This window comes from Symphalangus syndactylus, chromosome 3 (genome assembly GCF_028878055.3).
Source record: "Symphalangus syndactylus isolate Jambi chromosome 3, NHGRI_mSymSyn1-v2.1_pri, whole genome shotgun sequence".
Classification (NCBI taxonomy): Eukaryota; Metazoa; Chordata; class Mammalia; order Primates; family Hylobatidae; genus Symphalangus; species Symphalangus syndactylus.
Window position 1 is genome coordinate 158,736,119 of NC_072425.2, and position 144,179 is coordinate 158,880,297.

Below are 144,179 nucleotides of genomic sequence, written 5' to 3' on the forward strand. Positions count from 1 at the left end.
TTGCAAGACACTTCAGAAAAGTCTGATTTTTTTTTTCAATTTAAATGTGGTATTGTGGTTACCGTAATGAGGTGGCATCGACACTGCTAATACTTACCCTTTGGAGTTTACCCCAAGGCTTTACCATAAGACATCATCCAGATCACTGTGCTTTCTTTTAAAAAACAAGTCTTTATTAAAAAGAAAAGCACAAACTAGACCATCACAAATAGAAATTAGTAATAGCCAGAAACGTATTTAGCAGCGATATTTTTTCTTTTTCTTTTTTAACAGTCTTGCTCTGTCTCTCAGGCTGGAGTGCAGTGGCGTGATCTCGGCTCACTGTAACCTCCACCTCCCAGGTTCAAGCAATTCTCCTGCCTCAGCCTCCCAGAGTAGTTGTAACTAGAGGTATCCACCACCACACCCAGGTAATTTGCATATTTTTAGTAGAGTTGGGGTATCACCATGTTGGCCAAGCTGGTCTTGAACTCCTGACCTCAGGTGACCCGCCTACGAAAGTGCTGGGATTACAGGAGTGAGGCACTGCACCCAGACTTATTTAACATCAGTTCTAAACATTGTTGACACATTGCAGTATCTAATTTTCTCTAGTATCCTTAATTAATTATATAATGTGACTTTTGAAGAATTCTTATATACATTAAGATAAAGTTCAAGAAGGCCATTAGCAAAGGATTTTAAAAAGAGTAGTTTTTTTACAAAGATTTTCCATTTTAAACAGATTTTTCTTATAAAATAAATTTCTCCATGTCTTTTAAAAATACGAAACTTGGCTCCCATTAAATATGCTCATTTTTAGTTACCCATGGGATACCCTTACTTATCTATGATAACAGATACTTGTCATAATTTCCTGTATACTCCTAATGTCAGAGGTATGTTTACAAGTGGTATCATTTACTTCTGGATTTCATTTCCAGCTATTTAACCTCCAGATTCATGATAAAGCATTTTTAAGATTATCTCTGAAAACAATACCTGCTTTTTATTTACTCAAAATATATCTACACTTAACATAAGTACACTTTGGATAAGCAGTTATTTTTAGGCAAACTTTTACTAAGATAAGTATATGACAACATAAATAATGGAGGATATCCATGTGTAGCTAAAAGTGAAAATATTTACTTTACCTGGAAGATGGGTTTTTTTTAAAAAAAAAACCCTGAAACAATTGATTTCATGCAAAAAAAGTGCTAAAAGAAAAATGCGTAATCTCTGTATGATAAAAACATTTTCTCGAGCTGTGCAAATGACCTTGTTGATTTTTATTTTATCTAAGAATGATTTTAATATGCAATAATACAACTTACAGCAACATATAACAATGCATTTAATAGTAATGCACAAAAGTAACAAAGCAATGCAGATAAAAATGTTATACTGAACTCATCATTTGACATACTTCCTGTATTAGAATAATTTGCTGAATAATGTCAATTATCAAAACATGTAGCTGCTATGTAGTCCCTTAAAAACTGATATTTCCAGCATGTATATAATACACATATAAGTATATTCGTGTTGAACATAGCTTTAGTACTTTTTATATTTTTTTAAAAAGAAATTGTATGCCTTTTGTTCAAAACCACTATAACTTACTTGACCTGTGTGTGATTTTTATTTTCCGTTAAAATATTTAATTTCCAATATAGTTTGGATGTAGGACAGTCTGCATTTTAGGAAGCAAAAAAATAAATTTTAGAAAGGTAAAATATCAAAGCCAGTTTTGTAGTAATAGTGATGTCTAAAAGTTGAAATAGTAGCTGTCATTAAATGAGCACCTACTATATTTCAGGCACTAAACTGGATTCTTATAGACTCTTTAATAATAATATCATACATTATAAATGTGAAATTTTAGACTGCAAAGTACATAATTTGCTAAAAGTCACAGATGTAATAAACTGTCAATCCAGAATTTGAACTTAAATCTTTTGGCTGCAGAGAGGAAAACAAAAGAACGGTAGGTAAATAGCTAGATGAATCCGTTGACTGACAGTCGTATCAGCTTCCCTTTACTGAATGCTGATCTCATCACACCAGTATAACTTTGTAAAATGTGTTTATTATTTCCATGTTCAAAGTGAGTGACTTAAGGCTAAAAATGATAAGAAATGTGTCCTTGATGGCAGCTATCACTGGAAGATCCAGAATTTTAACCAATATTTCACTATCCAGTATTACTCATTTCAAAGCACTCAGCCTTTCTGCTATCACATACAATTTCCACTTCAAGTAACAAATTCAAATATAATCGGTACAAAGTTTATCCTACCCTGAAAATGAAATGTATAATATTCAAGAACAACTTGATGATTCACATCTGAGAAAACATAGTACTCTCAAAGTGACAAATACTGAATAAATAAATATTACCTCTGTATTGGATGTCTAAAAATGAGTAAGGACAAGATACTTCAAGCTGGAAAAATTAGAATGCAAACAAAAGACAACGGAGAAACCAAACATAGCTGGTCACATATGTATTTTTGTAACGATTTTTAAGTCTGGGAGTCTTGTTTCCTAAGCAAACATTTATTTTTTTGTTAGCCAGAAGTTTATATCTCCCTAGATTATGTAAAATGCTGAAAAAAGAAATATGAAAACTTTATTTTTAGTTGTGTCATCAAACAGTGCCTTACATATTTGAATGACTACACTTTCAAAAGCTGCCAAACTTTAATTTCTTCTGTTAGTATCTATATCTACACATATTCAACATTCAAAGTAAGGAATCTTGTAGTGTGTGTTATATTGTTCAAGTATTGATGATTTTGTTGCAACTCTGGGAACACTTTTTAGCCCCTGAAGCCTGAATTAGGGGTATCTATATAGAGAGGAAATTATTGGCTTATCAAAAGTGTGCATAGATTCTGTAGGTCAAGTCTATCCATCATAGACTTCCTAAAAGGTGGATTAGATTTGAAGCTCTCCCAATTTATTTTGTTATGGTTTATTGGCACATTCATTTTGCACAACTGTTTATACAAAATAAATGGCTGCTGATATCTTAAGCCCCTCCATTAGTGGAGTCCAATTCACCATCTAAGATAACAAAAACATAGGAATCTTCAGTTCCTACTGCTACCATTACAGAAGGCTCAAGCTGTAGAATATTTGATGCTTTCTGCTCTCAAAGTTCTGATCCAGTCCTTTCTCTTACATAACATCTGTCCATGGCCTTGCTCAGAGGGACCCAGTGCTCATTCAAAGATCCCTTTATTGTGGTGAATGTTTAATTTCTTACTAATATTCATTCAAATGCAATACATGTATAGTTACATTCAGTCTGTGCTGCTATAATGGAATATAAGAGACTGGGCAATTTGTAGAGATTCTTCATGGTTCTGGAAACTGGAAAATCCAAGATGCAAAGGCAAGTGTCTGGTGAGGACCTTCTTTCTGTGTCATCTCATGGTGGAAGGTGAGACAGCAAGAGATTGAACTCCCAGCTTTAAGTTATTTTAAATCAGCATGAATCTGTTCACAAGGCTTCAGCCTTCATGACCTAAACACCTCCCATTGGGCCCCACCTCCCAACAGTGGTTCATTGGATTATGTTCCAACACATGCCTTTTGGAGGGACACAGCCAAACGATAATGATATATAACAGCATTTTCTAAGTGTTCATTTTGATGAATTTTGACAAATGTTTACAGTAGTGTAACAACCACTTCAATGGAGACGTTTCATCCTAAAAATTCCCTTGTTCTATAGATTCAATTTTTATATTCTTCTGAAATTTTATGCTGAAATCTAATACCCAATATAATGGTATTGCGAGTTGGAGGCTTTGGAAGGTGATTAGATCATAAGAACAGAGACTTAATCAAAGGAGTTAGTGCTTTTTATAAGAGACCCTGGAGATATCCCGTCCTTCTACAATGTGAGGAGACAAAAGAATGACAGCCACCTCTGAATCAGGAAGTGAGTCATTACCAGGCACTGAATCTGTCAGTAACGTGAATTTGAACTTCTGGTCACCAAAACTGTGAAAAATAAATTGTGGTTGTTTTTAAACTACCCAGTCTATGATATTCTGTTACAGCAACCTAAAGTACTATGTTACCTGGTGCCCCTTTGTAATCAGTCCTCGCCCCCAACCTGACACCTAGCCCCTGTCTACCCCACTCAGATTTGTGTGGCTAAAGTTTTGGCTATTAAATAATGTCACAAAAATTGAATCATATACTATGTAGCTTTGATTGTTTTTTATTGAGTTTACTTAATGCGTTGGAGATTTATTCATGCTGTTACATATGTCTATATTGTATTTTTTTATCGCCAACTAGTGTTCCATTTGATTATACCTTTACTAATACATGGGCCTCTGGATTATTTCTAGTTTAAGGCCATGCAAATAAAGTTGCTATAAACATTAGCAAATGGGTCTCTGTATGAACATGCTTTTATTTCTCTTGGGTAAACATCCAGGAATTGACAGTTGAGTCATATGATAAATGTATATTTAAATTTAAAAGAAACTTCCCTATTGTTATCCAAAGCAACTATACCACTGATGTTTCTACATATCCTCATCAGTACTCCGTCTTCTGTGATTTGATTATAGCCGTCCTAGTAGCTGTATAGAGCATCTCATTGCAGTTTTAATTGCATTTTCCTAATGACTAGTGGCGTTAAGCAAATTTTCACTGCTTATTTGCCATTGGTATATACAGTGGTTCCACGTTCTCCGTGAGAGATTAGTTCTAGAACCCCGATGGATGCCAAAATCCAGAAATGCTAAAATTCCAACATTGGTCCTGTATAACCTGGGAAAATTAAAACTGAGCCCTCTGCATCCTTGGGCTGCCCAATCTGGGAATACTATATTTTCTATCCATAGTTGGTTGAATCTGTGAATGCGGAGCTCGTACACAGGAAAGGCCAACTATATTTTTTGAAAGTCTAGTTTTTAGTCTGTTTCTACCAGTTATAAAAATTTCCAGTTCGCATATATGGAAACTGTTTTTATGTGGATGGCTGAGGATTCTTTTGGAAAAACATACTGTCAAGAAAAGAACATAGGGATTATAAGCCTGACTCTATAGCAAAATCTGATTTTTTAAAAAGAAATTTTTATTAAAATGTCTAAAAAACACTGGGGCCCTGTTGACATCACTTGGATACCCGGCTGGTATAATCTATGACAGTATAAAGAACCCGTCTATGTACTCTTCCATGGAATATGAGATGTTGAGGACTTTGGCATGTCGGTAGTTATGTCCACTGGTATTTATTTAGGCAGAGTATGGGGGGTTGCCAGGATTAAGAGAGGGCATAGGGTCAAGTGTGCATCCTGAGAAGCCATAAACAGAAAAGAAAGTGTAACCTAGTAAACCGTGCAGTTCCCGCAGGAATCTGGCAGGAATGGGACACAGTGGGCCCAGCATGGTCTACCAACCCCCTGCCGAATCCTTGAAATTCCTTCTGAAAACCTCCAGAAAGAAAGGACAGAGTACTGCATAGAGGGTTGAAGGTTCTGGTTTCTCCTGGCTCTTGTTTCTGTTTACGATTTGTATCTGTAGTAGTTTCCTGGGACTGCCCTAACAAAACAGCACACAGTGGGTGGCTTAACCATAAGTGTACTGTCTCAGAGTTCTGGAAGGCAGAAGTCTAAAATCATGGTGTTGAAAAGGTGGCTCCTTCTGAGAGCCACAAGGAAAAAGCTATTCCAGAGAAGTCTCTCTCCTTATGTCATGCAGCTTTGGGTGTTTCTTGGTGTTTTAGTCTGTTCTCCTGCTGCTCATGAAGACATACCAGAGACTGGATAATTTATACAGAAAAAGAGGTTTAATGAACTCACAGTTCCATGTGCTGGGAAGGCCTCATAGTCATGGCAGAAGACGAAAGGCTCATTTCACATGGCGGCAGGCAAGAGAGAATGAGAACCAAGCAAAGAGGAGACCCCTTATCAAACCAACAGATCTTGTGAGACTCATTCACCACCACAAGAACAGTATGGGGAAAACCACCCCGTGATTCAATGATCTCTCACCAGATCCCTCCCACAACACATGGGAGTTACGGAAACTACAACCATGATTCAATTACCTCCCCCAAATCCCTCCCACAACACATGGGAGTTACAGGAGCTAAGACAGACCATATCGCTTGGCTTATCAATGGCATTCTTCCTGTGTCTTCACATCGCCTTCTCTGTATACCTATCTTTCCCTGTGTCCACATTTCTCCTTTTTGTAACTACAGAGTCATATTGGATTGGGCCCATCCTAATGACTTCATCCTGACTTGGTCATCTGCAAAGGCTGTATTTCCATACAAGGTCACATTCACAGCTACTGGAATTACCGCCTCATTATTTGCTGAAGGTACACAATTCAACCCATAACACTGTCAGTCTAGTAATTGTGCCCTTTTAGGTAATTTCTGTTTTCTACTCATAATTTAAAATGAAAGCATCTTGAAATTATAAAAGACAATAGTGCTAAGAGAAAATTTCCATCAACCTATGATTTTAAACTCTTCAAAGTGCTAAGAGAAAATATCCATCAATCTATTATTTTAAACCTTTCTAAATTATTAAGAGTAAGATATATAAAATAAGATAATTTTCAGGACAGCCATGGTTGTTCATGCGTGTAATCTCAGCACTTTGGGAGGCTCGGGAGAGCAGACTGCTTGAGCTCAAGAGTTCAAGACCAGCCTGGACAAGATAGTGAAACTTCATTTCTACTAAAAATACAAACAATTAGCCTGGTGTGGGCATGGTGGCAAATGCCTGTAGTCCCAGTTACCCAAGAGGCTGAGGTGGGAGACCTGCTTGAGCCCAGAAAGTCAAGGCTGCAGTGAACCATGATTGCACCACAGCACTGCAGCCTGGGTGACAGCCTGAGACCCTGCCACATACACACACACACATATTCAAATAAATGATTGAGTTTACATACCAAAGAGCACCAAAATATATGCTTCAATGAGAAGAAAAGAGTGAGATCTAAGTGGCACTGAGTTATACAGAAACTTGAAAACACGTTGGTGTATCTAAATAATCAATAACCAAAGTAACAGCAATAATAACATTAAGGATAATGACTATTTAGCTTGGAATTTAAAAAACAATACATAATTATATTTACAAATTGCAATAATATAAAAACTGGAAGAGATGATCATATCTAAAATTTTCTACAGCCTTTAAATTGTTCAGGTAGAAGGAGATGATTGTTTCAAGTTGTACTTTGCTAATGCAACCTTGTGCTTCATTAGTGCTAATGCACTTTGTTCAACATTTAATAACTAAAGAGCAATGAAAAGCGACACAGATTAAATGGAAAAGGAAATATACAAACAACACACCCCCCAAAAATATGCAATCAAGTCAATGAAAAGCAGAAAACAAACGAAAAAAGTAAAGAAGTAAAAATACAGTGAAATTTTATTAAAGATGCAGAAATATATCCATATGTGTCAAAATCATATTTAGTATAAATACATTAAGTTCACTATTAAAAGACAGAGAGTACAAGCTATAATGACAAAGGATTTTTACACGCTGAGGGACATAAAATGATATGCCAAAATTTAGATTGTATAGTGACATTAATATCTCATTAAATATGCTAGAGCAAAATCTGAAATATATTCAAAAATTAACTTTGGGAGCCCGAGGTGGGTGGATCAAGAGGTCAGCAGATCGAGACCATCCTGGCTAACATGGTGAAATACCATCTCTACTAAAAATACAAAAAAATTAGCCAGGCATGGTGGCAGGCGCCTGTAGTCCCAGCTACTAGGGAGGCTGAGGCAGGAGAACAGGGTGAACCCGGGAGGTGGAGCTTGCAGTGAGCCGAGATCGTGCCCCTGCACTCCAGCCTGGGCGACAGAGCCAGATTCCATCTCAAAAAAAAAAAAAAAAAAAAAAAAAAGCTTTCCAGTTGAAATATCTTTATAACGTAATATTGAATTCTCATGGCTAAGGAAAAATAATTTTATAATTAATCAGGTCTAAATAAAATAAATTAAATACTGAAAGGGCAAAAAATTATCTTAAAGCTTTTACACTTCAATGCTCAGTTTTGCTGTGAACCTAAAACTGTTTTAAAATTAAATTATGTTAAATAGAAATAATTATTTGTGGGACATTTAATGTTTCTTGATTAACCCTTGGACTTGTAGAGATTTTAACTTAGAACAGGCATAAAAATTGTAACAATTGTTATTGTGAATAGAATAGAATATTGTTCTGAGAACAGTAAATATTTCTTGAGAATTTCGATGTGTCAGAGGCTGGAATATTTTCACATATTGTTTAACTCTTTTGTCTTATATACTATTTTGTCTTTAAAACAATCAGATGAGGAAAATGAGGCTCAGATAGCAACTAGCCTGACCCAAATCACACAGCTAGAAAGCAGAGGATGCAGGATTTAAACCCAGAACCTGTTTGACTATTCACTACACTCTACCACCTCCAAGGAACGTGGTGCGTATATGATACTTGAGGACATATCAACAGTCACGACTAAGATTTAGTAAAACGGTGGAGAAATGAAGACAATGTTGAAAGAGAAAGAGTTCTAAGCCAACCACAATTAAAGTCTGAGTATGAAGAAGTCATGCAAAATATTTAACAATTTTACAAATGAAGAAGATGAGGCTAAGAGAGAATTCATTGCTTGCCTTATCGGACATCACAGTCCTCACTAATTATTTTAGTTTGTGTTTTCTTTCACATGTCTTGAAACTTGCACCATCCTATAATAGTCACTAGAATTTAGTACTTAATTTTTCTCTCGTTTCTGTGCATCTGTGCATGGAGAGGGATACCCCTGCTGCATGCTGATAGAAACTGACATTGTTTGAAAACACCTACTTTCATTTCCTAAATATGTGACTTCAAATATAACATAATTAAATATATAAATACTTAGGATATTTTTCTCTCTCTTAAAATTTATCTTAGCTTTGCAGGCCATAAGCTCAGAAATATGTGTTCCTTGTAAAAGCCACCATCTTGACCTCTTATTCTCCAGCCATTAGCACAGTAAGTGTGCATTTAAACAGTTAACTAGCTATGAAATTGTTGGTAGAGGAGTTCTACAAAAACTGCAATGTATTAAAATCCTGTTTGGTCACAACTTTCTGAGGGAGGGAAGAAAACTTCATATGAGTTATGGCGATGTAATTTATGTTGATTATAAGAAAAAATTTGTTTAGGCCAATAAAATTCAAATTAACAAAGCACATTCAGAAACGAGGTTTAAAACATAAATAGCATGAAATAGGGGAGATTAGAGCTAATATTTTCCAGGAGCTAAATAAACACACAAGCTCATATAGCATTTATTGTAAAGGTTAGAAGAGAAATCTAATTCAATATATTTAATGTACATGTAGAATGATTAGAATCTGTCTGGTTCTTGATAAATATAATCTAAAGAATTAGTTTAGACATCTTTCTCCCATCTTCAGTCAGAGTTTTATAAATTAATGAAATTATCTATTATCATTTCATCTTAGATGTCATAAGACTTTGGAAACAGGGGGTATTAGGGACTAATTTACAACACATAAATAGCTTGAACAGGTGGTACTTAATACCATCACAGATACTGGTCACTGGGTAGAGTTCACAGTTATGGAAGTGAATGCCAATTAGAAAAATGTTCATATCCTCATCACTGAGTAAACTTAAACTAAGTGAAAAGACACCACTTGCCAGGTGCAGTGGCTCAGGCCTGTAATCCCAGCACTTTGGGAGGCCGAGGCAGGCAGATCACGAGGTCAGGAGATCGAGACCATCCTGGCTAACAGGGTGAAACCCCGTCTCTACTAAAAATGCAAAAAAAAAATTAGCCAGGCGTGGTTGCGGACAACTGTAGTCCCAGCTACTCGGGAGGCTGAGGCAGGAGAATGGTGTGAACCCGGGAGGCGGAGCTTGCAGTGAGCCGAGATTGCACCACTGCACTCCAGCCTGGGCGACAGAGCGAGACTCCGTCTCAGGAAAAAAAAAAAAAGAATGGATGAATACAAATGCCTTTAATTCCGTTCAGACTTAAGACTTCACAGTTCTCAGAGACACCAAAGAAATTCTTTCCAAAAGTTTTTTTTGCAGAGATATATTTAAAGGCATAATTATATTTTTAAGAGCTTCCCAGATTGTAACAAATATAAGTAACTTCAACTAGCAAATAAGAAATTCATAAATGTAGCTAGCTGCTCAGTATTGCTGATTTGATATCATTTGATATCTTCGAAGTGTACCAACATTTAATGAGGATATAACTGAGTGAATCCTGCAACAGAAATATTAACATATGTGCTAAAATGAGCTATAATGGATATATATATTTCCAATGTCATTTAGAGCAAATACTTATATTAATCAGGCTGAATTATATGACTCCTACATTGAATCTTTGAACAATTGAGTTACAGTGGCAAATAATAGACAAATAAAGAAATGACATAATTAGATCATAAACTGATTTAGTAGTCTTATATAATTTTTATGTAGAGCCTGAAGGAAGAGTGCTGATCATGAAATAGTATCCTAAAAGAATGCAGCTATTACTTAATAATACAAGGAAATCAGAAAATTTGTCAAGGATCATGCAGCATAGTGAGTAGTGATGATTTACATATATCTGAATAGATGATTTACATATATCAGAATAGATGATTTACATATATCAGAACTGATGATTTACATATATCAGAACTGATGATTTACATATATCAGAATAGATGATTTACATATATCAGAATTGATGACTTACATATATCAGAATATTCATCCCTTAACTTAACTACTCATAGATAACAACTTGAGCATTGTGAAATGTTGTTTTCTCTCTGAGGTATTCTTTCAGATCCTACATACCAGTGAAACTACTGACATCAGCTCCTCCGAAGGGCTCCAGGAGAAGCTGACTCACTAAAGGGTGAAGTTTCTATATCCTGGTGATTTAAGATTTAATCCCCCTAACCCAAACCAGTCAGTGACCCCATTTATCCAGCCCCTGGTCCTCTACAATCCCTTCACCCCAACCAAGTACTCTCTGGAAAGACAGATTTGAGGGTGCTCGCATCTCCTCACTCAGCTGTCCTGCAATCATTAAACTCCTTCTTTACTGCAAACTCTGTTTATCAATTTATCAGACTGTGACTGCACAGCAGTCAGAGAATACAAACACGTGAGTCCTGTATCATTTATAAATATTTAACTTTTATATATATTTAACTTCTATACACATAATTGACTATTTTGTATATTACTATTAGTAGGTAATAATAATATTTATATTTCCTCCATAGGTAGCTTCTGGGGCATTTCTGCCTGGTAAATTTTATTCTTTAATGACAAAGACTAAAGTAAGTAACTTTAAAATATTATTGAGAATTTTTTTTCTATTGATGGGACACTGAATTTGTAGGTAGAAATAAAAACCTAGCTTTTTACTAAACTTAATTTTAAACACAATTCAAAATATAAATATAAAATTAAGAATTTCCAAAATTAAACTTAGTTTTAGAAACTCACATAAGCAAGTGTAATACTGAAGAGCAAAGAAACTGTGGTCTACAAAAAAAATTATAAGTAATTCATGAAATCTAAGGGCTAATTTGTGAAGTAAATTAGGAGGATATTTTATGCTGTAGCACCATCCTAGAGACCAAGAGAATCGCTCTAGGAAAACCTGCTCAACTCTTTTTAACCAGAAATTCTTTCTTTCTCCAGAAATCCCTTTCAGGTAATGCCTAATAATATCTCACTGAACATGTATTAGAAATCGTAGTTTAATTTTTAATTAAATAATTCAGTGAAAATATATTAATTGTAAAGATAAATTTTAACACATATGGGAATACTAGACTTACGGTGGTCATCAACCCAAAATGCTACAAAATTACATGGAATGGTTAGTTTGGCAAAAATAAATATCAACACTACCACCAAAAACCTAGGTTTCAAAAAGAAATACAAGAAGCATTCCAAAATGTTAAAAATTTTTCATTTGTCTACTTTCTAAATGCTCTTTAAAATACTTATGTCATCATAATTTTGAAGTTTAAAAGTAAAGAAATAGTTCTCCTAGTTAATATACTGCCTTAAAGTTACTCTGGCTCACAAACAGAACAAATCAAAGCATGACTTGACAGCCGTCAAATTACAGGAAATTGAAGCTAAATGAAATTGGACACCTCACCTCATCTAAACTCCTTACTTTATAAGAAGGAAAAGCCTCACAAAATGTTGAGGTCATTTAGCTTAAAGTCATCAGGTGAGTTAGAGATAATCTGAGAACACCACTTTTTTTCTCTTTGTTACTATTCTCTCATGAAATTTTGCCTGAAAACAGGTCTACTAAAGATATAAGAATTTGTAATGAAGATGAATATATATCATTGTCTTTCTGCTTAGGGTTGTTCAATATTTTCCCATTGATAATATATAAAATCCTACCTACTTTGACCTCCTATCATTGCCTTTCTGCTTAGGGTTGTTCAATATTTTCCCATTGATAATATATAAAATCCTACCTACTTTGACCCCCTATCATTGCCTTTCTGCTTAGGGTTGTTCAATATTTTCCCATTGATAATATATAAAATCCTACCTACTTTGACCTCCTCTCCCACCATTTCCTTGCTATCTCCTAGAACTTCATTCTTGACTCCAAAGCTGCACCCTCCTGCATCAGTTTCTTTTGTTTGAAATCTTCAGCCCTTCATAAATTTCATCCACCAAACTCCTATTTATCCTTTAACTCCCTATTATTTTTTCTTACACTGCCACATTTTCCTTCATTAGCACATATCCAATTTAAAGTTATATAGTTTGAGTTTTTGCTTGACTTTCTGTTTCTCCATTAAAGCATAAGCTCCACAAAAGCAAGTATCATGTCTGATTTAACAGGGTATATTCTATTCTTATAAGAGTGCTGCCACGTAAGTGTCAATGAATGTTTGTGAAATAAATGAAGGACTAAAGGAGTGACTGAACAAATAAAAATAAGTTCTCTGTGTGTATTGTATGTGTGAATAAGATTTTGAGTTTGGCCAAGGCAGTTAATCACATATTAACAACTCATTAAAGTTTATTGCTATGAGGTACACAATTGGTTCAACACCAAATTCTAAGATGAAACAAGGTTTGTGTTCAGAAATATAGTGTCACTTTTTCTAATATCAGTTGCCCTCCAACTATCAGCATGACACATGCAAACCATTGATACGTGTTTTTCTGTTTTTTTTTTGTATTGAAGATACAACATGAAGGAAAATTATTATATTTCTAATAGGAAGTCCTGTTCTAAATGACAACAAATCTGAGCGTGAACACATTTGTTTAAAAGAGAGAGATTAAAAAGATGAGATTCTGTTTGTACAGTATATAACTGAAGAGAGTTGTATCTAGCAATTTGACAAGAAAGGTGAAACAGAACATTAACCTGAGCACACAAGTTCAGCTAATGATCTGGGATGGGGAGTTGCGGGTAGAGAGGAGGACAAAGACGAAAGACAACCGTTTACCCCAAGTTACTCTCCAAAGATGAGAAAAAGCCCTCTTAGTAATGTCTTTCAAAATCTAACTACTTTCAAGAACACATCGATAAGATACAGAGAGATAACAATCAAGTTGGACAGTAACTTAAAAGTCAGATGTCTTTTTAAGCATAAGTAACTTAGAACTGTAAAGTAAAAAACACTAAATGTCATTGACTTTAAAGTGGATACTGAAGAAAAAGAAAACCCTTCTGTTAAAAACTAGACTACATGCAGTAACTTATGTAGAAAACTTAGCATAAATATTTATACAAAATTGCCCTACCCTATTTTATTAAAGTATGACATTATAAATTAAGAGAAAATCATTTTAAAAATGAGTTATATTTTAGTCCTTTTTTCTCAAAATGAGTTTCATAAATTGATATGGTTATTAGCATAGGAATTTCAATAATAGGAACAAAGAAACCAAAAGAAAATGTGTGTGTGTGTATGTATACAATTACCTGGCATTCCAACTTCAACATGTTTAAAAATATTTCAGTAAAAAATGTTAGATTTATTTTAAGGTAGTTTGTAAGATATTTATTAGGTTTATTTGTAGGCCTTGCACACTAAGTTAAGCAACACTATCATAAAATAAATTATTTAATAATGAAACAGAAACTCAAAGCTTCATATTATAATTAAATAAACTCTAAAGTATCTAGTAACTTCAACTGTATCCCTAAAATAACATCAGGTCTACAGTGTGTATCAACTTGCCCAGAGAAAACGCAACAATGAAAGAAAGAAAGAGATATCTATTTTTTCATAAAAGATCAACACACTTTGTCCAATTTTTTTGTCCAACTGCTATCAAGTGGGCCAACGCTAATGGCAAATAAAAGAGCTGCCATTCAACATGCATTCTAGTAGTGAATATTAACTGACTACTCTGTGAAAGCAGTGTTCGTTGAACAAATAAAAGAATCTTTGCCTGCGTGACGCTTATATTTTGGTCACTTTACATTTTACTGGAGGAAACGTGAAGAATAGAATACCAGCAATATTAACAACATTATCCCACTAGAAGGTCTCCAGTGACTGATACTTTCAGACTCATGTCAATGACCCTATATGATCTTTATATTCCAAGGAGCATGGCAATGGATTTTAACATTTCCAAATTAAAAGGTAATGGTAAAGTAATGATAACCAACACAAAAATGACTCCCTGGAAACGACAGCAACTCATTTCAAATGGCTTTGGAATGCCACTAGGACAGTACCTTTTTCTTTGTAATGCAAAAGTCTCACAATCCAGAGAGCAGGTCTTGTGAATTTTGTGAATTTTGATGAGAGGTAAGGCATTACAGAAAGACCCAAAAGTCATGCTCCAGATTCCGGCAATATAGCTAGTAGGACAGACACAGAGTACATAGTTTTACTACTGATCACAGTGATTTAGAGATTGGAACCCATAGTTCTGTGAGATCAGGCATCACTTCAAGATAAATTTACATTTTTAATAAATGCAAACTTTGGCTCAGCTAAACAAGGTACCTTGGGCTATATTAACTGTAGATAGATAAATTTGGCGTAATTAACCCTTGCACAGTCTAAACATACCATGTGCCAAAAATGATGTAAAGCACTGAATATGTGAGATAAAGTATGATGAATTCCATTGACAAATACAGGCAATAGCTTCCATTTAATTGAGAAGAAACCGTATACCTAGCACAAGTCTTTTTCTGTGCATTAACTTTTCATAATACAACTATATGAAGTATATAGTATAAAATAGTATATGAAACTATTTTATATATAAATAAAGGTGTTTCCAAAGGTTAAGAAAGGGCACGGTGAGAGTGAGAAGCACAGTCTGGGTGGGCAGGACAATCTAGTTGTCTATCTGTGCTTTAAACTCCAATAAACATCATCTCCCACACCACGGCATCTAACTCAGAGTCACATTTCAATTGCCAGCAAATGGAAGCCTCATAAACCCAAAATGTGAACGGCAATGAAGTTCATAGAGCACGCTTTGAGTGCACAGAGTATCTTTGCAAACATTATCTTTTTTTATTACACTTTATGTTTTAGGGTACATGTGCACAACGTGGAGGTTTGTTACAGATGTATACATGTGCCATGTAGGTGTGCTGCACCCATTAACTCATCATTTAACATTAGGTATATCTCCTATTGCTATCCCTTCCCCTCCCCCCAAACATTATCTTTTAAGACTTTCACAATCACGGCATGAGATTATTCCCATATCAAAAAGTAGGAAATGAAAGCCTGGAAAGAAGTTATATTGACATTAAACTGCTCTCAAACCCAAGTGTACAAATGATTCTTCTTGCAAAGAAATTCATATTCTACACAAAGTTCTATTTCAAAATGAATTCTGGAATTCAATTAAACACTCATCTGGAAAACGAGAGCTTAAGTGGAAATTCCTCACTGGTATTCAAGCAAATAAATTAAATAATGATATTAAACCTACATCTAATCTCTTATTATTACATATTCAAAGTTTGCTATACAGCTACCACTAAGTTATACATTTCCAGTGACACAAACCATAAAATGAATTTGTTTCTATTGGTACTAGCAAAAAAAAAAAAAAACCTGCGTAGACAGCAAAAGGGTCAATCTACTAATTTATCTTCTAATAACTTTCCACCCAGGAGCATTCGTCCCTCTCATTAGACAGTTGTTCTATGCTTCTTTTTTTCACATTCTAATTGCCTCACCTGAACCAAAAAAAGAATGTGGATCTAGGATCAATACCTTTTGAAAAGTCATTTATTTCATTATATTATTTTTTCATATATCTGCATTATTGCATAGAATACCTGATTGGTCTTATGCTAAGTTTTTCATGTAACATTACCTCTGCAAGATGTTAATAAGTATCCTTCCAAAAATGTTTGAAAAATCTTGGGTAAAACATATTACGTAAGTTCCTGTTTTATAGTTTTCCAAGAGTTTTACTATCCTTGGCCAATGACAAAATTCAAAGCAGAGATACAGTACACAACTTTTGTAAAACTTACCTATTTTTCTTATAAGACTGTGGCTTTGTTTTGTTTTGTTTTGAACTTCTTTTCTGTGATGTGACATGAGACTGTGTGTTGAGTTAGGGGTGGGGACATACATTAACAGAGGTTTAGGAACTGCTTTGCTAAAGCAAGTTTGAGGAGAAAATGGGGAGACTAATACAAGATTTTCCTTTAAGCAGTGGGAGTTGAAGGGGTAGGTGGTTTTTGGAGAAAGAAGAGACCCATTCATGGCACAGGCTTCTTTATGTTTCTGCTCTGTGTGATACTTAATGAGGATACAGACATTCACTTCCTCTATTTCCCACCCCTGGCCGGGGGTAACCCAAAGGTACCTGATAAAGACACAGCCTTATAGCTGTATCAAGTATCCCTGAGTGTGTTAGGACTGGAGAGGCCTAAGGAATAAAAAACATACATGCATTAAATGGAACAAATACAGAGAAGAAGAAAACTCAGACATGGTACATTAATTGTGTACCTTTCCTTACAACCCAGCACATCACAGGGTACATGACCTGCTTCCTTTTGACCTGCTTCCTTTATGTTCACTGCATGAACAGGGAAGGGGGTTGGGGTACACGTGGGAGATAATTGTGTTTACTATGTACCTGGTATTAATACATCTATAGAGACAATTGGAATGACTATACTGGAGAAACAGCAAGAGAAGAACTGAAAAGGCTAAAACAAATACTTGGTTCTCTAAAAAATACTCCAAAGGATTTCTCATGTCTGACAAATTACATTTTAGTCTAATAGTAATAAGTGACCAAAACTAAGGTGATTTGATAAATATCATAAGGTATTTTACTGTGAAATTGATATCTATACGTATTGCTTATAAAGCTCAGTAATCTGTTCTTGAATTGAGAAATTACTGAGACAACATCAAAAGCTGTCATTTTTGTTTCTATGTTGTCGTTGTTATTGTTTGTGAGGTCAGAGCTTCTAAACTTTATGACTGTTTGAAAGGGGCCTATATAGACCTTGCCTGAATATTAAGTCATGTGAAATGATAAAAAGCTTTCTGATTTATTGGGTTAGACAAAGAAAAAATTGAGAAATTGAGCATCGTTAAAATTAAAGACTTTTGTTATTAAAACTGTGCTTAGAATGAAAACAAAAGCCACAGGTTGGGAGAAAATTTTTTCAAAACATATTCAAAACATTTTCAAAACATATCAGATAAATTACTGGTATTTAAAGTATACAGAGAACTCGAAAATAAGAAAGAAAAGAACTCATTTAAAAAATAGTCCAAAGGTCTAAATACAGCTGTCAAATGGGGATTTTGAAGTTACTAGTCATGTATCATTAGGGAACTGCAAGTCACAGCAACCGTGAGATATTATTACATGACTATTAAAATGACCAATATCCAAAAGTCTGATGATACCAAAAGCTGGCAAATGTGAGGAGAAACAGGAACTTTTATTCATTGCTTGTGAGAATGCAGAATAGTACAGCTACTTTGGCAGTCAGTTTGGCAGTTTCTTATAAAACTAAACATACTCCTACCACACAACCCAGCAATTACATTCCCGGTATTTACTTAAAGGATTTGAAAACTTACATGCATACAAAAGCCTTCTTCCCATGAATGTTACAGGAGCCTTATTCATGATCACTAAAATCGAAATGTCCTTCAGGAAGTGAATGGAAAAATAAACTGTGGTATATCCAGGCAATGGAATAGTATTCTGTCAAGCTACAGAAGACACACAGGAACCTTTAAATGCATATTGCCAAGTGAAAGAAGCCAGTCTGAAAAGTCTACATACCGTATGATTCAACTACATGACCTTCTGGAGAAAGCAAAACTATGGAGACAGTAAAGAGATCAGTGGCTATTAGGGATTTGGAGGAGATTTGTGCAGTCTAAACATGTCATGTGCCAACAATGACGTAAAGATATGTGAGATAAAGTATGACGAATTCTATTGACAAACACACGCAATGGCTTCCATTTAACTGAGAAGAAACCATATACCTAGCACAAGTCTTTTTCTGTGCATTAACTTTTTGTAATACAACTATATGAAGTTATAGCCTATTTTATATATGAATAAAAGCATTTCCAAAGGTTAAGAAAGGGCACAGTGAGAGTGAGAAGCACAGTCTGGGTAGGCAGGTCAATCTAGTTTTCTATCTGTGCTTTAAACTGCTATAACCATCAACTCAATCTACTAATTTATCTTCTACATAAATTAGTAGAGGAAACGATGAACGGATGGAGCAAGGAAGAATTTTAGGAGAGTGAATCCATTATTCTGTATGACACTGTAATGAGGATTATTTGTCATTACACATTTGACAAAACCTATAGAATTCATAAGACAAGGAGTAAACTCTAATACAAACTACATACTTTAGTCAATAGTAATGTACCAATATTGACTCATCAACTATAACAAATGTACCACACTATTGCAAGATGTTAAAAATCGGGGAAATTGGGGTAGAGGCTGAGGATGACGTGTGAATGCTTATTCACTTCTTTCTACAAACCTAAAATTGCTTTTAAAGAGTCAATAAAAATTAAAACAAGGCAGGGTTTTCATGCAATGGAAAAAAACACACAACTTTAGTAAGTGACTCATAATTATGCTTATGCCACTTTGCTAGATTACACTTCATTAATAAATATAGTTTCATTCTTTATGTTATAAAGCAGAATAAAGTCAGATATCTAGAGAAATTGATTTTAATGATTAGAGTAAAAGCATTTTCACCTCCAACGTCAGAATGAGTTCTTCAGAATCAGTCCATTTTATAGTTAAATCAATCATTGATTTTAAAAAAATATTGAGAAAAACTTTAACTTCACTTTTTCCATCAAACTCAATGTCATGACAGCATTGTCATTTCAATCTAGGATTAAAACCTATTTCTGGACCCAGTGGACTTACTGTGATAGATTCTGAAAATGTCAGACGTTAAAGTCCAGTCTTTGATCTGCTGTCCTCTGCAGTTATCAAAAGGTCAGTTTATCCTGCTTCTTTTCTCTCTTTTTCATATATCTTGCACTTCAGCTTAATATTAGTATTAAGCTAAATTTCTTATTTTATTTTGATTGATAAAGGGAAACAGATTGTTTCAATACAGTTACTGAGAATAAGCAGCAAAACGTACTTATAAAGTACACAAGAGAGCTATAAGATAAAAATTTGTTCAAAAAAAGATTTGGAAATTTTTATTGCATGAATGTTCAAATGGAAAGGAAAACTTTCTGGATTCTTTTTCCACCACACAGGAGTAGCAGCACTAAAGTAGTGAATAATGTCCGTTCAATTGGTAGTTTTCATGTATTTCTGATATCAGAAATGGACTGTTAGTAACTAGTTTTAAAAGCAGAGCATTTTTGTGCATGGCATTCCCCTGAATTCCAAAGCCCAAACTTAACTTAGGCTAATTTCTCTCTGCTGGGAGCCCCATTAATTTCTCATAGATAACATTTCATATATATGCGGCATTCTGATGATGTAAAGGAATTCACACCTTATGGGCCTACAAGCCAAATTTAATCAATGGCTTGCTTCATATGGCTGAGAGCTAAAAATTGTTTTGGCATTTTGGAAGTGTTTAAAGAAGGAGAAGGAAGGGGAGAAGAAGAATGAGTAGATGAAGGAGAGACAGAGACTACATATGGCCAGCAAAGCCTATAATATTTACTGTCTAGTTCTTTACACAAAGAACTTTTCCAATCTTGAACAAAACACACACATTTTCGTTATGCCAAAAAAGGACTACAATAAGTCTTCACTTAACATCATTGACAGGTGCTTGAAAACTGGTCATAGGTATATATATTTATGGTCACGTGATGTTTTGATAAACGCATAGGGAGGGATAAATTGGGGATGGTTAATTGGTACAAAAATACAGTCAGCGAAACCCATTTTACCATAGGTTGACATCAAAAGAGTTCAGCTTCTATGGCTTTTGGTAACTAAAACGTCAACAAACTTGTAAATAAAGATCAAAACACTTCTAATATTAAATGCTGAAATAAATTTCAGCTATTCATACGTTTAAGATTAATAAAAGCTAGTAAAATCATTATTTACCTACTTATTTCAGTTTAGGGTTGCAGTTGACCGCAGCCTATCCTGTCAGCTCAGGACGCAATGTGGGAACCAGCCCTGGACAGGGTGCCGTCGCATTGCAGGTGCACTCACACATACCCACAGTTACTCAGACTGGGACCACATAGACACGTCAATCAACCTCACATGCACAGCCTTGGGAAGTGAGAGGAAACTGGAGCATCCAGAGAATATCAATGCAGACATGGGGAGAATACATAAGCTCTACACAGACAGTGAACCCCAATTGGAATCAATTTGTTTTTTCTCATCAACATCATAATGAAATGACATTGAATGAAACGTCGTTATTCAAAGACCTGTTGTACTCAGTTCTAAACATTTCAGAATTAAGAGATCTACACACATCCTCTTCTATATAATGGAGTGGGTCTCTTAAAATTTCCTGGCAACATACTCTTAGCCTGCCTAGGAAACACTTTAGAATACAACTGCATTATAATAAATTTTCATATTCTATTCATATCTTCATATTTCTCCCTCTACTTATTAAGGTATAGTCTTGTATATGTAATCCTTCAGTTCCTGAACAAGGTGAACATATGATCTCATGATGTGTGTTTTAATTTCTTAACTTTGTTGAGATTTGGGAATGTGAGGATGATGGAAAGGAAAGAAAGGAATTCAGCAGCTATAAAAGAAATCTGACCTTTAATTTTTTTATTGAATTTGTTTCTTGTTTTATTTTTCCTTCCTTTGCACAAATGAGAACTTCTAGTTTTACAAAGGGTACCATCAACTTTAGGACAAAAATTTGTATTTGTGGCATAACACAAGTTGGAGACACAATGATTTAGAGATTGCATATCAATTTTATCAAATAAATGTGATAAAGTAGGTGATATGCACACACACACACATTTGTAGTGACAAAACCATTGACACAGATACCCAGATGGCACTTAATGTACTTTCAGCCTTAAATTCTTTCTCAAGGACAAGCCATTTGTTTGCAAATGATTTAGCATTCAAAAATGATTAAACACGGGAAAAAATGCATTGCACATAAAGTTCAGATTACAAGTGAATTAAAGTCACACTAATATAACTATAATTTATAATGAATTCAAATGGCTTTCAGAAGGGTCATCTGTGGAAGGTGAAGAGCAATCTGAATTTATTTTTCTGGTAACTGGTCACAGCAATGTTTTCTAGACTAGTGAGTGAGTGCTCATACAGCACCATGTGTGTTCAACAACACATAAAGTTGGATGACAAAATCTACTTTAGTGAGAAGGTAGCTATTTCCAGGGGCACCAATAGTAATGTCAGTTTTGAGTCTTGGGTTTGCTTTTGTTTGTTTACAAGGCGATGAAATGTTTAAGGAAAAAATAAATTCTACCAATCCATGTTGAGTGAACATTTCAATCCTTGTAAAGACCAAAGTCAGCTGCCACCATGCCATGCAAACCTTATAGTACATGACATGTTAAATCGGTAACCTCGAAAGGGACTTCTGAGAAGCTATGAGTAAAAGGCACATACAAAATGCCTCTGAGATGAATTCACAAATGAAATGGAAAAGGATAACTGTGTACATCCAAGAAGAATAGTAATTAACAGAAAACAAGAACACTTCTAAATTGAAAGAATCCCTAAAGTAAAAGAAGACCAAAGAAAAAGAAATAAAGATGAGAAGTGAAATGAGGCGGAAATGGTGAGCGACAAGGAGATACACTGAGAAAAAAAGTAGCTAAAGTTAGTGTGTTATTATTTCAGCAAAATTAAGTATATCAATACTGAGAAATATGACTTGAAATAGATTCAGTACCTCAAGCAGAAACATAAACAAATAACATCTGGGTTTTTCTTTTGATAACCAGTATTTTAAATACAAAAATCTAAAAATTTTGTCTTTGTGTAAGAGTTACACATTTATCATACCAATCAATAACAAAAAGGCGCTATAAATACTGTATGGAAATAAATGTCCTAACAGATGTTAACCAGACATCAGTCTTCACCGGTAAGGATTAGATTTGAAGGTGTTTGCAGATAATTAAAACTTGTTTTTATAACATAACTTAGCAGCTAAGTAGTATAATGAAAATGGGATATTCAAATTATAAGATATAAAATATTAAAGATAGAAGAACATGTTTATTTTTTCAATATAAATATTGTTACAGCTCAGAGAAACAGTATGAAATCTCAGGGCTCATGAAAGGCCACATTCTAGAGATAGTGATTGACAGGTATGGTAATTCCCCTACAGCGTGGTGCCTGTTGTCATGGAGTAGCATGTCTCCTACAGGGTACTACCAGCAGGTTCATGTAGGAAGAGCCAATAGTCCATGTGAGAAACCCCGGAAGGCTAAAGATAGAAGGAAATATTTGTGCCACGTTGAAGAGCAAGTTCACCAGGTGAATTGGCATGTGGCTAGGGTACAACTTCCCATACATATATAAATAATGAAACACACAAAAAATTATCAGAAAAGTATTTTATTATTATTAGAGTCACGATTAGCACTCTCCTCATCAGGAGAGTTTTAGGTTTTTTTCTAGCCCTACTCTATACTTTTTTTTTTTTTTTTTTTTTTTTTTTTGAGACGGAGTCTTGCTCTGTCGCCCAGGCTGGAGTGCAGTGGCGCAATCTCGGCTCACTGCAAGCTCCGCCTCCCGGGTTCACGCCATTCTCCTGCCTCAGCCTCTCCGAGTAGCTGGGACTACAGGCGCCCGCCACCACGCCCGGCTAATTTTTTGTATTTTTAGTAGAGACGGGGTTTCACTGTGGTCTCGATCTCCTGACCTCGTGATCCGCCCGCTTCGGCCTCCCAAAGTGCTGGGATTACAAGCGTGAGCCACCGCGCCCGGCTTCTATACTTTTTAAACACAGTCTCCAAGTTTCAAAATAAAAGTTTCTTATTTTTAATTCAAATCTCAATTAAAATAAAACAAAAACCGAAAATGTAGAAGTTCCTTATTTTGACCATCTATATATCATACACAACAAAAAGACTGATAAAATTCCACTAAACACAACAGCTAGATCCGTATTCCCGTTACTGCTTAAGCCCATTCCAATAAGGATTTTATACCAAATCTGCCCTTGCCAAGGCTACCTGGGGCCTTCATTTTATTATTTGCAATGGACAATTTTAACTTCACATCCATGTTGGCTTCCTTACATCCTAGATGCACATACAGCCAGATTTTTTCCATCAGATGTGATTTGATCCTCCAAATTCGGAATGCCTTGATGACCTCCTCTTTATCTAAAGATCACTTTAAAAAGCCTGAAGTATTTGGCTCTTCCCTAAATCTTTGGCCAGATGTAATGTCATCCTCCCATTGGCTTTCTTTGTCCAAACTACATTAGCCTTATCTCAGATCTTCAAACAAGTTATATTTCCTGCCTAAGATCTTTCTATGAGTGAGTGAAAGGTGTGATGAAGATAGTTCCTCTTTGCCCCCAAAGGTTTCATTGATCACGCTGATAATGAATTTACTGTTATTTTAATCTCTTACTGTTATACTCAGGCTTAAATTCTCTACCCTACACACTTCAGTTGACATAATTTTAATTTCCACTGTGATGCTTCTCTCTCTTCTGTCAACACTCTCTCCTCACAGGGTTTCATCCAGATCAGGAGTCAGTAACATTTTTGACAAAGAGCCAGATAGTAAATATTGCAGGCTTTGTGTTGCCAAGAAGCAAATTTATGGAACTTTCCCTGCTGAAAAATTTCCCTGTATTTTACATTTTAGACTTATAAATGCCACACGTACTTATAACTCATGAGCCATACAAAAATAGGTGGCAGACCAGATCTGGCTCATGGACTATAATAGTTTTCCAACCCCTCACCTAGATTCATGACTTTAGGCATGCTCTATAGGCTACGATGATCTAACTCACATCTCTAGCCAAGTCAACTTGTCAGTGCCTACTTGATGTCTCCACTTGGATTCTAACTAGCGTCTTAATTTAAGATTAAAAAATGTAAAATCAATCACACATACGCACCTACCCACACCTCTGTCACTTGCAAACTGCCTCATGTCATCAAGATTTTGCCATATCACTAAAAGTGACCATAATCCCCCATGTCCCTAAATCCAAATACCTTGATATAATTCTTGCTCAGTAAATTCAATCATCTTCAAATCAACTTCCAATCTCAACTGATTTTCTCCAACTTTATTGCTACACTCATAATCCCAACTACCATCATCCTTCAACTGGACAGGTGCAATAGTCAGCTAAATGAACCCCCTTCCTTCACTAGTGTACCCTTCCACAATAGTACACCCTCCTAAGAGCTAACCTCATCGTATCACACATCCATCATACACTTTTCAATGTAGTTAATTTATATTCACATTTTGATATAAGATCTAGATTTGGTCCCTGAGAACACTCATGTAATCTCTCTCCATGCTCTTCCTTCATGGACATTCCAGCCAAACCGGCCTTCTTTTCTTTGTAAGAAACTATCAAGCTCTCTTTTTAAATTACAGAATCTTTATATCTGCCCTTCTTTCTGCTCAGAGCACCCCAGATCTTCAAAGTACCTTCCTCTTTGTCTTCACTCAACTCTCAAATGAAATATTACCTCCTCAGAGAGAAAAATGCTCTGAAATACCTACAGCCAGATCAGTGCCTTCCTCCTTGACAGTTTTACTCAGCCATGTTATCACATGTAATCTTCTTCATAGTAGTGTACTTTATAGCCCTTCACACCATTGCTTTTTTTAGGTATTTGTATGTCTTCCTCCTCTTTCCCTCCTCACTACAGTATAGCCAATTGTGTCTTTGCCTTCTTCACTGCTATATCCCCTAGTGCCTGGTAGGCTTTCTATAAACAGCCATTTATTGACTTATTGACTACATGTATATGCTAATCCTTTTTACTAATTGTTGTTACACTATAAATTTCTCTTCTCCCTCTCTTCGCTTCCCTCTTCTCATGTCCCTTGATGCTTCCTACTCAATATTAACATGGACATCATTTTGTGTCTTCAGCATTTCTCTTTTCATTATATTATGATAGGTTAATTTTCCTAAGAAAACACTATTTTGACAAAAGCAAAGCATTAAAGTAAAGCAGCATAGGATCAATTTTTTCCTATTGAAAAGGAAACACCATCTTTCCAAGAAGACAATTCCACCAGGAAACAAAAAAAACACACACATTTCCGGTAAGTCCTAGTTCCCAAGACTTGAAGCCAGTATGTTTTTCCACTTTCAAGTATCCTTGACTGTAGAGATAAAAGGTATCCACTTAGAGATATTAACTCATTACCACTGCCTAAATTTGGTTTCCAGAAACACAACTTAATATGACATCAATGGATGTGATAATCATTTGAAAGTAGCTTTATCAAAATCATCCAACAGAACAAGTTACTTTCCTAATTAGCATCCTCGGTTAAATACCTAAATCTGATGAATAATAAGTTATGCATTATGCTAAATTGCATTGGCTCACTATCTTAGAATGCTTTCAAACTAATTAAAAATGAGATATTCAGTGATGAGAAACATAAAAAGATAAAAACCTATTTCAATCAGTTTAAATTAGAATTTAACATTTCTTCAATACGCTCTTTTGTAGTCAATTGCAAGAGTAATAAAGCAAAATTATTGAGTCTATAATAGTGACCGTTCAAAATTCATAGTGAATTATTAAAAAGAAAACTAAGGTCCCTGCCAACTTTCCACCTCACTTCAAAGCATAGCCAAGGTCATTACAACAGCAAGTAAAAGACTCCACACAATTCCCACTTCTTCGCCTCTATACTGTTACTTCTGGAATCTTCTACTGCTCCAAATTGTGTGTTTGCTCCAGACTCAGCAGTTCTCACCACCTTGATCTTCCAATTGCCATCTTCTCTGTGCGGCCTTTCTTGACTACCCAGTTAAAAATTATCCTATCAAAATTATCTGATCCCCATCCAGGATTACTTTTCACCATCTAACTTACGATACTTTGCATATTTATGTGGCTCATTGTCTGTTATCTGTCTCCCTAAGTTAGAATGCGAGCTTCATGATGGCAGAGTTTTGGTCAATTTCCTTCACTCAATAATTCCTGACCCAAAGTAAACACTTCATAAGTATTTTTTGAATATACTAATATATAGTCCGAATTATCAAGGAACTTATAAATAAATAAAGACACAACCCAGCATATAGTGCAGCTTGAGAAATGTTGATAGTGTGGTACAGGAGGAGGTATGTAAACTATGAGAAGCAACAGTTAAATAAGAAGCAATCCAGAAAGACACACAGTGTGGGTGACATCTGAGTTAAAGGACAGAAGGTAAGAAGATAACCAGATGGAGAAAAGAGAGGAAGATCTTACAAACAAGCATCAGAAGTTACCATAAGAAAAGCAAGTACAAAATCATCAGAAGAAAAACAATTGCATCCCAGTTATTACCACAAACATAATTAACTATGAAAACCCAGAACAGTTCATGCTTTGATAATGCTAAAGTTGATACGTAGATTAAGATGTGATATAACAATCTGCAAATCTTAGTTTTCAGAAAACCTTTTTAGGCAAGATATGATGATTTAAGGAAGAAAAGTTGCTGATGGATGAGGCATGTTGTCCCTTAAAGACAAACACTATGAAGACTGCGTACAGCCTTTATAATGGAAAGGTGCCACGTTTTTTCTTTTTTAAGTCCTTGGAATCTCAGTTGGCAACTTTGAAATTCATGTGTAATTCATGAGTTTTTTAAAAGAAATGTAATAAGTAACACAAGTGATTCTAGAGCTTGTCTTTAGGCTGAGGTAGATATTGGCATTATAAATTGAAGTGCTAGAAAGGAACAATAAGAATTAAGAATAAGCAGTAATTTCTGCCAAGATCTGTGGCACCCAGTCTCACACATAAGGCTTTTTGGAATCTCTTGGTTTCCAAGGTTCAGGCTCTCATACTTTAGTTTGTACATAAAGGACTTAAGTTATTCTTAAAGCACAGTTTTAGCACTTCACACCAGGAGATGGTTATGAGACTGATCACAGGATAAAGTGAAATAGGATGTGTGCCTACTTGTAGAAGGAACCTCGTTCCTTTTGCCATTCTATTCCTACTTTTCTGGCAGGAAAGTCCTAGAAAAAATTTCATATACAGATTAATTTTAAACAATTTACATTATATTTTACTATTAATAGCTTCTAGAATATCTTAGCTTAGGCTGGCCCTGGTGGCTCACACTTGAAATCCCAGAATTTTGGGAGGCTGAAGTGGGCGGATCAACTGAAGTCAGGAGTTTGAGACTAGCCTAGCCAACATGGTCAAACCTAGTCTCTACTAAAAATCCAAAAATTAGCCGGGTGTGGTGATGCGTACCTGTAATCCCAGCTACACAGGAGGCTGAGGCAGGAGAACCATTGAGCCTGGGAGGTGGAGGCCGCAGTGAGCCAAGATTGTGTCACTGCACTCCAGCCTGGGCAACAGAGCAAGACTCTGTCTCACAAAAACAAAAAACAAACAAACAAAAAAAGAGTATCTTAGCTTATATATTTCTCACATCTGATCCTACCACTTTACTTCTTTTTTCCTGTTTATACCAATTATTTCTATTCCTCTTTACATATAGGCAGAAAGATAAGACTAAAATGTGTCATAGACAATGACATCTAGTAAATTGACGTATTCTTCATGTTTAATTCCACAACAGATTTCAAATACAACCAAAATCTCCAAATAAAATCTTAATTCTAAATTGAGTGCTTGTACAGTCTTCAAATATGTTCAAATAGAACATCAAAGCTCAATAAAAATAGTTATATCACTTGGGATGGTGTTTAAAATATTTTTTCCTAAATAAATTCAGCTTCAGAGGATGAGAAAACCTTCGTTAGGAGATGTTTTAAAGAACAAATTAAGTTAAATGTGAAGGAAATCATACTTTATTTTGTTGAATAGTAAGATTTTTTTGTTGCTATTGTGAATTAATGCCATCCAAATATTGAGTGATGTAATTCAATTTAGTAAAAGAAAAAAGTCTAAATTATCAACTTCTTTCCTTATAAAAATGAAATATGCTATAACTTGCATTTTTTCCATGGCAATGACCCTGATGATCAGAGAGGTTAAAACCTAAAAACATTTAAAATCATCTAATCTAAATTATAAAAAAGAAATCCCTTTCTCCAGAAAAAATAATTTTTTAAGGAAGCACTCATAAACAAATCTCTACTAGTAGATATACAGCATACACATCTCTTACTATCTCCCATGCAGACTGCATAAAAAGGCGTGCTGGCTACTTTTAAGAAAACAACATTCAGATGTCTGGAAAGTATCTGAAATGCATGATTAATCTACACAGATAATTTTCTCAAGAAACCAAATTTTGAAGACAAGTAATTCAAAAGTCTATTGTCTATAAAGTAAATCCGCTGGTATACTTAAACTGCTGTAATCCTTTCTCTGTTTACCTTATAGTGTGCACCTCTCAAGCTATGGGAATGCATGTCTTCTCTAAGAAGAGCTGACTTCTTTTGTAGGAAAAAGCTGTTGGAAATGACTGTTAGGATTTCAAATGTTTGGGAGTGTGTATTCATGTGGGTTTTACGTGTTGAATATTTGCATTTGTAATTTTAAGATGCTTAAATCAAAAACTAAAATGACCTATGCAACATAATTCTGCCATAGGATAAATTAAATTCAATTAAATGTTCCCATACAAATTATTATCTACCACAATGTAAAAATATTTATATATCACAAAGATGTAAGAAACACTGACTTCTATTATACAGCAGAGTTCAATTTCACTACTACTTAGCTTGATGATATTTTAAGGTCATGTCTCTTGGAATACACATTCAATATTCATTGCCAAACGTCTGAGCTCACCTCTCTTGAAGCAATATTCAATTATCAAAGGAAAATAATTTACCAAGCAACCTCACAAAACACAAACTCTAGGTAGCATCAAGGTTTTTCAAAGTGATTATTCCTTACTGGTCGAGATCCTAAGATATTAAAACTCATAGATCACATGATCTGAGATTTTCTAATTGAAAAGCTGTAGCTGTAAACCTTTCATTCAAAGTCGGATACTACTTTCAGCTGTCAAAAGAATTATGCAATCACTTAAACTTCTGGAATGAAAGAGAAAATGAAGGGAACAATAAAAGTAACTGAAATGCACTGAGAAATGAACATAAGGAACCAAATGGAGGCAAAGACAGAGAGAGAGAGAGAGAGGGCTGTTTATCTAACCTTCCCTTCTTGAGTGGGTTTTCTCTGATATCTCTAGAGAACAATTGGATGTGTAACAATGAAATACAAAACACAAGATACTGTCTTCGTATAATTACTTGTAATGATTCCAAGATGGCATAATTTGAGAACTTGCTAAATAGGACAACAAAGTGATCTGCTTTTCCAAAATTTTGCCCCTTAGCTTATATATTATTTCATGGTGAAGATCAATAAAACTGAAAATTGGAATTGCCAGATATTATCAGATTTTATTTTTTGAATGCTTAACAGCTGACCCAAAATCTGGTCATAAAAATGGAAGTTAAATTAAATTGTCCTCAAAATTTAAGTTTGCTACATTTGTAAGAACCACTTGCTTCTTCAAAATCTCAAACTTTCTCATATCTAGCAGCAAATTGAAATTAGGAATTTAAGCATGTAAATTCATCATGGAAACCAAATTGATTAAAATTTTCTGTGTATTCATGATAATGTTTAAAATTTTTGCTACATTTAAACCCTAAGTTAGTTACAAAAACCCTAAAATTATGCTTGTTTAAAAACTTGGGCTAACTTGCTTTTGAAAACATACTGACATATTCGTTCCATTCTTCTTATAATTATTTTTTTGTCACTCCCAAGCAGCACACCATTGTATATATCCCCAAAACGGCACTTCTTTGTTAAAGCCATTAGGACAGAAATATTTTTGAGCCAGATGCAATGGCTCATGCCTGTAATGTCAGTACTTTGGGAGGCCTAGGTTAGAGGACTGCTTGAGGATAGGAGTTTGTGACCTGCCTGGGCAACATAGCAAGACCCAGTCTTTACAAATGAAATGAAAATAAAATATAAAATAAACTGGCTGGACAAAGTAGTGCACACCTGTGGTCATAGCTACCAGGAGGCTGAGATGAGAGGACCATATGAACCCAGGAGTTTGGGGCTGAGAATGAGCTATGACTGCACCACTGCACTTCAGCCAGAACTATGGGTTGGTGAGTTAGAAATAAGTTCTCAGTTCTGAATATAATAACTGCTCCTGGCACTCCCCAGAATGAGCTGGGTTTTCTTTTGCCTCTCTATAGTCCCTCTTCCTCAGGAAATACCCCCATGGTTCTGCCCGCTGTGCTATTAATTACACCAATGCTTATTATATGTCAGTTCAGTTTTATCTAGATTCTCCCAAAGTCAGTGCTGAACTTAGTTGTTTGAAAATGTATATATTGTAATAGTTACCAAAAAGACCAAATACAGCTAGATATTTATGCTATTTGTTTTATTTCCATCGTAGGTATATTTCCTTTTAAAATTCATATATATCTTTCTCTAAGGATTGTCTCCGTTTTCAGATGTTAAGCACTTTCTCATGCACACACCACCTAAGCAGCAAAGACAGAGTCCACGTCAGGGAATGTCACATCCAGGATAAGTACCTATTATTCTGTAACTCAGAAGTAGGAAAATGGATGTCCTCAAGCAGATGCTTTTCTTGACAGATACAAAAATTTGACAAGGATCACTGACTGACTTCCAACCCACCATTCATCACTTTTATCTTATTTTGACCCTAAGGGTCCCAGAGGGATAATGGCACTACATTCCTATTTAGAATTCAGATTTCAGATTGCATTTCTTATATCATTGTTTATAAGTAGTGGTTGCACACAGTCGCGATAATACTATGACATTAATCTACATTCCTCGTTAAATCGATTTTTGTCTTCCGTTTTTGAGCTTAGCTACAATTTCTCACACGGTTTCTCTAGGAAGATTCCTCAATGACTGAAACATTTAGAACATGGTCGATTCATAAATACGACACTGGGATTCCCCAATGACTGAAACATTTTGAACATGGTCCATTCATAAATACGACACTGGGATTCCCCAATGACTGAAACATTTTGAACATGGTCCATTCATAAATACGACACTGGGATTCCCCAATGACTGAAACATTTAGAACATGGTCCACTCATAAATACGACACTGGGATTCCCCAATGACTGAAACATTTAGAACATGGTCCATTCATAAATACGACACTGGGATTCCCCAATGACTGAAACTTTTAGAACATGGTCCATTCATAAATATGACATTGGGATTCCCCAATGACTGAAACATTTAGAACATGGTCCATTCATAAATATGACATTGGGATTCCCCAATGATTGAAAAATTTAGAACATGGTCTATTCATAAATATGAAGAGCTTGTGTAGAAAGTATAATTTACTTATCCTATTATGCTTAAGAAATTATGTGAAATAATGTGAAAATAATCTTAAAACATTTGCATGCATATTTGCTGCAAGAGTCATCTTTCATTGATACTTAATCATAATCATGGACATGGTGGGTCCCAATAACCAATATTTAATGCAAGACTGTAAATTTAATAGAGAGAAAACCTTATTTATAAATTTTCATGTGTTCTTTTCTTGAAAATAAGGAGCTGTGAGATTTGTATTTTAAAAGATACTTAGTAATAAAAACTTTAATTTTTAAAACTTTTATTTTTAAATTCTGCTTAATTGCATAAAAGTTAAAAGGTAATATTTAATATTTAATGAGGCTTATTGAGCTAAATGATGATATGCAGCTTGGGTTATACTTGCAATTATAAGATTTGCTCATTATACCTAAGCAATCTCCTTCACTCAATCTAGCTACCACTAAGGAAGCAAAATTCCCTGAATCATAGTATCAAAGCATTCCATTATGTTTTCTATTAAGTTGTTTTGTTCTTTGAATCATTGTCTATTTTAATTTATCCTTTTAGAAAGAAAACAAATTACTTAACTTGCATTTCCCACTAGAAGCTTCACTACAGCTAGACTTGGAATTGATTTCAGGCCATTTTTTAATAAATGATGGTCCCTAGTGAAAGATAGAATACTTGAGCCATCAATATTGAGTAAATAAAAGGGTTTGGGTAAATAAGAGAGAAGATACCTATTTTTCTCAAATATTTTAAATATCTAATAACCTATTCCTCATCTAAAACAAGCCACAATTACTGGAAATGATGGTCAGAGGAAGGTATTAGCAACCCTGTGTAATACTACATGTCATGTTGGATCACTATTACAGAGAAACAGATGTCATGCTGCATTTTAGTAATTCTACACATCACCAGAGAAATAGACAACTCTTATAGCCAAAGAAATCCAACGTAGCTACTGTCTACATATTCTTGTTTTAGACCTTTGGTGAAAAAAACTACTATGTGTATTGAATATATTTTACATTAGTTTTATCACAAAAGAAAAATGAGAATTCTATTAGATGCAAATACAAATTCTGAATGACAGGAAAGAAAAATTAAAATCAAAGCTGATCTTAATTAAAAAAATGTATTATCTGCTTACATGTATATACAACTGTTCATATACAAAGGCACAGATGCATTTGTGGTTTTGAAAAAATATCTATTTCATTTCAAATCTTCATTGAACAATATTACATATGGCAAGAAAACTGATCTTTTTGAAGGATCTTTTAAAAAGTGTTAAACTTTATTAGATACTCCAAACTAGCAAAGCTCAACTTCATCACAATTATATAATAACACTGCACACTTTCAATTTTATCTGGAGAAATATATCTATCCCTTGAAATAACTCTGTAAACTTCCTGCTCACAGATTTCATTTCAAGCCTTGAAAATGCAGAAAATCAATGCTGAATATACTTGCCCCGAAAGGAAAAGAAAATTTCAGGAGTGTCAGGATGTTTTATCACATAAAGTACAGAATTGCAATTTGTATATGAGCAGGCAACACACCTCCAAAAATAATACAATACTTATCACAAAATACATTCACAGATACTAGATTTGGCACAAACCACTCCATACAGCTATTGATGAAATCAGTATTGAAAGCCTTATTCCAAAATCTATGGCCCTTTTCTACTCTCCAACTGACATTTCAGGATGCCACAACCTTGCAGCTCCACTCTCTCATTAATTTCCCCTAAATACCCTTGGCAGAAGAACGAGAAACGTCACATTTTTCATTTAATTTCTAAAGAACATCACATCCTTTAAGAATAGGTTCTTGAAATTTTAAAATGTTAAACATAAAAACCCTAAAGAGACAAACATCCAAAAACATAAAAACCCTAAACAGACAAACGTCCAAAAACTTTTCTTCAAAATCACAACAACTTTATATGCTACGTGTTCCTGTAAAATACCACATACACAAACTCACAGGCACACCCACCCACCCAAAACCCACACACTCGAATTTATATGGCCTCGTAATACCTCACATATATATACATGTCACCAAATGCAACAGAGACACACGCATATATATGGCCTCATAATACCTCACATATATATACATATCATCAATTACAACAGAGAAAAGCCAATTTCAGAAACATGGCTTCAATTTTGATGCATTTACTCACACTTAATTCTATTTCAATTTAACTGCAGAGATATTACAATACCCTGTAACAAAAACCTGACGGAAGATTGTAACAAATTGCTTAAACATCAAACCAAACACTAAACATAATTTCATCACAAAGTGAAATTCGCATCCAACTCGCAAAGAATTAGAAAATCCTTGCACTTACCTTGGCCTTGTCCATTCCCCAGATGACCCCAAAACACCACCGTCATCATCAACAGCCCCGGAGCCCACGTCCACATCCTTCTAGTGACACGCTCGTGTCTTCTGGCCATTGCATCTTAAACTCTGCATATTCAGTGGGGTGGATGCGAAAGTACAATAAATTACATTCTTAGAGAAATACACTACGACTCAAATCCCATATCTAATATGCACTGTGCATTTCTGAATTATCCTGCCTACAAGGAGGTACATTTGAAAATCATGCTTCCCTTTAGGGTTGTCATATTGATGATTAATACGAAAGCTCATTCATTTTTAATCTTTAAGCATTCATCTGAATTCCATTTTTAATATCATTTTCCAAAACAGGCCACTTAACCTATGAATGTTAAAAAGTACTCCCGATATACATATTGGAGTTCAGTCAAGCAAAAGCATGGTGTATGGACACTACTTAAGTATAACTTGATATTTAGGCAAATTGATGAATTTAACATACCATGTAATCTCTACATATATACAAAAGGACTTTTCAACACATTTATGTAAGTTTTGCATAAATACCCTTGAAAATATTCTCAAGTTTTAAGTGGTATTCTAATTATGTCAGTAATTTTAACTGAATAAAGAGATGCATCATGTGCAAAAACTAATCTTGTTTACTTAAAATTGAGAGTAAAATTAATTATAGAAGGTACAAAACACTTGTAATTTTGATTTCAGATATATGACCCACAGGAACCTTCATATATACAAATATTATACACATATATGACAATGTATATTTGAATGTTCATTTTGAAACTGCTTTTCATACTGATACATGAAAATACTTAAATGTCCACCAAAGCAAGGTTATTTATTCATACATTTGAATGATATACAGTAGCTCAAAAGAATAAACTTGAGTTGCATGTACTAATATGGATAAGTGTCCAAAATGAATAGTGAAGCAAAACTAGCAAATTTAATAATGATAAGTTCAAAATTACACCTTTCATATGTAAACATGTGCAATAGTTAAAACTATAAATTTTATGTTGCATAAATATATAATACAGTATAATAACGCATAAGAATGAGAAACACCTTCAAGACTAAAGTTAGGAAATTACAAGACTACAATTTAAATGGTTAGTAGGTGGAATTTTAAATCAGAGGTTACTCCTAAATCCCAATTTTTCCACAGTTGACAAAATAACGGAGTTAAGAAAAATAAACTTAATGATTTCCAGAATGAATGCTTTATTCAAAATGCTACGTAATTACAATTCTAATAAACTTGCAAGGGAATCCAGTCACCCAGAAATTTTTTATGCCTTTCTCCTACATCACGAAAGGGGAAGATTTAATTACCAACTTTGCATTACTTAACGTCAGACTCATAGTATCAGAGCTAAAGAGAAATTGAAGAAACACCTAACTCAACCTCTCCATTTTAAATGACCAAATGAGTTGAGAAGGTTACAATGACATTTCTAAGTTCATATGTAAAAACAGAATTTTGATGACAATGACAGTTTAAGTACTAATAAACACTCCTGGAAAAGTTACTGTAATCCAGGTTATTTTACTGTGCTAAATGCCTTACATTCTTTACCCAATTCAGTTTTCACAGAAATCCTATGAACAAAGCACTTCCAAAATTTACCACTTCACAGCTAAGAAAACAAGGCTTAGAGAAATGCTACACGATCCCCTAGTCATGAGGTTAGTAGGTACCACTGTGGAGACTGAGGCAAAACAGGACGATTTCAAAGCCTATGCTCTGAACAAGTAAACACTAAGCAGGAATTTAGTTCTAGATCTCCCAGTTGTAGTCCAATAATCAGCCAAAAAATGGTGCTGAGAAGAGGGGAAAGAAAGATGTCTTGTATGTGGAGCCTCATGTATTTGATCCCAAATACATCTTCATATTGAAAATCATTAGAGCACAAGGCAAAAGAATTATTAGTTTGTTTCTAAAATCATCAACCTTTCCCAAGTTGAACATACAAATATATTTTATCATATATATACTATATGTGTGTATAGCGTGTGTTTATCTAAGTATTCCTGTGGTTTATATATCTGGATGTGGAATTACAAGTGTTTTGTGGTTTATTATTTATTTATTATTATACTTTGAGTTTTGGGGTACATGTGCACAATGTGCAGGTTTGTTACATATGTATCCATGTGCCATGTTGATGTGCTGCACCCATTAACTCGTCATATAGCATTAGGTGTATCTCCTAATGCTGTCCCTGCCCCCTCCCCCCACCCCACCACAGTCCCCAGAGTGTGATGTTCCCCTTCCTGTGTCCACGTGTTCTCATTGTCTCCCTCTGTTGCTCTGGCTGGAGTCAGTGGTGTGATCATAGCTCACTTCAGACTCCAAGTCCTAGGCTCAAGCGATACTTTTGCCTCGGCCTCTCAAGTAGCTCGGACTACAGGCATGCACCACCATCCCCGGCTAATTTTTTTACAGAGATGGGTCCCACCGTGTTGCTTGACTGGTCTCAGCCTCCTTAAGTCAAGGGATCCTCCCACCTGGACTTCCGAAAGCACTGAGATTACAGGTGTCAGCCACCGTGCGTTTTTTGATTTCTTCAATTAATTTTACTTATACACTTGATTACACAAGATTAATTTTGTGTACATAATGAATCTCTTTTGAGGTTTAAGTTACTGATTAATTAGAGTACCACTTAACAAGGGTGTCATCCCAGCACTTTGGGAGGCTGAAGTGGGCGGCTCACCTGAGGTCAGGCATGAGCCACCGTGCCCGGCTTACACACATTCTTTTCACTCCTGCTTGCAGATCTCTGTTCCCTTCTAATTCCAGTGGAACCACTTTCACTTAGTATCAAAATATCCAGATCCACTCATCAAAGTGTAAATAATCCTCCAGCAAATTACCTTTGCAAATCTATTTTTATGTAATATTTCCTTAACTTCTTCTTACCTACATCCAGTAGTCATTTTACAAGGCAGAATTTTTTCTATTTTATATAGAACTGAGGCAGTATTTGAAAAAAATCTCAAAACACTCTTCAGGAAGGACTGGCATCTAAAACACCAGTTCCAATATATATTTCAGTAACATTTTAAAGGACAGATGCTTTTCAAAATGTTATTATAATTTAAAAAAATGTAACCTTCCTCTCTGAGTTCATGTTTATGGAAAACTAATATTTCATAAATGCCAAGTTACTATGATGTATTATCTAAATGCTGCCCCTGCCATTCTATAAATACAAAAATCATAACCTTCTAACTAACTTTGGTATTAGTCAACAACTGTGCTGATGAAAAGTAAAATCAATTCATTTAAAATAATTTTCCATGAACAAAATCAAGTAACTTGTAAGTAGTATGGTAGATGAACCAAAAAATAAAGTAACATTAACCAGAAAGACATGCCATGGACTTCTCTAATCTTTTTTTGGAACACCCTTTTCATGCATATGAAAATAAAAATTAAATATAAAATACCTACTTTATGTATGTACTTTTACTTGTGTCTATTGTTCTTTAAAGATTAAAATAACTCCTAAAGCCTGGATAGCTGAGCCCATTGTGCTCTTCTGCCCATAAAATAGATCGGATGTGCAGTGAAAGAGGTAAAACTTAGGCTTTCAGGTTAGTTATGACGATGGAAACACAATTCTATTCAATAGTGTTCATCTTGGTCTTTCAAATGTTTAAGGTCACAAGACAAAAGAGAACAGACTTTAAGAATGTTCGTGTATTACTTCTCGTCTTACCCAATAGCTACATTAGTTCAATTAGGCCAGTGTTTTGGAGTAAACAGCACTGTGAAATGTGTCGTGGAGTCCGGAGGCTCCACCACCTACCTCCATGTAGTTGTTCTGTCCGATGGAGCCTAGAGTAATACCTTAGGAGATGCATTACATCTACAGGTACCAACCAGGAAGGGTAGTCTTGAATTAAATGGCTTTAGAACACGTTATAAGAGCAAATCGAAGCTTCTAGGTATTAGAACCACTTCAATCACAGAGCGTCTCTGGGTTCTATCTGTGGCCAGCATCAAGTATCTGTCTGCCCTCCCCGAATGCTTTCTCTCATCATGTGGATCTTCTAGATGGTCTTATTCTTCCCCAGCCAGCCAACTTGATCAACAAGCCTAGGTATATTAGATATGTATAAAGTTGGTTCTTAAATAAAGTCCATTTCTGTATCTAGGTAAGTAATGTCTTCAGACTTACAATTTCATTGATATCTAGAAAGAGTGACTCTAGTTAGCTTCTAGTGTCAGTTTTTCTAGCAGCTTCTTTAAAAACAAAAATCCTCTCTGGAACAAAGCTTCCTTGCAAGTATTGCTGTTGGCAATAGTCCTCTTTACTGAAATGCTTATCCGGTGAAACTTGCGCTGTGCCAGTGAGCCTGCAGGTTGATGGTCCTTTTGTTCAACTTCTCCATTATAAAGCAACCTCTCTGATCACCCTTTTAAAACTAAAGACCAAAGAATCAAATGAGATCAGGAAGTGACCAGAGCTCAGAGGTCATCAACTCCTCTTCTTAGCATATTATAGCACACAGTCTAAGCCCGAAAAACACAGCAGAACCCATTACAGCTCTCGAGTTCCAGTTATTAACATTGATTTTTTCCAATGGGAAATTTTCATTAGAAGCTATCACAGGACTCACATTCAGTAATAACTTAGATTAGGATACATACTGGAGCCTTTGTCCTTAGAGTAGGTGCCACTGAGTCACTATTAAAAGGAGTCTTTTTGATCTTAGTAAATTCTCACAGGGCTTATCTCAGTCTAAACTGTAACTGGCCTTTACTAGTGATGTCATGTGTAGTTCAAATTAATATTGTAATGTATATAAATTGTATATATAGGTATAATACATGCATGTATTTACAATTATTTATTTTATTTTATTTTTTAATAAGATAAAAGTTAGAGGTTAAAATATGACTCTAGGCCATTGTGCTTTAGAATGAAGAGCACAGACATGGGTTGGAAATGTAAATTTTGGCCCAATTTAATTTCTGTGACAAATTCATTAATGTCTTCAAGGTTCAGGCTCTATGTATGAGACAAATGAAAACAGCTCTAAGATTCCTGAAAACCCTAAAATATTAAAATTCCACTCTGCCATTAGTTCAGATAAATCATTTGCCAATTTGCCCCACAAGAACCAGGCATCTTTAAATGGTAACATAACATGCACTTCTCTCTCCCAAAGTGTGGTGCATAAACGTTCTGCTTCTCAATAACACAGGATGCCTGCTAAAATGTGCTGTCAGGGGGATTAGTAAGGAAATGTTGTATCAAAACTTCTGCAGATGTGGCCCTGAAATACACATTGTAATAAATCCTCCAGGCCTCTCAAGTTAGGAATAACTGGTTTATAAAATTGTACTTACTTAAAAATTATAGATAAACAGATTTCACCGTAACCCATTCTTTCTGTTCTGAATGAAATAAGGCTCTATATTCAGACTGAATTTTCAGTGAAAAACAACTTAAAATAGTGACAAATCATCTATAAGTTTAAATGAATATAACTAGGAGACCTGAAAACTCAGGTTTAGCAGTCATCTTCCAACAGTTTGAGAGCCCACAGGAGCCACAGAGCCCTCATGTCTCTCCAGAGAAGCAGGGTGATTCTTCCCCCTAAACACCATGCAATTCTTGAAGTGAGTGAAAGCATCCCTGCTCACACTGATACCCTCTCAAGTGAACTCAAAGTTAAGCCATCTCCAGCCAGACCAGATATCCTGGCCCATATCTCATTCATTAATATATGTTGAGAAGCCTTTGTTTCTTGGAAACTACATGAAGTGAATAGGCTGTGGACTCCACTGGACCTAGTGGTCTATATTTAACCAATTCCCTTCACACATATGTATCAGATGCTCTCTTAGTTACGGAGCTGCAGTGGTGAATAAGAAAGCCACAGTCCTGTACTCCCAGGGTTTCAATTCTGAAGACGAAGACAGGCACAGAAACCCAACTGAGCAAAGAGAAGAGATTATTACAAAATGTGTTCACATGCAAAGTGAAGCAAGGGACTGAATATACAACAAGGGTTTTGGGGCGAACATTAGATACAATCTTAATTCAGATTATATAAGATTCATACATATAATTTTTATATATAGATATATTAATTTGGGCCGGGCGTGGTGGCTTATGCCTGTAATCCCAGCATTTTGGGAGGCCAAGGCGGATGGATCACTTCAGTCCAGGAGTTTCAGACCAGTCTGATCAACATGGCAAAACCCCATCTCTACTAAAAATAAAAAAGTTAGCCGGGTGTAGTGGTGTGCGCTTGTAGTCCCAGCTACTCAGGAGGCTGAGAAAGGAAAACTGCTTGAACCCAGGAGGCAGAGGTTTCAGTGAGCCAAGATTGTGCCACTGCACTCCAGCCTGGGTGACACAGCAAGACCCTGTCTCAAAAGAAAAAGAAAAAAAGAAATATTAATTTGGATTATACAGATTCTAACCACTTCTTTCAAGTGAGAATATTTAAGGTAAGACCTGAGAATAAAAAGAGTTAGCTTTTCATACACTACAGAAAGATTCGTCTTTTAGGAAAAACCCCCAGTGTTCATGGACCCTAATATATGAGCAAGATCTTGGCATGTAGAAGAAACCTGTGAATTGGATGAAATGAAAAACTGAAAAGTAGGAATCTGGATGAAGTACAGAAGGGAGAAAGACTAATGTGAGACGTGGCTGAAAGAGAAGGATATGTGAAACAGTACAGGTCTTCATTAGTAATGATGAGGAACATAAATGTTAGTCCAAGTACACCAGAAAAGTGGGAGAGTTGGAAACTGAAAGACATGTTAAGAGATCACTTTGGTTTCTCTGTAGCTAACAGGGTGTAGGAGATTAAGAATTAAAGTAGATTGACTAAGGATGACCTAAGAAAATAAGCGTAGGTAAGAAAATATGTGGCTCTGGCTAGGCTGGGGACATTGGAAATCAAAAGAGGTGGAGGAAATTACAGATGTATTTGGAACCAAAATATTTTTTAAATGAATGTTGAATTGGATATTGTCAGAATATTGAGGAAGGGCCAAAAATCACTTATAAGCGTCTAGCATGGCTGGCAGTGCCACTTACTGACATGTGGGAAACCAGGACATGTTACCTCTGAATTATTCGAGTGCTATTGTCATGTAAATCATCAACTCCCAGAATAAAGGTCTGGGCCAAACTCTAAGACTGGAAATTATGAGCTGTTTAGTAGTGTTTAGAGCTTAGAGAGAGTATGTGTGTGGAGAGAAAAGAAGAGCAATTAGGACAGAACCCTTAGAAACATCAATATTTAAAATTTGGGAAGAGAAACAGAAACAAATAAATTGTGGGAAAATGAAGCTCAGGGTAGTTGCAAGGGAATGCTAAAAATGAACTATGGCATTTGAGGAGGAAAACGTGGAAACTGAAAGCAAGAGAGTACGGATGGATCGTGAGGGAGCAGCAGCAGCTGTGTCCTAAGAAGAGTCTCAGTGAAAATGAAGGGTTGTAGGAATGAGGACATCTGGGCCAACGAGCTGGCAAGGAGTGATGTCCAGGAGGCAGAATATTTGCATCTAGATCCTGGTGGTATATACCCTTATAGAAAATGTTTCAGATTTGATGACAATAAAGTGGAGGAAAGAAAAAAAGTAATGGAAATAAAGATGTCAAAAAACGGGGAACCGAGGTTTGTACTGGTCCTTTCACGTGAAAGCTGAGCCACTAAAATGATGGCTGAACTTGCCTGAAGATGATATTGAGCAAAAGATCTACAGCCTTAAATAAATGGCAAGAGGCCAGGTGCAGTGGATCATGCCTGTAATCCCAGAACTTTGGGGGGCTGAGGCAGGCATATCACCTGAGGTCAGGAGTTCGAGACCAGCCTGGCCAACATGGCGAAACCCCGTCTCTACCAAAAATACAAAAATTAGCTGGGTGTGGTGGTATGCACCTGTAATCCCAGTTACTCAGGAACCTGAGGCAGGAGAATCACTTGAAACCGGGAGGAGGAGGTTGCAGTGAGCCGAGATCACACCATTACACTCCAGCATGGGTGACAGAGCAAGACTCCATCTCAAAAAAAAAAAAAAATAAGACCAGAGTGCCCAGGAGGGAGGTCTGTTGATGATGGTAATACCAAAGGGGCATGGCCGATATTTCCAAGGGGTTTGAGTTTCAAAGGAACAGTCTAATTTGCAAGGAGCGGAGAAATTAACAGTCTAGAAGTTGTAACGGGAACCAAGAACAACCACCTCGGCTTCCAGCCATAGGTATGTGGAGGGTGAGAAAAAGACCTGTCTCAATTTATGAAAGCTAGAGGAAAAACTGCACTTTAGTATCAACCAACTTTTGTTTTAAGATAATTACAAACCAATATGGAACTTAGCAAGAGTCAATTTTGACAGTTTCCTGCAGCTTAGTAAATTCTGCACAAAATTAAGATTTAACACAAAAGTAGAGAAAAATTTTAATGGCATAGCACATTTCTTCACAATTCCTTAAACCAAATAATTCCCTGTTCTTCTAACTCTCACCTTACACTATCAACTAGGCTTCTTATTCAATGAAAGGTTTAAGTCTACTAAGACACACACACACACACACACACACGTCTTATCCAGCTGCAGATCTCATTTTTGAAGGTACATTGAAAGTACATAGATCATTCTATAATCATCAACTATGAAGATTGTGAGCAACTGGAACAAGTATTCTTGGAAAAGAAGTTTCCTGTGTATAAGAAAAAAAAGAGTCCAACTCTGGGAACTGACTTGGCTGAGTCATCATTATATGCCACTGGCAAGAAATCAAGAAGTAACTCAGGACTGATAAACTTTGTTAAAGGAAATGGAAACAGCCTATCTGTGAGGCTTAATTCTTGATAATCTGGCCAAGATATAGCATCTGGATAAGAGTTCACTGACTCAACTAAATTTTGTGAAGGTGAAGTACTTGTTAAAATGAAAGATCTATTTAGAGAGAAATAAGTAGACATAATGTCTGCACTATGGATAGGTGTATACCTGTTTTTTGCAAAAACAGTTTGTATCTTTGAAATGCTGGTTTGCCCTGGACAGAGCTAACTTAAATAGAGACCAGGAGCGGTGGTTCATGCCTGTAATCCCAGCACTTTGGGAGGCCGAGGAGGGTGGATCATGAGGTCAGGAGATCGAGACCATCCTGGCTAACACGGTGAAACCCCGTCTGTAGTAAAAATGCAAAAAATTAGCCGGGCATGGTGGCGGGCACCTGTAGTCCCACCTACTCTGGAGGCTGAGGCAGGAGAATGGTGTGAACCCGGGAGGCAGAGCTTGCAGTGAGCCGAGATCGTGCCACTGCACTCCAGCTGGGTGACAGAGCGAAACTCCGTCCCCAAAATATATATATATAATTTTTATATATATATATGTATATATACCCAAAGGATTATAAGTCATGCTGCTATAAAGACACATGCACACGTATGTTTATTGTGGCACTATTCACAATAGCAAAGACTTGGAACCAACCCAAACGTCCAACGATGATAGACTGGATTAAGAAAATGTGGCTGGATACATATGTAACAAACCTGCACATTGTGCATATGTACCCTAAAACCTAAAGTATAATAAAAAAAAGAAAAAAAAAAGAAAATGTGGCACATATACACCATGGAATACTATGCAGCCATAAAAAAGGATGAGTTCATGTCCTTTGTAGACACATGGATGAAGCTGGAAACCATAATTCTCAGCAAACTATCACAAGGACAAAAAAAACCAAACGCTGCATGTTCTCACTCATAGGTGTGAATTGAACAATGAGAACACATGGACCCAGGAAGGGGAACATCACACTCCGGGGCCTGTCATGGGGTGGGGTGAGGGGGAGGGACAGCATTTGGAGATATACCTAATGTAAATGATGAGTTACTGGGTGCAGCACACCAACATGGCACATGTATACATATGTAACAAACCTGCACGTTGTGCACATGTGTCCTAGAACTTAAAGTATATATATATATAAAGAGAAAACCATTAAAGAAAGGCTATAATACACAGGAACACACAGACATACATACACCTGTGTGTCTATATCTTCAGTTATCACACTTTTTCTATACAGACTCCACACAAGACAAACATGTTACATTTTATGAGAAACTATAAGTGGAAAGAGGAGAATTTGTGAAATCAATATAGAATGTTCCTTGTTTAGCATAATTCTAACTGTTTCTCATTAGAGGTCTGAGTATCAATCTGTATTATATGTGGCCATGCTGGCATTTGGGAAATTCCACAAGAAACTTTTTAAATATGAATTTGGAAAAGGGAAAAGGATTTTTAAAGTGTCTTTTTTTGTTCTGCATTCTATGTGGAACATCTATTTTGTGCTAACTGCTCGTGTTAGCTTGTGATTGCCTGTGACTATGTGGAAGATATACTTTACGTGACTATGTGAGCAATAGTCTTAAAGTTAAGAAATCTAAAATTTGGTTGGTTTAGTTGCTAATTAGGTAAATTACCTTGTAATGGTTACTTAACCTCTCAAAGATTAATTATCTTCAGTGGTACATTGAAGGTTCCATTCATATTGATTTTAGTAGACTTATCCTACTAAAAAGTAAATTTAACAGAAATTATTCTAGACCTCATTATTTCAGGAGACCCCACCCCAGCTTTTATTCCTAACTTCAAGAAATGCAGAGAAATTTAAAAATTCGATGTTCTCCCAATTCAACAGAATATAACTGAACTAAATCGATTTATGTATAATTCATTATTTCAACCTTTAACGCTATATCCGAGCGGTTTGTTTTCACCATAAAGTTATAGCTGTTTAGGCCAATAATTAAAGAGGACCTTGATAGAGAATGACAAGAGAGGATGATCACCCTATTGTCTATCTTCCAGCTGTTTTCAATGCCCTGAAGTTTTATTCACACCCAAATATTAGAATCTTATCTGAGAGAGCGTACTCAAATGATGAATCATGCTAATTTCTCAAGAAAAGTGTTACAGAATAATAAATGCCTTTCTGGTCAAAGCACTGATGCTCTGGAAATAATCTTTATCCAAATGAGGTACAGGAATTGTTAGGACTATTAAAAGTTTGTATATGATATCTGCCAGGTTCGACTGAGCTTCACTTAAAATCTACCATATTAGGGCCAAGTGTAATGACTCAAATTAGTGAACTTAAAAATTGTTTTAAAATGTTTCCTGGAGACATTTCAAATATTGCTCTCTGATTTATCACTGTTACTTTTGCTGAATTCAATTTGATGCCAAGATTTATTCAGATTAATCAAATGCCATAAACTCTGATACCTAATGTTCCTTAACACCTTAAGAACTTTTAAACAGATCAAATGTTGAAGATACGCTTTTAGTGAAACTGTACCTAAGCACATGAATTCTATTGAATATAGCTTTTTAGAAGACTAACAAAGAAAGAAGACTTAGGAAATTCGGAAACATTTTTTAAACCTTCTAGAGGGAATTAAACTACTGAAAAATAATTTCAATTGGTGAATCTAATGGCATTAATCAGAAGATAAGAAAAAAGTAACCATAAAACTTTATGGGGGTAATATTTGCTATGAGGATCAGGAAAAACAACTAATGGATATTAGGCTTAATATCTGGGTGATGAAATAAACTGTACAACCAATCCCATGGCATAAGCTTACCTCTGTAACAAACCTACACTTGTATCCCTGAACTTAAAAGTTAAAATTTAAATAAATAACGTTGTGCTATTAATTTCAACCAGAGCCTTTCCAAGGTGCAGGGAACTTTTGAGAATTTTATTTCTTGCAAAAGGAAACTTGATTCCTTGCTTAGGGCCTTCCTAGGAAAACCTCTATTCTTTGGAGAAGCATCATACTCCTACAAGATTTAACGACCATCATATTTGTCAGACTTTTTTTCTGTTTTACTGTGAGCAGTTTACAGAACATAAAGAAAAATCAAATCCGAAGGTGCACTACACGTGTTTTATCAAAAGGAACATTTTTGTGTACTTTTAAGAAAATACGACAAATTGAGTTTTCTGACCTATTACCAAGTTAGACATCTTGAGTGAATTGAATCTGTTGTAATCCGGTTTGGTTTTCATCCCATGGCTCCGGAAAACTGACATTTATCTCCAATTTTTCAAATCTGCTTCTTTCCAGTACCTCATCTATACGACTATTATAGTACTTTTCATCTGCTTTTACCACTACACTATGGCTGCATTACTTTTAACACAGTGTCCCACATGTTACCCATTTCTACCTTATATAAAGAGTAGAAATTGAATTGTAATTGAGTATGCAGTTGCCTCATATTCAGGTCTTCAACTGAAATAACTCCAGCTATCTCAAAACTTCAACCCTCTCTGGAAGTATTGGACCAAATTATCCCAGATTATAGCACTCTCAGGCTAAAATTACTAATGCTTCTATAGTTTCAGAGACTGTATCAGGTTATTCAACACAACATTCCATGCACCATTCCAGCCTCATATAATCAGAGGACACTTAGACGACTTTAATAGCCTTCAAAAGACACCCTCCTCTTTTACTTATATATATATTTATTTATCTATTTATTTAATGGAGACAGGGTCTTACTCTGTCACCCAGACTGGAGCGCAGTGGCATAATCACGGTCCACCGCAGCCTGCACCTGCCGGGCTCCGATCCTTCCACCGCAGCCTCCTGAGTGGCTGGGACCACAGGCGCCGCCACCACGTCTGCCTGGTTTTTGTATTTTTGTGGAGATGGGGTTTCACATGTTGCCCAGGTTGATCTGAGACTCCTGGGCTCAAGAGATCCACCTGCCCCGGCCTCCCAAAGTGCTGGGATTACATGAACGAGCCATTGTGCCCAGCCGGTCCCGCCCGGTTTTTAACCTTCGTACTGTTTATATAATCATCCTTCACAAAATAGAACACTTCATTACTCGATGGTTCTCATTATTCTAATATGAAGAACTATATTAAGAAAATAAATTCCTGGCCGGGCGCGGTGGCTCACACTTGTAATCCCAGCACTTTGGGAGGCCGAGGCGGGCGGATCACAAGGTCAGGAGATCGAGACCACGGTGAAACCCCGTCTCTACTAAAAATACAGAAAATTAGCCGGCGTGGTGGCGGCGCCTGTAGTCCCAGCTACTCGGGAGGCTGAGGCAGGAGAATGGCGGGAACCCGGGAGGCAGAGCATGCAGTGAGCCGAGATCGCGCCACTGCACTCCAGCCTGGGCGACAGAGCCAGACTCCAGCTCAGACAAAAAAATAAATCAATAAATTTCCAATATTTCCTAGCATATCCAATTTAATTCTATACATCACATAAAAATAAAAGCCGTCTTACTGTGTTAGTTTCTTACTGCTGTTACAGTAAATTAACATAAACTCAGAGGCTTAAAACAACACATTTTTTTTCTTTATACTTCTGGGGGTCAGAAGTCCAAAATGGGTCTTAGTGTGCTAAAATCAAGGTATCATCAAGTGTATATTTTGTCTAGAGATTCCAGGAGAGAATTCACCAGGTTTGAGGGGTCACATGTATCCCTGAGCTCTTGGCCTCTGCACATCTTGGACACAGCACATCACTTCAGCCTCGGCTCCAGTTTCCCCAAGCTCTTCTGCTCACTCTGGTCTCTCCGCCTTCCTGTCTGAAGGTTCTTTGTGACTACAGTGGGCCCACCTAGATAATTCAGGATAATCGCTCCAGTTTAAGGTGAGGTGATTAGCAATCTTAATTCCACCTCTAACCATAATGCTTCCATGCTGCCTAACAACACATTCAAAAGGTCATCCTGCTAAGGGTCATTATTCTACCTACACACTAAGTGACTGAGAAAAAGTAAAGTTATCTATCATGCCTTACCTATGGCGAGGAAATAATAACTTATAATGATTTATCTACGAAAACCTGTTTTTAAAAGCTTTGGTCCTAGTCTATTGATTAAAGTTTTGGTATATTCCAGATAAATTTCATGTCCTTGATGCTAACACATTGTGCACAGTAGATGGCCTTTTTAAAATAGTACTGCATAAAGGAATATTTAAGGTTGTCTGGACAATAGAAAAGGAACTTTAGTTGCTATGCCACAAAAGGCCGGATTTCTGCACATTACACCTCCTACCAGTGCACACATGTGCCAAACTCCTTCCTGAAAGCCTGGTTTATGTTTCCTATGTGCTTAGCAATAGTTTTACTCTCACGACTGTTTATATTAAGTCCTATTTTTTAAAGCATATCCTCATTTGTTTGTTTTCCTGAGCCTCTGAACTGGATTTCATCTGGTATGTATTGCACAGGTTTGCACACTTGATTGTACGCTACCTTAAAGCATCCTCTTGTGTTCTGGACACGGTTATTTTTCTCCATGGTAAGGTGATAAGTTACTTCTCTGAGGACTTGCCACCTTAGAATGCAGTGGTGACATCACCTGCTCAGGCTCTGTCTGCAATGTGGAATTTAGTATTTTCCAACTTCTGGTCTAACTTGAACTTCATAATTAAGCAGAGCCGCCTTTTGAGGGAACAGTAGGGTGTCTGCCCCTAAACGTCTGTGTAAATGCAGAGACACATTTGGGAACATAACTGACTTTTATGTACAGAAGCCAGATGCATTTCATGCCCATGCATGCTTAGGGAAGCAAGTTCATCTCATCTATCACAATAAGCATCTGTGCCACTGAATTCCACTGCAGGATACTTTTCACACTTAGACAACAAAACATTTAAGGAAATAAAAGCTCTTTCCAATAAAAATGTGCATCAAATACTGTGTGTATGTTTAAAAAAAAACCTTCCTCTATAAGATAAGGCCACAGGAACTACTAAAAAAGCATTCTTGAAATACATTTTCTGATAGGAATCTAGGCCCTTGCCTTATATAAGATTTAAGGAAAGTGATGTGTGTGTCTTTATACTTGAAAGGCTGTTTTCAACAGCAAAGGGTATGCTTTGAGGTATCAATATAGTTTTGAGAATGCAAAAGTTTAAAAGAAATGGAATGCATATTCTCCAGGTATGAACATGCAATTGTCATTATTTTCCTACCATCTACTAGATTAGAAACAGAAGAAAAATTATGGAAATGTCTGTTTTCCCTCAATAGGAGTACCTATTTATTAAAGTTAATTAATTACTATTCTTTAAACATTTTCAAAATAGACTCATAAGTGACAACTTTCAGAGAAAACAAGGGTTTTTGGATGTAAATATTTACTTATAACATGGATAAAATAATTTTGTTAAATATTAACTCCATATTCATAATGTTCTCTATTGTTTTTGCATTTTGTTTAACAATAGAGAATCTAAGACATTTAGTGTTCATGAGTTTCATACAGTTTCCTGTCAATGTACTTTGTCTTTTTTTTATTGGACTACTAATCATTTATTTATGATTTGTTGGAACTACTCATATTTTAAATATGTCAAGTGAATTGCAAGCACTTGTTGCTGATTTGATATTTGCTTTTTACACATATTCATTGTATCCTCTGAAAAAGAAAAGTTTTATATTTTAACAAATTCCAATCCATAATTTTTTTTTTAAATTTTCTGTTATTGGTTAGGGCTATGTTTGGATATTTAATTTTAACCGTAATGTTGCAAGTGATATTTGTCTATGGTATTTTTTCTTTATATTTTGAAAAAGTGTATTTGACATCCACTATGGAATTAATATTTATTAATGACATATTATACCTTTGTGCAACTATAAAATACATATAGCCAATTATCTGAACACCATTTTATGAACTGTTTATCACTTATCCACTGATTTGAAACACTATCTTTATCATATATTGGATTTTAGGTTTATCGAGATTATGTAACATGAAATTATTTAATTATGAAATTATGTGAATTCAAGCATGACAGTCAGCTCTTCTTCCCCACCACTACCCTGTAAAAGGATGGATGGAATAATTGCTTCCCTATGGCTTAAGTGTATGAGAGGTATACAACATGGTCTTGATGAAGTGGGAACTACACAGAAACTGTTTTTGGTCCTGAAATGTACTCCAGCTTTACCAATTTGTTCTACACATATACCATTGAGGGTAGAAGCTGAATTTTGCTAATGATTATATTTACACTACTTAACATTGTGCCAGATACTGAGTAGATGCTTAGAAACATGTTTAATGACTTGTTTTATTGCTAGAGACCTAATTATCTGCTGTAGTGGTGCTATCTCATTCAGAATCATTTTGACCAGCCTTTCTCCATCATGAATAAAACACTTATTTACACACTTGTGTACATGCACATGTGCATAGAAACACACACACCCTTTGCAGAGACAAACTGCATCGAAAGCATGTACAAACATTATAGTATTTTTGTTGATTCTGACCTGATTCTGATTCTATTGTATACATTTTCATTCTGATCACAATAACAATAAAAATAGAAAACTATAAGTTGTGAAGCTGGAAGATGCAGAACATGAAAGATCGAATTACCAATTTTTTTTTCTATTTTCTTTAGTTGGCTGCTGATAAAATCAGAAAAGTAATGGACACAAAAATGAAAGTATGCAATGTGTGTGCGTGTGTGTGTGTGTGTATCACATGCACTCGTTTCCATGATGTACATATGGAATTTCATAACCAGCCAAACTAAGCTTCATAAGTGAATGAGAAATAAAATCCTTTACAGACAAGCAGATGCTGACAGATTTAGTCACCATCAGACCTGCCTTCCAAGAGCTCCTAAAGGAAGCACTAAACATGGAAAGGAAAAACCAGTACCAGCCACTGCAAAAACACACCAAAATATATAAACCAATGAAACTAGGAAGAAACTGCTTCAACTAATGTGCAGAATAACCAGCTAACATCATGATGACAGGACCAAATTCACACATAACAATATTAACGGTAAATATAAATGAGCTAAATGCCCCAATTAAAAGACATACACTGGCAAATTGGATAAAGAGTCAATACCCACAGGTGTGCTGTATTCAGGAGACACATCTCACTTGCAAGGACACACATAGGCTCAAAATAAAGGGATGGAGGAATATTTACCAAGCAAATGGAAAGAAAGAAAAAAAAAGCAGGAGTTGCAATCCTAGTCTCTAATAAAACAGACTTTAAACCAACAAGGATAAAAAAGGACAAAGAAGGGCATTACATAGTAGTAAAGGGATCAATGCAACAAGAAGAGCTGAGTATCCTAAATATATATATATGCCAAATACAGGAGCACCAGGATTCATAAAACGAGTTCCTAGAGACCTACAAGGAGACTTAGACTCCCACACAATAATAGTGGGAAACTTTAACAACCCACTATCAATATTAGACAGATCAACAAGAAAGGAAATTAACAAGGATATTCAGACTTGAACTCAGCTCTGGTCCAAGTGGACCTAATAGATACCTACAGAACCCTCCACCCCAAATCAACAGAATATACATTCTTCTCAGCACCACATAGCACTTATTCTGAAATCAACCACATAATTGGAAGTAAAACACTCCTCAGCAAATGCAAAAGAATGAAAATCATAACAAACAATCTCTCACACCACAGTGTAATCAAATTAGAACTCAGAATTAAGAAGCTCACTCAAAACTGCACAACTACATGGAAACTGAACAACCTGCTTATGAATGACTACTGGGTAAATAGCAAAATTAAGGCAGAAATAAATAAGTTCTTTGAAACCAATGAGAACAAAGACACAACATATCAGAATTTCTGGGATACAGATAAAACAGTGTTTAGAGGGAAATTTACAGCATTAAATGTCCACATTAGAAAGTGGGAAAGATCTAAAATAGACACCCTAACATCACAATCAAAAGAAGCAATGGAAAACACATTAAAAACCTAGTATAAAACAAGAAATAACTAAGATCACAGCAGAACCGAATGGGAGAGAAACACAAAAAAACCTTCAAAAAAAAATCAATGAATCTAGGAGTGGGTTTTTTGAAAAGATTAACAAAATAGATAGACCGGTAGCCAGACTAACAAGGAAGAAAAGAGAGAAAGATCAAATAGACACATTAAAAAACGATAAAGGGTATATCACCACTGATCCCACAGAAATACAAACTATTATTAGAGAATACTGTAAACACCTCTACACAAATAAACTAGAAAATCTAGAAGAAATGGATAAAGTCCTGGACACATACACCCTCCCAAGACTAAAGCAGGAAGAAGTCAAATCCCTGAATAGACCAATAACAAGTTCTGAAATTGACTCAGTAATTACTAGCCTACCAACCAAAAAAAGCCCAGGACCAGATGTCTTCACAGCCGAGTTCTACCAGAGGTACAAAGAGGAGCTGGTACCATTCCTTCTGAAACTATTCTGAACAATAGAAAAAGAAAGACTCCTCCCTAAATCATTTTATGAGGCCAGCATCACTCTGATTCCAAAACCTGGCAGAGACTCAATAGAAAAAGAAAATTTCAGGCCAATATCACTGATGAACATCGATGCGAAAATCCTGAATAAAATACCGGCAAGAGAATCCAGCAGCACATCAAAAACTTATCCACCACGATCAAGTTGGCTTCATGCCTGGCATGCAAGGCTGGTTCAACATATGCAAATCAATAAACATAATCCATCACATAAACAGAACCAATGACAAAAACCACATGATTATCTCAATAGATGCAGAAAAGGCCTTCAATAAAATTCAACACCCCTCATACTAAAAACTCTCAATAAACTAGGTATTGATGGAACATATCTCACAAAAATAAGAGCTATTTATGACAAATGCATAGCTAATATCATGCTAAATGGCCAAAAGCTGGAAGCATTACCTTTGAAAACTGGCCCAAGAGTAGGATGCCCTCTCTCCCCACTCTTATCAAGATAGTATTGGAAGTTCTGGCCAGGGCAATCGAGTAAGAGAAAGAAATAAAAGCATGCAAATAGGAAGAGAGGAAATCAAATTGTCTCTGTCTGCAGATGACATGATTGTATATTTACAAAACGCCACCACCTCAGCCCAAAAATTCCTTAACCTGATAAGCAACTTTGGCAAAGTCTCAGGATATAAAATTAATGTGCAAAAATCACAATCATTCTTATATACCAATAACAGACAAGCAGAGAGCCAAATCATTAGTAAACTCCCATTCACAATTGCTAAAAAGAAAACAAAATACCTAGGAATACAACCTACAAGGGATGTGAAGGACCTCTTCAAAGAAAACTACAAACCAGAGCTCAAGGAAATGACAGGACACAAACATATAGAGAAACACTCCATCCTTATGGATAGGAAGACTCAATATCATGAAAATGGCCATATTGCCCAAAGTAATTTATAGATTCAATGCTATTCCCATCAAGCTACCATTGACTTTCTTCACAGAACTAGAAAAAAACTATGTTAAATTTCATATGGAAGCAAAAAAGAGCCTGTGGAGCCAAGGCTAACCTAAGCAAAAAGAACAAAGCTGGAGGCATGACGCTGCCTGACTTCAAACTATATTACAAAGCTAAAGTAACCAAAACAGCATGGTGCTAATACCAAAACAGATATATAGACCAATGAAACAGAATAGAGGCCTCAGAAATAACACCACACATCTACAACAATCTGATCTTCAACAAACCTGACAAAAGCAAGCAATGGGGAAAGGATTCCCTATGTAATAAATGGCGCTGGGAAAACTGGGTAGCCATATGCAGAAAAGAGAAACTAGACCCCTTCATTATACCTTATAAAAGAATTAACTCAAGGTGGATTAAAAACATAAATGTAAAACCTAAAACTATAAAAACCCTAGAAGAAAACCTAGGCAATATGATTCAGGACATAGGTGTGGGCAAAGACTTCATGACTAAATCACCAACAGCACTTGAAACAACAGCCAAAATTGACAGATGGAATCTAATCAAACTAAAGAGCTTCTGCTCAGTAAAATAAACTATCACAAGAGTGAACAGGCAACCTACAAAATATGAGAAAATTTTTGCAATCTATCCATCTGACAAAGGTCTAATATCCAGAATCTAGAAGGAACTTAAACAAATTTACAAGAAAAAAAAAACAAACAACCCCATCAAAAAGTGGGCAAAGGATATGAACAGACACTCCTCAAAAGAAGATATGTATGTGGCCAATAAACATATGAAAAAAGCTCATTATCACTGTTCATTAGAGAAATGCAAATCAAAACCACAATGACATACCATCTCACACCAGTTAGAATGGTGATCATTAAAAATTCTGGAAACAGATGCTGGAGAAGATGCAGAGAAATAGGAACACTTTTACACTGTTGGTGGGCTTGTAAAATAGTTCAACCATTGTGGAATACAATGTGGTGATTCCTCAAGGATATAAAACCAGAAATACCATTTGACCCAGCAATCCCATTACTGGGTATATACCAAAGGATTATACATCATTCTACTCTAAAGACACATGTACATATATGTTTATCATGGGACTATTTACAATAGCAAAGACTTGGAACCAACATAATGCCCATCAATGATAGACTGGATGAAGAAAATGTGGCACATATTCACCATGGAATACTACACAGCCATAAAAAAGGATGAGTTCACGTCCTTTGCGGGGATATGGATGAAGCTGGAAACCATCATCCTCAGCAAACTAACAAAGGAACAGAAAACCAAACACTGCATGTTCTCACTCATAAGTGGGTGCTGAACAATGAGAACATGTTGACACAGGGAGAGGAACATCACACACTGGGGTCTGTAGGTGGGTGTGGGGAAAGGGGAGGGAGAGCATTAGGACAAATAGCTAATGCATGTGGAGCTTAAAACCTAGATGACGGGTTGATGGGTGCAGCAAATTACCATGGCACAAGTATACCTATGTAACAAACCTGCATGTTCAGCACATGTATCCCAGAACTTAAAGTAAAATTTTAAAAAATGAAAGTATGCAATATGTGTATGTGTGTGTATACATACATATAAAACAAGCACTCATTTTCATTATGTACATATATGCACATTATGAGTGTGAATATATGTTAAATAATATCCTATCAGTTTTGTATTTGTAACACATATATGTACATGCATATACAACAAATAGAGGTGTTTTGCATAATAATTTCATTTATATTCATTTCATCAGCTAAGAACTAAAAAGAATTTAAATCAAAATCAATTATTCATTTACAGGTGTTTTTAACCATCATCTCCCCCTTTATCTTCACTTTTATGCCTCCTTGTATTGCCATTTTGTGACTTTTTTGCCATAAATTATACATATTTGGAACAGTCACTTTAAGAAATTCAATCTTTGGATAAGATCTCTAAGATTGATTTAGTATGAATACGTGTGTGGGCACACACTTGACAAAGAAAGGTCAGTTATAAATATATGTGTACACTTATCAAAATAATTCACATAAAATCTCTGAATAAAATTATCTGTATGCTTTTTCTGTCAATAAAAGCAATATAGTATAATTCTTGGTAGTAAACCTGTTTGTTTTCATTCTGTTGCCTACCATGTGAGCTGCCATGTTGGTATAAAACATCGATCATTTGATATTTTACTACAGCAAATAATAGTGATCCCCACGAAATAATAAATAAATCAGTGAGTTTCACGGAAATAAGTTTTTGGATGGATCAGATAATTTGAAGTTGTTAGTTTATTCTCCAGCAAGGTGAAAGAAAAAAGCTGTTAGTTTGTTCTCTATCAGGTGATCGAAGATGAAAACTAAAGTTCTCAAGGCCAGTGCATAATAACGGTGCCGTATTCTGTGCATCAATCACCATTACCAAATACCTATATTGCCAAATATTTCATGTACCGCTTTAGTGGTGATTAATCAATGTGCCATGGCACTGAAACTGAAACGAGACTTTGTAGTACAAGTGATATTCAAAGGGTTTTGAAAATTTATCAGCTCTATAGATATAGATGAAAATTTATCATCATCTATCTAGAAATCCTGTTTTTATAAATGTTACCTAGCCAAATATTGGTTTTATTTACTTAATATTTAGAAAACATGAGTTTAGTAAAAATTGTTCAGATTTTCTTAATGTAGTGTGTGAAATTACTATGTAATTATACAAGAAATATGCTACACAGCTGAATACACAAATAGGTCAGCAGAGGGAGCAAAAGGTGCCTTTCCACTATAATCCACAGCAACATCACCCGCTCTTCTCTCTACATCATCGATGTATGTTATCTAAAGTCCTGTGCAAATGCCACCTCAACACGAGTCCTCTAGCCTTGCCTTCTTATCAGAAGCAGCTCGAAAGCCCCGATAATTCTAGAACCACTGAAAAATACACACTTGTTGCAAGGATTGAAAAGCCTCATATTGCAAATTCAGAATTCACAGTACTGAAAAAATTCATAATTTTTTTAAAGCTACAATACTGTGAACTATACAAAATGAATTATGTTGGGATCCGATGACTCTCTTCATTCCAGCCTATCTTATATTTTCTCATTCATTTCTCCACATAGTCACAACAACAGACTCACTATTACATTTCATTAATGGCTATTTTATAATAAATGATCTCAATAGCATTTCTGAAACCTCTGCTGTTCTGGTTTTACAGAACTCTTGAATTTTTGAATGAGTTAGTTTTTGATTGAAAAAGACCTGACTCTTATGCTTAGAAAAGCCATCATTTCTTTCTGTAAGCTTTCCGTCTTCTATAAGCTTTACATGTTCCATAAGCAAACATTCGCTGGTTTTGTGATCAAACTAGAGAGGCAAATTCAGTTAATAATAACAACGTCATTTATCATCCTCAAATCTAGTGTTATGGATAATACGATCTCCACAAGGAGACGGTTGCACGAGCGACAAGAGAAAGACAATCAACAGTCTTTTACTCATACCAAGATATGTCCACACACACTTGTTTCAACAGTCAAAGTAACGCCATATGTCCCCAGTGATGTGGGTGGGCAAAAGGAACAGTTGGCCTGCTAATGAGGGCCATATGTACACGCAGCCTATCGTACCATCCTTCTTACTTATGGTTGCTGAAAACTCAGTGGAAGAGCTTGCTCTGAGGAATGGCATGGCTGGAGGAGGAGAGGCTTCCTTAAGAGCAGGAAAGGACCATTTGTTGTACAACTACTGTATCTCTGAAACTGGGAGCTAAAGATACGCATGTACGTTACTCATTCTTATTAAGAGTTACTTACGCATCCGTAGAGTTCTTTACTCCAGTTTCACCTTCTTTCACTAAATTCTTTTGCATTTATGTGCAAAGGGATTTTGGGCCCTTTTCAAAAATTACTTTTCCTAATCAATCTTGTTAATTTGATGTTCATTTACATCGGCTTCTCTTTATTTTTAGCTTGATTTCCAGAAAAATTATACTTTCTTTGACATTGTTAAATGTTACAATATTAAAAGAAATGAAAAAGACTTAAAAACTTAGAATATTTGAATGAGGGTTTCTGGAAGGCAGAGAGAACAATAAGGCAAAAGTACTTACTGCACTACTGTTCCAAAGTAAAAGAAAAACAAAGATTTTAAAAATGATTATAGCAGCTTTGTATCTCAACCAGGGTTTCCTTTGAAATTTCTACAACTGCAAACACTATTCAGCAATTTGCACTGATTATAAAATTTATTGTTTTAAGGTCAATTGTGATACTATGATCAGATAATATAATTTACTTTACTCTTAATGGCTTCATTTTGACAACGGAGGGAGCTTTCAGGAAGGACAACGCTTCCTGCACAACAACCAGTAAAGCAGGTCACATCCATTTTCAATATAATTTTAAGAAAAATGAAGGACAAACTACTTGTGAGGCAGCAAGAATTCATTTGCATTAAATTAATTTGAACAGGGCATTTCAAGTTCTCTCTGGCAACAATGGAATAAAGGGGAAAATGAATCTATCTTATGCAATGATCCTCTTCTAGGTTACAGAAAGATTTGAAAGGCTGACATGACCATTGCTAAATTTCTTCTAGAAGTCTATGATTAGTGTCATAGATATAACTCATGAGATAAAATATTCACAAAGAATGTCTGTGAACTGCATCAATTGTGATGGAACTACTGTCTAACATCCCTTTGAAAAGTTATATTCTGCAAAGGTTAAAAAAACACCAACCTTTCGATGCTTTCTTATATGGATGAGCTTTTGTCAACAAGAACTAAGCTTCACAATTAAGCACTATGGAAGATAATGTTCTAGGTTAATTTAAACCTAACTAATCCAGGACTTGGCCTTGATAAATAATGGGTTTAATTAATATTTTTGACCCTAGCAGTGCAAATACTTTTACTTATATTTTACTAAAGCTAGTTTTGACAAATCTAAGGGTATTTAATTTATCAGTATCTGTTGTCAGATGAAAACTTCCCCATCAATACCTTCTAATGGTTCAAAAATAAACTGTTACCCCCACAGATACATTGTTTTTCCATGCGTAAGCAAGTACATTAATTTCAGGGTCTCAAGGCATAAAAGTGATATTACCACTTGTGATAGGCTGCATAATAGTCCCAAAAGATGTTCTTCACCTAATCTCCCGGCCCTGGGAATGTGCTGCCTTACACAGCCAAAGGACTTGTAGATACGATTCATTTAAGGATCTGGAGACAAGGTGATTATCCCAGATCATCCACGTGAGTCCAAAGTAATCACAGGAGTCCTTAGATGAAGTGGAGAGAAGGACTCAAAGTTAAAGGAGGAGACAGCGCGGAGACAGAAACAGAAATAAAAGCAACGCACCTTGAAAATGGAGGAATGGGGAAAAGACAATGAAGACAGGTGCCACCAGAAGCAGAAAATGCAAGAGAATGGATTCTCCCCTCAGCACCTCCAGAAGGAACCCACACTGCAGACACATTGACTTAGCCTAATTAAAGTGATTTTGGACTTCTGACCTTTGAAACTGCAAGACAATAAATATGTGTTAAGTTATGTAAATGTGTCGTAATTTGTTACAGCAGCAGTAATACAACTAATACACCACTACAATAAGCAAAGGAAATAAAGTGCAATAGTGACAAACTTAAGGGTTTCCAGGAAAGAGAAATGAAGTGGTAAACTCAATCACAGGATTATATTAGTAACTGTAGTATATGTTACTTGCTTACCCTTTCAATCACATTACTGCTGTAATTATCATTATCATCCAATCAATATGATTACACCAGTATGTATAACTTAGACATGAAAATTTTTTTCTATTTCACTCTTCCCATAATTCCATGCAGCTACCCCTAAGCAACTATGTATCTGATGAAGCTAATATTTTCAGGGAAAATCTTCCATGTTAAGCAGAAAATTTACATCTAAAATTAAATTCTTTTAAGGCAGTCTGGGGACAATACCTAGAAAATTCAAACATTACTTCTCAAGAATACCACTAGCAGTGAGTTTGTGACGCTATCTTCCACCAACTGAATCAAAATTAATTTTAAATATTTTCAAAGCAATATTTTAAAAAATCGTGTACACATTTTTTCCTCTTGGTAAAAATAAACCACTTCTCAACCATCCATTATATTTATGTTAGTTACATGAAGTCCATACATGAATTATCATACCACAAATAGAAAACTATTTAAATAGAAAAATCTCACTTGGTGCTGACAGAATGACAGCATAAAACTGTTAAGCATGAGGAGAAAGTTGTTTGCAGTGTAAATATTTCCCTTTTCCTATCAAAGTGTGTCCTGTGATCTAGCGCTCTTCTCTCCACATGCTTAAGTACAGCAAAAGTTATAAAAACACTCATTCTAGTTTTCTATACTTTAATGGTTGTAGAACATCAGAAGAGAATTGGGAGATGGGAATGTTTTGTGCTTGACATTGCATTTGAGGGGAAAATAAAAACTTGGACATAATATGTGGGATGTCTTCACAGTAATACATGGGAGGGCAAGCAAAAAATGCTATCAAATTTCTACCATGCGCTGAGCCCCTTATATAAACAAATATCCAGCCTTTCTAATGTACTAACAACCACTCTTCATAGCAGGTATTCTATTCCCAGCTTGTAGGTAAGAAACAAAGCTTCAGAAAGGGATCTTCACCAATTTCACACAGTCAATAAAAGGCAGAACTAGGGCAAATATCAATAATAAAAATAGCAATCTAATCCTAATTGGACCTGGCACTGTTCTAAGAAGAAAATCATTAACAAAGGATTTTGAGTTACCACACTCTTAGTCTCCCCGTTTTACAAAAGAAGCAACTGGGGTAAAGTGAAGCTATGCCGTTTCTTTTCAAGCTCATATACCTAACAAGATACCACTTTAATCATGGGTCTCTGATAGATCGTGTACCTCATTTCTAGCGTTTGCTGAGATTTTTCTTATTAACCCTAAGCAAGTATTTGATCCCTGGTAAGTATGCTGTAATTTTTTCACCGCTCATTCTTATCACGGTTCTTCAAGAAAAGTACAGTTCAACACATTTGTCCTATTTGGTTACAAATTTTGAAATTCAAAATATGTATCACACTAAGCTGTTAGCTCCATTTGGAATTTTAAAAAACTAAATTTTTCACTCAGTTAAAAAAAATTGCATTGTTTACTCCCATATCTACAATATAGCTTATAAGTGTATATTTGTATTGAAAACATAATTTTCTACAACTTTTATAATATTTAAATATTATTTAAGGTTTTAATAATATTTAAATATTTAAATAATACATTTAAAAACATAGTTCAACAAGTCCGAATAATCCATCACTTACTTATGACAGAATATTTGTTCAGTATCTTCTGTTTGTTCACTCTTGTGTAATATATCCTATTTTAAGAATCAAAAACTTCTCTTAATGTCAACACTACAGCCTCTTCACAATTCCTACTTATTCCTAATTACCCTTCAGGAGCAAATAAAATGAATTTATCCCAAATTTCTTTGCTTTGAAACAACTTCAGTGAAAATGGTGGTTGTCAACCATATCTACCATTCATATATCCCATTGTTTTCTGCATTAAATTTCATCTAATACTCCTTATGCCATCAGTGTCACTACAAAGGGGGACAGGGGATGAATCTCATCATGAACAAAGGTATATACACTAGATCTTAGGATGTTCAATCATTTCCTTACTCTATTATGTCCCATCTGAACTACTCATATTAAAATGAGCAACTATATGAACATGGTACTTTTAAGAAAGGATGTTCAAAAATTAATTCATATCTTGTACAAATTGGTATCCAAGAAATCATGACCTAATAGGCATCACATATGTGAATGAAAAAATTCACTTTCAGCAATGAATGTTGATGACACTCCTTTAGCAAGAGTTGTACCGAGCTACCCACAACTCCTCAGCACTCACTATTCTCATACATGCGGTCGGACAATGTCCAAGGGTGCAGTGATTCTGTCCAGAGGCTTTTCTGGGCCGTTAGAGCTGTCTCAGCCTGTGTACAGGGTTATACAGACACTCTAGGGCATTCATGACTCTGATCACTGTAGCAGCCCTGTACTAACTGCAAATTTATGGAGGAAACTTTCAAGTCCTCTTGCCCCCCAGTTGGGGTAACTCTGTTACCTATTTCATGTGGTCTCAGTTCTCCAACAAAAATGATCTCGGCCTACTCATCTTACTTCCATTTCACTACATGGCATAACTAGAAGTTGACTAGGTATTCTGCTTTAATGTATATGCAAAGCCCTCTTGTTCAGGAATGTTTGTAGAATAATATTTCTAAATTAGGAATACAATTGGTCTTGTTCTTTCCTGAGGGATAAAATGTCATCTCTCTTCTTCTCTCCCTCTCTCCTTTCTTCCTAACTCAGCTAACCCTCTATCTGAAAGAATTACAAAGGAAGAAATCTAGGGCATTGTTTAGCATTCTCAGGAGGATTGGAAATGTTGGAATGACAGCGAGTATCACACATACACTGCTTGAAGTATTTTGTAGGATCCAAGGGAAGAGAAAATTTTGACATTCCAGAAAATTTAAGTCATCCTTTTAATATCAGGACCAGAAAGAAACAGGTCACACGGGCAAGAGCCATAAAACTAATTATCTTGACTCTTTCCAGAATACCTGAGCTATAAATGTACAGGGAATCCTGTAATCAGATGCAAAGTTGTGTATAATATACTTAGTTCCCAAATGTAACTAGGAATTTTATGTATATAATGTGAAAAATCGTTCCAAAGTATTTGAGACTCCAAAAACTTTCCTAGCTAGCATTCAATATTCTTGCTTAACTTCTCCTTATACCCCTAACTGTATTGAGCATGCATAGACACACAAAAGCTAGGATCAACTATTACCGCTTAAGAAAGAAAAGGAGGAAAAAGGCTGTATTATAGGGATTTAGTTTTCTTCCTCAACTCTTGAAGAAGCCTATTTGTATCAGCCCGTGTCAGACAACAAAGTACTTATCAATAAAGTTTTATGAATGTGGTCACATATGAAATATAAGAGCATTCAGTTTCTACCTCTCCTTTTCTCATAAATCCTACATCAGATAGACATTAGCTATATCTGCCAATGTTTCCACGGAATCTTAAAGACTATTCACTGCAAAGCTGGCAGTGTAGCCTGAAAGCAAGTTATGTCTGCGTTGCAACTTCACACTAAGTGGTTTAAAAATACAACTAAATGTGGCCTGTCTTTATCTTGATTATAAGACATAAATTATCCCAAGAATATTCTTAGTAAAAATTGGGTCTCCCGGTCAAGCCACTTCTATTAAGAAGGACACAGGTCAGTTTTTAGGAGTTTAGGTGTTATTTGGAAGTTAGGAGCATCTAAATATGGAATATAACTCCATTAAATTATAGTATATTTTATATCAAAGAGAAACGACAAAAATAAGAAATGTTTTAAGTATTTTTTCGTATAGCGTGTTCATATATAATTACTTCAGTAGTCTCAATGTAGTCATGCAATTGTTTGGGTAAAGAACTAAACTTGAAGTTAAATAGCATAGGTCTGAATTCTTATGGTTTATAACATTCATATATTTTATATGTTCCAGAATAATATGTAATTTCTAAGTTTATAACATAATAATTACAGAAATCTAGGTAAAGTAATACTTCTGTGACACAGTCTCTTCATCTACAAAATGGAATATTGCTTTTCTCCTTAAATTTATATTAAAAATTGGAGAAGTAATATATGTGAAAGAACCTTACATTAAATATGCAAGTTTTATTTGTTGAATTCAAACAGTCATTAAAGAACAAAATAAAACATTACATTTGGATTAACAAAGTAGATACATATATCTCAATCTGAGAAACCTTTAAGCTCTCTTGACCATAAAATGACATTGGATCCTATAAGAGAGTTTGGTAAATATTTGAAAGATATTTCAATTTCACACCTAAATGTTGATTCTGACATTTATTTCCTAAACTTATCATTTGTATACTTACCTGCTATTAAATCCACAGGGGTCATGTCACTAACTGTATGCCCACCGATTTTATTGAGAGGTATTCAGCAAGGCCCACAAAGTAAGTATTGAATTTTTTTAAAAAACAGACCCAAAACACCTAAAAGCAAAACACTTAGTAAATTCTTATAATCATGAAGATCACAAATTAGTGCTATTAGTAAGAAAGAAACTTCTAAACCAAATAAAGTCCTAATACCTCCAACGAATTTTGTCTCTCTGATACACACACACACGATTAAAAAAAAAAATGAAGGAAATGTAAAAAAATAAATAAATGAAGGAAGTTCTGTGGGAAATGTCCATAATTTCATGCCCAGAATTTCCCTATCAATCTCTTTCCCCAAAGTTCTTCCGAGAAAATAAAGTTGCCTTTCTCTCAACGTTAACTCATCACTTTTCTCATAGCATTTTCAAAAGAAATATTTCCTGTCAGCCGGCCACTTAAACTTTGTGCTGTTAAAGAAATCCAAAAAGGTATCAATTTTGCAACAAAGGATAAAGAGGAGACGAAGTGAACCAACATGGCTTTTAAGCTAAATTGCCGTCACCTGTCACAGGTTGTCTAGCGAGCCTCAAGTTCCCTCTAATAAGCTTATGGAGGGTGCGGAGCAAAGGCACCTCAAGGTGCTCTGCGGGTTTTCCCCTGGTAAATTAGGCTGAAAGGAAAAGAGTCCCACCCCCCACCCCCAAACTTGGAGACCAGGGCTGCCCTGCCGAATGCTGTGCCCAGACCTCCTACTTCCACGCCCTTCCAGTCCTTTCCTCGGCTTGGAAAATTGGGCATGAGGCAAGCAAAAGGAAGGACAGAAGGCCAAAACGGGCATCCGGGAAGCCAAATTTCTGTCTCAAAAGCTCGTCTAGAAACGCGTACATAGCGCGTGCCTTGCGGACATCTCCTAAAACCCCGTTCACTGAAGCTAATTCCTCCCGAACGCCCCCACGCCGGCTGAGGATCGCAACCGCCCATCCGCCCCTCCAGCCTGTGCAGCCGCCCCCAAAACCTCCCGTGAATCGGGAAATGTCAAGGCAGCAGCGCTTGGGGAGCCGAGCAGCCTCGCCAGTTCCAAGTCTCTGGTTCGAGACCCCTCGCTTCGCCTCTTTGGGGAACTCACCTGGAGTCAGGTTTAGATGGCAGCCTCCACCCAGGGGACCGGGAAGCGGCCCCGGGAAGCGCCGCCGCGTCCTGTGAATAACGAGCGCAGCGCAGCGGAGCAGCTCCCCCTGGACTGGCCGCTCCCCGATTCCTCCCGCTCTGTCCGGGAACCGTCCCTCCGTTCTTTCCTCTCCCTCCCCTGCCTGCAGCCGCCGCGCTCCCTCCTCCTGCTGGCGGCTCAGGGCTGTGCTTCCGCCTCCCTCCTGCGGGCGCACGAGCTGCCCGCGCTGCTAATGAGCAGGCTCCAGGCTCCGCCCGGCCAGGGGTGCGCACACGCCCCACGCCGGAGACGAGCTCCCGGGAGCGGAGCTATGGATACGCCTGGTGCGGCCGCTGGAGAAATGAACTGGAGGAGGCATCCAGCATCTCACACTTTCTGGCCACTCAGCTTAACTAAGCCATAACCCCAGACTTCTTCCTAAATCTCCAGTAATTTACAGGTGCTGAAAAGTCAATGAGGGGTTTGAGCACAATCTGTGTTAACAGTATTGCCAGTATAGAGATGCTAATCTGGCTAGATTCTAGGGATGAAATGTTCAAGGGACGGTATATGATTCTTTCTGGTGGTTATTTTGACATATTTTGGCTATACTTACAGATCTGTAAAATAAACCAGCAATCTTCTAATCATGACAACACAGATTCCTAATTGAAGGCAGCTGATACTTATTAAATACCAGGCTCTGTTTAATAGGCTCTTCTTTCCCAGCTGATCTTTACTACAATTCTGTGAGCACTACTAGCACCCCTATTCTATATTTTAAGAATTTGGGTTTAACTTTTAAAACAAGACGGTCTTAAAACAAGACTAAGGATCATGTCCAACCTTGCAGAGATTCTAAGTTTCTGAGCCTAAATAATAACTGATATCTGCAGCTCCCACAACCCATACCCTGTGTATAATGTGTTGCAGCATCTTGGATGGTACTGTGTAACTGAACCAACAAAGATAATAGGACCATCAGCAAATACACACCACGAGACTAATGAATACCTAGAATCCTAGTGAGACTTGTAAATAGTCAAGCACCCTAAGTAACAATAGTTCAAGTGCATGCTAAACATGGTGATTACTTATAAAAGAACAGCAACCAGTATGAGTGAAGACAGGCAAATAATGTTCAAAGTGTTCAGAATCAATGTCCAGCCACTTATGAGTTGAATTCCCCACTCTAAAAAGGAGGCCAGATGTGATGTATTCTAAGAAGTCTACAATGGGCGTGGTCTTTTCGCAACCAAAAAGGGCTTTTTAAACACTTATATCCCATTAAGAATATGCAATAGCTAATTAATATTAAATCTGAAAATCAGTGATAATTTATTTCAACTAACCTTACATGAAAAAATCATTACTCATTCAAGCTTTTAGAATTAGATTAAATAGCATTGAGTATCAAATTTACTTCAACCCATAGAAATAATAGACAGTTAATTAATAAAGTAAGTAATTTAATTAACTTTACTTTTGTGTCATGATGTATTTTTCCTTAGGAAAAGGATAAGACATTTTTTCCATGGTATAAAACACTAGAATATGACTTTTATATTTTTCTTCATGAAGATTAAAGAATTAATAAAATAAGTACAGACATATTGTCAACAAATCTATCCAGATCATTCATTCTCCACTCAAGAAATTATGCTAGGCAAGCTTTATTTCTCCATATGTACAAGGCAATTCAGAGGTCAAAAATTTGAAAACACTTCAATGAACATCAACCATTAATTAACTAAGAGTAGATTTTATTTATAAACAACTTTAAAAGACTATAAAAAAGGTATAACAAACTTCTACTTTATCAGTACTGCTACTCCTGTTGAACACAAAGATATATAATTATAGTTTTCTCCCTATTTAAAATATTTATTGATTCTGGCATAATAATGTCATACTCATCCCTCAATAATCAGTGTACATGGAACCAGAAATCTTTTCTTTCACCTAGTCAATTGAAGTATTTCTGTGTTTTGCATGTTAACACTCTATTTATTCTGTGTTTCTAGTGCTTATCCTCAAAATTTTTATAGTTCCGTTCACATATGAATTCTACCAATCAGCACTATATATAAATAATGCAACGTATAAAATGTGTTAAATAAATGGATGTAAGATTTATGCTAAATTTTTCACATAGTAAGTACTTCAAAACCCTTATTATTTTTCCTTAAGCTTTTATGTGCATATATTTTATCTCTCCAATTAAAGAATAAACTTCTAAATAAGAAGAGTTTTGTCTATAAATTTTACGCATTTTAATACATTATTAATCTAAAACCTTGGACTAGAGTTTGGAATTCTTTTATGTATTCATTTATTGATTCAAAAAATAGGTGTCCATGCCAATTTTTCTAAACCTTGTGCAAGATGTAGGGTATACAATGATGTCCAGACTTTAGAGTCCTTGACCTCATGGCGTTTAAAGTGCAGTAATGTACAGTAATTTTAAAATCTATTTATTATTATTTAAAACAATAAATGAATACATTCTTGTCGAAAATAACTGAAAAGTCTGTCTGAATTCCCTGGCCAAGGCCAAAACATGAAAGCAAAAGAGCTGCCTGAAAACAGTGCAAGCCACTCTCCAGAGGGTTTCTCTGTTGAAACAGCACATCGCATTATGGAAATAATGAGAAAAATTAGTAACTGTGCAAACGACAACACATATGCATCTTTGTGGTTTCTGACCTTTTAGCATCGTCGAAGCAAGACCACAAACCTTTCAACACCAGGCGTGGTATTAATCTTGCACAGAATATAATGTTTTCACATATTTTATTCTGATTTCCTACAAAGTAATTTCAATTTCTAGCTAAAGCTAATGGATTTTTCTAGTGAAAACATTGTGTACAGAATGACTTTCCAGTGAGATCCGCGTACCATGCGCCATTTTCATGTTCGTGCTCATTTCTCTGAAGTCTGTTTGCCTTTAATTCACCATAATAAAATTCCTTGTGTACTTTTATTGGCAACCATTGCATAGTGACATTTGCATCCAAATGTAATTCCATTTGAGCTTGGCAGTGTTTGCTTTTTTATCAGAAGAGGAAAGTTAGAGGGAACAAGGGGCAAAGATGTGTGTAAGAATATCTGAGGGACCATCACAGCATCATCACAAATTCAAGATTTTTTTGAAACATTAGACAAGGGACTGACAGCCATGCCCTGGGATGGCTGAAACACTTCACAACCTGCTCATGTTTATGACCAAAATCATCACCTAAAATGAATTCAATGTGTCAATATCATAATATTGTTTGTGTATAAGTAATCATGAAGCAGTTAGGGAAGGGAGTATAATCTAGTAAGAAATTGGAACAAAAAGTGTTAGACAAAATTCAAGAAGATTTAAAAGAAGAAAATTAACCTGTCTGATCTGAACAGAATTGGAAAAGCACATCAATCATAGCTCTATACATTGACCATAGACTTAAAGCATAACATAAAAATAAAGAAGGCAGATAACTCAGGAAAACATTTCTATTAAATCTACTCCGTAAAGTTTTCCCATACTTTTATTTTACTAACAGGAGCATACATTTAAATCTGACAAAATCATATATATTTTGTTGATTCAATTTGTAGCAGATAGAGGAGCATGTCCCAGTGCTATGACAGTGAGTTGTCACTATAACATACCACTGCTTTACATCTTACCCACAGGCTAAAATGTTTACCCCTAGAGTCGTGACTTTGTATATGACAGGAGATTGCTACTAAAAGTAAATATATTTGGCTGAAGGGTAGATACAACTTTAGGCCATTATATCATTCACTAAAATTTAGCTGGCATTTACATATTTACCTGCTTAGTTCATATGACAAATATGTTTGAGAGACTGCCATATACAAAAAAAAAAGATGGAACCATCTTACAAATTTAGAGATTACTTAAAGAAATGGAACTGAAGGGTTAACTGTGATGGCAAGAATGAAGAGAGCAAAACCAGAGGGTACTTCAAGGAGAACAGGCATGAGAGAGGCATTATAATTTGGAGGGTGCTATGATTTGAACCTATGTGCCCATCCAAAGTTTGTATGTTGAAACTAAAATCCCAGGACAATGACATCAAGAGATGGGGCTTTTGGTTAAGTGATTAAGTGAAGAAGGATCCACCCTCATGAATGAGATAAACGTCCTCGTAAAAGATGCTTTAGAGGAATGCCGGGCTCCTCAGTCTCTTCTGCCATGTCGTCACATTGTCCGTTTTTGCCCACTTTTGTCACGTGAAGACGAAGCAAGAAGGTGCCACCTCGGGACCAACTGCCAAATCTCCGCTGCCTTGATTTCGGACTTCTCAGCCCCAGAACTGTGAGAAATACATTTCTGTTTTTTATGAATTACTCAATCTGTGGCATTTTGTTATAGCAGCATACAGACAAAAACAGGGTAAACAGCCTGGTGAGAGTGGATATTTTAGAAACTTGAGATGATTCAATGTCGCTGATTCTCCATTTTCTCATATGTAAAATGAAGGAAATAATGCTGATTACTTCATAGTTCATTGTACAAATTAAATTAACTATGTAAATAAAGCAAGCAATATAGTTCCTTTTATCTGGTATACATTGTTTAAGTGTTGTTGTCATTACATGAGGAAAACAAGAACTTCCCCAAACAGAAGGATGTGGGAACCAAAACTAAGATATAAGAAAGGACCAAAGTTCACTGTGACAATCTGGTCAAGCGCTGGTTAGGGAAGATAGCATAATGTTACGCATAGATATTATTTGAGGATAATTTTCCTCCACCCCGAACTCCTCTAGCACTTTCCCTACGTCTTTCATTGCACTTCTTCGTTTGTCTCTTTAATTACGGTTATTTATATAAATCTTTTAGCTTCCTACAAAAATAAGCTTGTAGTGGGACAGATTCTTGAGGATCTATGTCAAAGCAATTTTTCTATTTCCTACAGCAAGTAACCCAGTAGTAATCACACAGAATTTGTTAAAAGAATAAACATAGGAAGATTAATTTCCATTTTTTTCTTTGCTAATTTTTAATCAGAATTATACCATTGTTAGGGAGGGAGAAATTATAAATTGAGGACATGAGTATTAACATTTAAATCTGTTATTCTGCTTTATTTTAGAGCTTGCCATGTTTTGTGATTAAAAAAAGAAACAGGACATTCTATATAGCTGTTGCAAAACGTGTGGTCTGTTGGTGAACTAGCAGCACCAGCATTACCAAGATTTCCTTAGTTTGCAGGGCTACTGAGTCAGAATTCGCATTTTGACAAAACTCCAGGTGATTCATGCTCTGCATTTAAGTTGGAGAAGCACTGTTCTATAGTTCTCCTTATGTCCTAAATGCATTGTCAGTGAAAGAAAATACTATACGTATGATAATAATAACGGTAATATTAACAAAAATGTAACTATTAGTAATTTTCTATGCTCTCCCAGATACTAAGTCCTTTATTTAATACTTGTGATATTTCTGCGAAGTTGCAATTGATATCACCTACTAAACTGATACTCAGAAATCTGAGGTAATTCTCCAAGGTCACAAAGCTAGTGAATCACAAACCAGATTTTTAAACTCTTGCTGCTTCATTCCAAAGACTAAACCGTTTCTAACTCACGGTTAATACATTTGCTTCTGCCTTCCATTTCCTAAATATGGTTTCCTTTCTATTTCATTAGCTTTACTTATACATGACTGATTTTTAACCCTCTCTAACATTTGCAGAATATGGTGTACTATGGTTAATAAGGACAATACCAAGTAATATCATGTTGAGAAAGCGTGCAGAAGTAGCATCAAAAAACAGACTTTTTCCAAAATGTTTACTAAAAACTTTCAATAAAAACAAGATTTTCTACTTAGAATTTCTACCTTGCATAACTCAAATGGAGCATGACTATTAAAATGACAAATAGATTCCGTAGTTGCCTAAGAGCTAAGAATAAGAATTGCTATATAAAAAAGCATAAATATGCCACATGTATAAGAATCATGGGAGTGCTATTTGGTATTTAGTATTTAGTTCCATTCTGCAGCATGATCAAAAAGAAGCATCTGTATAGTTCACTGTGCATTATAGCACAATAAATCACCTCATTAGGCTCAGATATATGTAAAGATTTACAGTCTGGGAAAGTCCACTAGATATTCTTAATCACTTCTTAGACTGTACTGTCCCCCATATTTCTCTTTTTCTATAGAAAGGTTGCACATGGAAAGGCTTTATTTGAAATCCAGCAATGAATGGAATGTCTGTGAAGCAAGAAATAGATGGAAATTGACATTTTAAAAGAAAGTTTGGCTTCTGAAGAGATACAGCTGTGACCTTGGTCTTTTTGTTGGAGAGAAGTATTCCCTAGCCTTACTGTACTATTTTTCCCAAAGCACCCTCTCTATTGTTCTCCCTTCATCTCTGGCTCGTATCATATGGCCCCTCCCTCATTCTATCTGGTGAGTTCTGAGAAAAATGCTTAAATTCTGCAGAGAAGATTGAGAACAATGCTAAATATTCCTCAGAGAAGCAAAATATTATATTAACAGTTTATATTTTCACATGAAATTGTCTATCTCTTCTCTCTGTCTCATGTGTGTATGTGTGTATGTGTGTATGTGTATATATATATATAATATACAGTAGATATGTATATATAGAGTATAATATTCAGTATATATGTATATATAGTATAATATACCGTATATATGTATATATATACAGTGTGTGTGTGTGTATATATATATACATATATATATGTATATATATACTAACATTTACCTCCCAGGCTATACGTCCTGACATCTTAAAAGTAGAAAGCCCTCACAGGCCGCGGTTGCTCATGACTGTAATCCCAGCACTTTGAGAGGCCGAGGCGTGCAGATCACCTGAGGTCGGGAGTTCAAGACCAGCCTGACCAACATGGTGAAACCCCATCTCTACTAAAAATACAAAAAATTAGCTGGGCGTTGTGTTGCGCACCTGTAATCCCAGCTACTCAGGAGGTGGAGGCAGGAGAATCACATGAACCCGGGAGTCGGAGGTTGTGTGAGCCGAGACCATGACATTGCACTGCAGCCTGGGCAATGAGAGCAAAACTCCATCAGAAAAAGAAAGGTGGATAGGCCTTAAAAGACTTTTGAAAATGAGATTTGTCGAATATTTATTAGAGATGAAGAAAATAAGTGCGGACCCACACGTAACTTGTCTGAGGTCACAGAAGTAGGGACCCACACGTAACTTGTCTGAGGTCACAGAGGTAGTCATGCTGCAGCAGCCTTATTGGTTTTCCTCTATGACATGCATTATTATTGTTTTTGATCATTTCAAGAGGTTTCTAGTCGATAGTGGGACAAAATTTCTAATTTGGGAACCTAATTTTCTCTGCAAATCTTCTTTACATCTCTAGCTTATTAATACACCTCAGAAGTGTTACAGGAATTAATTCGCAGGATTTTGAAGAATATTTTGAGGTATGCTGGGAAAAATCATGTCAAGTATCAATGATTAGAAACTAAACAATCAATATTAGATATTGTAAAATTATATTTAATCTTCCATATGGCATAAATAAGTTATTTTAATGTACAGTCGTTGTACTTTGTAAACTTGCATATAAAATATTTGAAAAAATAACTTTCAATATGTAAAATGTAAATATACAAAGGAAAGCATCGGAAAAAATAGATAAAAATAATCAGGCTAAGAAAACACTACAGTGTCACCCTCAGAAGACTATAGAAGGATTCTCACCCTCGAGAAACAGAGGAACTTGAACATGGAAATGACCCTCTGCTGGCCATACTGATTATGGTACATAATTTTAAAAGGCTTTTAGAGAGAAGGGAAATGTTTAATTATGCATTCAGCACAGTGTTATGGTGATGTTTCTTAACTATCAGCTATTTTTAAAATTCCTATAATCTTTCTATAGATGACAAAGTTACATAAATATGAAGGATAAGAAGGGCCCCTGCAAACCTGATAATACAATTCTCTTTTCAATGATAACGTATATCTAAGCGCGCATCTCCTAATCATATTGATGTGCATTAAGTGTTCTTTTACCTACACCTGTCAAAGTGGCTAAAGTAATCCTTCATGAGGAGATAATTTTTTTCTTTAGGTGATTTTTTCCGCATAATACCCTAACATTTCCAATTCCATCATTCTCGAAAAAGTTTACATGATATACATATACAATTACTAAAATTTTGGCGGCATAAATAATTTAAATGGACTTTACTTCAAAGATAATATTTACTTTTAAAGTTGTAAACCTTTGAATCATCAATTAATTAGAATTATCTTTTTCTTTATAAATAAAGTTTTTTGTCCCTACATATTTATGATTTGGAAATTTTCACCTGGAAAATTTCATTTTCAGTTGGATGCCTTGTCTTTAGTATAAAATTCAGTATTTCAATTTCAATATAATTTTTTGATTGATTTTAATGCAGACAACAGAAAGGAATATCTTCAAATATAAACTACACAGAATCATTCTGTGAAACTTCTTTCTGATCTGTGCATTCAGCTAACAGAGTTAAACCGTACATTTAATTGAGCAGTTCTGAACACTCTTTCTGTAGAAAATGCAACTGGACATTTGGAGCGCTAAGAGGGTAGTAGTGGAAAAAGGAATATATTCAAATATAAAGTACACAGAAGCATTCTGTGAAATTTCTTTCTGTTCTCTGCAACTTCTTTCTGTTCTCTGCATTCAACTAACAGAGTTGAGCCTTACTTTTGAAGGAGCAGTTCTGAAACACTCTTTGTGTAGAAACTGAAATTGGACATTCGGAGAGCTAAGAGGATAATAGTCGAAAAAGGAATATCTTCAGCTAAATACTACACAGAAGCATTCTGTGAAACTTATTTCTGATATGTGAATTCAACTAACAGAGTAAAACCATACTTTTGATTGAGCCGTTATGAACACTCTTTCTGAAGAAAATGCAAGTGGACATTCGGAGCACTAAGAAGGTAATACTGGAAAAAGGAATATATTCAAATACAAACTACACAGAAGAATTCTGTGAAACTTCTTTCTGTTCTGTGCATTCAACTAACAGAGTTGAACCTTACTTTTGATTGAGCCGTCCTGAAACACTCATTCTGTAGAAACTGCAATTGGACATTCTGAGCGCTAAGTGGCCTATATTGGGAAAAAGAATATCTCCAAATAAAAACTACTCAGAAGAATTCTGTGAAACTTATTCCTGATCTGTGCATTCAGCTAACAGAGTTAAACCACACTTTTGATTGAGCAGTTATTAAACACTGTTTCTGTAGGAAATGCAAGTGGACATTAGGAGCGCTAAGATTGTAATAGTGGAAAAAGGAATATCCCCAAATAAAAACTACACAGAAGCATTCTCTGAAACTCCTTTCTGTTCTCTGCATTAAACTAACAGAGTTGAGCCTTACTTTTGAAGGTGCTGTTCTGAAACACTCTTTGTGTAGAAACTGCCAGTGGATATGCGGAACGCTAAGAGGGTAATAGTCGAAAAAGGAATATCTTCAACTAAATACTAAACAGAAGCATTCTGTGAAACTTCTTTCTGTTCTGTGCATTCAACTAAAAGAGTTGAACCTTACTTTTGATTGAGCCGTTCTGAAACACTCTTTCTGTAGAAAATGCAAGTGGTGATTCGGAGCGCTAAGAGGGTAATAGTGGAAAAAGGAGTATCTTCAAATATAAACTACACAGAAGCATTCTGTAAAACTTCTTTCTGTTCCTTGCATTCAACTAACAATATTGAACCTTACTTTTGATTGACCAGTTCTGAAACTCTCTTTCTGTAGATACTGCAATTGGAAATTCTGAGCGCTAAGAGTCCTATATTGGAAAAAGGAATATGTTCAAATAAAAACTACACAGAAGAATTCTGTGAAACTTCTTTCTGATCTGTGCATTCAACTAACAGAGTTAAACCATACTTTTGATTGAGCAGTTCTGAACACTCTTTCTGTAGAAAATGCAAGTGGACATTCGGAGCTCTAAGAGGGTAATAGTGGAAAAAGTAATATCGTCAAATAAGAACTACAGACAGGCATTCTGTGAAACTACTTTCTGTTCTGTGCATTCAACTAACAGAGTTGAACCTTACTTTTGATTGAGCCGTCCTGAAACACTCATTCTGTAGAAACTGCAATTGGACATTCTGAGCGCTAAGTGGCCTATATTGGGAAAAAGAATATCTCCAAATAAAAACTACTCAGAAGAATTCTGTGAAACTTATTTCTGATCTGTGCATTCAGCTAACAGAGTTAAACCACACTTTTGATTGAGCAGTTATTAAACACTGTTTCTGTAGGAAATGCAAGTGGACATTAGGAGCGCTAAGATTGTAATAGTGGAAAAAGGAATATCCCCAAATAAAAACTACACAGAAGCATTCTCTGAAACTCCTTTCTGTTCTCTGCATTAAACTAACAGAGTTGAGCCTTAATTTTGAAGGTGCTGTTCTGAAACACTCTTTGTGTAGAAACTGCCAGTGGATATGCGGAACGCTAAGAGGGTAATAGTCGAAAAAGGAATATCTTCAACTAAATACTAAACAGAAGCATTCTGTGAAACTTCTTTCTGTTCTGTGCATTCAACTAAAAGAGTTGAAACTTACTTTTGATTGAGCCGTTCTGAAACACTCTTTCTGTAGAAAAGGCAAGTGGTGATTCGGAGCGCTAAGAGGGTAATAGTGGAAAAAGGAGTATCTTCAAATATAAACTACACAGAAGCATTCTGTAAAACTTCTTTCTGTTCCTTGCATTCAACTAACAATATTGAACCTTACTTTTGATTGACCAGTTCTGAAACTCTCTTTCTGTAGATACTGCAATTGGAAATTCTGAGCGCTAAGAGTCCTATATTGGAAAAAGGAATATGTTCAAATAAAAACTACACAGAAGAATTCTGTGAAACTTCTTTCTGATCTGTGCATTCAACTAACAGAGTTAAACCATACTTTTGATTGAGCAGTTCTGAACACTCTTTCTGTAGAAAATGCAAGTGGGCATTCGGAGCTCTAAGAGGGTAATAGTGGAAAAAGTAATATCGTCAAATAAGAACTACAGACAGGCATTCTGTGAAACTACTTTCTGTTCTGTGCATTCAAATAACAGAGTTGAACCTTACTTATGATAGAGCCATTCTGAGACACTCTTTCTGTAGAAAATTCAATTGGACAATCTGAGCGATAAGAGGCCTATATTGGGAAAAAGAATATCTTCAAATAAAAACTACACAGAAGCATTCTGTGAAAGTTTTTCTGATCTGTGCATTCAGCTAACAGAGTTAAATCATACATTTGATTGATCAGTTCTGAACACTCTTTCTGTAGAAAATGCAACTGGACATTTGGAGCACTAAGAGGGTAGTAGTGCAAAAAGGAATATATTCCAATATAAACTACACAGAAGCATTCTGTGAAACTTCTTTCTGTTCTGTGCATTCAACTAACATAGTTGAACCTTACTTTTGATTGAGCCTTTCTGAAACACTCTTTCTGTAGAAACTGCAATTGGACATTCTGAGCGCTAAGAGGCCTATACTGGTAAAAAGAATATCTTCATATAAACACTACACAGCAGCATTCTGTGAAACTTCTTTCTGATCTGTGCATCCAGCTAACAGAGTTAAACCATACTTTTGATTGAGCAGTTCTGAAACACTCTTTCTGTAGAAAATGCAACTGGACATTCAGAGCGCTAAGTGGGTAATAGTGGAAAATGGAATATCTTCAAATATAAACTACACAGAAGAATTCTGTGAAACTTATTTCTGATCTGTGCATTCACCTAACAGAGTTAAACCATACTTTTGATAGAGCAGTTCTGAACACACTTTCTGTAGAAAATGCAAGTGGACATTCTGAGCTCTAAGAGGGTAACAGTGGAAAAAGGAATATTTTCAAATATAAACTACACAGAAGCAATCTGTGAAACTACATTCTGTTCTGTGCATTCAACTAACAGAGTTGAACCTTAATTTTGATTGAGCAGTTCTGAAACACTCTTTCTGTAGAAACTGTAATTGGATTTCTGAACGCTAAGAGGCCTATATTGAGAAAAATAATATCTTCAAATAAAAAATACAGAGATGCATTCTCTGAAACTTCTTTCTGTTCTGTGCATTCAGCTAACTGAATTAAACGATACATTTGATTTAGCAGTTCTGAAACACTCTTTCTGTAGAAAATGCAAGTGGACATTCGGTGTGCTAAGTTGGTAATTGTGGAAAAAGGAATATCTTCAAATAAAAACTACACAGATGCATTCTGTGAAACTTCTTTCTTATCTGTGCATTCAGCTAACAGAGTTAAACGATACTTTTGATTTAGCAGTTCTGAAACACTCTTTCTGTAGAAAATGCAAGTGGTCATTCGGTGCGCTAAGATGGTAATTGTGGAAAAAGGAATATCTTCAAATAAAAACTACAAAGAGGCATTCTCTGAAACTTGTTTCTGTTCTCTGCTTTCAACTAACAGGGTTGAGCCTTATTTTTGAAGGAGCAGTCCTGAAACACTCTTTCTGTAGAAACTGCAAGTGGACATTCGGAGCGCTAAGAGGGTAATAGTGGAAAAAGGAATATCTTCAAATAAATACTACACAGAAGCATTCTGTGAAACTACTCTCTGTTCTGTGCATTCAACTAAATGAGTTGAACCCTACTTTTGATTGAGCCATTCTGAAACACTCTTTCTGTAGAAACTGCAATTGGATATTCGGAGCGCTAAGAGGCCTATATTGGAAAAAGGACTATCTTCAAATAAAAACTACACAGAAGCATTCCGTGAAACTTCGTACTGATCTGTGCATTCAGCTAACAGAATTAAACCATACTTTTGATTGAGCAGTTCGGAAACACTCATTCTGTAGAAAATGCAAGTGGACATTCGGAGCGCTTAGAAGGTAATAGTGGAAAAAGGAACATCTTCAAATATAAACTACACAGAAGCATTCTATGAAACTTCTTTCTGTTCCGTTCACTCAACTAACAGAGTTGAACCTTACATTTGATTAAGCAGTTCAGAAACACTCTTTCTGTAGATACTGCAATTGGACATTCTGAGCGCTAAGACTCCTATATTGGAGAAAGGAATATCTTCAAATAAAAAGTACACAGAAGCATTCTGTGAAAATTCTTTCTGATCTGTGCATTCAAATAACAGAGTAAAACCATACTTTTGATTGAGCCGTTCAGAACACTCTTTCTGTAGAAAATGCAAGTGGACATTCGGAGCACTAAGAGGGTAATACTGGAAAAAGGAATATATTCAAATATAAACTACACAGAAGCATTCTGTGAAACTTCTTGCTGTTCTGTGCATTCAAGTAACAGAGTTGAACCTTACTTTTGATTGAGCCTTTCTGAAACTCTCTTTCTGTAGAAAATGCAAGTGGACATTCGGAGCGCTAAGATGGTAATAGTGGAAAAAGGAATACATTCAAATATAAACTACACAGAAGCATTCTGTGAAACTTCTTTCTGTTCTGTGCATTCAACTAACAGAGTTGAACCTTACTTTTGATTGAGCCTTCTGAAACACTCATTTTGTAGAAACGGCAATTGGACATTCTGAGCGCTAAGTGGCCTATATTGGGAAAAAGAATATCTCCAAATAAAAACTACTCAGAAGCATTCTGTGAAACTTATTTCTGATCTGTGCATTCAGCTAACAGAGTTAAACCATACTTTTGATTGAGAAGTTATGAGACACTCTTTCTGTAGAAAACGCAAGTGGACATTCGGAGCGCTAAAATTGTATTAGTGGAAAAAGGAATATCCCCAAATTAAAACTACACAGAAGCATTCTCTGAAACTCCTTTCTGTTCTCTGCATTCAACTAACAGATTTGAGCCTTACTTTGAAGGAGCTGTTCTGAAACACTCTTTGTGTAGAAACTGCCAGTGGACATTCGGAACGCTAAGAGGGTAATAGTCGAAAAAGGAATATCTATAACTAAATACTACACAGAAGCATTCTGTGAAACTTATTTCTGTTCTGTGCATTCAACTAAACGAGTTCAACCTTACTTTTGATTGAGCCGTTCTGAAACACTCTTTCTGTAGAAAATGCAAGTGGTGATTCGGAGCGCTAAGAGGGTAATAGTGGAAAAAGGAATATCTTCAAATATAAACTACACAGAAGCATTCTCTGAAACTTCTTTCTGTTCCGTGCATTCAACTAACAGTATTGAACCTTACTTTTGATTGAGCAGTTCTGAAACTCTCTTTCTGTAGATACTGCAATTGGACATTCTGAGCGCTAAGAGACCTATATTGGAAAAAGGAATATCTTCAAATAAAAACTACACAGAAGAATTCTGTGAAACTTCTTTCTGATCTGTGCATTCAACTAACAGAGTTAAACCATACTTTTGATGGAGCAGTTCTGAACACACTTTCTGTAGAAAATGCAAGTGGACATTCCGAGCTCTAAGAGGGTAATAGTGGAAAAAGGAATATTTTCAAATATAAACTACACAGAAGCAATCTGTGAAACTACATTCTGTTCTGTGCATTCAACTAACAGAGTTGAACCTTAATTTTGATTGAGCAGTTCTGAAACACTCTTTCTGTAGAAACTGTAATTGGATTTCTGAACGCTAAGAGGCCTATATTGAGAAAAATAATATCTTCAAATAAAAACTACAGAGATGCATTCTCTGAAACTTCTTTCTGTTCTGTGCATTCAGCTAACTGAATTAAACGATACATTTGATTTAGCAGTTCTGAAACACTCTTTCTGTAGAAAATGCAAGTGGACATTCGGTGTGCTAAGTTGGTAATTGTGGAAAAAGGAATATCTTCAAATAAAAACTACACAGATGCATTCTGTGAAACTTCTTTCTTATCTGTGCATTCAGCTAACAGAGTTAAACGATACTTTTGATTTAGCAGTTCTGAAACACTCTTTCTGTAGAAAATGCAAGTGGTCATTCGGTGCGCTAAGATGGTAATTGTGGAAAAAGGAATATCTTCAAATAAAAACTACAAAGAGGCATTCTCTGAAACTTGTTTCTGTTCTCTGCTTTCAACTAACAGGGTTGAGCCTTATTTTTGAAGGAGCAGTCCTGAAACACTCTTTCTGTAGAAACTGCAAGTGGACATTCGGAGCGCTAAGAGGGTAATAGTGGAAAAAGGAATATCTTCAAATAAATACTACACAGAAGCATTCTGTGAAACTACTCTCTGTTCTGTGCATTCAACTAAATGAGTTGAACCCTACTTTTGATTGAGCCATTCTGAAACACTCTTTCTGTAGAAACTGCAATTGGATATTCGGAGCGCTAAGAGGCCTATATTGGAAAAAGGACTATCTTCAAATAAAAACTACACAGAAGCATTCCGTGAAACTTCGTACTGATCTGTGCATTCAGCTAACAGAATTAAACCATACTTTTGATTGAGCAGTTCGGAAACACTCATTCTGTAGAAAATGCAAGTGGACATTCGGAGCGCTTAGAAGGTAATAGTGGAAAAAGGAACATCTTCAAATATAAACTACACAGAAGCATTCTATGAAACTTCTTTCTGTTCCGTTCACTCAACTAACAGAGTTGAACCTTACATTTGATTAAGCAGTTCAGAAACACTCTTTCTGTAGATACTGCAATTGGACATTCTGAGCGCTAAGACTCCTATATTGGAGAAAGGAATATCTTCAAATAAAAAGTATACAGAAGCATTCTGTGAAAATTCTTTCTGATCTGTGCATTCAAATAACAGAGTAAAACCATACTTTTGATTGAGCCGTTCAGAACACTCTTTCTGTAGAAAATGCAAGTGGACATTCCGAGCTCTAAGAGGGTAATAGTGGAAAAAGGAATATATTCAAATATGAACTACAGAGAAGCATTCTGTGAAACTACTTTCTGTTCTGTGCATTGAAATAGCAGAGTTGAACCTTACTATTGAAAGAGCCATTCTGAAACACTCTTTCTGTAGAAACTGCAATTGGACAATCTGAGCACTAAGAGGCCTATATTGGGAAAAAGTATATCTTCAAATAAAAACTACACAGAAGCATTCTGTGCAACTTCTTTCTAATCTGTGCATTCAGCTAAGAGAGTTAAATCATACATTTGATTGAGCAGTTCTGAACACTCTTTCTGTAGAAAATGCAACTGGACATTTGGAGCGCTAAGAGGGTAGTAGTGGAAAAAGTAATATATTCAAATATAAACTACACAGAAGCATTCTGTGAAACTACTTTCTGTTCTGTGCATTCAACTAACAGGTTTGAACCTTACTTTTGATTGAGCCTTTCTGAAACACTCTTTCTGTAGAAACTGCAATTGGACATTCTGAGCGCTAAGAGGCCTATAATGGTAAAAAGAATATCTTCATATAAACATTACACCGCAGCATTCTGTGAAACTTCTTTCTGTTCTGTGCATTCAGCTAACAGAGTTAAACCATTCTTTTGACTGAGCAGTTCTGAAACACTCTTTCTGTAGAAAATGCAACTGGAGATTCAGAGCGCTAAGTGGGTAATAGTGGAAAATGGAATATCTTCAAATAAAAACTACACTGAAGAATTCTGTGAAACTTCTTTCTGATCTGTGCATTCACCTAACAGGGTTAAACCACACTTATGATTGAGCAGTTCTGAACACTCCTTCTGTAGAAAATGCAACTGGACTTTTGGAGCGCTAAGAGGTTACTGGTGGAAAAAGGAATACCTTCAAATAAATACTACACAGAAGCATTCTGTGAAACTACTTTCCGTTCTGTGAATTCAACTAAAAGAGTTGAACCCTACTTTTCATTGAGGCGTTCTGAAACACTTTTTCTGTAGAAACTGAAATTGGATATTCGGAGCGCTAAGAGGCCTATATTTGGGAAAGGACTATCTTCAAATAAAAACTACACAGAAACATTCTGTGAAACTTCGTACTGATCTGTGCATTCAGCTAACAGAGTTAAACCATACTTTTGATTGAGCAGTTCGGAAACACTCTTTCTGTAGAAAATGCAAGTGGACATTCGGAGAGCATAGAAGGTAATAGTGGAAAAAGGAATATCTTCAAATATAAACTACACAGAATCATTCTCTGAAACTTCTTTCTGTTCTGTTCATTCAACTAAAAGTGTTGAACCTTACTTTTGATTGAGCCTTTCTGAAACACTCTCTCTGTAGAAACTGCAATTGGACATTCTGTGCGCTAAGAGGCCTATATTGCTAAAAAGAATAACTTCATATAAACACTACACAGCAGCATTCTGTGAAACTTCTTTCTGATCTGTGCATTCAGCTAACAGAGTTAAACCATACTTTTGATTGAGCAGTTCTGAAACACTCTTTCTGTAGAAAATGCAACTGGACATTCAGAGCGCTAAGCGGGTAATAGTGGAAAATGGAATATCTTCAAATATAAACTACACAGAAAAATTCTGTGAAAATTATTTCTGATCTGTGCATTCACCTAAAGAGTTAAAACATACTTTTGATAGAGCAGTTCTGAACACACTTTCTGTAGAAAATGCAAGTGGACATTCTGAGCTCTAAGAGGGTAACAGTGGAAAAAGGAATATCTTCAAATACAAACTACACAGAAGCAATCTGTGAAACTAAATTCTGTTCTGTGCATTCAACTAAGAGATTTTTACCTTAGTTTAGATTGAGACGTTCTGAAACACTCTTTCTGTAGAAAATGCAAGTGGAGATTTGGAGCGCTAAGAGGGTAATAGTGTAAAAAGGAATGTCTTCAAATATAAACTACACTGAATCATTCTGTGAAACTTCTTTCTGATCTGTGCATTCAGCTAACAGAGTTAAACCATACTTTTGATTGAGCAGATCTGAACACTCTTTCTGTAGAAAATGCAACTGGACATTTGGAGTGCTAAGAGTGTAGTAGTGGAAAAAGGAATATATTCAAATATAAACTACACAGAAGCATTCTGTGAAACTTTATCTGATCTGAGCATTCAGCTAACAGAGTTAAACCATACTTTTGATTGAGCAGTTTTGAAACACTCTGTCTGTAGAAAATGCAACTGGACATTCGTAGCGCTAAGTGGGTAATAGTGGAAAAAAGATTATGTTCAAATATAAACTACACAGAAGCATTGTATGAAACTTCTTTCTGTTCTGTGCATTCAAATAACAGAGTTGAAACTTACTTTTGATTGAGCCGTTCTGAAACACTTTTTCTGTAGAAACTGCAATTGGACATTCTGAGTGCTAAGAGGCCTATATTGGGAAAAATAATATCTTCAAATAAAAACTACACAGAAGCATTGTGTGAAACTTATTTCTGATATGAGCATTCAGCTAACAGATTTAAACCATACTTTTGATTGCGCAGTTCCGAACACTCTTTCTGTAGAAAATGCAAGTGGACATTCGGAGCGCTAAGAGGGTAATAGTGGAAAAAGGAATATATTCAAATATAAACTACACAGTAGCATTCTGTGAAACTTCTTTCTGTTCTGTGCATTCAGCTAACAGAGTTGAACCTTACTTTTGATTGAGCCGTTCTGAAACACTCTTTCTGTAGAAACTGCAATTGGACATTCTAAGCGCTAAGAGGCCTATATTGGGAAAAAGAATATCTTCAAATAAAAACTACACAGATGCATTCTGTGAAACTTATTTCTGATCTGTAAATTCAGTTAACAGAGCTAAACCATATTTTTGATTGAGCAGTTATGAAACACTCTTTTTGTAGAAAATGCAAGTGGACATTCGGAGCGCTAAGATTGTAATAGAGGAAAAAGGAATATCTCCAATTAAAAACTACACAGAAGCATTCTCTGAAACCCCTTTCTGTTCTCCGCATTCAACTAACAGAGTTGAGCCTTACTTTTGAAGGAGCAGTTCTGAAACACTCTTTGTGTAGAAACTGCCAGTGGATATTCGGAGCGCTAAGTGGGTAATAGTCCAAAAAGGAGTATCTTCAACTAAATACTACACAGAAGCATTCTGTGAAACTTCTTTCTGTTCTGTGCATTCAACTAAGAAAGTTGAACCTTATATTTGATTGAGCCGTTCTGAAACACTCTTGCTGTAGAAACTGCAATTGGACATTCTGAGCGCTAAGAGGCCTATATTGGGAAAATAATATCTTCAAATAAAAACTACACAGAAGAATTGTTTGAAACTTATGTCTGATATATGCATTCAGCTAACAGAGTTAAACCATACTTTTGATTGCGCAGTTCAGAACACTCTTTCTGTAGAAAGTGCAAGTGGACATTCGGAGCGCTAAGAGGGTAATAGTGGAAAAAGGAATATATTCAAATATAAACTACACAGAAGCATTCTGTGAAACTTCTTTCTGTTCTGTGCATTCAACTACCAGGGTTGAACCTTACTTTTGATTGAGCCGTTCTGAAACACTCTTTCTGTAGAAACTGCAATTGGACATTCTGAGCGCTAAGAGGCCTATATTGGGAAAAAGAATACCTACAAATAAAAACTACACAGAAGCATTCTGTGAAACTTCTTTATGTTCTGTTCATTCAACTAAAAGAGTTGAACATTAGTTTTGATTGAGCCGTTCTGAAACACTCTTTCTGTAGAAAATGCAAGTGGAGATTCGGAGCGCTAAGAGGGTAATAGTGGAAAAAGGAATGTCTTCAAATAAAAACTACACAGATGCATTCTGTGAAACTTATTTCTGATCTGTAAATTCAGTTAACAGAGATAAAACATATTTTTGATTGAGCAGTTATGAAACACTCTTTTTGTAGAAAATGCAAGTGGAGATTCGGAGCGCTAAGAGGGTAATAGTGGAAAAAGGAATGTCTTCAAATATAAACTACACAGAATCATTCGATGAAACTTCTTTCTGATCTGTGCATTCAGCTAACAGAGTTAAACCATACTTTTGATTGAGCAGATCTGAACACTCTTTCTGTAGAAAATGCAACTGGACATTTGGAGCGCTAAGAGCGTAGTAGTGGAAAAAGGAATATATTCAAATATAAACTACACAGAAGCATTCTGTGAAAATTCTTTCTGATCTGAGCATTCAGCTAACAGAGTTAAACCATACTTTTGATTGAGCAGTTTTGAAACACTCTGTCTGTAGGAAATGCAACTGGACATTCGTAGCGCTAAGTGGGTAATAGTGGAAAAAAAATATGTTCAAATATAAACTACACAGAAGCATTGTATGAAACTTCTTTCTGTTCTGTGCATTCAACTAACAGAGTTGAACCTTACTTTTGATTGAGCCGTTCTGAAACACTCTTTCTGTAGAAACTGCAATTGGACATTCTGAGCGCTAGGAGGCCTATATTGGGAAAAAGAATGTCTACATATAAAAACTACACAGAAGAATTGTGTGAAACTTCTTTCTGTTATGTTTGTTCAACTAAAAGAGTTGAACCTTAGTTTTGATTGAGCCGTTCTGAAACACTCTTTCTGTAGAAAATGCAAGTGGAGATTCGGAGCGCTAAGAGGGTAATAGTGGAAAAAGGAATGTCTCCAAATATAAACTACACAGAATCATTCTGTGAAACTTCTTTCTGATCTGTGCATTCAGCTAACAGAGTTAAACCATACTTTTGATTCAGCAGATCTGAACACTCTTTCTGTAGAAAATGCAACTGGACATTTGGAGCGCTAAGAGAGTAGTAGTGGAAAAAGGAATATATTCAAATATAAACTACACAGAAGCATTCTGTGAAACTTCTTTCGGATCTGAGCATTCAGCTAACAGAGTTAAACCATACTTTTGATTGAGCAGTTTTGAAACACTCTGTCTGTAGAAAATGCAACTGGACATTCGTAGCGCTAAGTGGGTAATAGTGGAGAAAACAATATGTTCAAATATAAACTACACAGAAGCATTGTATGAAACTTCTTACTGTTCTGTGCATTCAACTAACAGAGTTGAACCTTACTTTTGATTGAGCCTTTCTGAAACACTCTTTCTGTAGAAACTGCAATTGGACATTCTGAGCGCTAAGAGGCCTCTATTGGGAAAAATAATATCTTCAAATAAAAACTACAGAGAAGCATTGTGTGAAACTTATTTCTGATATGTTCATTAAGCTAACAGAGTTAAACCATACTTTTGATTGCGCAGTTCTGAACACTCTTTCTGTAGAAAATGCAAGTGGACATTCGGAGCGCTAAGAGGGTAATAGTGGAAAAAGGAATATATTCAAATATAAACTACACAGTAGGATTCTGTGAAAACTCTTACTGTTATTTGCATTCAGCTAACAGAGTTGAACCTTAGTTTTGATTGAGCCGTTCTGAAACACTCTTTCTGTAGAAACTGCAATTGGACATGCTAAGCGCTAAGAGGCCTACATTGGGAAAAAGAATATCTTCAAATAAAAACTACACAGATGCATTCTGTGAAACTTATTTCTGATCTGTAAATTCAGTTAACAGAGATAAAACATATTTTTGATTGAGCAGTTATGAAACACTCTTTTTGTAGAAAATGCAAGTGGAGATTCGGAGCGCTAAGAGGGTAATAGCGGAAAAAGGAATGTCTTCAAATATAAACTACACAGAATCATTCTGTGAAACTTCTTTCTGATCTGTGCATTCAGCTAACAGACTTAAACCATACTTTTGATTCAGCAGATCTGAACACTCTTTCTGTAGAAAATGCAACTGGACATTTGGAGCGCTAAGAGATTTTTATTGGAAAAAGGAATACATTCACATATAAACTACACAGAAGCATTCTGTGAAACTTCTTTCGGATCTGAGCATTCAGCTAACAGAGTTAAACCATACTTTTGATTGAGCAGTTTTGAAACACTCTGTCTGTAGAAAATGAACTGGACATTCGTAGCGCTAAGTGGGTAATAGTGGAGAAAAGAATATGTTCAAATATAAACTACACAGAAGCATTGTATGAAACTTCTTTCGGTTCTGTGCATTCAACTAACAGAGTTGAACCTTACTTTGATTGAGCCTTTCTGAAACACTCTTTCTGTAGAAACTGCAATTGGACATTCTGAGCGCTAAGAGGCCTCTATTGGGAAAAATAATATCTTCAAATAAAAACTACACAGAAGCATTGTGTGAAACTTATTTCTGATATGTTTATTAAGCTAACAGAGTTAAACCATACTTTTGATTGCGCAGTTCTGAACACTCTTTCTGTAGAAAATGCAAGTGGACATTCGGAGCGCTAAGAGGGTAATAGTGGAAAAAGGAATATATTCAAATATAAACTACACAGTAGCATTCTGTGAAAACTCTTACTGTTCTGTGCATTCAGCTAACAGAGTTGAACCTTACTTTTGATTGAGCCGTTCTGAAACACTCTTTCTGTAGAAACTGCAATTGGACATGCTGAGCGCTAAGAGGCCTACATTGGGAAAAAGAATATCTTCAAATAAAAACTACACAGATGCATTCTGTGAAATTTATTTCTGATCTGTAAATTCAGTTAACAGAGATAAAACATATTTTTGATTGAGCAGTTATGAAACACTCTTTTTGTAGAAAATGCAAGTGGAGATTCGGAGCGCTAAGAGGGTAATAGTGGAAAAAGGAATGTCTTCAAATATAAACTACACAGAATCATTCTGTGAAACTACTTTCTGATATGTGCATTCAGCTAACAGACTTAAACCATACTTTTGATTCAGCAGATCTGAACACTCTTTCTGTAGAAAATGCAACTGGACATTTTGAGCGCTAAGAGATTAGTAGTGGAAAAAGGAATATATTCAAATATAAACTACACAGAAGCATTCTGTGAAACTTCTTTCGGATCTGAGCATTCAGCTAACAGAGTTAAACCATACTTTTGATTGAGCAGTTTTGAAACACTCTGTCTGTAGAAAATGCAACTGGACATTCGTAGCGCTAAGTGGGTAAGAGTGGAGAAAAGAATATGTTCAAATATAAACTACACAGAAGCATTGTATGAAACTTCTTTCGGTTCTGTGCATTCAACTAACAGAGTTGAACCTGACTTTGATTGAGCCTTTCTGAAACACTCTTTCTGTAGAAACTGCAATTGGACATTCTGAGCGCTAAGAGGCCTCTATTGGGAAAAATAATATCTTCAAATAAAAACTACACAGAAGCATTGTGTGAAACTTATTTCTGATATGTTCATTAAGCTAACAGAGTTAAACCATACTTTTCATTGCGCAGTTCTGAACACTCTTTCTGTAGAAAATGCAAGTGGACATTCGGAGCGCTAAGAGGGTAATTTTGGAAAAAGGAATATATTCAAATATAAACTACACGGTAGCATTCTGTGAAAACACTTACTGTTCTGCGCATTCAGCTAACAGAGTTGAACCTTACTTTTGATTGAGCCGTTCTGAAACACTCTTTCTGTAGAAACTGCAATTGGACATGCTAAGCCCTAAGAGGCCTACATTGGGTAAAAGAATATCTTCAATAAAAACTACACAGATGCATTCTGTGAAACTTATTTCTGATCTGTAAATTCAGTTAACAGAGATAAAACATATTTTTGATTGAGCATTTATGAAACACTCTTTTTGTAGAAAATGCAAGTGGAGATTCGGAGCGCTAAGAGGGTAATAGTGGAAAAAGGAATGTCTTCAAATATAAACTACACAGAATCATTCGGTGAAACTTCTTTCTGATCTGTGCATTCAGCTAACAGAGTTAAACGATACTTTTGATTTAGCAGATCTGAACACTCTTTCTGTAGAAAATGCAACTGGACATTTGGAGCGCTAAGAGCGTAATAGTGGAAAAAGGAATATATTCAAATATAAACTACACGGAAGCATTCTGTGAAACTTCTTTCTGATCTGAGCATTCAGCTAACAGAGTTAAACCATACTTTTGATTGAGCAGTTTTGAAACACTCTGTCTGTAGAAAATGCAACTGGACATTCGTAGCGCTAAGTGGGTAATAGTAGAAAAAAGAATATGTTCAAATATAAACTACACAGAAGCATTCTGTGAAACATCTTTCTGTTCTGTGCATTCAACTAACAGAGTTGAACGTTACTTTTGATTGAGCCGTTCTGAAACACTCTTTCTGTAGAAACTGCAATTGGACATTCTGAGCGCTAAGAGGCCTATATTGGGAAAAAGAATGTCTACAAATAAAAACTACACAGAAGTATTGTGTGAAACTTCTTTCTGTTCTGTTTGTTCAACTAAAAGAGTTGAACCTTAGTTTTGATTGAGCCGTTCTGAAACACTCTTTCTGTAGAAAATGCAAGTGGAGATTCGGAGCGCTAAGAGGGTAATAGTGGAAAAAGGAATGTCTCCAAATATAAACTACACAGAATCATTCTGTGAAACTTCTTTCTGATCTGTGCATTCAGCTAAAAGAGTTAAACCATACTTTTGATTCAGCAGATCTGAACACTCTTTCTGTAGAAAATGCAACTGGTCATTTGGAGCGCTAAGAGAGTAGTAGTGGAAAAAGGAATATATTCAAATATAAACTACACAGAAGCATACTGTGAAACTTCTTTCTGATCTGAGCATTCAGCTAACAGAGTTAAACCATACTTTTGATTGAGCAGTTTTGAAACACTCTGTCTGTAGAAAATGCAACTGGACACTCGTAGCGCTTAGTGGGTAATAGTGGAAAAAAGAATATGTTCAAATATAAACTACACAGAAGCATTCTGTGAAACTTCTTGCTGTTCTGTGTATTCAACTAACAGAGTTGAACCTTACTTTTGATTGAGCCGTTCTGAAACACTCTTTCTGTAGAAACTGCAATTGGACATTCTGAGCGCTAAGAGGCCTATATTGGGAAAAAGATTGCCTACAAATAAAAACTACCCAGAAGAATTGTGTGAAACTTCTTTCTGTTCTGTTTGTTCAACTAAAAGAGTTGAACCTTAGTTTTGATTGAGCCGTTCTGAAACACTCTTTCTGTAGCAAATGCAAGTGGAGATTCGGAGCGCTAAGAGGGTAATAGTGGAAAAAGGAATGTCTCCAAATATAAACTACACAGAATCATTCTGTGAAACTTCTTTCTGATCTGTGCATTCAGCTAACAGAGTTAAACCATACTTTTGATTGAGCAGATCTGAACACTCTTTATGTAGAAAATGCAACTGGACATTTGGAGCGCTAAGAGAGTAGTAGTGGAAAAAGGAATATATTCAAATATAAACTACACAGAAGCATTCTGTGAAACTTCTTTCTGATCTGAGCATTCAGCTAATAGAGTTAAACCATACTTTTGATTGAGCAGTTTTGAAACACTCTGTCTGTAGAAAATGCAACTGGACATTCGTAGCGCTAAGTGGGTAATAGTGGAGAAAAGAATATGTTCAAATATAAACTACAGAGAAGCATTGTATGAAACTTCTTTCTGTTCTGTGCATTCAACTAACAGAGTTGAACCTTACATTTGATTTAGCCTTTCTGAGACACACTTTCTGTAGAAACTGCAATTGGACATTCTGAGCGCTAAGAGGCCTCTATTGGGAAAAATAATATCTTCAAATAAAAACTACACAGAAGCATTGTGTGAAACTTATTTCTGATATGTTCATTAAGCTAACAGAGTTAAACCATACTTTTGATTGCGCAGTTCTGAACACTCTTTCTGTAGAAAATGCAAGTGGACATTCAGAGCGCTAAGATGGTAATAGTGGAAAAAGGAATATATTCAAATATAAACTACACAGTAGCATTCTGTGAAAACTCTTACTGTTCTGTGCATTCAGCTAACAGAGTTGAACCTTACTTTTGATTGAGCCGTTCTGAAACACTCTTTCTGTAGAAACTGCAATTGGACATGCTAAGCGCTAAGAGGCCTACATTGGGAAAAAGAATATCTTCAAATAAAAACTGCACAGATGCATTCTGTGAAACTTCTTTCTGATCTGTATATTCAGTTAACAGAGATAAAACATATTTTTGATTGAGCAGTTATGAAACACTCTCTTTGTAGGAAATGCAAGTGGAGATTCGGAGCGCTAAGAGGGTAATAGTGGAAAAAGGAATGTCTTCAAATATAAACTACACAGAATCATTCGGTGAAACTTCTTTCTGATCTGTGCATTCAGCTAACAGTGTTAAACCATACTTTTGATTGAGCAGATCTGAACACTCTTTCTGTAGAAAATGCAACTGGACATTTGGAGCGCTAAGAGCTTAGTAGTGGAAAAAGGAATATATTCAAATATAAACTACACAGAAGCATTCTGTGAAACTTCTTTCTGATCTGAGCATTCAGCTAACAGAGTTAAACCATACTTTTGATTGAGCAGTTTTGAAACACTCTGTCTGTAGAAAATGCAACTGGACATTCGTAGCGCTAAGTGGGTAATAGTGGAAAAAAGAATATGTTCAAATATAAACTACACAGAAGCATTCTGTGAAACTTCTTTCTGTTCTGTGCATTCAACTAACAGAGTTGAACCTTACTTTTGATTGAGCCGTTCTGAAACACTCTTTCTGTAGAAACTGCAATTGGACATTCTGAGCGCTAAGAGGCCTATATTGGGAAAAAGAATATCTACAAATAAAAACTACACAGAAGAATTGTGTGAAACTTCTTTCTGTTCTGTTTGTTCAACTAAAAGAGTTGAACCTTAGTTTTGATTGAGCCGTTCTGAAACACTCTTTCTGTAGAAAATGCAAGTGGAGATTCGGAGCGCTAAGAGGGTAATAGTGGAAAAAGGAATGTCTCCAAATATAAACTACACAGAATCATTCTGTGAAATTTGTTTCTGATCTGTGCATTCAGCTAACAGAGTTAAACCATACTTTTGATTGAGCAGATCTGAACACTCTTTCTGTAGAAAATGCAACTGGACATTTGGAGCGCTAAGAGAGTAGTAGTGGAAAAAGGAATATATTCAAATATAAACTACACAGAAGCATTCTGTGAAACTTCTTTCTGGTCTGAGCATTCAGCTAACAGAGTTAAAACATACTTTTGATTGAGCAGTTTTGAAACACTCTGTCTGTAGAAAATGCAACTGGACATTCGTAGCGCTAAGTGGGAAATAGTGGAGAAAAGAATATGTTCAAATATAAACTACACAGAAGCATTGTATGAAACTTCTTTCTGTTCTGTGCATTCAACTAACAGAGTTGAACCTTACTTTTGATTGAGCCTTTCTGAAACACTCTTTCTGTAGAAATTGCAATTGGACATTCTGAGCGCTAAGAGGCCTCTATTGGGAAAAATAATATCTTCAAATAAAAACTACACAGAATCATTGTGTGAAACTTATTTCTGATATGTTCATTAAGCTAACAGAGTTAAACCATACTATTGATTGCGCAGTTCTGAACACTCTTTCTGTAGAAAATGCAAGTGGACATTCGGAGCGCTAAGAGGGTAATAGTTTAAAAAAGGAATATATTCAAATATAAACTACACAGTAGCATTCTGTGAAAACTCTTTCTGTTCTGTGCATTCAGCTAACAGAGTTGAACCTTACTTTTGATTGAGCCGTTCTGAAACACTCTTTCTGTAGAAACTGCAATTGGACATGCTAAGCGCTAAGAGGCCTACATTGGGAAAAAGAATATCTTCAAATAAAAACTGCACAGATGCATTCTGTGAAACTTATTTCTGATCTGTAAATTCAGTTAACAGAGATAAAACATATTTTTGATTGAGGAGTTATGAAACACTCTTTTTGTAGAAAATGCAAGTGGAGATTCGGAGCGCTAAGAGGGTAATAGTGGTAAAAGGAATGTCTTCAAATATAAACTACACAGAATAATTCGGTGAAACTTCTTTCTGATCTGTGCATTCAGCTAACAGAGTTAAACCATACTTTTGATTGAGCAGATCTGAACACTCTTTCTGTAGAAAATGCAACTGGACATTTGGAGCGCTAAGAGCGTAGTAGTGGAAAAAGGAATATATTCAAATATAAACTACACAGAAGCATTCTGTGAAACTTCTTTCTGATCTGAGCATTCAGCTAACAGAGTTAAACCATACTTTTGATTGAGCAATTTTGAAACACTCTGTCTGTAGAAAATGCAACTGGACATTCGTAGCGCTAAGTGGGTAATAGTGGAAAAAAATATGTTCAAATATAAACTACACAGAAGCATTCTGTGAAACTTCTTGCTGTTCCGTGCATTCAACTAACAGAGTTGAACCTTACTTTTGATTGAGCCGTTCTGAAACACTCTTTCTGTAGAAACTGCAATTGGACATTCTGAGCGCTAAGAGGCCTATATTGGGAAAAAGAATGTCTACAAATAAAAACTACACAGAAGAATTGTGTGAAACTACTTTCTGTTCTGTTTGTTCAACTAAAAGAGTTGAACCTTAGTTTTGATTGAGCCGTTCTGAAACACTCTTTCTGTAGAAAATGCAAGTGGAGATTCGGAGCGCTAAGAGGGTAATAGTGGAAAAAGGAATGTCTCCAAATATAAACTACACAGAAACATTCTGTGAAACTTCTTTCTGATCTGTTCATTCAGCTAACAGAGTTAAACCATACTTTTGATTGAGCAGATCTGAACACTGTTTCTGTAGAAAATGCAACTGGACATTTGGAGCGCTAAGAGAGTAGTAGTGGAAAAAGGAATATATTCAAATATAAACTACACAGAAGCATTCTGTGAAACTTCTTTCTGATCTGAGCATTCAGCTAACAGAGTTAAACCATACTTTTGATTGAGCAGTTTTGAAACACTCTGTCTGTAGAAAATGCAACTGGACATTCGTAGCGCTAAGTGGGTAATAGTGGAAAAAAGAATATGTTCAAATATAAACTACACAGAAGCATTGTATGAAACTTCTTTCTGTTCTGTGCATTCAACTAACAGAGTTGAACCTTACTTTTGATTGAGCCTTTCTGAAACACTCTTTCTGTAGAAACTGCAATTGGACATTCTGAGCGCTAAGAGGCCTCTATTGGGAAAAATAATATCTTCAAATAAAAACTACACCGAAGCATTGTGTGAAAATTATTTCTGATATGTTCATTAAGCTAACAGAGTTAAACCATACTTTTGATTGCGCAGTTCTGAACACTCTTTCTGTAGAAAATGCAAGTGGACATTCGGAGCGCTAAGAGGGTAATAGTGGAAAAAGCAATATATTCAAATATAAACTACACAGTAGCATTCTGTGAAAATTCTTTCTGTTCTGTGCATTCAACTAACAGAGTTGAACCTTACTTTTGATTGAGCCGTTCTGAAACACTCTTTCTGTAGAAACTGCAATTGGACATGCTAAGCGATAAGAGGCCTACATTGGGAAAAAGAATATCTTCAAATAAAAACTACACAGATGCATTCTGTGAAACTTATTTCTGATCTGTAAATTCAGTTAACAGAGATAAAACATATTTTTGATTGAGCAGGTATGAAACACTCTTTTTGTAGAAAATGCAAGTGGAGATTCGGAGCGCTAAGAGGGTAATAGTGGAAAATGGAATGTCTTCAATTATAAGCTACACAGAATCATTCGGTGAAACTTCTTTCTGATCTGTGCATTCAGCTAACAGAGTTAAACCATACTTTTGATTGAGCAGATCTGAACACTCTTTCTGTAGAAAATGCAACTGGACATTTGGAGCGCTAAGAGCGTAGTAGTGGAAAAATGAATATATTCAAATGTAAACTACACAGAAGCATTCTGTGAAACTTCTTTCTGATCTGAGCATTCAGCTAACAGAGTTAAACCATACTTTTGATTGAGCAGATCTGAACACTCTTTCTGTAGAAAATGCAACTGGACATTTGGAGCGCTAAGAGCGTAGTAGTGGAAAAATGAATATATTCAAATGTAAACTACACAGAAGCATTCTGTGAAACTTCTTTCTGATCTGAGCATTCAGCTAACAGAGTTAAACCATACTTTTGATTGAGCAGTTTTGAAACACTCTGTCTGTAGAAAATGCAACTGGACATTCGTAGCGCTAAGTGGGTAATAGTGGAAAAAAGATTATGTTTAAATATAAAGTACACAGAAGCATTGTATGAAATTTCTTTCTGTTCTGTGCATTCAACTAACAGAGTTGAACCTTACTTTTGATTGAGCCGTTCTGAAACACTCTTTCTGTAGAAACTGCAATTGGACATTCTGAGCGCTAAGAGGCCTATATTGGGAAAAAGAATGTCTACAAATAAAAACTACACAGAAGAATTGTGTGAAACTTCTTTCTGTTCTCTTTGTTCAACTAAAAGAGTTGAACCTTAGTTTTGATTCAGCCGTTCTGAAACACTCTTTCTGTAGAAAATGCAAGTGGAGATTTGGAGCGCTAAAATTGTAATAGTGGAAAAAGGAATGTCTTCAAATATAAACTACACAGAATCATTCTGTGAAACTTCTTTCTGATCTGTGCATTCAGCTAACAGAGTTAAACCATACTTTTGATTGAGCAGATCTGAACACTCTTTCTGTAGAAAATGCAACTGGACATTTGGAGCGCTAAGAGAGTAGTAGTGGAAAAAGGAATATATTCAAATATAAACTACACAGAAGCATTCTGTGAAACTTCTTTCTGATCTGAGCATTCAGCTAACAGAGTTAAACCATACTTTTGATTGAGCAGTTTTGAAACACTCTGTCTGTAGAAAATGCAACTGGACATTCGTAGCGCTAAGTGGGTAATAGTGGAAAAAAGAATATGTTCAAATATAAACTACACAGAAGCATTGTATGAAACTTCTTTCTGTTCTGTGCATTCAACTAACAGAGTTGAACCTTACTTTTGATTGAGCCGTTCTGAAACACTCTTTCTGTAGAAACTGCAATTGGACATTCTGAGCGCTAAGAGGCCTATATTGGGAAAAAGAATGTCTACAAATAAAAACTACACAGAAGAATTGTGTGAAACTACTTTCTGTTCTGTTTGTTCAACTAAAAGATTTGAACCTTAGTTTTGATTGAGCCGTTCTGAAACACTCTTTCTGTAGAAAATGCAAGTGGAGATTCGGAGCGCTAAGAGGGTAATAGTGGAAAAAGGAATGTCTCCAAATATAAACTACACAGAATCATTCTGTGAAACTTCTTTCTGATCTGTGCATTCAGCTAACAGAGTTAAAACATACTTTTGATTGAGCAGATCTGAACACTCTTTCTGTAGAAAATGCAACTGGACATTTGGAGCGCTAAGAGAGTAGTAGTGGAAAAAGGAATATATTCAAAGATAAACTACACAGAAGCATTCTGTGAAACTTCTTTCTGATCTGAGCATTCAGCTAACAGAGTTAAACCATACTTTTGATTGAGCAATTTTGAAACACTCTGTCTGTAGAAAATGCAACTGGACATTCGTAGCGCTAATTGGGTAATAGTGGAAAAAAGAATATGTTCAAATATAAACTACACAGAAGCATTGTATGAAACTTCTTTCTGTTCTGTGCATTCAACTAACAGAGTTGAACTTTACTTTTGTTTGAGCCTTTCTGAAACACTCTTTCTGTAGAAACTGCAATTGGACATTCTGAGCGCTAAGAGGCCTCTATTGGGAAAAATTATATCTTCAAATAAAAACTACACAGAAGCATTGTGTGAAACTTATTTCTGATATGTTCATTAAGCTAACAGAGTTAAACCATACTTTTGATTGCGCAGTTCTGAACACTCTTTCTGTAGAAAATGCAAGTGGACATTCGGAGCGCTAAGAGGGTAATAGTGGAAAAAGGAATATATTCAAATATAAACTACACAGTAGCATTCTGTGAAAATTCTTTCTGTTCTGTGCATTCAACTAACAGAGTTGAACCTTACTTTTGATTGAGCCGTTCTGAAACTCTCTTTCTGTAGAAACTGCAATTGGACATGCTAAGCGCTAAGAGGCCTACATTGGGAAAAAGAATATCTTCAAATAAAAACTACACAGATGCATTCTGTGAAACTTATTTCTGATCTGTAAATTCAGTTAACAGAGATAAAACATATTTTTGATTGAGCAGTTATGAAACACTCTTTTTGTAGAAAATGCAAGTGGAGATTCTGAGCGCTAAGAGGGTAATAGTGGAAAAAGGAATGTCTTCAAATATAAACTACACAGAATCATTCGGTGAAACTTCTTTCTGATCTGTGCATTCAGCTAACAGAGTTAAAACATACTTTTGATTGAGCAGATCTGAACACTCTTTCTGTAGAAAATGCAACTGGACATTTGGAGCGCTAAGAGCTTAGTAGTGGAAAAAGGAATATATTCAAATATAAACTACACAGAAGCATTCTGTGAAACTTCTTTCTGATCTGAGCATTCAGCTAACAGAATTAAACCATACTTTTGATTGAGCAGTTTTGAAACACTCTGTCTCTAGAAAATGCAACTGGACATTCGTAGCGCTAAGTGGGTAATAGTGGAAAAAAGAATATGTTCAAATATGAACTACACAGAAGCATTGTATGAAACTTCTTTCTGTTCTGTGCATTCAACTAACAGAGTTGAACCTTACTTTTGATTGAGCCGTTCTGAAACACTCTTTCTGTAGAAACTGCAATTGGACATTCTGAGCGCTAAGAGGCCTATATTGGGAAAAATAATATCTTCAGATGAAAACTACACAGAAGCATTGTGTGAAACTTATTTCTGATATGTTCATTAAGCTAACAGAGTTAAACCATACTTTTGATTGCGCAGTTCTGAACACTCTTTCTGTAGAAAATGCAAGTGGACATTCGGAGCGCTAAGAGGGTAATAGTGGAAAAAGGAATATATTCAAATATAAACTACACAGTAGCATTCTGTGAAAATTCTTTCTGTTCTGTGCATTCAACTAACAGAGTTGAACCTTACTTTTGATTGAGCAGTTCTGAAACACTCTTTCTGTAGAAACTGCAATTGGACATTCTGAGCGCTAAGAGGCCTATATTGGGAAAAAGAATGTCTACAAATAAAAACTACACAGAAGAATTGTGTGAAACTTCTTTCTGTTCTGTTTGTTCAACTAAAAGAGTTGAACCTTAGTTTTGATTGAGCCGTTCTGAAACACTCTTTCTGTAGAAAATGCAAGTGGAGATTCGGAGCGCTAAGAGGGTAATAGTGGAAAAAGGAATGTCTCCAAATATAAACTACACAGAATCATTCTGTGAAACTTCTTTCTGATCTGTGCATTCAGCTAACAGAGTTAAACGATACTTTTGATTGAGCAGATCTGAACACTCTTTCTGTAGAAAATGCAACTGGACATTTGGAGCGCTAAGAGAGTAGTAGTGGAAAAAGCAATATATTCAAATATAAACTACACAGAAGCATTCTGTGAAACTTCTTTCTGATCTGAGCATTCAGCTAACAGAGTTAAACCATACTTTTGATTGAGCAGTTTTGAAACACTCTGTCTGTTAGAAAATGCAACTGGACATTCGTAGCGCTAAGTGGGTAATAGTGGAAAAAAGAATATGTTCAAATATAAACTACACAGAAGCATTGTATGAAACTTCTTTCTGTTCTGTGCATTCAACTAACAGAGTTGAACCTTACTTTTGATTGAGCCTTTCTGAAACACTCTTTCTGTAGAACCTGCAATTGGACATTCTGAGCGCTAAGAGGCCTATATTGGGAAAAATAATATCTTCAAATAAAAACTACACAGAAGCATTGTGTGAAACTTATTTCTGATATGTTCATTAAGCTAACAGAGTAAAACCATACTTTGGATTGCGCAGTTCTGAACACTCTCTCTGTAGAAAATGCAAGTGGACATTCGGAGCGCTAAGAGGGTAATAGTGGAAAAAGGAATATATTCAAATATAAACTACACAGTAGCATTCTGTGAAAATTCTTTCTGTTCTGTGCATTCAACTAACAGAGTTGAACCTTACTTTTGATTGAGCCGTTCTGAAACACTCTTTCTGTAGAAACTGCAATTGGACATGCTAAGCGCTAAGAGGCCTACATTGGGAAAAAGAATATCTTCAAATAAAAACTACACAGATGCATTCTGTGAAACTTATTTCTGATCTGTAAATTCAGTTAACAGAGATAAAACATATTTTTGATTGAGCAGTTATGAAACACTCTTTTTGTAGAAAATGCAAGTGGAGATTCGGAGCGCTAAGAGGGTAATAGTGGAAAAAGGAATGTCTTCAAATATAAACTACACAGAATCATTCGGTGAAACTTCTTTCTGATCTGTGCATTCAGCTAACAGAGTTAAACCATACTTTTGATTGAGCAGATCTGAACACTCTTTCTGTAGAAAATGCAACTGGACATTTGGAGCGCTAAGACCGTAGTAGTGGAAAAAGGAATATATTCAAATATAAACTACACAGAAGCATTCTGTGAAACTTCTTTCTGATCTGAGCATTCAGCTAACAGAGTTAAACCATACTTTTGATTGAGCAGTTTTGAAACACTCTGTCTCTAGAAAATGCAACTGGACATTCCTAGTGCTAAGTGGGTAATAGTGGAAAAAAGAATATGTTCAAATATGAACTACACAGAAGCATTGTATGAAACTTCTTTCTGTTCTGTGCATTCAACTAACAGAGTTGAACCTTACTTTTGATTGAGCCGTTCTGAAACACTCGTTCTGTAGAAACTGCAATTGGACATTCTGAGTGCTAAGAGGCCTATATTGGGAAAAAGAATGTCTACAAATAAAAACTACACAGAAGAATTGTGTGAAACTTCTTTCTGTTCTGTTTGTTCAACTAAAAGAGTTGAACCTTAGTTTTGATTGAGCCGTTCTGAAACACCCTTTCTGTAGAAAATGCAAGTGGAGATTCGGAGCGCTAAGAGGGTAATAGTGGAAAAAGGAATGTCTTCAAATATAAACTACACAGAATCATTCGGTGAAACTTCTTTCTGATCTGTGCATTCAGCTAACAGAGTTAAAACATACTTTTGATTGAGCAGATCTGAACACTCTTTCTGTAGAAAATGCAACTGGACATTTGGAGCGCTAAGAGCGTATTAGTGGAAAAAGGAATATATTCAAATATAAACTACACAGAAGCATTCTGTGAAACTTCTTTCTGATCTGAGCATTCAGCTAACAGAGTTAAACCGTACTTTTGATTGAGCAGTTTTGAGACACTCTGTCTCTAGAAAATGCAACTGGACATTCGTAGCGCTAAGTGGGTAATAGTGGAAAAAAGAATATGTTCAAATATAAACTACACAGAAGCATTGTATGAAACTTCTTTCTGTTCTGTGCATTCAACCAACAGAGTTGAACCTTACTTTTCATTGAGCCTTTCTGAAACACTCTTTCTGTAGAAACTGCAATTGGACATTCTGAGCGCTAAGAGGCCTCTATTGGGAAAAATAATATCTTCAAATAAAAACTACACCGAAGCATTGTGTGAAAATTATTTCTGATATGTTCATTAAGCTAACAGAGTTAAACCATACTTTTGATTGCGCAGTTCTGAACACTCTTTCTGTAGAAAATGCAAGTGGACATTCGGAGCGCTAAGAGGGTAATAGTGGAAAAAGGAATATATTCAAATATAAACTACACAGTAGCATTCTGTGAAAATTCTTTCTGTTCTGTGCATTCAACTAACAGAGTTGAACCTTACTTTTGATTGAGCCGTTCTGAAACACTCTTTCTGTAGAAACTGCAATTGGACATGCTAAGCGATAAGAGGCCTACATTGGGAAAAAGAATATCTTCAAATAAAAACTACACAGATGCATTCTGTGAAACTTATTTCTGATCTGTAAATTCAGTTAACAGAGATAAAACATATTTTTGATTGAGCAGGTATGAAACACTCTTTTTGTAGAAAATGCAAGTGGAGATTCGGAGCGCTAAGAGGGTAATAGTGGAAAATGGAATGTCTTCAATTATAAGCTACACAGAATCATTCGGTGAAACTTCTTTCTGATCTGTGCATTCAGCTAACAGAGTTAAACCATACTTTTGATTGAGCAGATCTGAACACTCTTTCTGTAGAAAATGCAACTGGACATTTGGAGCGCTAAGAGAGTAGTAGTGGAAAAAGGAATATATTCAAATATAAACTACACAGAAGCATTCTGTGAAACTTCTTTCTGATCTGAGCATTCAGCTAACAGAGTTAAACCATACTTTTGATTGAGCAGTTTTGAAACACTCTGTCTGTAGAAAATGCAACTGGACATTCGTAGCGCTAAGTGGGTAATAGTGGAAAAAAGAATATGTTCAAATATGAACTACACAGAAGCATTGTATGAAACTTCTTTCTGTTCTGCGCATTCAACTAACAGAGTTGAACCTTACTTTTGATTGATCCGTTCTGAAACACTCTTTCCGTAGAAAATGCAATTGGACATTCTGAGCGCTAAGAGGCCTATATTGGGAAAAATAATGTCTACAAATAAAAACTACACAGATGAATTGTGTGAAACTTCTTTCTGTTCTGTTTGTTCAACTAAAAGAGTTGAACCTTAGTTTTGATTGAGCCGTTCTGAAACACTCTTTCTGTAGAAAATGCAAGTGGAGATTCGGAGCGCTAAGAGGGTAATAGTGGAAAAAGGAATGTCTCCAAATATAAACTACACAGAATCATTCTGTGAAACTTCTTTCTGATCTGTGCATTCAGCTAACAGAGTTAAACCATACTTTTGATTGAGCAGATCTGAACACTCTTTCTGTAGAAAATGCAACTGGACATTTGGAGCGCTAAGAGAGTAGTAGTGGAAAAAGGAATATATTCAAATATAAACTACACAGAAGCATTCTGTGAAACTTCTTTCTGATCTGAGCATTCAGCTAACAGGGTTAAAACATACTTTTGATTGAGCAGTTTTGAAACACTCTGTCTGTAGAAAATGCAACTGTAGCACTAAGTGGGTAATAGTGGAAAAAAGAATATGTTCAAATATAAACTACACAGAAGCATTGTATGAAACTTCTTTCTGTTCTGTGCATTCAACTAACAGAGTTGAACCTTACTTTTGATTGAGCCTTTCTGAAACACTCTTTCTGTAGAAACTGCAATTGGACATTCTGAGCGCTAAGAGGCCTCTATTGGGAAAAATAATATCTTCAAATAAAAACTACACCGAAGCATTGTGTGAAACTTATTTCTGATATGTTCATTAAGCTAACAGAGTTAAACCATAGTTTTGATTGCGCAGTTCTGAACACTCTTTCTGTAGAAAATGCAAGTGGAGATTCGGAGCGCTAAGAGGGTAATAGTGGAAAAAGGAATATATTCAAATATAAACTACACAGTAGCATTCTCTGAAAATTCTTTCTGTTCTGTGCATTCAACTAACAGAGTTGAACCTTACTTTTGATTGAGCCGTTCTGAAACACTCTTTCTGTAGAAACTGCAATTGGACATGCTAAGCGCTAAGAGGCCTACATTGGGAAAAAGGATATCTTCAAATAAAAACTACACAGATGCATTCTGTGAAACTTATTTCTGATCTGTAAATTCAGTTAACAGAGATAAACCATACTTTTGATTGAGCAGTTTTGAAACACTCTGTCTGTAGAAAATGCAACTGGACATTCGTAGCGCTAAGTGGGTAATAGTGGAAAAAAGAATATGTTCAAATATGAACTACACAGAAGCATTGTATGAAACTTCTTTCTGTTTTGTGCATTCAACTAACAGAGTTGAACCTTACTTTTGATTGAGCCGTTCTGAAACACTCTTTCGGTAGAAACTGCAATTGGACATTCTGAGCGCTAAGATGCCTATATTGGGAAAAAGAATGTCTACAAATAAAAACTACACTGAAGAATTGTGTGAAACTTCTTTCTGTTCTGTTTGTTCAACTAAAAGAGTTGAACCTTAGTTTTGATTGAGCCGTTCTGAAACACTCTTTCTGTAGAAAATGCAAGTGGATATTCGGAGCGCTAAGAGGGTAATAGTGGAAAAAGGAATGTCTCCAAATATAAACTACACAGAATCATTCTGTGAAACTTCTTTCTGATCTGTGCATTCAGCTAACAGAGTTAAACCATACTTTTGATTGAGCAGATCTGAACACTCTTTCTGTAGAAAATGCAACTGGACATTTGGAGCGCTAAGAGAGTAGTAGTGGAAAAAGGAATATATTCAAAGATAAACTACACAGAAGCATTCTGTGAAACTTCTTTCTGATCTGAGCATTCAGCTAACAGAGTTAAACCATACTTTTGATTGAGCAGTTTTGAAACACTCTGTCTGTAGGAAATGCAACTGGACATTCGTAGCGCTAAGTGGGTAATAGTGGAAAAAAGAATATGTTCAAATATAAATTACACAGAAGCATTGTATGAAACTTCTTTCTGTTCTGTGCATTCAACTAACAGAGTTGAACCTTACTTTTGATTGAGCCTTTCTGAAACACTCTTTCTGTAGAAACTGCAATTGGACATTGTGAGCGCTAAGAGGCCTCTATTGGGAAAAATAATATCTTCAGATGAAAACTACACAGAAGCATTGTGTGAAACTTATTTCTGATATGTTCATTAAGCTAACAGAGTTAAACCATACTTTTGATTGCGCAGTTCTGAACACTCTTTCTGTAGAAAATGCAAGTGGACATTCGGAGCGCTAAGAGGGTAATAGTGGAAAAAGGAATATATTCAAATATAAACTACACAGTAGCATTCTGTGAAAATTCTTTCTGTTCTGTGCATTCAACTAACAGAGTTGAACCTTACTTTTGATTGAGCCGTTCTGAAACACTCTTTCTGTAGAAACTGCAATTGGATATGCTAAGCGCTAAGAGGCCTACATTGGGAAAAAGAATATCTTCAAATAAAAACTACACAGATGCATTCTGTGAAACTTATTTCTGATCTGTAAATTCAGTTAACAGAGATAAAACATATTTTTGATTGAGCAGTTATGAAACACTCTTTTTGTAGAAAATGCAAGTGGAGATTCGGAGCGCTAAGAGGGTAATAGTGGAAAAAGGAATGTCTTCAAATATAAACTACACAGAATCATTTGGTGAAACTTCTTTCTGATCTGTGCATTCAGCTAACAGAGTTAAACCATACTTTTGATTGAGCAGATCTGAACACTCTTTCTGTAGAAAATGCAACTGGACATTTGGAGCGCTAAGAGCGTAGTAGTGGAAAAAGGAATATATTCAAATATAAACTACACAGAAGCATTCTGTGAAACTTCTTTCTGATCTGAGCATTCAGCTAACAGAGTTAAACCATACTTTTGATTGAGCAGTTTTGAAACACTCTGTCTGTAGAAAATGCAACTGGACATTCGTAGCGCTAAGTGGGTAGTAGTGGAAAAAAGAATATGTTCAAATATGAACTACACAGAAGCATTGTATGAAATTTGTTTCTGTTCTGTGCATTCAACTAACAGAGTTGAACCTTACTTTTGATTGAGCCGTTCTGAAACACTCTTTCTGTAGAAACTGCAATTGGACATTCTGATCGCTAAGAGTCCTATATTGGGAAAAAGAATGTCTACAAATAAAAACTACGCAGAAGAATTGTGTGAAACTTCTTTCTGTTCTGTTTGTTCAACTAAAAGAGTTGAACCTTAGTTTTGATTGAGCCGTTCTGAAACACTCTTTCTGTAGAAAATGCAAGTGGAGATTCGGAGCGCTAAGAGGGTAATAGTGGAAAAAGGAATGTCTTCAAATATAAACTACACAGAATCATTCGGTGAAACTTCTTTCTGATCTGTGCATTCAGCTAACAGAGTTAAACCATACTTTTGATTGAGCAGATCTGAACACTCTTTCTGTAGAAAATGCAACTGGACATTTGGAGCGCTAAGAGCGTAGTAGTTGAAAAAGGAATATATTCAAATATAAACTACACAGAAGCATTCTGTGAAACTTCTTTCTGATCTGAGCATTCAGCTAACAGGGTTAAACCATACTTTTGATTGAGCAGTTTTGAAACACTCTGTCTGTAGAAAATGCAACTGGACATTCGTAGCGCTAAGTGGGTAATAGTGGAAAAAAGAATATGTTCAAATATAAACTACACAGAAGCATTGTATGAAACTTCTTTCTGTTCTGTGCATTCAACTAACAGAGTTGAACCTTACTTTTGATTGAGCCGTTCTGAAACACTCTTCTGTAGAAACTGCAATTGGACATTCTGAGCGCTAAGAGGCCTATATTGGGAAAAAGAATGTCTACAAATAAAAACTACACAGAAGAATTGTGTGAAACTTCTTTCTGTTCTGTTTGTTCAACTAAAAGAGTTGAACCTTAGTTTTGATTGAGCCGCTCTGAAACACTCTTTCTGTAGAAAATGCAAGTGGAGATTCGGAGCGCTAAGAGGGTAATAGTGGAAAAAGGAATGTCTCCAAATATAAACTACACAGAATCATTCTGTGAAACTTCTTTCTGATCTGTGCGTTCAGCTAACAGATTTAAACCATACTTTTGATTGAGCAGATCTGAACACTCTTTCTGTAGAAAATGCAACTGGACATTTGGAGCGCTAAGAGAGTAGTAGTGGAAAAAGGAATATATTCAAATATAAACTACACAGAAGCATTCTGTGAAACTACTTTCTGATCTGAGCATTCAGCTAACAGAATTAAACCATACTTTGATTGAGCAGTTTTGAAACACTCTGTCTGTAGAAAATGCAACTGGACATTCGTAGCGCTAAGTGGGTAATAGTGGAAAAAAGAATATGTTCAAATATGAACTACACAGAAGCATTGTATGAAACTTCTTTCTGTTCTGTGCATTCAACTAACAGAGTTGAACCTTACTTTTGATTGAGCCGTTCTGAAACACTCTTTCTGTAGAAACTGCAATTGGACATTCTGAGCGTTAAGAGTCCTATATTGGGAAAAAGAATGTCTACAAATAAAAACTACAGAGAAGAATTGTGTGAAACTTCTTTCTGTTCTGTTTGTTCAAATAAAGAGTTGAACCTTAGTTTTAATTGAGCCGTTCTGAAACACCCTTTCTGTAGAAAATGCAAGTGGAGATTCGGAGCGCTAAGAGGGTAATAGTGGAAAAAGGAATGTCTTCAAATATAAACTACACAGAATCATTCGGTGAAACTTCTTTCTGATCTGTGCATTCAGCTAACAGAGTTAAAACATACTTTTGATTGAGCAGATCTGAACACTCTTTCTGTAGAAAATGCAACTGGACATTTGGAGCGCTAAGAGCGTATTAGTGGAAAAAGGAATATATTCAAATATAAACTACACAGAAGCATTCTGTGAAACTTCTTTCTGATCTGAGCATTCAGCTAACAGAGTTAAACCGTACTTTTGATTGAGCAGTTTTGAGACACTCTGTCTCTAGAAAATGCAACTGGACATTCGTAGCGCTAAGTGGGTAATAGTGGAAAAAAGAATATGTTCAAATATAAACTACACAGAAGCATTGTATGAAACTTCTTTCTGTTCTGTGCATTCAACTAACAGAGTTGAACCTTACTTTTGATTGAGCCTTTCTGAAACACTCTTTCTGTAGAAACTGCAATTGGACATTCTGAGCGCTAAGAGGCCTCTATTGGGAAAAATAATATCTTCAAATAAAAACTACACCGAAGCATTGTGTGAAAATTATTTCTGATATGTTCATTAAGCTAACAGAGTTAAACCATACTTTTGATTGCGCAGTTCTGAACACTCTTTCTGTAGAAAATGCAAGTGGACATTCGGAGCGCTAAGAGGGTAATAGTGGAAAAAGGAATATATTCAAATATAAACTACACAGTAGCATTCTGTGAAAATTCTTTCTGTTCTGTGCATTCAACTAACAGAGTTGAACCTTACTTTTGATTGAGCCGTTCTGAAACACTCTTTCTGTAGAAACTGCAATTGGACATGCTAAGCGATAAGAGGCCTACATTGGGAAAAAGAATATCTTCAAATAAAAACTACACAGATGCATTCTGTGAAACTTATTTCTGATCTGTAAATTCAGTTAACAGAGATAAAACATATTTTTGATTGAGCAGGTATGAAACACTCTTTTTGTAGAAAATGCAAGTGGAGATTCGGAGCGCTAAGAGGGTAATAGTGGAAAATGGAATGTCTTCAATTATAAGCTACACAGAATCATTCGGTGAAACTTCTTTCTGATCTGTGCATTCAGCTAACAGAGTTAAACCATACTTTTGATTGAGCAGATCTGAACACTCTTTCTGTAGAAAATGCAACTGGACATTTGGAGCGCTAAGAGAGTAGTAGTGGAAAAAGGAATATATTCAAATATAAACTACACAGAAGCATTCTGTGAAACTTCTTTCTGATCTGAGCATTCAGCTAACAGAGTTAAACCATACTTTTGATTGAGCAGTTTTGAAACACTCTGTCTGTAGAAAATGCAACTGGACATTCGTAGCGCTAAGTGGGTAATAGTGGAAAAAAGAATATGTTCAAATATGAACTACACAGAAGCATTGTATGAAACTTCTTTCTGTTCTGCGCATTCAACTAACAGAGTTGAACCTTACTTTTGATTGATCCGTTCTGAAACACTCTTTCCGTAGAAAATGCAATTGGACATTCTGAGCGCTAAGAGGCCTATATTGGGAAAAATAATGTCTACAAATAAAAACTACACAGAAGAATTGTGTGAAACTTCTTTCTGTTCTGTTTGTTCAACTAAAAGAGTTGAACCTTAGTTTTGATTGAGCCGTTCTGAAACACTCTTTCTGTAGAAAATGCAAGTGGAGATTCGGAGCGCTAAGAGGGTAATAGTGGAAAAAGGAATGTCTCCAAATATAAACTACACAGAATCATTCTGTGAAACTTCTTTCTGATCTGTGCATTCAGCTAACAGAGTTAAACCATACTTTTGATTGAGCAGATCTGAACACTCTTTCTGTAGAAAATGCAACTGGACATTTGGAGCGCTAAGAGAGTAGTAGTGGAAAAAGGAATATATTCAAATATAAACTACACAGAAGCATTCTGTGAAACTTCTTTCTGATCTGAGCATTCAGCTAACAGGGTTAAAACATACTTTTGATTGAGCAGTTTTGAAACACTCTGTCTGTAGAAAATGCAACTGTAGCACTAAGTGGGTAATAGTGGAAAAAAGAATATGTTCAAATATAAACTACACAGAAGCATTGTATGAAACTTCTTTCTGTTCTGTGCATTCAACTAACAGAGTTGAACCTTACTTTTGATTGAGCCTTTCTGAAACACTCTTTCTGTAGAAACTGCAATTGGACATTCTGAGCGCTAAGAGGCCTCTATTGGGAAAAATAATATCTTCAAATAAAAACTACACCGAAGCATTGTGTGAAACTTATTTCTGATATGTTCATTAAGCTAACAGAGTTAAACCATAGTTTTGATTGCGCAGTTCTGAACACTCTTTCTGTAGAAAATGCAAGTGGAGATTCGGAGCGCTAAGAGGGTAATAGTGGAAAAAGGAATATATTCAAATATAAACTACACAGTAGCATTCTCTGAAAATTCTTTCTGTTCTGTGCATTCAACTAACAGAGTTGAACCTTACTTTTGATTGAGCCGTTCTGAAACACTCTTTCTGTAGAAACTGCAATTGGACATTCTGAGCGTTAAGAGTCCTATATTGGGAAAAAGAATGTCTACAAATAAAAACTACACAGAAGAATTTTGTGAAACTTCTTTCTGTTCTGTTTGTTCAAATAAAGAGTTGAACCTTAGTTTTGATTGAGCCGTTCTGAAACACTCTTTCTGTAGAAAATGCAAGTGGAGATTCGGAGCGCTAAGTGGGTAATAGTGGAAAAAGGAATGTCTCCAAATATAAACTACACAGAATCATTCTGTGAAACTTCTTTCTGATCTGTGCATTCAGCTAACAGAATTAAACCATACTTTTGATTGAGCAGATCTGAACACCCTTTCTGTAGAAAATGCAACTGGACATTTGGAGCGCTAAGAGAGAAGTAGTGGAAAAAGGAATATATTCAAATATAAACTACACAGAAGCATTCTGTGAAACTTGTTTCTGATCTGAGCATTCAGCTAACAGAGTTAAACGATACTTTTGATTGAGCAGTTTTGAAACACTCTGTATGTAGAAAATGCAACTGGACATTCGTAGCGCTAAGTGGGTAATAGTGGAAAAAAGAATATGTTCAAATATAAACTACACAGAAGCATTGTATGAAACTTCTTTCTGTTCTGTGTATTCAACTAACAGAGTTGAACCTTACTTTTGATTGAGCCTTTCTGAAACACTCTTTCTGTAGAAACTGCAATTGGACATTCTGAGCGCTAAGAGGCCTATATTGGGAAAAAGAATGTCTACAAATAAAAACTACACAGAAGAATTGTGTGAAATTTCTTTCTGTTCTGTTTGTTCAACTAAAAGAGTTGAACCTTAGTTTTGATTGAGCCGTTCTGAAACACTCTTTCTGTAGAAAATGCAAGTGGAGATTCGGAGCGCTAAGAGGGTAATAGTGGAAAAAGGAATGTCTCCAAATATAAACTACACAGAATCATTCTGTGAAACTTCTTTCTGATCTGTGCGTTCAGCTAACGGAGTTAAACCATACTTTTGATTGAGCAGATCTGAACACTCTTTCTGTAGAAAATGCAACTGGACATTTGGAGCGCTAAGAGAGTAGTAGTGGAAAAAGGAATATATTCAAATATAAACTACACAGAAGCATTCTGTGAAACTACTTTCTGATCTGAGCATTCAGCTAACAGAGTTAAACCATACTTTTCATTGAGCAGTTTTGAAACACTCTGTCTGTAGAAAATGCAACTGGACATTCGTAGCGCTAAGTGGGTAATAGTGGAAAAAAGAATATGTTCAAATATGAACTACACAGAAGCATTGTATGAAACTTCTTTCTGTTCTGTGCATTCAACTAACAGAGTTGAACCTTACTTTTGATTGAGCCGTTCTGAAACACTCTTTCTGTAGAAACTGCAATTGGACATTCTGAGCGTTAAGAGTCCTATATTGGGAAAAAGAATGTCTACAAATAAAAACTACACAGAAGAATTGTGTGAAACTTCTTTCTGTTCTGTTTGTTCAAATAAAGGGTTGAACCTTAGTTTTGATTGAGCCGTTCTGAAACACTCTTTCTGTAGAAAATGCAAGTGGAGATTCGGAGCGCTAAGTGGGTAATAGTGGAAAAAGGAATGTCTCCAAATATAAACTACACAGAATCATTCTGTGAAACTTCTTTCTGATCTGTGCATTCAGCTAACAGAATTAAACCATACTTTTGATTGAGCAGATCTGAACACCCTTTCTGTAGAAAATGCAACTGGACATTTGGAGCGCTAAGAGTGTAGTAGTGGAAAAAGGAATATATTCAAATATAAACTACACAGAAGCATTCTGTGAAACTTGTTTCTGATCTGAGCATTCAGCTAACAGAGTTAAACCATACTTTTGATTGAGCAGTTTTGAAACACTCTGTATGTAGAAAATGCAACTGGACATTCGTAGCGCTAAGTGGGTAATAGTGGAAAAAAGAATATGTTCAAATATAAACTACACAGAAGCATTGTATGAAACTTCTTTCTGTTCTGTGTATTCAACTAACAGAGTTGAACCTTACTTTTGATTGAGCCTTTCTGAAACACTCTTTCTGTAGAAACTGCAATTGGACATTCTGAGCGCTAAGAGGCCTCTATTGGGAAAAATAATATCTTCAGATGAAAACTACACAGAAGCATTGTGTGAAACTTATTTCTGATATGTTCATTAAGCTAACAGAGTTAAACCATACTTTTCATTGCGCAGTTCTGAACACTCTTTCTGTAGAAAATGCAAGTGGACTTTCGGAGCGCTAAGAGGGTAATAGTGGAAAAAGGAATATATTCAAATATAAACTACACAGTAGCATTCTGTGAAAATTCTTTCTGTTCTGTGCATTCAACTAACAGAGTTGAACCTTACTTTTGATTGAGCCGTTCTGAAACACTCTTTCTGTAGAAACTGCAATTGGACATGCTAAGCGCTAAGAGGCCTACATTGGGAAAAAGAATATCTTCAAATAAAAACTACACAGATGCATTCTGTGAAACTTATTTCTGATCTGTAAATTCAGTTAACAGAGATAAAACATATTTTTGATTGAGCAGTTATGAAACACTCTTTTTGTAGAAAATGCAAGTGGAGATTCGGAGCGCTAAGAGGGTAATAGTGGAAAAAGGAATATCTTCAAATATAAACTACACAGAATCATTCGGTGAAACTTCTTTCTGATCTGTGCATTCAGCTAACAGAGTTAAACCATACTTTTGATTGAGCAGATCTGAACACTCTTTCTGTAGAAAATGCAACTGGACATTTGGAGCGCTAAGAGCGTAGTAGTGGAAAAAGGAATATATTCAAATATAAACTACACAGAAGCATTCTGTGAAACTTCTTTCTGATCTGAGCATTCAGCTAACAGAGTTAAACCATACTTTTGATTGAGCAGTTTTGAAACACTCTGTCTGTAGAAAATGCAACTGGACATTCGTAGCGCTAAGTGGGTAGTAGTGGAAAAAAGAATATGTTCAAATATGAACTACACAGAAGCATTGTATGAAACTTCTTTCTGTTCTGTGCATTCAACTAACAGAGTTGAACCTTACTTTTGATTGAGCCGTTCTGAAACACTCTTTCTGTAGAAACTGCAATTGGACATTCTGAGCGCTAAGAGGCCTATATTGGGAAAATGAATGTCTACAATTAAAAACTACACAGAAGAATTGTGTGAAACTTCTTTCTGTTCTGTTTGTTCAACTAAAAGGGTTGAACCTTAGTTTTGATTGAGCCGTTCTGAAACACTCTTTCTGTAGAAAATGCAAGTGGAGATTCGGAGCGCTAAGAGGGTAATAGTGGAAAAAGGAATGTCTTCAAATATAAACTACACAGAATCATTCGGTGAAACTTCTTTCTGATCTGTGCATTCAGCTAACAGAGTTAAACCATACTTTTGATTGAGCAGATCTGAACACTCTTTCTGTAGAAAATGCAACTGGACATTTGGAGCGCTAAGAGCGTAGTAGTGGAAAAAGGAATATATTCAAATATAAACTACACAGAAGCATTCTGTGAAACTTCTTTCTGATCTGAGCATTCAGCTAACAGAGTTAAACCATACTTTTGATTGAGCAGTTTTGAAACACTCTGTCTGTAGAAAATGCAACTGGACATTCGTAGCGCTAAGTGGGTAATAGTGGAAAAAAGAATATGTTCAAATAGAAACTACACAGAAGCATTGTATGAAACTTCTTTCTGTTCTGTGCATTCAACTAACAGAGTTGAACCTTACTTTTGATTGAGCCGTTCTGAAACACTCTTTCTGTAGAAACTGCAATTGGACATTCTGAGCGCTAAGAGGCCTATATTGGGAAAAAGAATGTCTACAAATAAAAACTACACAGAAGAATTGTGTGAAACTTCTTTCTGTTCTGTTTGTTCAACTAAAAGAGTTGAACCTTAGTTTTGATTGAGCCGTTCTGAAACACTCTTTCTGTAGAAAATGCAAGTGGAGATTCGGAGCGCTAAGAGGGTATTAGTGGAAAAAGGAATGTCTCCAAATATAAACTACACAGAATCATTCTGTGAAACTTCTTTCTGATCTGTGCGTTCAGCTAACAGAGTTAAACCATACTTTTGATTGAGCAGATCTGAACACTCTTTCTGTAGAAAATGCAACTGGACATTTGGAGCGCTAAGAGAGTAGTAGTGGAAAAAGGAATATATTCAAATATAAACTACACAGAAGCATTCTGTGAAACTACTTTCTGATCTGAGCATTCAGCTAACAGAGTTAAACCATACTTTTGATTGAGCAGTTTTGAAACACTCTGTCTGTAGAAAATGCAACTGGACATTCGTAGCGCTAAATGGGTAATAGTGGAAAAAAGAATATGTTCAAATATAAACTACACAGAAGCATTGTATGAAACTTCTTTCTGTTCTGTGCATTCAACTAACAGAGTTGAACCTTACTTTTGATTGAGCCGTTCTGAAACACTCTTTCTGTAGAAACTGCAATTGGACATTCTGAGCGTTAAGAGGCCTTTATTGGGAAAAAGAATGTCTACAAATAAAAACTACACAGAAGAATTGTGTGAAACTTCTTTCTGTTCTGTTTGTTCAAATAAAGAGTTGAACCTTAGTTTTGATTGAGCCGTTCTGAAACACTCTTTCTGTAGAAAATGCAAGTGGAGATTCGGAGCGCTAAGAGGGTAATAGTGGAAAAAGGAATGTCTCCAAATATAATCTACACAGAATCATTCTGTGAAACTTCTTTCTGATCTGTGCATTCAGCTAACAGAATTAAACCATACTTTTGATTGAGCAGATCTGAACACTCTTTCTGTAGAAAATGCAACTGGACATTTGGAGCGCTAAGAGAGTAGTAGTGGAAAAAGGAATATATTCAAATATAAACTACACAGAAGCATTCTGTGAAACTTCTTTCTGATCTGAGCATTCAGCTAACGGAGTTAAACCATACTTTTGATTGAGCAGTTTTGAAACACTCTGTCTGTAGAAAATGCAACTGGACATTCGTAGCGCTAAGTGGGTAATAGTGGAAAAAAGAATATGTTCAAATATAAACTACACAGAAGCATTGTATGAAACTTCTTTCTGTTCTGTGCATTCAACTAACAGAGTTGAACCTTACTTTTGATTGAGCCTTTCTGAAACACTCTTTCTGTAGAAACTGCAATTGGACATTCTGAGCACTAAGAGGCCTCTATTGGGAAAAATAATATCTTCAGATGAAAACTACACAGAAGCATTGTGTGAAACTTATTTCTGATATGTTCATTAAGCTAACAGAGTTAAACCATACTTTTGATTGCGCAGTTCTGAACACTCTTTCTGTAGAAAATGCAAGTGGACATTCGGAGCGCTAAGAGGGTAATAGTGGAAAAAGGAATATATTCAAATATAAACTACACAGTAGCATTCTGTGAAAATTCTTTGTGTTCTGTGCATTCAACTAACAGAGTTGAACCTTACTTTTGAATGAGCCGTTCTGAAACACTCTTTCTGTAGAAACTGCAATTGGACATGCTAAGCGCTAAGAGGCCTACATTGGGAAAAAGAATATCTTCAAATAAAAACTACACAGATGCATTCTGCGAAACTAATTTCTGATCTGTAAATTCAGTTAACAGAGATAAAACATATTTTTGATTGAGCAGTTATGAAACACTCTTTTTGTAGAAAATGTAAGTGGAGATTCGGAGCGCTAAGAGGGTAATAGTGGAAAAAGGAATGTCTTCAAATATAAACTACACAGAATCATTCGGTGAAACTTCTTTCTGATCTGTGCATTCAGCTAAGAGAGTTAAACCATACTTTTGATTGAGCAGATCTGAACACTCTTTCTGTAGAAAATGCAACTGGACATTTGGAGCGCTAAGAGCGTAGTAGTGGAAAAAGGAATATATTCAAATATAAACTACACAGAAGCATTTTGTGAAACTTCTTTCTGATCTGAGCATTCAGCTAACAGAGTTAAACCATACTTTTGATTGAGCAGTTTTGAAACACTCTGTCTGTAGAAAATGCAAGTGGACATTCGTAGCGCTAAGTGGGTAATAGTGGAAAAAAGAATATGTTCAAATATGAACTACACAGAAGCATTGTATGAAACTTCTTTCTGTTCTGTGCATTCAACTAACAGAGTTGAACCTTACTTTTGGTTGAGCCGTTCTTAAACACTCTTTCTGTAGAAACTGCAATTGGACATTCTGAGAGCTAAGAGGCCTATATTGGGAAAAAGAATGTCTACAAATAAAAACTACACAGAAGAATTGTGTGAAACCTCTTTCTGTTCTGTTTGTTCAACTAAAAGAGTTGAACCTTAGTTTTGATTGAGCCGTTCTGAAACACTCTTTCTGTAGAAAATGCAAGTGGAGATTCGGAGCGCTAAGAGGGTAATAGTGGAAAAAGGAATGTCTTCAAATATAAACTACACAGAATCATTCGGTGAAACTTCTTTCTGATCTGTGCATTCAGCTAACAGAGTTAAACCATACTTTTGATTGAGCAGATCTGAACACTCTTTCTGTAGAAAATGCAACTGGACATTTGGAGCGCTAAGAGCGTAGTAGTGGAAAAAGGAATATATTCAAATATAAACTACACAGAAGCTTTCTGTGAAACTTCTTTCTGATCTGAGCATTCAACTAACAGAGTTAAACCATACTTTTGATTGAGCAGTTTTGAAACACTCTGTCTGTAGAAAATGCAACTGGACATTCGTAGCGCTAAGTGGGTAATAGTGGAAAAAAGAATATGTTCAAATATAAACTACACAGAAGCATTGTATGAAACTTCTTTCTGTTCTGTGCATTCAACTAACAGAGTTGAACCTTACTTTTGATTGAGCCGTTCTGAAACACTCTTTCTGTAGAAACTGCAATTGGACATTCTGAGCGCTAAGAGGCCTATATTGGGAAAAAGAATGTCTACAAATAAAAACTACACAGAAGAATTGTGTGAAACTTCTTTCTGTTATGTTTGTTCAACTTAAAGAGTTGAACCTTAGTTTTGATTGAGCCGTTCTGAAACACTCTTTCTGTAGAAAATGCAAGTGGAGATTCGGAGCGCTAAGAGGGTAATAGTGGAAAAAGGAATATATTCAAATATAAACTACACAGTAGCATTCTGTGAAAATTCTTTCTGTTCTGTGCATTCAACTAACAGAGTTGAACCCTACTTTTGATTGAGCCGTTCTGAAACACTCTTTCTGTAGAAACTGCAATTGCACATGCTAAGCGCTAAGAAGCCTACATTGGGAAAAAGAATATCTTCAAATAAAAACTACACAGATGCATTCTGTGAAACTTATTTCTGATCTGTAAATTCAGTTAACAGAGATAAAACATATTTTTGATTGAGCAGTTATGAAACACTCTTTTTGTAGAAAATGCAAGTGGAGATTCGGAGCACTAAGGGGTTAATAGTGGAAAAAGGAATGTCTTCAAATATAAACTACACAGAATAATTCGGTGAAACTTCTTTCTGATCTGTGCATTCAGCTAACAGAGTTAACCTATACTTTTGATTGAGCAGATCTGAACACTCTTTCTGTAGAAAATGCAACTGGACATTTGGAGCGCTAAGAGAGTAGTAGTGGAAAAAGGAATATATTCAAATATAAACTACACAGAAGCATTCTGTGAAACTTCTTTCTGATCTGAGCATTCAGCTAACAGAGTTAAACCATACTTTTGATTGAGCAGTTTTGAAACACTCTGTCTGTAGAAAATGCAACTGGACATTCGTAGCGCTAAGTGGCTAATAGTGGAAAAAAGAATATATTCAAATATAAACTACACAGAAGCATTGTATGAAACTTCTTTCTGTTCTGTGCATTCAACTAACAGAGTTGAACCTTACTTTTGATTGAGCCTTTCTGAAACACTCTTTCTGTAGAAACTGCAATTGGACATTCTGAGCGCTAAGAGGCCTCTATTGGGAAAAATAATATCTTCAAATAAAAACTACACAGAAGCATTGTGTGAAACTTATTTCTGATATGTTCATTAAGCTAACAGAGTTAAACCATACTTTTGATTGCGCACTTCTGAACACTCTTTCTGTAGAAAATGCAAGTGGACATTCGGAGCGCTAAGAGGGTAATAGTGGAAAAAGGAATATATTCAAATATAAACTACACAGTAGCATTCTGTGAAAATTCTTTCTGTTCTGTGCATTCAACTAGCAGAGTTGAACCCTGCTTTTGATTGAGCCGTTCTGAAACACTCTTTCTGTAGAAACTGCAATTGGACATGCTAAGCGCTAAGAGGCCTACATTGGGAAAAAGAATATCTTCAAATAAAAACTACACAGATGCATTCTGTGAAACTTATTTCTGATCTGTAAATTCAGTTAACAGAGATAAAACATATTTTTGATTGAGCAGTTATGAAACACTCTTTTTGTAGAAAATGCAAGTGGAGATTCGGAGCGCTAAGAGGGTAATAGTGGAAAAAGGATTGTCTTCAAATATAAACTACACAGAATCATTCGGTGAAACTTCTTTCTGATCTGTGCATTCAGCTAACAGAGTTAAACCATACTATTGATTGAGCAGATCTGAACACTCTTTCTGCAGAAAATGCAACTGGACATTTGGAGCGCTAAGAGCGTAGTAGTGGAAAAAGAAATATATTCAAATATAAACTACACAGAAGCATTCTGTGAAACTTCTTTCTGATCTGAGCATTCAGCTAACAGAGTTAAACCATACTTTTGATTGAGCAGTTTTGAAACACTCTGTCTGTAGAAAATGCAACTGGACATTCGTAGCGCTAAGTGGGTAATAGTGGAAAAAAGAATATGTTCAAATATAAACTACACAGAAGCATTGTATGAAAATTCTTTCTGTTCTGCGCATTCAACTAACAGAGTTGAACCTTACTTTTGATTGAGCCGTTCTGAATCACTCTTTCTGTAGAAACTGCAATTGGATATTCTGAGCGCTAAGAGGCCTATATTGGGAAAAAAGAATGTCTACAAATAAAAACTACACAGAAGAATTGTGTGAAACTTCTTTCTGTTCTGTTTGTTCAACTAAAAGAGTTGAACCTTAGTTTTGATTGAGCCGTTCTGAAACACTCTTTCTGTAGAAAATGCAAGTGGAGATTCGGAGCGCTAAGAGGGTAATAGTGGAAAAAGGAATGTCTCCAAATATAAACTACACAGAAACATTCTGTGAAACTTCTTTCTGATCTGTGCATTCAGCTAACAGAGTTAAACCATACTTTTGATTGAGCAGATCTGAACACTCTTTCTGTAGAAAATGCAACTGGACATTTGGAGCGCTAAGAGAGTAGTAGTGGAAAAAGGAATATATTCACATATAAAATACACAGAAGCATTCTGTGAAACTTCTTTCTGATCTGAGCATTCAGCTAACAGAGTTAAACCATACTTTTGATTGAGCAGTTTTGAAACACTCTGTCTGTAGAAAATGCAACTGGACATTCGTAGCGCTAAGTTGGTAATAGTGGAAAAAAGAATATGTTCAAATATGAACTACACAGAAGCACTGTATGAAACTTCTTTCTGTTCTGTGCATTCAACTAACAGAGTTGAACCTTACTTTTGATTGAGCCTTTCTGAAACACTCTTTCTGTAGAAACTGCAATTGGACATTCTGAGCGCTAAGAGGCCTATATTGGGAAAAAGAATGTCTACAAATAAAAACTACACAGAAGAATTGTGTGAAACTTCTTTCTGTTCTGTTTGTTCAACTAAAAGAGTTGAACCTTAGTTTTGATTGAGCCGTTCTGAAATACTCTTTCTGTAGAAAATGCAAGTGGAGATTCGGAGCGCTAAGAGGGTAATAGTGGAAAAAGGAATGTCTCCAAATATAAACTACACAGAATCATTCTGTGAAACTTCTTTCTGATCTGTGCATTCAGCTAACAGAGTTAAACCATACTTTTGATTGAGCAGATCTGAACACTCTTTCTGTAGAAAATGCAACTGGACATATGGAGCGCTAAGAGAGTAGTAGTGGAAAAAGGAATATATTCAAATATAAACTACACAGAAGCATTCTGTGAAACTTCTTTCTGATCTGAGCATTCAGCTAACAGAGTTAAAAAATACTTTTGATTGAGCAGTTTTGAAACACTCTGTCTGTAGAAAATGCAACTGGACATTCGTAGCGCTAAGTGGGTAATAGTGGAAAAAAGAATATTTTCAAATATAAGCTACACAGTAGCATTGTATGAAACTTCTTTCTGTTCTGTGCATTCAACTAACAGAGTTGAACCTTACATTTGATTGAGCCTTTCTGAAACACTCTTTCTGTAGAAACTGCAATTGGACATTCTGAGCGCTAAGAGGCCTCTATTGGGAAAAATAATATCTTCAAATAAAAACTACACAGAAGCATTGTGTGAAACTTATTTCTGATATGTTCATTAAGCTAACAGAGTTAAACCATACTTTTGATTGCGCAGTTCTGAACACTCTTTCTGTAGAAAATGCAAGTGGACATTCGGAGCGCTAAGAGGGTAATAGTGGAAAAAGGAATATATTCAAATATAAACTACACAGTAGCATTCTGTGAAAATTCTTTCTGTTCTGTGCATTCAACTAACAGAGTTGAACCCTACTTTTGATTGAGCCGTTCTGAAACACTCTTTCTGTAGAAACTGCAATTGGACATTCTGAGCGTTAAGAGGCCTATATTGGGAAAAAGAATGTCTACAAATAAAAACTACACAGAAGAATTGTGTGAAACTTCTTTCTGTTCTGTTTGTTCAAATAAAGAGTTGAACCTTAGTTTTGATTGAGCCGTTCTGAAACACTCTTTCTGTAGAAAATGCAAGTGGAGATTCGGAGCGCTAAGAGGGTAATAGTGGAAAAAGGAATGTCTCCAAATATAAACTACACAGAATCATTCTGTGAAACTTCTTTCTGATCTGTGCATTCAGCTAACAGAGTTAAACCATACTTTTGATTGAGCAGATCTGAACACTCTTTCTGTAGAAAATGCAACTGGACATTTGGAGCGCTAAGAGAGTAGTAGTGGAAAAAGTAATATATTCAAATATAAACTACACAGAAGCATTCTGTGAAACTTCTTTCTGATCTGAGCATTCAGCTAACAGAGTTAAACCATACTTTTGATTGAGCAGTTTTGAAACACTCTGTCTGTAGAAAATGCAACTGGACATTCGTAGCGCTAAATGGGTAATAGTGGAAAAAAGAATATGTTCAAATATAAGCTACACAGAAGCATTGTATGAAACTTCTTTCTGTTCTGTGCATTCAACTAACAGAGTTGAACCTTACTTTTGATTGAGCCTTTCTGAAACACTCTTTCTGTAGAAACTGCAATTGGACATTCTGAGCGCTAAGAGGCCTCTATTGGGAAAAATAATATCTTCAAATAAAAACTACACAGAAGCATTGTGTGAAACTTATTTCTGATATGTTCATTAAGCTAACAGTGTTAAACCATACTTTTGATTGCGCAGTTCTGAACACTCTTTCTGTAGAAAATGCAAGTGGACATTCGGAGCGCTAAGAGGGTAATAGTGGAAAAAGGAATATATTCAAATATAAACTACACAGTAGCATTCTGTGAAAATTCTTTCTGTTCTGTGCATTCAACTAACAGAGTTGAACCCTACTTTTGATTGAGCCGTTCTGAAACACTCTTTCTGTAGAAACTGCAATTGGACATGCTAAGCGCTAAGAGGCCTACATTGTGAAAAAGAATATCTTCAAATAAAAACTACACAGATGCATTCTGTGAAACTTATTTCTGATCTGTAAATTCAGTTAACAGAGATAAAACATATTTTTGATTGAGCAGTTATGAAACACTCTTTTTGTAGAAAATGCAAGTGGAGATTCGGAGCGCTAAGAGGGTAATAGTGGAAAAAGGAATGTCTTCAAATATAAACTACACAGAATCATTCGGTGAAACTTCTTTCTGATCTGTGCATTCAGCTAACATAGTTAAACCATACTTTTGATTGAGCAGATCTGAACACTGTTTCTGTAGAAAATGCAACTGGACATTTGGAGCGCTAAGAGCGTAGTAGTGGAAAAAGGAATATATTCAAATATAAACTACACAGAAGCATTCTGTGAAACTTCTTTCTGATCTGAGCATTCAGCTAACAGAGTTAAACCATACTTTTGATTGAGCAGTTTTGAAACACTCTGTCTGTAGAAAATGCAACTGGATATTCGTAGCGCTAAGTGGGTTATAGTAAAAAAAAGAGTATGTTCAGATATAAACTACACAGAAGCATTGTATGAAACTTCTTTCTGTTCTGTGCATTCAACTAACAGAGTTGAACCTTACTTTTGATTGAGCCGTTCTGAAACACTCTTTCTGTAGAAACTGCAATTGGACATTCTGAGCGCTAAGAGGCCTATATTGGGAAAAAGAATGTCTACAAATAAAAACTACACGGAAGAATTGTGTGAAACTTCTTTCTGTTCTGTTTTTTCAACTAAAAGAGTTGAAGCTTAGTTTTGATTGAGCCGTTCTGAAACACTCTTTCTGTAGAAAATGCAAGTGGAGATTCGGAGCGCTAAGAGGGTAATAGTGGAAAAAGGAATGTCTCCAAATATAAACTACACAGAATCATTCTGTGAAACTTCTTTCTGATCTGTGCATTCAGCTAACAGAGTTAAAACATACTTTTGATTGAGCAGATCTGAACACTCTTTCTGTAGAAAATGCAACTGGACATTTGGAGCGCTAAGAGAGTAGTAGTGGAAAAAGGAATATATTCAATTATAAACTACACAGAAGCATTCTGTGAAACTTCTTTCTGATCTGAGCATTCAGCTAACAGAGTTAAAAAATACTTTTGATTGAGCAGTTTTGAAACACTCTGTCTGTAGAAAATGCAACTGGACATTCGTAGCGCTAAGTGGGTAATAGTGGAAAAAAGAATATGTTCAAATATAAGCTACACAGTAGCATTGTATGAAACTTCTTTCTGTTCTGTGCATTCAACTAACAGAGTTGAACCTTACTTTTGATTGAGCCTTTCTGAAACACTCTTTCTGTAGAAACTGCAATTGGACATTCTGAGCGCTAAGAGGCCTCTATTGGGAAAAATAATATCTTCAAATAAAAACTACACAGAAGCATTGTGTGAAACTTATTTCTGATATGTTCATTAAGCTAACAGAGTTAAACCATACTTTTGATTGCGCAGTTCTGAACACTCTTTCTGTAGAAAATGCAAGTGGACATTCGGAGCGCTAAGAGGGTAATAGTGGAAAAAGGAATATATTCAAATATAAACTACACAGTAGCATTCTGTGAAAATTCTTTCTGTTCTGTGCATTCAACTAACAGAGTTGAACCCTACTTTTGATTGAGCCGTTCTGAAACACTCTTTCTGTAGAAACTGCAATTGCACATGCTAAGCGCTAAGAAGCCTACATTGGGAAAAAGAATATCTTCAAATAAAAACTACACAGATGCATTCTGTGAAACTTATTTCTGATCTGTAAATTCAGTTAACAGAGATAAAACATATTTTTGATTGAGCAGTTATGAAACACTCTTTTTGTAGAAAATGCAAGTGGAGATTCGGAGCACCTAGGGGGTAATAGTGGAAAAAGGAATGTCTTGAAATATAAACTACACAGAATAATTCGGTGAAACTTCTTTCTGATCTGTGCATTCAGCTAACAGAGTTAAACCATACTTTTGATTGAGCAGATCTGAACACTCTTTCTGTAGAAAATGCAACTGGACATTTGGAGCGCTAAGAGAGTAGTAGTGGAAAAAGGAATATATTCAAATATAAACTACACAGAAGCATTCTGTGAAACTTCTTTCTGATCTGAGCATTCAGCTAACAGAGTTAAACCATACTTTTGATTGAGCAGTTTTGAAACACTCTGTCTGTAGAAAATGCAACTGGACATTCGTAGCGCTAAGTGGCTAATAGTGGAAAAAAGAATATATTCAAATATAAACTACACAGAAGCATTGTATGAAACTTCTTTCTGTTCTGTGCATTCAACTAACAGAGTTGAACCTTACTTTTGATTGAGCCTTTCTGAAACACTCTTTCTGTAGAAACTGCAATTGGACATTCTGAGCGCTAAGAGGCCTCTATTGGGAAAAATAATATCTTCAAATAAAAACTACACAGAAGCATTGTGTGAAACTTATTTCTGATATGTTCATTAAGCTAACAGAGTTAAACCATACTTTCGATTGCGCAGTTCTGAACACTCTTTCTGTAGAAAATGCAAGTGGACATTCGGAGCGCTAAGAGGGTAATAGTGGAAAAAGGAATATATTCAAATATAAACTACACAGTAGCATTCTGTGAAAATTCTTTCTGTTCTGTGCATTCAACTAGCAGAGTTGAACCCTGCTTTTGATTGAGCCGTTCTGAAACGCTCTTTCTGTAGAAACTGCAATTGGACATGCTAAGCGCTAAGAGGCCTACATTGGGAAAAAGAATATCTTCAAATAAAAACTACACAGATGAATTCTGTGAAACTTATTTCTGATCTGTAAATTCAGTTAACAGAGATAAAACATATTTTTGATTGAGCAGTTATGAAACACTCTTTTTGTAGAAAATGCAAGTGGAGATTCGGAGCGCTAAGGGGGTAATAGTGGAAAAAGGATTGTCTTCAAATATAAACTACACAGAATCATTCGGTGAAACTTCTTTCTGATCTGTGCATTCAGCTAACAGAGTTAAACCATACTTTTGATTGAGCAGATCTGAACACTCTTTCTGCAGAAAATGCAACTGGACATTTGGAGCGCTAAGAGCGTAGTAGTGGAAAAAGGAATATATTCAAATATAAACTACACAGAAGCATTCTGTGAAACTTCTTTCTGATCTGAGCATTCAGCTAACAGAGTTAAACCATACTTTTGATTGAGCAGTTTTGAAACACTCTGTCTGTAGAAAATGCAACTGGACATTCGTAGCGCTAAGTGGGTAATAGTGGAAAAAAGAATATGTTCAAATATAAACTACACAGAAGCATTGTATGAAACTTCTTTCTGTTCTGCGCATTCAACTAACAGAATTGAACCTTACTTTTGATTGAGCCATTCTGAAACACTCTTTCTGTAGAAACTGCAATTGGATATTCTCAGCGCTATGAGGCCTATATTGGGAAAAAAGAATGTCTACAAATAAAAACTACACAGAAGAATTGTGTGAAACTTCTTTCTGTTCTGTTTGTTCAACTAAAAGAGTTGAACCTTAGTTTTGATTGAGCCGTTCTGAAACACTCTTTCTGTAGAAAATGCAACTGGAGATTCGGAGCGCTAAGAGGGTAATAGTGGAAAAAGGAATGTCTCCAAATATAAACTACACAGAAACTTTCTGTGAAACTTCTTTCTGATCTGTGCATTCAGCTAACAGAATTAAACCATACTTTTGATTCAGCAGATCTGAACACTCTTTCTGTAGAAAATGCAACTGGACATTTTGAGCGCTAAGAGAGTAGTAGTGGAAAAAGGAATATATTCACATATAAACTACACAGAAGCATTCTGTGAAACTTCTTTCTGATCTGAGCATTCAGCTAACAGAGTTAAACCATACTTTTGATTGAGCAGTTTTGAAACACTCTGTCTGTAGAAAATGCAACTGGACATTCGTAGCGCTAAGTGGGTAATAGTGGAAAAAAGAATATGTTCAAATATGAACTACACAGAAGCACTGTATGAAACTTCTTTCTGTTCTGTGCATTCAACTAACAGAGTTGAACCTTACTTTTGATTGAGCCGTTCTGAAACACTCTTTCTGTAGAAACTGCAATTGGACATTCTGAGCGCTAAGAGGCCTATATTGGGAAAAAGAATGTCTACAAATAAAAACTACACAGAAGAATTGTGTGAAACTTCTTTCTGTTCTGTTTGTTCAACTAAAAGAGTTGAACCTTAGTTTTGATTGAGCCGTTCTGAAATACTCTTTCTGTAGAAAATGCAAGTGGAGATTCGGAGCGCTAAGAGGGTAATAGTGGAAAAAGGAATGTCTCCAAATATAAACTACACAGAATCATTCTGTGAAACTTCTTTCTGATCTGTGCATTCAGCTAACAGAGTTAAACCATACTTTTGATTGAGCAGATCTGAACACTCTTTCTGTAGAAAATGCAACTGGACATTTGGAGCGCTAAGAGAGTAGTAGTGGAAAAAGGAATATATTCAAATATAAACTACACAGAAGCATTCTGTGAAACTTCTTTCTGATCTGAGCATTCAGCTAACAGAGTTAAACCATACTTTTGATTGAGCAGTTTTGAAACACTCTGTCTGTAGAAAATGCAACTGGACATTCGTAGCGCTAAGTGGGTAATAGTGGAAAAAAGAATATGTTCAAATATAAGCTACACAGAAGCATTGTATGAAACTACTTTCTGTTCTGTGCATTCAACTAACAGAGTTGAACCTTACTTTTGATTGAGCCTTTCTGAAACACTCTTTCTGTAGAAACTGCAATTGGACATTCTGAGCGCTAAGAGGACTCTATTGGGAAAAATAATATCTTCAAATAAAAACTACACAGAAGCATTGTGTGAAACTTATTTCTGATATGTTCATTAAGCTAACAGAGTTAAACCATACTTTCGATTGCGCAGTTCTGAACAGTCTTTCTGTAGAAAATGCAAGTGGACATTCGGAGCGCTAAGAGGGTAATAGTGGAAAAAGGAATATATTCAAATATAAACTACACAGTAGCATTCTGTGAAAATTCTTTCTGTTCTGTGCATTCAACTAGCAGAGTTGAACCCTGCTTTTTATTGAGCCGTTCTGAAACGCTCTTTCTGTAGAAACTGCAATTGGACATGCTAAGCGCTAAGAGGCCTACATTGGGAAAAAGAATATCTTCAAATAAAAACTACACAGATGCATTCTGTGAAACTTATTTCTGATCTGTAAATTCAGTTAACAGAGATAAAACATATTTTTGATTGAGCAGTTATGAAACACTCTTTTTGTAGAAAATGCAAGTGGAGATTCGGAGCGCTAAGAGGGTAATAGTGGAAAAAGGATTGTCTTCAAATATAAACTACACAGAATCATTCGGTGAAACTTCTTTCTGATCTGTGCATTCAGCTAACAGAGTTAAACCATACTTTTGATTGAGCAGATCTGAACACTCTTTCTGCAGAAAATGCAACTGGACATTTGGAGCGCTAAGAGCGTAGTAGTGGAAAAAGGAATATATTCAAATATAAACTACACAGAAGCATTCTGTGAAACTTCTTTCTGATCTGAGCATTCAGCTAACAGAGTTAAACCATAATTTTGATTGAGCAGTTTTGAAACACTCTGTCTGTAGAAAATGCAACTGGACATTCGTAGCGCTAAGTGGGTAATAGTGGAAAAAAGAATATGTTCAAATATAAACTACACAGAAGCATTGTATGAAACTTCTTTCTGTTCTGCGCATTCAACTAACAGAGTTGAACCTTACTTTTGATTGAGCCATTCTGAAACACTCTTTCTGTAGAAACTGCAATTGGATATTCTGAGCGCTATGAGGCCTATATTGGGAAAAAAGAATGTCTACAAATAAAAACTACACAGAAGAATTGTGTGAAACTTCTTTCTGTTCTGTTTGTTCAACTAAAAGAGTTGAACCTTAGTTTTGATTGAGCCGTTCTGAAACACTCTTTCTGTAGAAAATGCAAGTGGAGATTCGGAGCGCTAAGAGGGTAATAGTGGAAAAAGGAATGTCTCCAAATATAAACTACACAGAAACATTCTGTGAAACTTCTTTCTGATCTGTGCATTCAGCTAACAGAGTTAAACCATACTTTTGATTCAGCAGATCTGAACACTCTTTCTGTAGAAAATGCAGCTGGACATTTGGAGCGCTAAGAGAGTAGTAGTGGAAAAAGGAATATATTCACATATAAACTACACAGAAGCATTCTGTGAAACTTCTTTCTGATCTGAGCATTCAGCTAACAGAGTTAAACCATACTTTTGATTGAGCAGTTTTGAAACACTCTGTCTGTAGAAAATGCAACTGGACATTCGTAGCGCTAAGTTGGTAATAGTGGAAAAAAGAATATGTTCAAATATGAACTACACAGAAGCACTGTATGAAACTTCTTTCTGTTCTGTGCATTCAACTAACAGAGTTGAACCTTACTTTTGATTGAGCCGTTCTGAAACACTCTTTCTGTAGAAACTGCAATTGGACATTCTGAGCGCTAAGAGGCCTATATTGGGAAAAAGAATGTCTACAAATAAAAACTACACAGAAGAATTGTGTGCAACTTATTTCTGATATGTTCATTAAGCTAACAGAGTTAAACCATACTTTCGATTGCGCAGTTCTGAACACTCTTTCTGTAGAAAATGCAAGTGGACATTCGGAGCGCTAAGAGGGTAATAGTGGAAAAAGGAATATATTCAAATATAAACTACACAGTAGCATTCTGTGAAAATTCTTTCTGCTCTCTGCATTCAACTAACAGAGTTGAACCCTACTTTTGATTGAGCCGTTCTGAAACACTCTTTCTGTAGAAACTGCAATTGGACATGCTAAGCGCTAAGAGGCCTACATTGGGAAAAAGAATATCTTCAAATAAAAACTACACAGATGCATTCTGTGAAACTTATTTCTGATCTGTAAATTCAGTTAACAGAGATAAAACATATTTTTGATTGAGCAGTTATGAAACACTCTTTTTGTAGAAAATGCAAGTGGAGATTCGGAGCGCTAAGAGGGTAATAGTGGAAAAAGGACTGTCTTCAAATATAAACTACACAGAATCATTCGGTGAAACTTCTTTCTGATCTGTGCATTCAGCTAACAGAGTTAAACCATACTTTTGATTGAGCAGATCTGAACACTCTTTCTGTAGAAAATGCAACTGGACATTTGGAGCGCTAAGAGCGTAGTAGTGGAAAAAGGAATATATTCAAATATAAACTACACAGTAGCATTCTGTGAAACATCTTTCTGCTCTGAGCATTCAGCTAACAGAGTTAAACCATACTTTTGATTGAGCAGTTTTGAAACACTCTGTCTGTAGAAAATGCAACTGGACATTCGTAGCGCTAAGTGGGTAATAGTGGAAAAAAGAATATGTTCAAATATGAACTACACAGAAGCACTGTATGAAACTTCTTTCTGTTCTGTGCATTCAACTAACAGAGTTGAACCTTACTTTTGATTGAGCCGTTCTGAAACACTCTTTCTGTAGAAACTGCAATTGGACATTCTGAGCGCTAAGAGGACTATATTGGGAAAAAGAATGTCTACAAATAAAAACTACACAGAAGAATTGTGTGAAACTTCTTTCTGTTCTGTTTGTTCAACTAAAAGAGTTGAACCTTAGTTTTGATTGAGCCGTTCTGAAACACTCTTTCTGTAGAAAATGCAAGTGGAGATTCGGAGCGCTAAGAGGGTAATAGTCGAAAAAGGAATGTCTTCAAATATAAACTACACAGAATCATTCGGTGAAACTTCTTTCTGATCTGTGCATTCAGCTAACAGAGTTAAACCATAATTTTGATTGAGCAGATCTGAACACTCTTTCTGTAGAAAATGCAACTGGACATTTTGAGCGCTAAGAGAGTAGTAGTGGAAAAAGGAATATATTCAAATATAAACTACACAGAAGCATTCTGTGAAACTTCTTTCTGATCTGAGCATTCAGCTAACAGAGTTAAACCATACTTTTGATTGAGCAGTTTTGAAACACTCTGTCTGTAGAAAATGCAACTGGACATTCGTAGCGCTAAGTGGGTAATAGTGGAAAAAAGAATATGTTCAAATATAAACTACACAGAAACATTGTATGAAACTTCTTTCTGTTCTGTGCATTCAACTAACAGAGTTGAACCTTACATTTGATTGAGCCTTTCTGAAACTCTCTTGCTGTAGAAACTGCAATTGGACATTCTGAGCGCTAAGAGGCCTCTATTGGGAAAAATAATATCTTCAAATAAAAACTACACAGAAGCATCGTGTGAAACTTATTTCTGATATGTTCATTAAGCTAACAGAGTTAAACCATACTTTTGATTGCGCAGTTCTGAACACTCTTTCTGTAGAAAATGCAAGTGGACATTCGGAGCGCTAAGAGGGTAATAGTGGAAAAAGGAATATATTCAAATATAAACTACACAGTAGCATTCTGTGAAAATTCTTTCTGTTCTGTGCATTCAACTAACAGAGTTGAACCCTACTTTTGATTGAGCCGTTCTGAAACACTCTTTCTGTAGAAACTGCAATTGCACATGCTAAGCGCTAAGAAGCCTACATTGGGAAAAAGAATATCTTCAAATAAAAACTACACAGATGCATTCTGTGAAACTTATTTCTGATCTGTAAATTCAGTTAACAGAGATAAAACATATTTTTGATTGAGCAGTTATGAGACACTCTTTTTTAGAAAATGCAAGTGGAGATTCGGAGCGCTAAGAGGGTAATAGTGGAAAAAGGAATGTCTTCAAATATAAACTACACAGAATAATTCGGTGAAACTTCTTTCTGATCTGTGCATTCAGCTAACAGAGTTAAACCATATTTTTGATTGAGCAGATCTGAACACTCTTTCTGTAGAAAATGCAACTGGACATTTGGAGCGCTAAGAGCGTAGTAGTGGAAAAAGGAATATATTCAAATATAAACTACACAGAAGCATTCTGTGAAACTTCTTTCTGATCTGAGCATTCAGCTAACAGAGTTAAACCATACTTTTGATTGAGCAGTTTTGAAACACTCTGTCTGTAGAAAATGCAACTGGACATTCGTAGCGCTAAGTGGGTAATAGTGGAAAAAAGAATATGTGCAAATATAAACTACACAGAAGCATTGTATGAAACTTCTTTCTGTTCTGTGCATTCAACTAACAGAGTTGAACCTTAATTTTTATTGAGCCGTTCTGAAACACTCTTTCTGTAGAAACTGCAATTGGACATTCTGAGCGCTAAGAGGCCTATATTGGGAAAAAGAATGTCTACAAATAAAAACTACACAGAAGAATTGTGTGAAACTTCTTTCTGTTCTGTTTGTTCAACTAAAAGAGTTGAACCTTAGTTTTGATTGAGCCGTTCTGAAACACTCTTTCTGTAGAAAATGCAAGTGGAGATTCGGAGCGCTAAGAGGGTAATAGTGGAAAAAGGAATGTCTTCAAATATAAACTACACAGAATCATTCTGTGAAACTTCTTTCTGATCTGTGCATTCAGCTAACTGTGTTAAACCATAATTTTGATTGAGCAGATCTGAACACTCTTTCTGTAGAAAATGCAACTGGACATTTGGAGCGCTAAGAGAGTAGTAGTGGAAAAAGGAATATATTCAAATATAAACTACACAGAAGCATTCTGTGAAACTTCTTTCTGATCTGAGCATTCAGCTAACAGAGTTAAACCATACTTTTGATTGAGCAGTTTTGAAACACTCTGTCTGTAGAAAATGCAACTGGACATTCGTAGCGCTAAGTGGGTAATAGTGGAAAAAAGAATATGTTCAAATATAAACTACACAGAAGCATTGTATGAAACTTCTTTCTGTTCTGTGCATTCAACTAACAGAGTTGAACCTTACATTTGATTGAGCCTTTCTGAAACACTCTTTCTGTAGAAACTGCAATTGGACATTCTGAGCGCTAAGAGGCCTCTATTGGGAAAAATAATATCTTCAAATAAAAACTACACAGAAGCATCGTGTGAAACTTATTTCTGATATGTTCATTAAGCTAACAGAGTTAAACCATACTTTTGATTGCGCAGTTCTGAACACTCTTTCTGTAGAAACTGCAAGTGGACATTCGGAGCGCTAAGAGGGTAATAGTGGAAAAAGGAATATATTCAAATATAAACTACACAGTAGCATTCTGTGAAAATTCTTTCTGTTCTGTGCATTCAACTAACAGAGTTGAACCCTACTTTTGATTGAGCCGTTCTGAAACACTCTTTCTGTAGAAACTGCAATTGCACATGCTAAGCGCTAAGAAGCCTACATTGGGAAAAAGAATATCTTCAAATAAAAACTACACAGATGCATTCTGTGAAACTTATTTCTGATCTGTAAATTCAGTTAACAGAGATAAAACATATTTTTGATTGAGCAGTTATGAAACACTCTTTTTGTAGAAAATGCAAGTGGAGATTCGGAGCGCTAAGAGGGTAATAGTGGAAAAAGGACTGTCTTCAAATATAAACTACACAGAATCATTCGGTGAAACTTCTATCTGATCTGTGCATTCAGCTAAAAGAGTTAAACCATACTTTTGATTGCGCAGATCTGAACACTCTTTCTGTAGAAAATGCAACTGGACATTTGGAGCGCTAAGAGCGTAGTAGTGGAAAAAGGAATATATTCAAATATAAACTACACAGAAGCATTCTGTGAAACATCTTTCTGATCTGAGCATTCAGCTAACAGAGTTAAACCATACTTTTGATTGAGCAGTTTTGAAACACTCTGTCTGTAGAAAATGCAACTGGACATTCGTAGCGCTAAGTGGGTAATAGTGGAAAAAAGAATATGTTCAAATATGAACTACACAGAAGCACTGTATGAAACTTCTTTCTGTTCTGTGCATTCAACTAACAGAGTTGAACCTTACTTTTGATTGAGCCGTTCTGAAACACTCTTTCTGTAGAAACTGCAATTGGACATTCTGAGCGCTAAGAGGACTATATTGGGAAAAAGAATGTCTACAAATAAAAACTACACAGAAGAATTGTGTGAAACTTCTTTCTGTTCTGTTTGTTCAACTAAAAGAGTTGAACCTTAGTTTTGATTGAGCCGTTCTGAAACACTCTTTCTGTAGAAAATGCAAGTGGAGATTCGGAGCGCTAAGAGGGTAATAGTGGAAAAAGGAATGTCTTCAAATATAAACTACACAGAATCATTCGGTGAAACTTCTTTCTGATCTGTGCATTCAGCTAACAGAGTTAAACCATAATTTTGATTGAGGAGATCTGAACACTCTTTCTGTAGAAAATGCAACTGGACATTTGGAGCGCTAAGAGAGTAGTAGTGGAAAAAGGAATATATTCAAATATAAACTACACAGAAGCATTCTGTGAAACTTCTTTCTGATCTGAGCATTCAGCTAACAGAGTTAAACCATACTTTTGATTGAGCAGTTTTGAAACACTCTGTCTGTAGAAAATGCAACTGGACATTCGTAGCGCTAAGTGGGTAATAGTGGAAAAAAGAATATGTTCAAATATAAACTACACAGAAGCATTGTATGAAACTTCTTTCTGTTCTGTGCATTCAACTAACAGAGTTGAACCTTACATTTGATTGAGCCTTTCTGAAACACTCTTTCTGTAGAAACTGCAATTGGACATTCTGAGCGCTAACAGGCCTCTATTGGGAAAAATAATATCTTCAAATAAAAACTACACAGAAGCATCGTGTGAAACTTATTTCTGATATGTTCATTAAGCTAACAGAGTTAAACCATACTTTTGATTGCGCAGTTCTGAACACTCTTTCTGTAGAAAATGCAAGTGGACATTCGGAGCGCTAAGAGGGTAATAGTGGAAAAAGGAATATATTCAAATATAAACTACACAGTAGCATTCTGTGAAAATTCTTTCTGTTCTGTGCATTCAACTAACAGAGTTGAACCCTACTTTTGATTGAGCCGTTCTGAAACACTCTTTCTGTAGAAACTGCAATTGCACATGCTAAGCGCTAAGAAGCCTACATTGGGAAAAAGAATATCTTCAAATAAAAACTACACAGATGCATTCTGTGAAACTTATTTCTGATCTGTAAATTCAGTTAACAGAGATAAAACATATTTTTGATTGAGCAGTTATGAAACACTCTTTTTGTAGAAAATGCAAGTGGAGATTCGGAGCGCTAAGAGGGTAATAGTGGAAAAAGGACTGTCTTCAAATATAAACTACACAGAATCATTCGGTGAAACTTCTATCTGATCTGTGCATTCAGCTAAAAGAGTTAAACCATACTTTTGATTGCGCAGATCTGAACACTCTTTCTGTAGAAAATGCAACTGGACATTTGGAGCGCTAAGAGCGTAGTAGTGGAAAAAGGAATATATTCAAATATAAACTACACAGAAGCATTCTGTGAAACATCTTTCTGATCTGAGCATTCAGCTAACAGAGTTAAACCATACTTTTGATTGAGCAGTTTTGAAACACTCTGTCTGTAGAAAATGCAACTGGACATTCGTAGCGCTAAGTGGGTAATAGTGGAAAAAAGAATATGTTCAAATATGAACTACACAGAAGCACTGTATGAAACTTCTTTCTGTTCTGTGCATTCAACTAACAGAGTTGAACCTTACTTTTGATTGAGCCGTTCTGAAACACTCTTTCTGTAGAAACTGCAATTGGACATTCTGAGCGCTAAGAGGACTATATTGGGAAAAAGAATGTCTACAAATAAAAACTACACAGAAGAATTGTGTGAAACTTCTTTCTGTTCTGTTTGTTCAACTAAAAGAGTTGAACCTTAGTTTTGATTGAGCCGTTCTGAAACACTCTTTCTGTAGAAAATGCAAGTGGAGATTCGGAGCGCTAAGAGGGTAATAGTGGAAAAAGGAATGTCTTCAAATATAAACTACACAGAATCATTCGGTGAAACTTCTTTCTGATCTGTGCATTCAGCTAACAGAGTTAAACCATAATTTTGATTGAGCAGATCTGAACACTCTTTCTGTAGAAAATGCAACTGGACATTTTGAGCGCTAAGAGAGTAGTAGTGGAAAAAGGAATATATTCAAATATAAACTACACAGAAGCATTCTGTGAAACTTCTTTCTGATCTGAGCATTCAGCTAACAGAGTTAAACCATACTTTTGATTGAGCAGTATTGAAACACTCTGTCTGTAGAAAATGCAACTGGACATTCGTAGCGCTAAGTGGGTAATAGTGGAAAAAAGAATATGTTCAAATATAAACTACACAGAAGCATTGTATGAAACTTCTTTCTGTTCTGTGCATTCAACTAACAGAGTTGAACCTTACATTTGATTGAGCCTTTCTGAAACTCTCTTTCTGTAGAAACTGCAATTGAACATTCTGAGCGCTAAGAGGCCTCTATTGGGAAAAATAATATCTTCAAATAAAAACTACACAGAAGCATCGTGTGAAACTTATTTCTGATATGTTCATTAAGCTAACAGAGTTAAACCATACTTTTGATTGCGCAGTTCTGAACACTCTTTCTGTAGAAAATGCAAGTGGACATTCGGAGCGCTAAGAGGGTAATAGTGGAAAAAGGAATATATTCAAATATAAACTACACAGTAGCATTCTGTGAAAATTCTTTCTGTTCTGTGCATTCAACTAACAGAGTTGAACCCTACTTTTGATTGAGCCGTTCTGAAACACTCTTTCTGTAGAAACTGCAATTGCACATGCTAAGCGCTAAGAAGCCTACATTGGGAAAAAGAATATCTTCAAATAAAAACTACACAGATGCATTCTGTGAAACTTATTTCTGATCTGTAAATTCAGTTAACAGAGATAAAACATATTTTTGATTGAGCAGTTATGAGACACTCTTTTTTAGAAAATGCAAGTGGAGATTCGGAGCGCTAAGAGGGTAATAGTGGAAAAAGGAATGTCTTCAAATATAAACTACACAGAATAATTCGGTGAAACTTCTTTCTGATCTGTGCATTCAGCTAACAGAGTTAAACCTTATTTTTGATTGAGCAGATCTGAACACTCTTTCTGTAGAAAATGCAACTGGACATTTGGAGCGCTAAGAGAGTAGTAGTGGAAAAAGGAATATATTCAAATATAAACTACACAGAAGCATTCTGTGAAACTTCTTTCTGATCTGAGCATTCAGCTAACAGAGTTAAACCATACTTTTGATTGAGCAGTTTTGAAACACTCTGTCTGTAGAAAATGCAACTGGACATTCGTAGCGCTAAGTGGGTAATAGTGGAAAAGAGAATATGTGCAAATATAAACTACACAGAAGCATTGTATGAAACTTCTTTCTGTTCTGTGCATTCAACTAACAGAGTTGAACCTTAATTTTTATTGAGCCGTTCTGAAACACTCTTTCTGTAGAAACTGCAATTGGACATTCTGAGCGCTAAGAGGCCTATATTGGGAAAAAGAATGTCTACAAATAAAAACTACACAGAAGAATTGTGTGAAACTTCTTTCTGTTCTGTTTGTTCAACTAAAAGAGTTGAACCTTAGTTTTGATTGAGCCGTTCTGAAACACTCTTTCTGTAGAAAATGCAAGTGGAGATTCGGAGCGCTAAGAGGGTAATAGTGGAAAAAGGAATGTCTTCAAATATAAACTACACAGAATCATTCTGTGAAACTTCTTTCTGATCTGTGCATTCAGCTAACTGTGTTAAACCATAATTTTGATTGAGCAGATCTGAACACTCTTTCTGTAGAAAATGCAACTGGACATTTGGAGCGCTAAGAGAGTAGTAGTGGAAAAAGGAATATATTCAAATATAAACTACACAGAAGCATTCTGTGAAACTTCTTTCTGATCTGAGCATTCAGCTAACAGAGTTAAACCATACTTTTGATTGAGCAGTATTGAAACACTCTGTCTGTAGAAAATGCAACTGGACATTCGTAGCGCTAAGTGGGTAATAGTGGAAAAAAGAATATGTTCAAATATAAACTACACAGAAGCATTGTATGAAACTTCTTTCTGTTCTGTGCATTCAACTAACAGAGTTGAACCTTACATTTGATTGAGCCTTTCTGAAACTCTCTTTCTGTAGAAACTGCAATTGAACATTCTGAGCGCTAAGAGGCCTCTATTGGGAAAAATAATATCTTCAAATAAAAACTACACAGAAGCATCGTGTGAAACTTATTTCTGATATGTTCATTAAGCTAACAGAGTTAAACCATACTTTTGATTGCGCAGTTCTGAACACTCTTTCTGTAGAAAATGCAAGTGGACATTCGGAGCGCTAAGAGGGTAATAGTGGAAAAAGGAATATATTCAAATATAAACTACACAGTAGCATTCTGTGAAAATTCTTTCTGTTCTGTGCATTCAACTAACAGAGTTGAACCCTACTTTTGATTGAGCCGTTCTGAAACACTCTTTCTGTAGAAACTGCAATTGCACATGCTAAGCGCTAAGAAGCCTACATTGGGAAAAAGAATATCTTCAAATAAAAACTACACAGATGCATTCTGTGAAACTTATTTCTGATCTGTAAATTCAGTTAACGGAGATAAAACATATTTTTGATTGAGCAGTTATGAGACACTCTTTTTGTAGAAAATGCAAGTGGAGATTCGGAGCGCTAAGGGGGTAATAGTGGAAAAAGGAATGTCTTCAAATATAAACTACACAGAATAATTCGGTGAAACTTCTTTCTGATCTGTGCATTCAGCTAACAGAGTTAAACCATACTTTTGATTGAGCAGATCTGAACACTCTTTCTGTAGAAAATGCAACTGGACATTTGGAGCGCTAAGAGAGTAGTAGTGGAAAAAGGAATATATTCAAATATAAACTACACAGAAGCATTCTGTGAAACTTCTTTCTGATCTGAGCATTCAGCTAACAGAGTTAAACCATACTTTTGATTGAGCAGTTTTGAAACACTCTGTCTGTAGAAAATGCAACTGGACATTCGTAGCGCTAAGTGGGTAATAGTGGAAAAAAGAATATGTGCAAATATAAACTACACAGAAGCATTGTATGAAACTTCTTTCTGTTCTGTGCATTCAACTAACAGAGTTGAACCTTAATTTTTATTGAGCCGTTCTGAAACATTCTTTCTGTAGAAACTGCAATTGGACATTCTGAGCGCTAAGAGGCCTATATTGGGAAAAAGAATGTCTACAAATAAAAACTACACAGAAGAATTGTGTGAAACTTCTTTCTGTTCTGTTTGTTCAACTAAAAGAGTTGAACCTTAGTTTTGATTGAGCCGTTCTGAAACACTCTTTCTGTAGAAAATGCAAGTGGAGATTCGGAGCGCTAAGAGGGTAATAGTGGAAAAAGGAATGTCTTCAAATATAAACTACACAGAATCATTCTGTGAAACTTCTTTCTGATCTGTGCATTCAGCTAACAGTGTTAAACCATAATTTTGATTGAGCAGATCTGAACACTCTTTCTGTAGAAAATGCAACTGGACATTTGGAGCGCTAAGAGAGTAGTAGTGGAAAAAGGAATATATTCAAATATAAACTACACAGAAGCATTCTGTGAAACTTCTTTCTGATCTGAGCATTCAGCTAACAGAGTTAAACCATACTTTTGATTGAGCAGTTTTGAAAAACTCTGTCTGTAGAAAATGCAACTGGACATTCGTAGCGCTAAGTGGGTAATAGTGGAAAAAAGAATATGTTCAAATATAAACTACACAGAAGCATTGTATGAAACTTCTTTCTGTTCTGTGCATTCAACTAACAGAGTTGAACCTTACATTTGATTGAGCCTTTCTGAAACACTCTTTCTGTAGAAACTGCAATTGGACATTCTGAGCGCTAAGAGGCCTCTATTGGGAAAAATAATATCTTCAAATAAAAACTACACAGAAGCATCGTGTGAAACTTATTTCTGATATGTTCATTAAGCTAACAGAGTTAAACCATACTTTTGATTGCGCAGTTCTGAACACTCTTTCTGTAGAAAATGCAAGTGGACATTCGGAGCGCTAAGAGGGTAATAGTGGAAAAAGGAATATATTCAAATATAAACTACACAGTAGCATTCTGTGAAAATTCTTTCTGTTCTGTGCATTCAACTAACAGAGTTGAACCCTACTTTTGATTGAGCCGTTCTGAAACACTCTTTCTGTAGAAACTGCAATTGCACATGCTAAGCGCTAAGAAGCCTACATTGGGAAAAAGAATATCTTCAAATAAAAACTACACAGATGCATTCTGTGAAACTTATTTCTGATCTGTAAATTCAGTTAACAGAGATAAAACATATTTTTGATTGAGCAGTTATGAAACACTCTTTTTGTAGAAAATGCAAGTGGAGATTCGGAGCGCTAAGAGGGTAATAGTGGAAAAAGGACTGTCTTCAAATATAAACTACACAGAATCATTCGGTGAAACTTCTATCTGATCTGTGCATTCAGCTAAAAGAGTTAAACCATACTTTTGATTGCGCAGATCTGAACACTCTTTCTGTAGAAAATGCAACTGGACATTTGGAGCGCTAAGAGCGTAGTAGTGGAAAAAGGAATATATTCAAATATAAACTACACAGAAGCATTCTGTGAAACATCTTTCTGATCTGAGCATTCAGCTAACAGAGTTAAACCATACTTTTGATTGAGCAGTTTTGAAACACTCTGTCTGTAGAAAATGCAACTGGACATTCGTAGCGCTAAGTGGGTAATAGTGGAAAAAAGAATATGTTCAAATATGAACTACACAGAAGCACTGTATGAAACTTCTTTCTGTTCTGTGCATTCAACTAACAGAGTTGAACCTTACTTTTGATTGAGCCGTTCTGAAACACTCTTTCTGTAGAAACTGCAATTGGACATTCTGAGCGCTAAGAGGACTATATTGGGAAAAAGAATGTCTACAAATAAAAACTACACAGAAGAATTGTGTGAAACTTCTTTCTGTTCTGTTTGTTCAACTAAAAGAGTTGAACCTTAGTTTTGATTGAGCCGTTCTGAAACACTCTTTCTGTAGAAAATGCAAGTGGAGATTCGGAGCGCTAAGAGGGTAATAGTGGAAAAAGGAATGTCTTCAAATATAAACTACACAGAATCATTCGGTGAAACTTCTTTCTGATCTGTGCATTCAGCTAACAGAGTTAAACCATAATTTTGATTGAGCAGATCTGAACACTCTTTCTGTAGAAAATGCAACTGGACATTTTGAGCGCTAAGAGAGTAGTAGTGGAAAAAGGAATATATTCAAATATAAACTACACAGAAGCATTCTGTGAAACTTCTTTCTGATCTGAGCATTCAGCTAACAGAGTTAAACCATACTTTTGATTGAGCAGTATTGAAACACTCTGTCTGTAGAAAATGCAACTGGACATTCGTAGCGCTAAGTGGGTAATAGTGGAAAAAAGAATATGTTCAAATATAAACTACACAGAAGCATTGTATGAAACTTCTTTCTGTTCTGTGCATTCAACTAACAGAGTTGAACCTTACATTTGATTGAGCCTTTCTGAAACTCTCTTTCTGTAGAAACTGCAATTGAACATTCTGAGCGCTAAGAGGCCTCTATTGGGAAAAATAATATCTTCAAATAAAAACTACACAGAAGCATCGTGTGAAACTTATTTCTGATATGTTCATTAAGCTAACAGAGTTAAACCATACTTTTGATTGCGCAGTTCTGAACACTCTTTCTGTAGAAAATGCAAGTGGACATTCGGAGCGCTAAGAGGGTAATAGTGGAAAAAGGAATATATTCAAATATAAACTACACAGTAGCATTCTGTGAAAATTCTTTCTGTTCTGTGCATTCAACTAACAGAGTTGAACCCTACTTTTGATTGAGCCGTTCTGAAACACTCTTTCTGTAGAAACTGCAATTGCACATGCTAAGCGCTAAGAAGCCTACATTGGGAAAAAGAATATCTTCAAATAAAAACTACACAGATGCATTCTGTGAAACTTATTTCTGATCTGTAAATTCAGTTAACAGAGATAAAACATATTTTTGATTGAGCAGTTATGAGACACTCTTTTTGTAGAAAATGCAAGTGGAGATTCGGAGCGCTAAGGGGGTAATAGTGGAAAAAGGACTGTCTTCAAATATAAACTACACAGAATCATTCGGTGAAACTTCTTTCTGATCTGTGCATTCAGCTAACAGAGTTAAACCATACTTTTGATTGAGCAGATCTGAACACTCTTTCTGTAGAAAATGCAACTGGACATTTGGAGCGCTAAGAGCGTAGTAGTGGAAAAAGGAATATATTCAAATATAAACTACACAGAAGCATTCTGTGAAACATCTTTCTGCTCTGAGCATTCAGCTAACAGAGTTAAACCATACTTTTGATTGAGCAGTTTTGAAACACTCTGTCTGTAGAAAATGCAACTGGACATTCGTAGCGCTAAGTGGGTAATAGTGGAAAAAAGAATATGTTCAAATATGAACTACACAGAAGCACTGTATGAAACTTCTTTCTGTTCTGTGCATTCAACTAACAGAGTTGAACCTTACTTTTGATTGAGCCGTTCTGAAACACTCTTTCTGTAGAAACTGCAATTGGACATTCTGAGCGCTAAAAGGACTATATTGGGAAAAAGAATGTCTACAAATAAAAACTACACAGAAGAATTGTGTGAAACTTCTTTCTGTTCTGTTTGTTCAACTAAAAGAGTTGAACCTTAGTTTTGATTGAGCCGTTCTGAAACACTCTTTCTGTAGAAAATGCAAGTGGAGATTCGGAGCGCTAAGAGGGTAATAGTGGAAAAAGGAATGTCTTCAAATATAAACTACACAGAATCATTCGGTGAAACTTCTTTCTGATCTGTGCATTCAGCTAACAGAGTTAAACCATAATTTTGATTGAGCAGATCTGAACACTCTTTCTGTAGAAAATGCAACTGGACATTTTGAGCGCTAAGAGAGTAGTAGTGGAAAAAGGAATATATTCAAATATAAACTACACAGAAGCATTCTGTGAAACTTCTTTCTGATCTGAGCATTCAGCTAACAGAGTTAAACCATACTTTTGATTGAGCAGTATTGAAACACTCTGTCTGTAGAAAATGCAACTGGACATTCGTAGCGCTAAGTGGGTAATAGTGGAAAAAAGAATATGTTCAAATATAAACTACACAGAAGCATTGTATGAAACTTCTTTCTGTTCTGTGCATTCAACTAACAGAGTTGAACCTTACATTTGATTGAGCCTTTCTGAAACTCTCTTTCTGTAGAAACTGCAATTGAACATTCTGAGCGCTAAGAGGCCTCTATTGGGAAAAATAATATCTTCAAATAAAAACTACACAGAAGCATCGTGTGAAACTTATTTCTGATATGTTCATTAAGCTAACAGAGTTAAACCATACTTTTGATTGCGCAGTTCTGAACACTCTTTCTGTAGAAAATGCAAGTGGACATTCGGAGCGCTAAGAGGGTAATAGTGGAAAAAGGAATATATTCAAATATAAACTACACAGTAGCATTCTGTGAAAATTCTTTCTGTTCTGTGCATTCAACTAACAGAGTTGAACCCTACTTTTGATTGAGCCGTTCTGAAACACTCTTTCTGTAGAAACTGCAATTGCACATGCTAAGCGCTAAGAAGCCTACATTGGGAAAAAGAATATCTTCAAATAAAAACTACACAGATGCATTCTGTGAAACTTATTTCTGATCTGTAAATTCAGTTAACAGAGATAAAACATATTTTTGATTGAGCAGTTATGAGACACTCTTTTTGTAGAAAATGCAAGTGGAGATTCGGAGCGCTAAGGGGGTAATAGTGGAAAAAGGAATGTCTTCAAATATAAACTACACAGAATAATTCGGTGAAACTTCTTTCTGATCTGTGCATTCAGCTAACAGAGTTAAACCATACTTTTGATTGAGCAGATCTGAACACTCTTTCTGTAGAAAATGCAACTGGACATTTGGAGCGCTAAGAGAGTAGTAGTGGAAAAAGGAATATATTCAAATATAAACTACACAGAAGCATTCTGTGAAACTTCTTTCTGATCTGAGCATTCAGCTAACAGAGTTAAACCATACTTTTGATTGAGCAGTTTTGAAACACTCTGTCTGTAGAAAATGCAACTGGACATTCGTAGCGCTAAGTGGGTAATAGTGGAAAAAAGAATATGTGCAAATATAAACTACACAGAAGCATTGTATGAAACTTCTTTCTGTTCTGTGCATTCAACTAACAGAGTTGAACCTTAATTTTTATTGAGCCGTTCTGAAACACTCTTTCTGTAGAAACTGCAATTGGACATTCTGAGCGCTAAGAGGCCTATATTGGGAAAAAGAATGTCTACAAATAAAAACTACACAGAAGAATTGTGTGAAACTTCTTTCTGTTCTGTTTGTTCAACTAAAAGAGTTGAACCTTAGTTTTGATTGAGCCGTTCTGAAACACTCTTTCTGTAGAAAATGCAAGTGGAGATTCGGAGCGCTAAGAGGGTAATAGTGGAAAAAGGAATGTCTTCAAATATAAACTACACAGAATCATTCTGTGAAACTTCTTTCTGATCTGTGCATTCAGCTAACAGTGTTAAACCATAATTTTGATTGAGCAGATCTGAACACTCTTTCTGTAGAAAATGCAACTGGACATTTGGAGCGCTAAGAGAGTAGTAGTGGAAAAAGGAATATATTCAAATATAAACTACACAGAAGCATTCTGTGAAACTTCTTTCTGATCTGAGCATTCAGCTAACAGAGTTAAACCATACTTTTGATTGAGCAGTTTTGAAACACTCTGTCTGTAGAAAATGCAACTGGACATTCGTAGCGCTAAGTGGGTAATAGTGGAAAAAAGAATATGTTCAAATATAAACTACACAGAAGCATTGTATGAAACTTCTTTCTGTTCTGTGCATTCAACTAACAGAGTTGAACCTTACATTTGATTGAGCCTTTCTGAAACACTCTTTCTGTAGAAACTGCAATTGGACATTCTGAGCGCTAAGAGGCCTCTATTGGGAAAAATAATATCTTCAAATAAAAACTACACAGAAGCATCGTGTGAAACTTATTTCTGATATGTTCATTAAGCTAACAGAGTTAAACCATACTTTTGATTGCGCAGTTCTGAACACTCTTTCTGTAGAAAATGCAAGTGGACATTCGGAGCGCTAAGAGGGTAATAGTGGAAAAAGGAATATATTCAAATATAAACTACACAGTAGCATTCTGTGAAAATTCTTTCTGTTCTGTGCATTCAACTAACAGAGTTGAACCCTACTTTTGATTGAGCCGTTCTGAAACACTCTTTCTGTAGAAACTGCAATTGCACATGCTAAGCGCTAAGAAGCCTACATTGGGAAAAAGAATATCTTCAAATAAAAACTACACAGATGCATTCTGTGAAACTTATTTCTGATCTGTAAATTCAGTTAACAGAGATAAAACATATTTTTGATTGAGCAGTTATGAAACACTCTTTTTGTAGAAAATGCAAGTGGAGATTCGGAGCGCTAAGAGGGTAATAGTGGAAAAAGGACTGTCTTCAAATATAAACTACACAGAATCATTCGGTGAAACTTCTATCTGATCTGTGCATTCAGCTAAAAGAGTTAAACCATACTTTTGATTGCGCAGATCTGAACACTCTTTCTGTAGAAAATGCAACTGGACATTTGGAGCGCTAAGAGCGTAGTAGTGGAAAAAGGAATATATTCAAATATAAACTACACAGAAGCATTCTGTGAAACATCTTTCTGATCTGAGCATTCAGCTAACAGAGTTAAACCATACTTTTGATTGAGCAGTTTTGAAACACTCTGTCTGTAGAAAATGCAACTGGACATTCGTAGCGCTAAGTGGGTAATAGTGGAAAAAAGAATATGTTCAAATATGAACTACACAGAAGCACTGTATGAAACTTCTTTCTGTTCTGTGCATTCAACTAACAGAGTTGAACCTTACTTTTGATTGAGCCGTTCTGAAACACTCTTTCTGTAGAAACTGCAATTGGACATTCTGAGCGCTAAGAGGACTATATTGGGAAAAAGAATGTCTACAAATAAAAACTACACAGAAGAATTGTGTGAAACTTCTTTCTGTTCTGTTTGTTCAACTAAAAGAGTTGAACCTTAGTTTTGATTGAGCCGTTCTGAAACACTCTTTCTGTAGAAAATGCAAGTGGAGATTCGGAGCGCTAAGAGGGTAATAGTGGAAAAAGGAATGTCTTCAAATATAAACTACACAGAATCATTCGGTGAAACTTCTTTCTGATCTGTGCATTCAGCTAAAAGAGTTAAACCATAATTTTGATTGAGCAGATCTGAACACTCTTTCTGTAGAAAATGCAACTGGACATTTTGAGCGCTAATAGAGTAGTAGTGGAAAAAGGAATATATTCAAATATAAACTACACAGAAGCATTCTGTGAAACTTCTTTCTGATCTGAGCATTCAGCTAACAGAGTTAAACCATACTTTTGATTGAGCAGTATTGAAACACTCTGTCTGTAGAAAATGCAACTGGACATTCGTAGCGCTAAGTGGGTAATAGTGGAAAAAAGAATATGTTCAAATATAAACTACACAGAAGCATTGTATGAAACTTCTTTCTGTTCTGTGCATTCAACTAACAGAGTTGAACCTTACATTTGATTGAGCCTTTCTGAAACTCTCTTTCTGTAGAAACTGCAATTGAACATTCTGAGCGCTAAGAGGCCTCTATTGGGAAAAATAATATCTTCAAATAAAAACTACACAGAAGCATCGTGTGAAACTTATTTCTGATATGTTCATTAAGCTAACAGAGTTAAACCATACTTTTGATTGCGCAGTTCTGAACACTCTTTCTGTAGAAAATGCAAGTGGACATTCGGAGCGCTAAGAGGGTAATAGTGGAAAAAGGAATATATTCAAATATAAACTACACAGTAGCATTCTGTGAAAATTCTTTCTGTTCTGTGCATTCAACTAACAGAGTTGAACCCTACTTTTGATTGAGCCGTTCTGAAACACTCTTTCTGTAGAAACTGCAATTGCACATGCTAAGCGCTAAGAAGCCTACATTGGGAAAAAGAATATCTTCAAATAAAAACTACACAGATGCATTCTGTGAAACTTATTTCTGATCTGTAAATTCAGTTAACAGAGATAAAACATATTTTTGATTGAGCAGTTATGAGACACTCTTTTTGTAGAAAATGCAAGTGGAGATTCGGAGCGCTAAGGGGGTAATAGTGGAAAAAGGAATGTCTTCAAATATAAACTACACAGAATCATTCGGTGAAACTTCTTTCTGATCTGTGCATTCAGCTAACAGAGTTAAACCATACTTTTGATTGAGCAGATCTGAACACTCTTTCTGTAGAAAATGCAACTGTACATTTGGAGCGCTAAGAGCGTAGTAGTGGAAAAAGGAATATATTCAAATATAAACTACACAGAAGCATTCTGTGAAACTTCTTTCTGATCTGAGCATTCAGCTAACAGAGTTAAACCATACTTTTGATTGAGCAGTTTTGAAACACTCTGTCTGTAGAAAATGCAACTGGACATTCGTAGCGCTAAGTGGGTAATA